The sequence below is a fragment of the Phoxinus phoxinus genome (genome assembly GCF_949152265.1).
Source record: "Phoxinus phoxinus genome assembly, chromosome: 23".
Lineage (NCBI taxonomy): Eukaryota > Metazoa > Chordata > Actinopteri > Cypriniformes > Leuciscidae > Phoxinus > Phoxinus phoxinus.
Window position 1 is genome coordinate 20,708,344 of NC_136898.1, and position 121,896 is coordinate 20,830,239.

Sequence of the window (121,896 nt, forward strand, 5' to 3'; positions counted from 1 at the left end):
GTTTTGAAATAAAATGGCCTTCTGTCTTGCTAAAACTAAGGCGGAGGGGGGTGGAGGAGTATTTTATGCAAAATTAAACATGTACCAACTCATATTTGTATTATTAATTTTCATATTTTAAGATCTAAAGGCTCTGGCACAAAAGGCACTGGCACACTAGTAAACAAAAAAAGGAAAACATAAGTTTTTTTTTATGATGACCATTTTAGTCTGACTCTCATAAAAAAATACCAAAGTTGTAGAGATACTTACACATAATACTCTGACCCTATTATATTTACAGCCTCCAACAAAGCACACTGTGCAGAATACTGTATCCCATAATGCAATGCACTTTTGGACTGGCAAAGATGGTTTTATTACAATACTAAAAAACGGAAATGTAATTTATGACATATATGTCCCTATATCGCTAGTGACGCCGTCATATATGCTAAATATAAGACAATTTATTGCTATCACATATATACATATCTCTACGTATATATTGATATAGGTTTTTAACATATATAAATTTGCCATATTAAATGAGTATATTGACATATATTTATATGATGTATATGATTATTATTTATATAATACTGTATGTTTTGACCATATATGTCACCGATATGTTTAATTTATATATGCCAAACTATAACTATTTATTTCAAGTCTACAGATCAAGTCTACATATCCACATTTCATTTCAATTTCTATCTCATTTTCGAATCTTTTATAAATAAAATGTACTATTTATTATTATTTTACCTCTTCTTGACCAGCTCATAAAAACAAAACAAATACTACACAAATTCAATTTGAAAACTGATAATTATGTGACATTTATATAAAAAAACACTATTACCGGTATACATAAAATATTTGGGCTGGTTTTATATGTCAATTGTTCCATTTTCTAATAGGTTTTATATATGGGCATATATATTTTATATATGTGGATATATTTAATATATGTATATTTCATATGTGTACATATATTACATTTCCGTATGACCTCATCATAAGGTGTCTAATATCATCAAAATAAAAACAATGTAGCATAATAAATTTCATAACGTCAACTGTTTTACACATATTTTTAATAGTAAGCATTATAAAAAAGTAGCCTATTAATAGTAAGTGTATACTGTGCAATATGACTCAGCATTTTCAACATAGCCATACGCAACTGGGCTGAAGTATTTCTCATGGTTTGAGTGCCTGTTGCATACGCATACCTGATATAAGGAGAGGGTTGTGGTAATGAACTTCAAGACGAAGGAACCGCGAAGAACTTTCTCCTCCCAGAGGCAAGCCAGCGTCGGCCGGGTAGTAGAACGGCTGCGCGTACAGACACAGAACTGTATGTGAACTTTAATAAGATTGATCGTGGTGCAGTGAAGCTTCTGATTTATGCTTTGCAGGCTAGAAGATATTTGAGCCAATGCACAAGAAGCTTATGCCAACTCCGGCTCAGTCAGAGCCAGAAAAGTCCTGTAGATCCGTGACAGTTCACGACCATCGTTTTAGACTTATGAAGGATTGCAAAGTTGAAACCTAAACCCTTATCTGTTTTAAAACTCGTGTGCGAAGGACCGCTTTACATAACCGTCCTCCTTCCACCTCCAGTTTCTCGCCCCATTCCCGTTCCTCTATCACACTCTCCTGGCTCTCACTCACTCCCCCTCCTTCTCTCACAAGGCATTAAAACACATTTAAAAACGAAATGATGGGGGGTGGGGAGGCAAACTGCAATCTACTGAAGAAAAACATCTAAATTTTGCTACATAATCTCATCTCTCCAGCTTGACATTGGCAGCTAGCAGAACACATGATTTGTGTTTGTTGTACTCCCATGTAATCTCATTGCAGGCCTCTCTCTCTCTCTCTCTCTCTCTCTCTCTCTATCTATCTATCTCTCTCTATCTCTCAAGCTCGGCATCGGTCCTTGGCTCCATAACTGATTTATCAGGACGCCTCTGCTTTCAGATTGGCTCACAGCTCTACTCAAAACCTTGACTGGCACCTACCTAGAGTGGGCGAATTGGCGCTGAAAAAGCCCATCTGTATGTGTGCCTCCTAAAGATGCCGATAATCATATGTTCTGTTTTTAGCTCTCAAACTTAGCGCTAAAGAGCGAGAAACTGATGTAGAAAGTGACCTCTATGGATATGCTTCATGATGAAACATTGCGAAAGCATGCTGTCAAAGAGGATAACCATGAAAGTAGACATTTGTGACACGAGATGTAGGAATATGCAGAAGTGTCAGAGCTACAGCGGAGAGGAAGACCGTAATTTCACTCTTTTCCTCGTGTGAAAACTAGCACGTGGCTTCAGGAGACTTGATACATCTACAATGTCTTTTTTGAGCTTGACACTCCCTAATTCATTTTGTTGTACGGGAAAAGAACTGGGTGAGCATTCTTCAGAATATCTTTTTTTTGTGTGTTTACATCTGGAAAACGTGTGTTTGGTCATGTGCAATACGTCTATAGGACGTTTCCTGTCAGATGTCAAATAGACGTTTAGAAAATGTCTTTAAAATGTTTGTGATTTAGAATGTATGTAAAACTGACGTCTTAAAGGAACACTCCACTTTTTTTGGAAATAGGCTCATCAACTCCCCCAGAGTTAAACAGTTTTACCGTTTTCGAATCCATTCAGCCGATCTCCGCGTCTGGCGGTAGCACTTTTAGCATAGCTTAGCATAGATCATTGAATCTGATTAGACCGTTAGCATCTCTCTCAAAAAAAATGACCATAGAGTTTTGATATTTTTCCTATTTAAAACTTGACTCTTCTGTAGTTACATCGTGTACTAAAAGTTGCGATTTTCTAGGCCAATATGACCAGGAACTATACTCTCATTCCTGCGTAATAATCAAGGAGCTGCTGCCGTACCAGCAGCGCAATGATATTACGCAGCGCCTGAAAATAGTCCCCCGCTCGGTAACTTCCAACGTGACCGGCACTAAGTTTGTAATATCATTGCGCTGCTGGTACGGCAGCAGTTCCTTGATTATTATGCTAAGCTATGCTAAAAGCGCTACCGCCAGACCCGGAGATCGGCTGAATGGATTCGAAAACGGTAAAACTGTTTAACTCTGGGGGAGTTGGAAAATGAACCTATTTACAAAAAAAGTGGAGTGTTCCTTTAAAGATGTCTATCAGATGTTCTTGAACAGCAGATGATCAACAGCAGTGATCTTTAACAGACATCTTGCAGACGTACGAGTGCTATCTGGGAAACAAGCCATTGAGATTTTGAATGTCATGCTGAGTTAATGATAACAAAATTTAAATTTTTAACTGAACTGTGGCTTTAATTATATGCAATGCAGTCACGTGTGTACCTCCGCTCCCATGGCCCAGGCAGCCAGAACATGTCGGCAGTAATTGAGTTTGCTGGGCTTCATCTTGGAATCGCAGGAGCCGCTGTATGAAGGCACGGTGTCCATCTGAGGGGAACATTCGAACACTTCGATGTGATGAACAATGGCTTCATTACCAGGAGTGATTACAGACTCGTACTGCAAAAAAAGATGAAGAGATATAAATTGCAGAAAAACAGGAGGGTGGAAATAAGTCAGAAATCGTATTTTACTGAGTGTGCTGTAAAACCAAGTTTTTCTTTTGCGTTTTTCGAGTACAGACGTCAATGTTGTCGAAACAATCCCCATTCACAATGAAAAACGTTGTATTATTCATGCCAGGCCAGTAGTTGGCGATGTTACTTAGTAAAGACTTTGTTAAGACTGAACACACACAATACTCATGCACATGACGTCACCGTTTCACAGATTCACGCTTTTGTAGTTTACACGGAAATGATAACAGTATCATTTTTAAAAATTGAAACTTCAAAACCATGAAACTTGTGAAAATAATATAAAAAAAAGTTGGCAGTGGCAACTTTTTTCAAAAACGCTGGTGGGGAAAGAGTTAATAGTAGCAATACTGATAATTGCCTTAGCAAATTTCATACTTACTTTCAGCTTCAGTTTACATCACTCCAAACTTACAAAAGTGTTTGACTAAAGAGGGTTATAATTGGCCAAAGTGGCTCCAAGAGTTTCAAGTTACCATGACAATGTGGTTCTTGGGCATATTAGGCGGGAGCTGATAGATGTGGCACCAGTACGTGGTCTCCTGTGTGGGGATGATGACTTCAGGGGCCAGGACCTCCAGGCTGCGCACATCCCTCGGGAGCGCGAGGGACCGAGTGTCCGGACGCAGGAGCAGAACCCGCTGGACGCCAGGCTGGAGACGGGAAATGTTGAGCTCGTGCAGGGATAGGATCGGATGCTCCAGCAAGGCGTAGATTATGTGGACCGTGCCTTCCTGGAAATAAGGATTTTTTGTTATCATTTATTCAGTTATGTATTTCATGGAAGAATGAGAGGGTTTGGAATGACATGAGGGTGAGTAAATGAAGACTTTAATCTTTAAAGTCGGTAATACGTTTGACGGAGATGTTTTCCCCCCTAACACTTCAGAATACTTAAGATAGAACTTATTTTTTTAATAAAGCTAAAAAATATATATATTTTCTGACCGAATATAACCCTTAGTCATACCGCCATGACAGAAATGAAAATGAGGCTATGAGAAATCGAATACACTGCGGATTACTGTTGTTTAACATACCAATTGTTCATCTGACCAAACATCTTTCCGAGAAAGTAAAAAAAAAAGACTCAGTTTTGAAAGTTATGAGTTGTTAAAATTACATGATCTGGACCTTTATGTAGCGCATGCCATTGTAAAAACTAAGTCTATTTATACCTCACATCCTCGTTTTCACCCGTGTTAAATTCAATATGGCGTCTAACATGACTAAGGACTATAGAGTGAAACAATGCCCCGCCCTCTTTTTCAGCAGTGCTGGTTCCGGAAGTATTTTTCCCTTAGGGATTTAAAAACAAGTCTTCATTAAAGAGTTATAAGCCACGGACCAAGCCAATCAGCTCCGAGGTGAATCACAGCATTACAAACGATAAGACTTCTCATGTACAAATGTTGATACATATAAAACAATATATTTTAAGTTTATTGCAAAATATGCATATATACACACAAATATTTCAGTATTTTGAGACCTTAGGCTTAGAGAGATCGACTCACATCATTCGCAGTGTTTCATAGGAGTGGGCGGAGCTGAAGACTTTATGTCTCACTGATTGGTGTAATTTGTTGTACAGCATCATGGGTAATGTATTCTTTCACTAGGAATTCTGCTGTTAAATATGATTATTTTAACCCCCTAGTGCTCTTCGCGTGTCGGTCAAAAATTACAGAATTTTTTATTTCATTGAAATGAATGTAGCCTACTATATATCAGTTCGATAATGTGTTTTATTTAATATATTGTATTTTTTGGTACTAAATTATATTTACACTGTATTTGTAATCCATTCATTCACTTTTTGAGCGTAGACCTGAAACGGAATCTTGAATGCTTTAGAGCACATAGTTAAGTTTGATCTATTTTCAAAGACGACACTTGGCAAATTATTTCTGAAGTGAAAAAAAGTTGTAAAAAGTTACAGATTTTAGGTTTATTGTAATGAAAAATGCACAAAAATATTATTTTAAATTTTATATAAAATATATTTTCAAAAACATGTTTTACTCTAAAACTGCAAGAAAATCAAAGCCATAAATCTAAACGAGTGGTTTTCCAAATTTGAGCTTGATATCTAAAAAAAAAAAAAAAGCTTTTAGTAAGAGTTTGTTTTTGTGCAGTATACAAAAGTTTCCACTAAACGAATTTCGTCTACCCTTCATTTCCAATGCAGTAATTTTGACCGCGAGGAGCACAAGTGTGACTATGTTTTTTCAGGACCATTTAACCTTTTTGAATCATGTCCATGTTTTTTTTTTTTTTTTTACAACTAAACATAAAAATGTTCGTCAAAAATGGCCGAAGAGCATCAGTGGGTTAAAAATAAGCTGAAATGATGCAGCCTGACAGCTTCAACAAAAGCAAAAACTATGGATTAACAACCTCGTAGCTCACAGTAAGTCTGTCTTTAAAGGTCTAAAAGTTATCGTTCAAAATCAATTTCCCTATGGAGTTTTTCCTTCCGGAACCCGACTATTGCACTCTATTATCACGCAAATGTCTCTTTGTCCCGCCTCAACGCCTCTCTCTGCTGTTCTGCTTTCAGATGTTTAGTAACGTGCCTCTATGATGTAGTCGTGTGGGTCGCAGGTGCTGAATGGTCTCTTGAAGAGCAGAAAGAAGCCTTCAGAGGACTGATGAGTCTCCAGCAGCTGATAGTCCTGTTGAGCGTCCAACATCACTCGGCCTTCATTATCACTCCATGCATCCTAAGAATATCACATTCAGTCACAAAAACAAACATCAGCTTTGTTTCTCCATTTGAGGTCTGTAAGTTAATGTTTTAGAAATAGCTCCCTTATGCTCACCTAAATGTATTTGATTTATTTGAAATACAGTATAAACGGTAACATTGTAAAATAGTATTACAAATTAAAATAACTTTTCTATTGTAATATATGTTCAAATTTAATTCATTCCTGTGATCAAAGCTGAATTTTCAGCATCATTACTCCAGTCTTCAGTGTCACATGATCCTTCAGAAATCATACTAATATGCTGATTTGATGCTCAAGAAACATTTCTGATTATTATTTATGAATATTGAAAACAGCTTCATATTTTTGTGGAAACCGTGATCATTTATTTTCCTCAGGATTCTTTAATGAATAGAAAGTTCAAAAGAACAGCATTTATTTGAAACAGGAATCTTTTGTAACATTATAAATGTCTTTACTGTCACTTTTAATACATTTTAGTGCATCCTTGCTGAATAAATGTTTTATACATTTCTTGGAAAAAAAAAAATGTTTACCCCAAACTTTTGAATGGTAGTGTATATATAATTAATATATAAACTACCCAACATGATGATCTGAGAAAAACTAATTTATGAGTTAGTTATTTCAAACAAAAGCCACCAATTTGCCAAAAAGTAAGTTAAAGTGTTAAAACCATCATAAAATATTTGTATAAATACTTTTTTTTTTTACTATGGTTACTTATAATTGATTTTGAAAGTGTCCATTTTAACCAATAATTCTTTCCGAATTTTCCGCCAGCCTACTTCTTCTGGACATACGCTGAGGGAGGCAGGGCGAGCGGCTGGCCATACAACATTTATTCAAAACGGACAGAACAGTGCAATCCAAAAGCAAAATAATGAAATAAATCATATATAATGAATGAAGAGGGGCCTTGACACACGCATGACCTTCCGTCAACCACTTTATTTGGGGTGCGGCGGGCAAAACCCAGATGTGAGCTGTTCAGCTCAATGTTAGAAGAAGCGTTGCACTATACGGCTGAACTGGAAGTGCACGGGTGTGTGTGTGTGTGTGTGTGGGTGTGTGTGGGTGGGTGTCTGCTGTAGCCAGGCAATCATAACAAGATCTATAAAGCCAGACTCTTCAGACTCAAGAGCAACGGAGAGAGGTTGCTTTGACCGAGAGGTTAGAAATTCGTCATTAGTCGTTCATTATTCAACAACAAAAAAGTTGAATACGGTCTCGGAATTCTGTCATTATTTATGTTGTTCCAAACCTGGATGACTTCTGTTTCTTCTGTGGAACATGAAAGATTATGTGTGTGTTTTTTAAATCTCTTAATATTTTTTGTCCATAAATAAAGGTTTTTGCAGTGACAAAATTTTTGGTTTCCCAAAGAACCTTTCAGTGAACAGTTCTGAAAAGAGCTTTAAATATCTTAAGAACCTTTATCCACTATAAAGAGCGTTATGTGCAAAGCAAAGGTTCCATGGAACCATCGATGTCAATAAAGAACCTTTATGTTTTAATGTGTATACATTGCAAGTCAGTGGGGTCCAAAACAACAGTGATCTCCACTGATTGTACATACAAAAGCAATTGAAACATTCATCAAAATATCTTTTTTTCATGCTCCACCGAAGAAAGAAAGTCATGCAGGTTTGGAATTACATGGTGGGGTGAGTAAAAATGACAACATTTAATTTGTGGCTGAACAATCCTTTTACCAAAAAGAAAAACACTCATATTGACAAGATTCTGCATTATGTTGCGTCATTTTTCTGCTCATCTCAAATACGTATTTTATAAAAGCACATAATCCTACGCTCTCCCCGGAGCACATTTCCAACACCATAAAGAAAAAAAACATCATAAAACCAAAGCATATGGACCATTCTTACCCCAAAATAGGATTTTTGACCGTCGTCCCACAGAATGACCAGGTCGGCGTTGGTGGGCTCTCCCCGATCGGACATGCCCAGTAAAAGGCCGTGGTGCAGCTCTTTGACCTTCACCTCTAGGTAGACCTCCTGGGTGGGATAGCTGATGTTCCAGGACAGCTCCAGCTGGCCCGACGGGTCTAAGGGGATGTGGTAGGCCAGCGGGGGTCTGGAGGGGAGCGCAGGAGCCTGGTAGGAAGCCACCAGGAGCACCACCACGGTGGCCAAAACGGTGAGGTACATGAGGGTGACGTCTTGCAACCGCAGGTCTTTGTTGAGAAGACGCATTACCTGTGTTGTCTTCTACTTGAAGGCCCTTTCTGTTGGTCTTTAGGATGTTTTTGGGCTGTTCCGAAGTCAAAAATCTCCTTATGCTGTCGTCTTTTGAGAACTCCCGAATGGATTGTTCTTCTGTTGACTTCTTGATCGCGCTTCAGACGTGTTTTAGGTGTCCACCGGTCCACTTCTGCTGGCTGTGGACTCTCTCTGGCTTTTAAGAGCACGACCCTGTGACAGCCTCTACTTTATCCTGGCTAATTCTATTAGCTGGGTTAACCAAAATTCAATTGTTTATTTTGCCCTCCGGTCAAACTTTTTTTTTCTCCTCCAACATCTGCTTGTTGTGAGCGAGAAGGGCGGATTTCTCCAATACTGTCTTTTTCCGTTGCTATAGATGTGGAATTTATTATTTAAAATCAAAGACGGTTTGGGATGTTAGAGCACAATAGATCACACGCATGTGAAAATTGCATTTGATTGGTTTACATTTGCCTGTTTTATTGGCTAAAATGTCCTTTATACGGTTTCAGAGAACCCAGGGTCATTTTATTGAAGAAGAAAAAACACTTAATAAAGTATCAGGGTTAATATACATGACTTTTATTAAAACTGAATTTAAACAACATTTCAACTTGAAAATACACTTCAAACGTCGGTGAAAAATGGTACTGTCTGGAGTAAAAAAAAAGAAAAAAGATTATAAATAGTTAATTTTCAGATGCAAAACCTTTTTAAACGGATGTGCCTTAGAAGTAAACATCTATCAAAAAAAAAAAATGTGTCAAAAGTTAGCGTTTTCAGGCCCCCAAAACGCCGTTGTCATGTAAATACGGCCAAAATGCTTTAAAAAAAAATTTTTTGTTAAAAACTGTCGTGTAAGTTATTCAGTATCCATCTGCTTAATATTACTCTGACTTACTCACCTGCATAACTGCTCTGTCAATAAATACCTGTTTGGTTTGAACTATTATATAGTATAACCGTATATTGGTAGGCTATAACTGTGACATTCGTTGAGCTTTATTTGCACAATATTGCACAGCATGTGTGACAGACACTGTTTCCTTGGAGAAAGACTAATTCTAATGGCAGTGCTTCTGGAAGATACCACCTGTGTCTTCATCCATTCGCTGGTTTTCAAGAAATTAAAAGATATTGAGATGAAACGCTTGTAATAATAACCTCCTTCATGCACATGCCCTGGAGCCAGTGCGGCACGCTGCAGCTGCTGCCAATTGTGTCGTCTCAATCAAGAAACATGGATACCTGGTTTGAGGAATAAAGGTTATTGAGGTCCCTGTGGCAGTGGCGGGAGGCGGTGTGAATGTGGGAGGAGCGAGACAGGAACAGATGCCGGCCTGATCCGCTAATGAAATGAAGTTGCGGGGCATTTCTGTGCCCTAGAGACATGACTGTTCCTTGAGCTGGAGCAACAGATCATCAGGCCTGTGACGCGTGGCTTTCTTTGCTTTTTTGTTATGTTGCATTGTGTGTGTTTAGGGTGTTTGCGAGGGTGTGATGGGGGAATTCTTGGAGGTTTCTTACTAGCCTAAATCAAAAGAGAGAAAGACTGGGAAAGTGCAGGAGGAAAGGAAAATAGAAAACAAATTGATTAACATTTGTGTCAGGGTTCTGTCACTTCGCTTTGGTTTATTCTTGTCAGTGTGAGCGTGTGTGTGTGTGGAGCGTGGTGTTCAGATCCTGACACTTCTGTCTGGTTAGGTTTCGGTTCAGTGTCTGGGTTCGGACAGTCATGCCGACTTCAATGTTTCGTCTCTTGTTGTGAGCGTTGTTTTCATTGGCCGGGCGTTTGTCGTGTTCTGTGTAGCACGCGGCTCGCGTTGTTTATCGGTTTCAGTGAGAGCTGTCATTGGCTGCATGTTCGTGTCGTCTTGTGTGAACAAATGCTTTTGTTTTGTTTTGTTTGTTTCTACACGCCATGTGCTCCGATGCCTATTGTCTTAAAGGGATAGTTCACTTCAAAATGAAAATTCTGTCATCATTTCCTCAAGTTGTTCCAAACCTGCATGATTTTCTGTCTTCTGATAAACACAAAGGAAGATATTTTGAAGAATGTCAATGGGGTCTATTAAGTGAGCGCTGTGTTTGTGTTTGAAGCTCCGTCGACTTGATTCATAAATCGTTGATTTTGTTCTTTACACTAATTTAGAAACGAGCATTTTCTATTTTTCCAGCGTGTGAACATATCTCCGATACTACTCTCTATAAAAAACAATCGGATTGCTTTGATATCGCTAGTTATATCCAACTTTCCGAACTTCCGTTACTATCTCTAACGATAGCCCGCTAGCATTGCTCGCGTGGCCTCGCCTATCGACCGTCTTATTTACACTCGAATCACTGAAATCGCTCTGTTTGTGTTGGAGTTTGTGTTTGTGCTTGTGCTTCGAATCGCTTGTTGTGTTTGAAGTTTGTGTTGTGCTTGTGCTTCGAATCGCTTGTTGTGTTTGAAGTTTGTGTTTGTGCTTGTGCTTCGAATCGCTTGTTGTGTTTGAAGTTTGTGCTTGTGCTTCGAATCGCTTGTTGTGTTTGAAGTTTGTGTTTGTGCTTGTGCTTCGAATCGCTTGTTGTGTTTGAAGTTTGTGTTTGTGCTTGTGCTTCGAATCGCTTGTTTGTGTTTGAAGTTTGTGTCTGTGGTCGAACCGCTTTGGTTGTGTTTGGAGTTTGTTCGAATCGCTTAACTGTTAACGTTAGTTTGTGAGCGTGTGAACATATCTCCGATACTACTCTCTATAAAAAACAATCGGATTGCTTTGATATCGCTAGTTATATCCAACTTTCCGAACTTCCGTTACTATCTCTAACGATAGCCCGCTAGCATTGCACGCGTGGCCTCGCCTATCGACCGTATTATTTACACTCGAATCACTGAAATCGCTCTGTTTGTGTTTGAAGTTTGTGTCTGTGTTCGAACCGCTTTGGTTGTGTTTGGAGTTTGTGTTTCGAATCGCTTAACTGTTAGTTTGTGAGCATGTGAACATATCTCCGATACTAACGTTACTCTCTATAAAAAAACAATCGGATTGCTTTGATATCGCTGGTTATATCCAACTTTCCGAACTTCCGTTACTATCTCTAACGTTAAGTTAGCCCGCTAGCATTTGCACGCGTGGTCTCGCCTATCGACCGTCTTATTTACACTCGAATCACTGGAAGGATACGGGTTCTATCCATGATTTCAGTCCTAAATTAGTAGTGATATTGGTAGCATCACTGCTAATTTATTGTTCATCTGTCATAATGGCGAATATATCGGATGTGTGTCTACCTCTGAGTGCAGGTGAGGACACGTTTGAGCTGCATTCGGTGCGGTTGGAGCTGGAGTCCGTGGAGAAGCAGATCCGTGATCTGCTGGGGAGGCAGGCCGAGCTGCGAGACCGACGATCAGCGCTTGAAGCATCACGCGCCGATGCTCACAAGTCAGTGGTTGGTAACTTTTCGACTCCGGCCTCCTCTACTCCGTGTATTTCTCTGCACAGGACCCGAGCACCCCTGGTTTCGTTTACCCCGACACCGACACAGCACCATGGACCCTGGATGATGCCACAGCGGAAGACACGAGCCAGGACCAGAGCAAGGACCTCTCCGCCCCTCCCGGTCTTCGAGATCTCCACCCGGAACCGCTTCTCCCCTCTTCGCGAGACGGAACGCGACGACGCTGTGATCATCGGCAGTTCCATGGTCCGGCATGTCCGCGCTACCTCAGGTAAAGGTATGGTGCGCACTCACTGCTTTCCTGGTGCTCGTGTTCTCGATGTCGCTGCGCAGGTCCCCGAGATCCTGAACGGTGACGAGCGCGTCGGAGCTGTCGTGCTGCACGTGGGGGTGAACGACATCAGGCTGCGGCAGACGGAGGTTCTGAAGAGGGACTACAGGAGCCTGATCGAGACGGTACGCAGAACATCGCCTGAAGCAAAGATCGTCGTATCTGGACCGCTTCCCACGTACCGACAAGGACAAGAAAGGTTCAGTAGATTGTTTGCACTAAATGAATGGTTGATGTCATGGTGTAATGAACAGAGACTGCTCTTTGTAAATAATTGGAATCTGTTTTGGGAGCGACCTAGGCTCTACCGTGCTGATGGCCTGCACCCCAGCAGAATCGGAGCGGCTGTTCTGTCGGACAACATCTCAAAGACGTTACACACCATATGACTAGTAAGTCAAAGTCCAAATCACATTCTTTGCTGTCCCAAATTAATTGATATAAGTACCAGTGTAGAACACTATATAGAAACTGTGTCTATTCCTCGTTTAGTGAGGCCAAACAATAAATCTACTGCAGGATCTAAGAAAAATCTAATTGTGATTAAACCAGAAAATCTCAATATTAGTGAACAAAAACAATTTCTAAAGCTAGGTCTTCTAAACATTAGATCGCTTACACCTAAGGCGGTTATTGTAAATGAAATGGTCACTGATAATAGCTTTGATGTACTCTGCCTTACTGAAACCTGGCTTAAACCAAATGATTATTTCGGTCTTAATGAGTCCACTCCACCAGGATACGGTTATAAGCATGAGCCCCGTCTGATTGGTCGTGGCGGCGGTGTTGCAACAATCTATAGAGATATTCTTAATGTTACTCAGAAAACAGGCCACAGGTTTAATTCGTTTGAAGTACTTGTGCTAAATGTTACGCTCCTAGATGTAAGAAAGAAATCCCTATTATCTCTAGCCTTGGCTACCGTATATAGACCGCCAGGGCCTTACGCTGATTTCCTAAAAGAGTTTGCAGATTTTCTCTCAGATCTATTGGTCAATGCCGATAAGGCAATAATTGTTGGAGATTTCAACATACACGTTGATAACACAAATGATGCGTTAGGAGCTGCGTTTACAGATTTATTAAACTCCTTTGGGGTCAAGCAAAACGTTAGTGGTCCCACTCATCGTCTTAATCATACTCTAGATTTAATTATATCATATGGAACCGATCCAACCGATATAGATATTATACCGCAAAGTGATGATGTCACTGATCATTACATGGTAACTTGCATACTACGTACGGCTGAAATGTGTCATGTTGCGCCACGTTATCGACCAGGCAGAACAATCCTTCCAACCACTGTAGATAGATTCTTGAATAGCTTACCTGATCTATCTCAGCTCCTCAGTGAACCCAAACAAACAGAGGAACTAGAGGAAATGACTAGCAGTATGAGCACCATTTTCTCTAGTACATTAGAAACTGTTGCACCAATTAGATTAAAAAAGGTTAGAGAGAAAACTAAAGCACCATGGTACAACAGTGCTACGCATGTTATCAAGAGAGAAACTCGTAACTTAGAGCGCAAATGGAAACAAACTAATTTAGAGGTCTTTAGAATCGCGTGGAAAGACAGTATGTCACGTTATAAAAAGGCTCTAAAAGCAGCCAGGTCTGAGCATCTCCGCAAACTAATAGAAAATAACCAAAACAATCCAAGGTTTTTATTTAACACCGTGGCTAGATTAACAAATAAACAGACATCACCTGAACAAAATATTCCGTTACATTTTAATAGTAATGATTTCATGAATTTCTTCACTGAGAAAATAGAAAGCATCAGAAACACAATTGTAAATGTACAATCTTTGACAGCGTCTTATGATTCAGCCTCAATTATCGCCCCTCAAGAACAACTACAGCGCTTTACAACTATAGGACAGGAAGAGCTAAATAAACTTATCACTGCATCTAAACCAACAACATGTTTATTAGATCCAATACCCACTAAACTACTGAAAGAAGTGTTACCTGTAGTGGAAGAGCCTCTTCTCAATATTATTAACTCGTCTCTATCTTTAGGACATGTTCCAAAAACATTCAAGCTGGCAGTTATAAAACCTCTTATTAAGAAACCACAATTAGATCCAAATAACCTAGCAAATTACAGACCCATTTCAAATCTTCCATTTATGTCTAAAATACTAGAAAAAGTTGTGTCCGCTCAATTGTGCTCTTTCTTGCAAGAAAACGATATCTATGAAAAGTTTCAGTCAGGATTCAGGCCACATCATAGCACAGAAACTGCGCTGGTTAAAATTACAAATGATTTACTTTTAGCTTCTGACCAAGGCTGTATCTCAATACTAGTTTTACTCGATCTTAGTGCTGCGTTTGACACTATAGATCATAAAATACTCTTAGATCGACTTCAAAATTACACTGGTGTTCAGGGACAGGCATTAAGCTGGTTTAGATCGTACCTATCAGACCGTTACCATTTTGTCCATTTAAATGGGGAAAAATCAAAGATAACGTCAGTAAATTATGGAGTGCCGCAAGGATCTGTATTAGGCTCCCTGCTATTCTCAATTTATATGCTGCCACTTGGTAATATTATAAGAAAACATGGAATAAGTTTCCACTGTTATGCTGATGACACTCAATTATATATTTCATCTAGACCAGATGATAACACTAAATTATCTAAAATGACAGAGTGTGTTAAAGATATAAAATATTGGATGACGTGTAATTTTCTTCTATTAAATTCAGATAAAACGGAGGTATTACTGATTGGTCCAAAAAACTGCCCACAAAACCTCTTACAATACAACCTTAATCTAGATGGACGTCCTGTTACTTTATCCTCTACAGTAAAAGACCTGGGTGTTATACTAGACCGCAACTTGTCTTTTGAAAATCATATTTCAAATGTCACAAGAACAGCCTTTTTCCACCTTAGAAACATTGCTAAGCTACGTAATATGCTATCAGTTTCTGATGCAGAAAAGTTAGTTCATGCATTCATGACCTCGAGACTAGATTACTGTAATGCTCTATTAGCTGGTTGTCCTGCATCCTCAGTAAACAAGCTACAGTTAGTCCAAAATGCAGCTGCTAGAGTTCTTACTAGGTCAAGAAAATATGATCATATAACACCAATTTTATCATCTCTACACTGGTTACCTATTAAGTTCCGTATCAATTACAAAGTATTGTTACTGACCTATAAAGCCCTAAATGGTTTAGCTCCTGTGTATTTAAGAGATCTTCTATCGCCATATATTCCATCGCGCTCTTTAAGATCGCTAAATTCGAGGCTTCTGGTCGTACCTAGGATATCTAAGTCCACTAAAGGAGGGAGGGCGTTTTCACATCTAGCTCCTAAACTCTGGAATAGCCTTCCTGATACTGTCCGAGGCTCAGACTCGCTCTCCCAGTTTAAAACTAGATTAAAGACGCATCTCTTTAGCCAAGCATTCACATGATGCATCTCATACCTTTTATACTACAGTTAAATCAGATCAAATGCATTCATATTAAGAACAGCAGCTACGCTAATTATTTCCCATCTGCCTTTTTTGTTGTTATCTCGGGACGCCTGTCCCGAGATAACTCAAATAGAGTTCGTCAGCTCCAGTTATGTATCCAGCCTCTCATGGAGACTTCAGATGCCCCAACGCCTGTGATGAGACGACTCGACGCCTGTGAAGAGACGACCCAACGCCGGCGATATGTTATGCCCTAAATTTCATGATTAACTAACTGTATTTTTGTATGTATATTTTTGAAATGCATTTTCTGTAAAGCTGCTTTGAAACAATGTGTATTGTGAAAAGCGCTATACAAATAAACTTGAATTGAATTGAATTGAATATTAACTGTCTGGTTACTGACATTCTTCACAATATCTTCTTTTGTGTTCATCAGAAAAGAGAAACTCATACAGGTTCGGAACAACTTGAGGGTGAGTAAAAAGATGATCTTTTATCTATTATCTAAAGATATAATCTAAAGATTATCTATCTAAAAAGATTACTTTTTAAGTGAACTGTCCCTTTAACCTCACCTTTCTTGTCATCTGATTATTGGATTTCTTTTCATTTCCTCTCCTTGTGTTCTCAGTCCTGTGCAAGATCGGCGTCGTTTTAGTTTTTTGTTTGTTTGTTTTTGATTAAATAAAAGCCCATCAACTCTGCATCATTGAGTAAAGAGAAATAAAGAGAATTAAACCCCAAAACGTCCTTAATCATATTTATTATAATTTATTCTCTCCTGGGCAGACCAAAAAAAAGTTATGAATATTTTATTAAATTGAGTGAAATGTGAATTTTGATGGTTTAATGCTCTCAGCACTCAATTTATTGAAAAATATATCCCATATTTATCCATGCATCAAGTGAACCTGTATGTAACATGTCTAGGTCTTCTTCTTTCTTTCTTTATTTATTATAGCCTGGAAATATTGGTTTGTGCCTAATGTGACTGGCATCAACCCAGCAACAGATGAATTCACTCCAAAATGCAGAGTTTGCTGGCATAGCCATTGATGCCAACAACTAATGATAAGGGAAGATTGTCCTCCCTTTTTAAAAGTTAAAGATCCAAGCTATGATTATATAAAGTTAAGTTGCATTTTACTATTCACATTCAGCATTGTTTTTCAATCCAGCTCCTGCAGTTATGATCATAACAGACCTCCAGCCCATTTTAGGTTGTGACCTATCAGTTTTAGTGTATATTTTGCATGTCACACACACACATGTAACAAAGAGGAGGGACTAACGCATGCAGAAACACTATTGAGGAGTCAGAGGGCCTGGAGCTCAAACTGACATTATCCGCTCAGAACAGTCAGTCAGTCAGTATTACCTCGAACACGCTAAACACACACAAAGAGCTGTTTGCTCGTGTCTCAGACACTGAGGGGTGAAGGGTATAGGGAACAGCCCTGGTCCTGTCACTTTCTTTCAGGTCATGTATAATGCACAGCTTTACACTATAATAGAGCTTAATATGTGGCAGTTTAATAATTAATGCAATAAAAAATACTTTTATTTTGTACAACTTTCTTTTCTTAGAAGAGGTCGAGTAAGGACACGAAGAAAACACTAAGCTTTGTGATTTTTTTTAATGCTTTTGAATTCTGCTCACCAAGGCTGCATTTATTTGATCAAAAATACAGTAAAAACAGTAATATTGCGAAATAGTGTTACAATTTAAAAGAACTGTTTTCTTTCTGAATATATTGTAAAATGTGATTTATTCCTGTGATCAAAGCTGAATTTTCAGCATCATTACTCCAGTCTTCAGTTTCAGAAATCGTTCAAATATGATGATTTGATGCTCAACAAACATTTTGTGTTATTATCAATGTTGAAAACAAATGAGCAGCTAATTTTTTGTGTGAAAATTGGGCTTCTTTAAAAGTTTAAAAACAGCATTTATTTGAAATAGAAATATTTTGTGACATTATAAATGCATTTACTGTCACGTTTGATCGATTTAATGTGTCCTTGCAGAATAAAAATGTTAATTTAAAAAAGTGGAATTTACATTTGGCCTTGTTATTTGCTCTAGAATGCTGGACCAATCTGAAAAATATGTTGTTGTTTTTTCATTTGGGCCAAAGATCTATACTTGCATGCCTTGAAAATATAACCGTTACCAGACAATAACAGACGCAAATCCACCCGTTCAAAGTCTGCTTTATTGAGCAATCAATAATTAATGTTCAATTATTGTTATCTCACAGTTAAAACCAACCCAATCTCATGAGAAAACGTAACTATACAAGTACGAATTAGCCACCAATTCGCCAAAATGTAAAATAGTTAAACATTTCTGTGTGTTTGCTGTCCAGACAACCAAACTAAAGCTGAACCTCAAGATAATGCCAGGCTCAGGCATGTTACTAAAGAGCCAGTGTCAGTCATTCAGAGATCTGACTGTCACTCTAGCGCGATGATTCATTTTTGGTTTGTGTTCTTCACAGTATAAACAAAACCGCCATTAATCCACAGAGCCCATTCTGTGCCTTGAGCTGGAAAGCCGGGCACAGTCCGGCTGAGCCCTGGCTCTCTGTATCCTACCAGTCATTATCATGTTGGCCAGAATCAATGAGCAGGCCTTACAGATGGGCTACTGCTTATCTTGGCCTTCGTCCAGATCCGCTGGCCGGCTCTTTTGTTCTCCTACAGAACAAGCTCACAGCCAGATTGCAGGGAATCAGTGGCTGACGTGACATGATCATCTACAGTAGATCTTATGACAGCATTTCATGTGAGAGAAAGCAAGACTGTGAGGCCGGGTGTAATTCTCAACGCTCATCGCTGCAACGAAGAATTATATGCACTGTTGACTGTAAACAGCCGCTGGTTCAATCAAATTGCAAATCGGGAAACGGGAATCAATGAGAAATGGAAATGTGACTTACTCATGGTTTTATCGCACTTCCCAACAGCTGTCTCGGATCTCTCTGGTGTGATCAGAATATTGATGACCAATACAGTAAACGCTTGCAGATTAGTCAAATATTAGGTTTAAAATGTAAATTAAGATATTTATGACTATATATGGGGCTTTAAAAGTAAAGTGTGTAATTTGTGGATGTTAGATTTTGACAGTTTGATGCGCAGACCACTACTATGTGAGGATATACTTCCGCGAAAAGTGTAACACTAACAATGCGCCCTTATCAACATGTTGCTCCGTTTGTTTGAGCATTACGCTCAACCAATGGCGTGTGTTTGGGGGCGGAACTATCTGTTTGATCGACCAATGACAGAGGGGGTGGGGGAGTGTACTAAAAACTTACATGTGGGCTGCATTTGAAATCGCATACTTCCCTACTATATAGTATAGGTGGGAAAAAAGTATGTGAAAAAAATAAGTCCGAAATCACAGTTCTCATAAAAGAGTCGGCAAAAGTATGTATGACATACTTATTCCAGTGAGATTCGGAAGTGTGCATGTGATGGACACTTTACTATCCCATGAGGCCACGGGAGAGCATTTATGAATGACAGTGAAATGACGTAACTGACGCTGGTAGGTCACGTGATAATGACAACATGGCGAATGTAGTGCGTCCCAAGGGGGTAATCCATCCGCCGGAAACCGAAGCTTCCCCGCGGGACGCCATTGGCTATCGAGCATCACCTGCTGTTAGCATTCCATTGACTCCCATTCATTTTGGCGTTACTTTAACAGCGAATAACTTTACATCTGAGGTGTTTAAAGACTCCATTTGTCCATTATTTATTTCTAAATAAACATGACAATGAATGTATAAAAGGCTCCATTACCTTGTATCTTATGTTATGGCCCCGTAGAAGCAGTTTTTGTAAAAATAGGCTAACGATTGCGTCATAACCACTCGACTCTCTGTCGCACAGTCGAGAAATCACCGTATAAACTGGCGGAGAAGCTCGCAAGCAATCGGGGGGACGTGGAGGCATAATGTCAAGGGAGTAGCCCACAGAGAGTGATAGGGAATAAAATTCGGAAGGGAATGATTCAGATTTCTCTCGGCACAGCTACTAGAAGACTTACAACTGTCAGACAGGTTGTTCACGTCACATCTAATTGCTTATGTGCTTCTAATTGAAACCTATGGGGTCGCTGTGTCCAGTTTTATATACTGTCTATGGTGCGTCCAGATTACTTTCACACTCATACTACATAGAACGTACCTTTTAGCGGTCGTGAAGCATTTACTTATTCAAAATAAGAACCTACCCAAGAGAGTGTGCGATTTCGGACGCAGCTAGTGCATGGTGCAGAAATTCACCTTTAATATTACAACATCATTTGTAATAATAATTTGGCCCCACTTAAAAAGAAAAAAAAAAGGGTGGAGCAATATAAAGCAATCAGCAGTCACGTGAGGCCTTGGCTTTACTGACATAGACATATTCACCACTGTATTTGATCAAATACCTGCAATGGCAATAAGATAAAAGGCACCAATTATTAAATTTTTAGTTGCTAAATTTTGTAACTAATCGATAAACATTTCTTCCATCAAGTTCATTATCCTAACTGTATAGCCTACTGTTTAAAGCGCAATAAACATCCGTTAATTAATGCTGATAAATATTTATCAATATGTCAACGGCTCAGAATGCGGCTCATCCAATTAGAATTTAGAGTCGGAGATATTCGTTTTATAAAACATAACGCTTTACAAACAGTGTCCATTTAACAATCTTATTAACATCCCAGATAGCAAAAAACATCCACACGGCTTCTATTTGCCTCCGGCCCTAAGCTGTCGGCTATAGGTGCGTCCCGCTGGCGGGGATACAACGTTTGCCGCCGAATACGTCACTCGCATTTCTAGCGAGATGCCGCCGGCAAATCGCCGGCGGTCCGACTGCTTCATTTTCTCTGGCGGTTGCCTCTGTCTAATGGACTGCGGCCGGCTGGCGGCAAGCCGCTTTAAAATACTCTTAAAATAGTTTTGACATGAATAGACTCAATGAAAAAGCTAAATTCTTCTTCTTAAGTTCTTCATGCTTTAAGTTTAAAAAGTTTAAAGTAAAAAAAAAAACTTTATTTTTTTCCAATCTTAATGTTTTATTTTTGTTTTACCTTATCAGTATTAATTAGCAATTGTGATCTGTACAAATGTTTAAGAAATTGTAAAAGTCCCTGTAGAGATTATTACAAAAAAATATTAATAAAATCTAAACACATTATGTCATTGATAAAACATAGAATGAATGCGCAGTGTTTTTTTTTTTTTGTGTGTGTGTGTGTGTGTGTTCAGAATTATTTTGGGCGGGGCTTATAAGACGGTGGCGCTATAACAAACACATTCGCGTCAATTCATCACTCTACTCGAGTAGTACAGTTCTACTCGATCGCAAAACAAAGTCATCGACGTCGACTACCATCATTTAGGTAAGTACATGTTTCCTTTGTGTTTAACGCAACTGTTTTTAGTTTATATATTTAAAATCTGTACGTTAGTCATCTCAGTTCTTGCCGAACAAGTCAACGTTAGCCATGTTTACGCAAAGTTGCTAGGTACGTTACGTTACAGTGGCGGCGGCTAATATGGGCGCCAAAATTGCAGATAATAAATGTGTACTTAACTTTAAATACAAACATATAATATAAAAATCAAATAATTTACTCATAAAATATGCTGGCTGGTTGTAATTTGGCGAAAGTTTCGAAAGCCGTTGGCGGCCATTTTTTTTAGATGTTTATTGAGCTTTAGCATTAACGTTAGCTATAATCGAGAGAGTCAACGCACGTATTTGCTCTGTAACGTTAGAACAGAAACAGCTGTCGTTGTACTCTGGTCCACCAGACCCTCCGGAGGGTTTCAGAGATTTCCCCATCTGGAACTGCTCCTGGATAAAGGCCGCGTTCAGCGGTAGGCCGTATAAAAAGCCTCGGCCTAAAATAATACTTATTTTGTTAACCCTTGCCAGAGCGTGAGCTTTAAATAATAAGATTAAATTTGAACTATCTTGAAAAAATATACATCATTAGAAAGATATAATACGCAGGTTTCAGTATTTGACCATTATTTTATTCTGAGAAACAGAAACTTATAGTTACAGTTATGTATTATTTTTTTACAGGAATTATGGAATAAAAAAACCTAGACCTCAGTTGCACATAAATTAGCTGTTATTTTTACGATTTTATTCTAAATAGGAATTTTTACTGAAATGTTGTTTTTAGTTTTCAGTCATAGACAGTTTCAACCGTGAAAAACTTTAGAAATTATGGATTATAACAATGTGAATAGCCTGTCGTTAGTCACTCTAATGCACACAAAAGAATAGCATATCTATGAGCCATAAACCAGAATGGAGAAGTGCAAATGTCTGCATTGAGAGACTGAGACTAAATGGGGCAGTTTGACCCATTCAGTCTCTTAATGCACACATTTACACATCTCAAATCTGGTTTATTGCTATCTATAATCACCAACGACTGGCTATTCACTGTTATAATCCCTCATTTCTTTCACAGTTCTTCAACTTCACAGTTGAAACTGTATCTAGCACTGAAAACTAAAAACAAAACATTTCAGTAAACATTCCTATTTACAATAAAATCATAAAAATAACAGCTAATATATGTGACAGGTGCACCTGAGGCTAGGTAACGTTAGCATGCTAGCTAGCCACTATACACAAATTTATGAGATTAAAACCATGTGTTTGCAAAATTACTTTATAACGCAAGTCGAGTGTTTTATATAAACTTTTGTGATCTGGTTTGGCTTTGGATAAAACAATTAGAGAGAAAATATATTATTTTCTAGTATTATGCTCAAGGATAAATTATATCGATTGCCTTTACATTATGAATATAATCTCATTATAATGATACCTGAACATAGTTTGAAGAACACACATACATCGTTACAATCATGTTTATTGAGTCATAAAACATCTTTATCTGAATGTAACAATGTTTTTTTTAACGCTATTGTGATTTGTAATTCTGTGAACTTCTGTACATTTTATGTTTGAGGACAATTCTGTGTTCACTTAAATCACTACACACTGTTTAACACTCACTGTTCCACATTTGGCTGATCATTTTTTTTCCCACGTATATTCCTAACATTAACAATGTGGTTTTGTTCACATTTTCTTGCAGATACCTTGACCAGAGCATAACCGGTTATCTTCACCCAAGAGACCTACTGTTGGACAATCTTTTTGGCTTTAAAGGTAAATGCATGGTTAGTCACAATGTCTGATGAAGAGGAGTCTAGTCTTCCAGATGCACCAGCTGTTCTGAGCTTTGAAAAAATCATAACGAGTAATGGTAACGAGTTTTCCGTGCTGCCCGATGCTCCAGAAGCTTCATTCATTCTAGAAAACCAGGAAAACGTTCAACCATCTGTAGACTTCAGAGCTGGTATGTACAATGTATTGCTGTGATGCTTAATTTGTGATCATGCCACTAAACTATACCCTTTGTTTGATTTTCACATTTTTGTTTCCTATTTCTCAGAACAAGGTTTCTCACCAGTAGTCCAGTCTCCACTTCTCAGAGCCAACAGTTTGAGTACAAGTAAGTGATGTTATTTGTGACATTGTTTTGTCTTAAACTATTGCTTCTATTTAAGATGAGGAATCCTTTTATGCATAATCTGTTTTTCATTAGGGCACTTGACTGCCCTGGATGAAAGGTGTCTAGGTGTGTTGTACAATACAGTAAATATATGCAATAACTTCTAACATATTATTATGTCAATTTATCAATAGGAGAAAGTCATCACTCAGTGATTGGCCCTTGGACTCCCCTGAAATAACGTGTACAGAATCAAGTTTTCAGCTATGAAGGTATATTCTAGACCTATATCTCTTAATATAGTGATTATATAATTATGTTAGTCGTAAATTTGACTGACTAAACCCTGCAGAATCCCTTTTCTTTTGTTATGTAGATGTCCAGAGATTCAAGACTGAGAACCAAGCCCTGAGGGAGGAGAACCAAGCCCGGAGAGAAAGCAATGCACGAGCAGGTGAGAACATGGCACTCTTTCTTAAAGTTTACATATTTGTGTGTAGTGTAGGTTCCAAATTACCATTTGCCTATCTTTTTCTAGCTTCAGATGACAGCAACTCGCTTCAAGAGCAGGTGAAGCAAGTTGGGACAATGTTGAAGACGTTTGCTCGCACTGGGCAATCAGGTACGACTTGCAAACAACACCTGTGTTTGTTAGATTAATTCCCACTGGGGCCACCTATACATGTAGTAGACCAAGATATAAATGTCATAGTTTTGTAGTTGAGGGACCAGGACTGACTACTATGTTCTTTTATTCTGGGAATCAGGAACGATTTGTAAGTGTGCTGCTATTGTTTATAATGCTGTAGGTTAATCTAAAGTCAAATTAAGATTGTACACTGCCTATTCTACAGTCTGAATTCAAAGCCTGTCACATTTTATATTTATGTATGAGAAATGTAATTTGGGGCACTTTTTTTGGATTTTCAGCTACGTTTTTTGGCTATCAAATGTGGGAAGGACCTAAAGTCAACAGTGTGGAGAATGCTTCAGAGTGTCTTCTCTAATCGCCTTTCCGTTGATACAACTTGGACTGGTGTTGGGGAAAAAGCATGTTTTAGAGACCTGTTCCTGAAGACCATTGTTCAAAGTAAGTTAGATATTCTTTAGATATTTTTAGATAGATGTGTATGTGATGTGTATTCAAATGGAATGACAGATCTGTATTTTCTACAGGGGCCATACGGAAGAACCCGGCAACCCAGGATGCCACTGATGAGGCGGTCCAGGTTAATGTTATGCGTTACCTGAAAGGAGCATCTGACCGTGAAGGTGGAAAAAGGCGCCGCACAGCTGAGAGGGACCCACAGCCGACCCCTTAAACCTAGGCTGACTACTGACACCCCAGCATCACTGACAACTGGAACACTCACTACCCTGCAGTCTGTAACAGACTACACTCGACCAATCCACTTTTTTATAAAAAAAACTTTTTTTTTTGTCTGGTCGATATACTTGGTAGTATTTTTCTTAATGTTTTTTTGTGATTTTATTGTTTGTGTAATATGTGTTAAATTGTGAATTAAAAGCACTCTTATACAGGCGCACAAGGAATCACTGAAGATATGCTAATTTGTGTTGCCTATATTGGTGGTTGGGAAAAACCACAGAACCTGTAGTCAGACTTGAAACAATTATAATTACTTACTGTCCTGCAATTGTTAACTCACTACGCCACGCATATCGAACTACTCCAGACATTCACAGTGTAAATCTTGTGCCCCAGATCAGCAATGCCATTATAATTGTCTATTCTACCCCAGAGCCTTACTCAATTATTGCCACTTATCCTATTGTTAAGAATTGCTTGAAAATGTGATGTTATACCTGAATTTATTTGGTATCTTGCGCATTATTTGGTACCATATATCTTCATTACTTGCTATAATGTTTACTGGTAATTCTTTTCATCCCATAACTGACCTCTTGATAATATTAAAAAAATATTTTAAGTGATATAATTTGCTTATAAGGCTGTTTTTAAACAATATATAATTGGAAACTTGCATGTTCTTTAGTGTGTACATTATGTATATATGTATCTTTTTTGTTATATTTCATTGAGCTGACATTTTGTTTCAATGACTATTACTGTACTTTAAAATGTGGAATTAAAACGTCAAATGGAAATTTATCTGGTTTGATCAATCATTATTCTTGATAAACTGCATGCTATAAATATTTTATATATATATATATATATAATAGCGTTTGCCTCCGGCGGGCCGCGAAAAAGCTGCCTTTGTTATAACTGCGGCGAAACGGCGGTTGACCTGCTGGCCGTCAGCGATACGAAGGCGGTAGGAAGGCGGATGCCGCTTTTAAAAAAGCGGCTGCCGCTGGCGGTGCGCCGGCAAACGTGTTTGCGATTACGCCATACTGTCGCTTCTACTACCGCTGGAGAACCGCCGGTGGCCCGCCGACTCATTGCTATCTGGGATAATGTTTAATAATAATGTAGCCTAGTACAGTAGCCTACATAATATTTTGGCTACAGTGTTGATTAAATAAACTACAGCATTACTAAGTGTGGCCCCAGAAAGTTTAGCATAGATTTTTTACGACTTAATAAATCAGTAAGGTGTTATCTAAACGCCTTCCAGGGGCTCTGATGAATTTATGATGCTTCTCTGGATTCGTTGAATTCACATCTCAGTTCCTGATAGCCGCATATCGTCAGTCAGTGTCCGGAACTGTAAAACCGTCTCAGCCCACTCCGCGCGCGGGCAGATTTACAGTGCACTTCAGCTGCACGAGACAAACAGCAGCAATTACCTCGCGCGACACCAAACATACGGCACATCAGCGTCGCGAGCTCAGCTCTGAGGAGAACAGACCAGCTGAGATTTCACAGTCCGTGGTCGTTTGTCGCACAAAGCGAAGGATGAATAGAGAAGACACTAACACATGGAGCTTGAGGTGCATTGAGATGTAGAGCTGTGAAGGTTTTCATGTTGCGCTTGAGGACGTTTTAAAGGAACAGCGTTTTGTACACGGCACTTCATTTTACGGACCACTCTTCGATGCAGAACTAGTTCATTTCTTCGAAAAAAGGCGGATTTTTGAAAACTATTGAAAGGGACTTTTGGTCACCTCAACAAGTTTTTCCTGCTGTAAATTACTGTACTGTGCTCTCGGGGCTTCTACCTTTCCTTACATTCAAGGAACTGTCTATGAAAAGTCTCTCAGGATGTTGGCAACTCCACAAAAACGGATATGAAATAAGGAACTCTTTGATTTTGCAACGAAATCGCGTGAGATTGTTAATATACGCCACATTTATTGTTTTATACACCTCATTCGCTTCATGTTTTAAGCCGTTTTGGGACCTCCAAAAGTCGAGGGGGGGAAACGACGAAAGTCACTTACGCGGATTCCGTAACAGTTCAGTTAAAACTCGTTCATGAAGCTCGTGCCCGTCTCGCTGGAGCATCGTCACTTCTGCAGATGTGCTCTGGTTCGATTCTAACCATCGTGTAGGTAAGATTTCCACATTATGGGCTTTACAACACTAGTGATTTAGTTTGGCTTATTTGTCCACAATCTTGCTTTTGTTGTGAAGAAATGTAATGTGTGAACGGTAATTGTTCCTAATTCGAGTTTCATGTCAATAATGCTCGAAGGCATATCTCCAGTTGACATTTTTTTATTAATGGCACTTTTAATTAAATGAAATTAGGCCGGTTTTTCTTGATGTATGCTGCAAATGTTCTCTGTCCATGGTGCTGAAGTTATGGAAAGTTGACCTGCTGAACTCTATTTAGTTCAAATCTATTTATGTTACATACACTGAGGATATGCATAACGAAAACATTACTTCTATACAATTAAAGACCCACAAAACCCCGAGGAGAGATTAAATTCCAGGTAAAAACCGATTTTTGAAGCACATTTTTCTACTGTTGCATCCAAAGAGACAGCCCTTGTTCAATCTACAATGCACTGTTTTGATCATGTGACCAGTAATCCTGTCTTCTTTACACATCTTAATGTCACTTGCAGTCGAGCAGATATGGCAATGTACACTCTTTCTGATTGGTAGATTTGATTTCCCATGACCCTTTTGAAAGGTGCAAGGAGATTTTTCCCCTATGTCAGTTGCGAGATGGGACAGGGGGATGGGCATTTCCTGCATAATAATGTTAAAGAGTTTTTTCCACCCCCAGGCATGACCGTTCCTCCATCCTTTACCCTCCCCCGTCACATCTCCGCCTCTCTGTTACACACATATTAATTGCAATGGCATATCTATTCCAAAGTGTTGTCTTCAAAGGAGAGGGGGAAAAAACAAGTAACAAGCCAGTGTCACATATGCAGACTTTATTTTAAATGCAGCCTCCACTTCTTTAAAAGGATCTTTAAAACAGCTTTTCTGTGCTGTGAGAGCGGATGAATAGTTATTTCAACCGGATCGGACCTGTAAAATTACCTTTCAGTGGTGTAACCAAATGTAGTCAAGTTAATTAAGTCATATTTTTGACTGTCAAAGGAATATTGTTCTCATGTTGTTCTAAACCGGTGTGGTTTTCTTTCTTCTGAAGAACACAAAAGAAAATATTTCGACAAATGTTTTTGGACCCCATTGACTTTCATTGTATGGACAAAAAAAAAAACCCCAGTTCAAACATTCCTCAACATATCTTCATGCTCGACAGAAGAAAGTAAATCATACAGGCTAGTGATGACAACATTTTTTATTTTGGGGGGAAATATCCTTTTAGATGTTAACACATAAAGCTGATTTGTTTAGGCTACCTGGCAATTTTTTTTAATAATATGATGATAATGTGATTCTCAGGAACTAAAGTGATTTGTATTCCGCGTGCAGCAAGGATTAGGAGGGACGGAGTGAGCATATGACATATGAGTCCATGTTTTTTTTTTGTGTAGCTGCTATGTACACAACCTCCAGCTTTCTTCCATCGCCACGAAGAGGATAAAAGTGTTTACAGGTGTTACATAAAAACACTCTTTAGTGAGATAACACAGTGTGTGTGTGTGTGTGTGTGTGTGTGTGTGTGTGTGTGTGTGTGTGTGTGTGTGTGTGCGTGTGTGTGTGTGTGTGTGTGTGTGTGTGTGTGTGGTGTTATTCCTGTAGGGTGGCTGAGTACAGCTACAGCCTCTTTTCCACTTTTCTTCCTGTCCTAATCTTTTTATATCTCTGCCTGTCTGCTTGGCAAGCGGCCACTCCGTATCCAGATTCATCCCACCGTTGTGTGGTTTCGAAAGTTGCCGTTTCACATTGAACACCCCTAGATGTGCATGGTCCCGGAGAAGATGAGTTTCCAGCTGAGAAACCTCTTCCAAACCAAAAAGCTGTGAGAAACAATCCATTTCGGTATTGCTTTGGGACCTTCATTGCTTCCCAGTTCAGCTTGGGGGATGTGACGGCATCAGCTTCCATCTTCTGTTTAAAGCAGTCTTTGTAACGTCTAACATGTTTATATTCTGCAAGGCATCGGATGGCATGTTTTCCCTTGGGGCGGCAGGAGCGTTGTAAGCCCGTGCTGGTGTCTGCGGTCGCAGGAAGTGACATGGCCTTGTGGCAGGAGACATAGCAACCGTTTCTGGCGGTGTGGGGGTGCGTGGGGGAGGGGACGGAGGAGGAGAGCCGGACGGGTGGACAGTAAAGGACATAAATGAAAGAGTGGCGAGGAGATGTGGTGTGAAAGGCAGAAAATCTCCAAATATCCAATCATTAAACGTCTCTGCATATAAACCATACGAACTGCGTGCTACAAAATATTTCATATAATTCTGTCTGAGGTGATGCAATGAAAAGTGGGTGTTACACTATGTAATTATAATGCACACACAGTCAGTCACCCCTGAGGTCGGAGTGGCTCCAACCGCCTGTTGTTCCAGTTAAAAAGTCGGATTTGATTGAAGTGAATTTAATTATACAAAATAGGAGAGATATTTCATAAATTTTGCATGTGTGAGAATTTATTTGGATTCATGTAATGTCATCGATGTACCTTATATGAGAATCCTTTACAGTCAAACATCTGGACTATCACGTAATATAGTTATAAATAGAGATTTCGATGAGAATATAGGAAGTGCTTCTATTGAGGACTCAGGAACCCTGATGATTGGATGTGTCAGTGAGTGTATTGTCCGTTCCACATTTAGCTCTTACAGAATAGAATTTGATGGTTCAAAATGAACTGGATATTGACATTTTCTTCAGGGAGTGCTGCTTAGCCATGAAAAAAACCTGCCAGAAGAAGTATGCTAAAGTGCTCTGGGTGGTTGCCAGGCTGTTGCTACATGGTTGCTAATGTGTTTAGGGCTGCGTTTCTCAAAAGCATTGCAAGAACCACCAATGTCCGCTATACGGTCAACTTATCTCACAATGCTTTTGAGAGACGCAGCCCGGGATGGTTATTCTTCTAAGTAGTTGAGATGTGATTGCTTATTGGCACTTAGCAAGCTCAGCTCTATGTCTAAAATAATATTGTGGTTATGGTTCCTGCTCCAGTTAAAAAGTAACAGCAAAACTTCAATTTTAATTTGTTTGTAATTTCCATAGGAAAGAGTGAAGAGCGTGAGTGTTTTTTTGTTTTATTCTTTTGACAAAATTGTGACTTAAAAGGAGAGTTCACAAAAAAATGTAATTCTGTCATCATTTGTCTCAAACCTGTATGAATTTCTTTCTTCAGCTGAACACAAAAGAAGATATTTTGAAGAATGTTGGTAACCAGACAGTTTCTGGACCCCATTGACTTCCATACTATGGGGGAAAAAATTGTATGGAAGTTAATGGGGTCCAGAAACTGTCTGGTTGAAATTCATGTTAAAATGCCCGTCTTGGCAAGTATCTTCGTACACATTTGATAATGTCTTTAGTGAACTTAAACCAGTCGAGAAAGAAAACACACATGTACCAGTATATTGGATCTGTGCATTAGCTCTTAAAGTGACAGCAGCCTAATATTCCTGCTGCTGTCTGTGTTTTTAATGTTAATAAACATAAAAGACGAAGAGAAAATCACTCACTGCTTTAGACTGAATAACTTTTGTAACTTCAATAAAGGATTCATCTGTTTCGTGGCTGGTAAAACATATTTATGGCTGGTACATTTTCTTAAGTCATTGGCAGATGTGGTAAAAAGTTAATTTTAGGCCCTGATTGCATTACATTGCAGTGTAAAAATTTTACTGTAAAAGCAACTTACTGGCAATTTTGGTTGCCAGTAAGTAAGCCTGTAAATTTTACAAGATTGCTGTAAATCATCCACTACAATTAAACTGTAAAAATACAGCACTCCTGTAAAAGCAGATGTGAATTTACAGTTCTTTACTGTAATATTTACAGTATGAATTCAAAACTTTGTGAACTCAATTTCATTTGAGGAAACCGATTATCTGAAATTGGTCTATTGCCATTTCATATTTGTGATCTTATTTCATTCGAGTCCACTAAAAAAAGAATGTTTTTAAAAAATAAAATTAATTTAAATGAGTTGAACAAAACATAAATTTAACTCTCTCCTCTTGCAGATAATTGTTAACAACAGCACACATGCATGAGACGACGAACTTAACAAAAACATCATCAAAAATGATTCTGGCCAAGAACTGTCCACTTAAAAAGGATGATGCTTCACACTTATAAAGCAACCAACCACAATTCATTTTGTCGTTAGGCTCCATTTAGGGGCAGTTAAATCTGAAATAGTTGAACACTAAATAAACTAGCTAAAAATATTTGAATATGTAGAATATCAGCTTTGAGTGACCTGACCTGACTTTGAAATTTGAAAATGAGACTATAGTTTATTCCTTTTATCATCCTTTTAAGTCTTGTCATTTTGAAAGACAAATGATGTGATAATTTAGGGAAAGAGTATACATAAAAAAGCTACATGTAACGCTAACCTGATAGACGTGACATTCTGACATTCATTGTTTCATGCGTAGATCTAATGCAAACCTTTATTTTTATGCCATTTAGCAAATGTATACTTTTGAACATCTAAATGATTTAACTTCAAGCTTGATTTGATGAAACAGACAGTAATTATGCCTGAAGACCACGGGTTACAAATGGATAACCTCAATGCAGAACACCTGCAATTTACAGCAGAAGCCATTTTAACTATTCATTTGAATGAGCTTAAATCACTGTGTTGTGTGGGTGAGACTTACTCAAGCGGGATACCTGTTTGACGTTTCCATGGTGACAAGATGACACTTTGAGTGCCCTTGGAGGATTTCATCTCTTTAGATGGTATAGGGCATAATGACCTGGGCGGACAGGCTAGTGGACCTATTATTTGCGGCAAAGTGTTGCTATATAGTACCATGAATTAGAGCTGCACTATTATAAATCATGAAAATCATAAATTCTATTCAATTTCAATTATTTTCCTGGTATTGTAATTGCAATTATTAATGTTGATTAAAATAATTTAAATTTAAATTCTCCATGTCATATCCTTTGTAAAATACACATCTAAACCAGTCCGTAGAGGGTGCTTTTTAAAATTGATGCACTAATCTAATTTTGCTTAAAGAATAACCACCAAACGGGTTAAACTGTTCCAGTCTCTATAGGGCACAGCTGATTGGTTCCCGCTGTATCGGTAGCCAATGAGCTTTAAATACTTGGTCAGCATTTGCTTTAGCAGTTTGCAGCGCGTTCAGAAACCCTCCACCTTCCCCAGCTCCACCTGTATAGATCTGCTCAAAGCAGTGTGTGTGTGTGTGTGTGTGTGAGTGTGTATGTGTGTGTGTGTGTGTGTGTGTGTGCGTGTGCGTGTGCGTGTGCGCGTGCGTGTGCGTGTGCGTGTGTGTAGCAGCAGCAGATCTATTCCGAGTTCTCACGAAAACTCCCATTGTAATCAATGAAGCTGACTATTACATAATAAATGTCTCATTTACATTGTGAAGACACTTGGTTAAAATGAGACGACCCCTTAACTACTTCCGACCTCAGTGAGTTCCAGCCAATCATGCGTCATGTTCACATATTGACCACATGATGTCGTCATGACACATTGAAAGCATTTCATGTTTTTGTGTTAATTATGGCAAAAACTGAAAGAAAAAATCTTAAAATGCTGCCATTCGCTTTGAAAACTGCTGACCAAAATCAAAAGTTAAGGTTTCATTATCCAGTATAAACCTAATGTCTAATGTTAAAGTCAAACGACGCATCTCGCTGAGGTGGGGGTTGGTCGATTCGCCCCGAGCTCACAAGTCGGATGTCCCACTTCAACGGCGTTCCAGACATTATTTCCAAGTAGGAAGTGGGAAAAATCAAATGTCCGAGTCGTCCAGAAAGGAGCATCAGTCAATGAGATGGCGATGAAGAAGACTAGCTTTGAGGCAGATTTGTCTGCGCCGTGACTTGTCTGGCCACAGCAATGTTATGTGCTCAACACACAGTGCTCAACGCTACAAAACACAGTAGTAGCCTATGATACTATGGGAGTAAACATAATGCTGTAGTCAGCACTTTCCACAAATTGCTTCAACCTACCCTATCATGATTATAGATAAGCAAAGGCATTTTATTTGCATATTCTGAAATTTCCCAACTGCAAACTTTGCATCATGAAAGATTATCCTAATATATCTGTTTGAGCAAACCAGTGGGTCTATATGAAACATTAAGTAAGTGCACCCTGGCATTTGAGCGCGCCCGCTTCGGGTTGTTTATCTGCGGTGTGCATTTCTGCATATTCTATGCAATTCAAATCCAAGCTGTCGGCAGCAATCAGTTCACTTCCTGTATGCATGTGTTTGTGATATCAGAGATATTCTGCACATTAGGAAAAAGCTGTGTTTGTGTACTTTGGTAAGAGAATACATCTCGCCGCTGTCGTATATTTGGATCAGTGAGGGTTTAACTTTATAGATGCATGAGGAAGTACGCATGTGTTCATAGGCCCTTCATTAGTGTGGGAATGAATTATCTAATGGCATACCTGCACGCTCTATCCCTCAACACACACACACACACACACACTATGGATCACTCAAATAGGCCTGTGCAGTAGCCGTGGGGTTGCCAAGGGTAACGCTTTATTTGTCACGAACCACAAATAGAAAGATTATGCAGGGTGCATATGGCACTGTTTCATATTATTCATCTTGAAGTGCTTTTACTGAGTTTGATGTGACTTAGAAATGAGAATAGGCTTTTTAATCTTTATAGTCAGTGTATGAAGAAATAGTCATGGAGTTATTTTTGAATTAATGTGGTATGAACAAATGATCTGCCACATGTATTCCTAAACCAAATGTCCCTTATAGGGAAGTGGTATTGATATGCCTGGTAACCTTTATAGTGTGTTTGTTTACTGTCTGCTTTGCTTGTTTGTTGATGTATGATGGTTTAAGACTCGCGGCTTTATTCGCGCCATAACAAAGGACATGTTATATTACTAAGTTATTATAGGCTATTTAATTATTTTGGCCCATATAGAATTGTCCTTTAGGCTCTGTATATTTTTCTACATTCCAGGACAAGTGTGTTGAGCTTGTCTGAACATGATTTAATCACATACAAGGTTTCTTCTTCCTTTTATCTCTTTGAAATGAAAGAAATGTAGTTTTGACTGCAGGGTGTGCGAAACTTTCGCTAGGTTACACTATACTCTCACTTAGAGAGTTGCATTGCACTTACGGCACATTTTAAAGCAGCTTTTGCCTTCTAGTTATTTACACACATGGTCAGGGGTAAAATAGTTTGTCTTCCTGTTAAGTCTGACATGACCTATAAAAAATCGAATTAATCTTTCAATTTAATCCATTAGCAAACCCTTTGTTTGTGTTGTTGAGGTTTTCTTTTGTATGCAGTTCAATGAACATTTTAGTTAAGGTTTCATACAGTTTAATGAATCATCATTAAATTCCTGCATTGCTAAAATTATGAAACACATTCTCAATGGAAACATTACTCTCTATGGTTGTCTTTCCAAGCTAAATGTCTCTCTTTGGTATGTTTAAACGATGAAGGATATTAAGGGGTGTGACATTTTTACTGACAGTACTGTATGAATTACATAAGGTTCTTAAATGGTATACTTGACATTCTCACTATTATACAAATTGTAACATATAAAATGGTAAACATACACATACTATAATGCTAACATACTCATAATATAACATGCTAACATTCATACTGCTAACATATACACATATTGTAACATTAATGTTAACAAACACATACTGTAACAAAATGCTAACATACATACTGTTAACAATAACATACACATATTGTAACATGCTAACATGTATCCTGATAACATGCACGTACTGTAAAATGTTAACACACATTCTGTAACGTAGGCCTACTAATATCCATACTACTAACATTCACATACTGTAACATGTTAACATACACATACTGTACTGTAACGTGCTAATATCCATACTACTAACATACACATACTGTAACAACATGCTAACATGCATTCTGTTAACATACACATACTGTAACAACATGCTAACATGCTTCCTGACAACATGGACCATACTATAACAACATGCTAAAATGCATCCTGCTAATATAAACATACTGTAACAATTATAAATATGTTTCCTGCTAACATGGACATGCTGCAACATGTTAACATCCATGCTACTTAACATACACACTGTAACAACATGCTAACATGCATCCTGCTAACATACACATACTATAACATCATGCTAACATTAACATACACATTCCATAACATGCTAACACCTATACTACTAACATACACATACTGTAACAACATGCTAACATGCATACTACTAACATACACATACTATAACAACATGCTAACATGCATACTACTAACATACACATACTATAACAACATGCTAACATGCATACTACTAACATACACATACTGTAACAACATGCTAACATGCATACTACTAACATATACATACTGTAACATGCTAACATGAGCCCTGTTAACATAGACATATTGTAACATGTATACTGTATCATACTGTGTAATGCTAACATGCATATTGCTAACATACACATACAGTAACATGCTAACATACACATACAGTAACATACTGCTAACATACACATACAGTAACATGCTAACATACACATACAGTAACATACTGCTAACATACACATACAGTAACATACTGCTAACATACACATACTGTAACAACATGCATTAACATGCATAATGCAACACACAGGTTAACATTTAGCAAGCTTATATACATGATGCAACACAACAAAAGTATATTGTAACAGACATTTAATTGGTGTAACTTGTTACGTACAACTAAATCATATAAAAGTAACAAACAACTGTCAATCATCTCCTCAAGATAACCAAGTTATTTAAATCCTCTGAAACAATGTTAAAATAGCTATTGAGGGAAGTTATGGAGGTTAGTCATACTTGTTGACTACCTTCACCAACTACGTTTCCACTGTTTCCCAGCATGACCAGGCAAGATCAGCACCAAACAGGCACTGACTAGCATAAACCAGCCTGAGCCAGAATGAAAATGTATGCAGGTGGTCTTGTCAGCGGTGTGGCACATCCATATCCAAGCCTCTTTGTGCATGCAGTCCAGATGTATTGTTCTGGAAGTGTACTTGATGCCACGTCAAGTCAAAATGGATCGGTTAACAATCTTATCACATGTGCAGAAATGAACGACCTTTGTTGCAGGTTTATGTTTCCACATTCATGTCGCCTGTCAGATTGCGTTATCATGCTGTCACATGAATGGACTTGCCTGTGTGTCCCTGCCATGCGTCAGTGGAAAATGCCTTCTCATTATTCCCCATGGCACATCACAGAGAAATGTGCAAACTTCTGTGTCAAGAGCTGTTAAGTCACTTCCGCGTGATTCACACCAGGGCTTCAACGCACCTTTGACCTCCACTTGAAAAGTATTGCAGATAGTGTCACAATAAAGGGATTTTATGAAGTTGATAGCAAGAAAGTATGATGGTAAACAAGGGAAAGAGTGGCCCTGTTCCAAATGGCACACTTAATGTGGTCTTGTGGACTTACAATGGCCGCCGTGTGCGCATGTCCGTCAAGTCCACGAGACATAGGGTGTCCCATTTGTCATTCGGTTTCAGAAGGGTGCTTGTGAGTGTCCCCTTATTCCCGACAGTCAAAGTGTTAATACTTAACGAAAGTGTGAACTCGAGGACGATCGCGAGGGCTTAGGGATATATTTGGGACAGGGCCAGTGAAAGCAAACTGTAATCTGTATTTGTTTCTGTTTTGTGCCTGTTTGGCCTGTGTTTCAGTTCATTTCTATTGTTTCTCATTAATTTGATTATCATGGGCACCTGTTATTCATTTCATTGTTTGGTTTGTGTGTATTTAAGCTCTGTGTTTCTTTCAGTTCGTTGTGCGATCAGTTACCGGTTATTCTGTTCACGTTTTGCCTTGTGTGTTTTGTTTGTTAGTGTTCAAGTTTAATAAATCTATATATAGGCCTAATATAATTATTTTGCCTGTATAATTCTACCATTAAAATGTGTTATATAAAACATAATCATGTCTATTTTTAATGTCCATTTTTCAATAATATATTGACTTGAAAAATTTGACTTCATTTTATTGGATATGATTTTTTTTGGATCTTGATGCTTTGAACGCAAATCAAAAGAGATGATTATTCATATCAAGGGAATGATTAGTCTGGCGTCAGTAGAAAACCAACTTCATGTTATGTAACACTAGAGTTCAAATGAAAGACTATAATACAAGAAAAAGTGATACGTTATAAATATGACTGGAAAAGCCATTGTAAAATGGCAGATATATTCACATTTGCACAACTGTAACAATGTGCACATCATTTGAATTCAATATTAACTATGTATGATACACTGTGTATCATGGCATATGTGCCAGAACTAGTAAGTAATGCATGAAAATGAGAATTATTGGCAGAAACTAAATGTTTTAGACCCAGTGGGCTGAAACCCAAAAGTGCTTCAAATGTCTTTTTGCCTTTGTTTGGAGTAACTATCTGTGGAAGCCTCTTTTCACCTCCGAGTAATGCAAAATAAATGAGGTAATTATGAAAAAATAAAAAAGAAGGATCCCTTGTGCAAAAGAAGTACTGTCATGTTTTCAGTTTGCGTTTTGATCTGTTTTTCTGTTCGCTTTATGTTTGAGTTTCTTGTTCGTTTGTTCATCTTGTCTGTTAATTAGGTCAGTTCTCCGTTATCTCTCTGTCACTATGGTTACTAATTGAAGTGAGTATTCTGTTCAGGTGTGTCTTGTCTATTATCTCGTTTGCCCGTGCATTTAAGCCCTCTGTGTCAGTCAGTCCCTTGTCTTGCATTATTACTGTTCCTTGTGATTGGTGGTTGTATGTTTTTTTTTTTTTTTTTATGTATTGAATTAAAGTCTCCTACATCTCCTTTGTCATGCGCTTGATTATTTTTTAAAAACATACCTATTATGGAATATACAGTGCTATGCATAAGTTTAGACACCCATGCTAAAGTTGCCTAAAAAGAGGAATAAAAAATCATCTTTTAGAAATTTATCTTAATGCCTTAATTTAAAAAATGAGGAAAACTCCAACCTTTAAGGACACCAATTTTCTTTGTGAATGAATAATGTATAGTAAATAAATAAATGTTCTTCCTTAAAATACAGGGTGCATAAGTTTGGACAACCCTATGTTAAATTCCCATAGAGGCAGGCAGATTTTTATTTTTAAAGGCCAGTTACTTCATGGATCCAGGATACTCTGCATCCTGATAAAGTTCCCTTGGCCTTTGGAATTAAAATATCCCCACATCATCACACACCCTTCACCATACCTGGAGATTGGCATGGAGTACTTTCCATAAGATCATCTCTCAATGCAAATCAAACCAGCTGTTAGGCTAACTGAAATAAAACCATGCCAATCTCCAGGTATGGTGAAGGTTGTGTGATGATGTGGGGATATTTTAATTCCAAAGGCCAAGGGAACTTTATCAGGATGCAGAGTATCCTGGATCCATGAAGTAACTGGCCTTTAAAAATAAAAATCTGCCTGCCTCTATGGGGATTTAACATAGGGGTGTCCAAACTTATGCACCCTGTATTTTAAGGAAGAACATTTATTTTTTTACGATACATTATTCATTCACAAAGAAAATTGGTGTCCTTAAAGGTTGGAGTTTTCCTCATTTTTTAAATTAAGGCATTAAGATAAATTTCCAAAAGATGATTTTTTATTCCTCTTTTTAGGCAACTTTAGCATGGGTGTCTAAACTTATGCATAGCACTGTACTTACATGCAAATTGAATATAAAGTTTTCAGACGCTTAACTTAATGTTATTTGCAATTAAATGAAAATGTATAATAGTTTAAATTTATATTAAATGCAATTAGTTGAGCTTTTCAACCTGCTTAAGTAAATCTTATTATGTAATTTCAAAAATATTTCTATTGGCTTTGAAATTTACAGCTGAATGCACTGAAATGTACAGGCATTTGTACTTACAAGCATTAAAGGATTAGTTCACTTTTAAAATGAAAATTCTGTCATCATATACTCACCCTTAAGTTGTTTCAAACCTGTATGAATTTCTTTCCTCTGCTGAACACAAAGGAAGATATTTAGAAGAATGTCAGTAACCAGACAGTTTTTGGTTCCCATTGACTTCCATAGTATATTTTTTTCCTACTATGGAAGTCAATGGGAACAAAAAACTGTCTGGTTACTGACATTCTTCTAAATATCTTCCTTTGTGTTCAGCAGAGGAAAGAAATTCATACAGGTTTGAAACAACTTAAGGGTGAGTATATGATGACAGAATTTTCATTTTAAAAGTGAACTAATCCTTTAATGGTAAACTAATGCATTTAAATATAATTACGTACATTTGTAATTGAACATTTGTAACAATGCACTTTAGTTAAAGCACACCTTTTGTTCTTTTCTTTTTTCAGACTTCCATAATCAATTCTTGTATTGTCGTATTTGATGTATAAATATATTTTTTCACATGGAAATCCTTCAATTGGTGTGACTTTTCAACAACATATATACTAGGGATGCTAACGATTAATGATAATAATTGCAATAAAGCTTATGGATGGTCAATTAAGCAAGGTCATCATTAGAAGGAGTAGTTTTGAGGCGGGAAAACAAGTCCAGCAGACGCACAAGGAAAAAATTAAGCAAGCGCACCGTGGTTAGTACATATTCTAAGTGTATTAATGTCTTCAAGCCATGCAATGGATTAGGTATAGGCTAGCCATTTATTTTGAACCATAATTAACCAAGGGTCCAAAAAAAGCACTCCAAACATGTAATTTTACTGAACATAAGAACTTATTGTGTAGAATAAAGAACTAATAGGATCCTGGTGGATGAGTGATCTTCCAGAGCTGTTTCAGCTTTAGATCCTATATGGCACTCGGTAAATCAAGACCTGTCAATCGACCCAATCCAAGCGCGCTCCAGCTGTAAAACAGTGTCCGATTGGCCTCTACAGATCGTCCCTACCCACTATTCCCACTCACCACACCCGAGATCAGGTTTCTGTTGGTTAAACTTGAAATAATGTTGGCAAACACTGTGACGTGATCAAATCCCAGAAGTCCTATAGCAGCATTTCATGTCACTCCATGATCTAAGTATTATCTTGTGTTTTGTTTCTCATTCAGACCAGCTGCTCTAGATAAAGATATGTGAAGTACTATCAGATTGTAGATGAATGTGGCCTTAAATCGATCTGAGAATATCAAAATCCATGTGTTTTTTTCCTGCTTACACGTTTGTGGGTTATATCTGATCTGTGACACATGGGAGTAAAAAATCGGAATTGGGTCACTTGAAACATGTAATGCAAATGCGGCCTTTATAACGCCCCGCTTTGGATCTAAGAGGTTAAGGTTAACAATTAATCAATTAATTGATGGTTAATTTAAACAATGATTGACTATGGGAATTTATGTAAATTGACATTCCTACCATATAAGTTTTAACCATTTTTAATAAATTATTTTAAAACGTGTCGTTATGTATGTTGTTGACTCATGTAATTCTGGCTTTAAACAAACTAGATCTTGCTTTTTTGACTGGTGAATGTGTGCATAGTCTTTAAAGGTGCTGTAAGCAATTTCTGAGAAACGCTGTAAAAAAAGTAGATCGGAACGAGCAGCACAACATACTTGTAGCCAATCTGCAGTTGGGGGCGTGTTCACTCATGATGGTGAAGGAGAGAGAGCCAATCAGCAGTAGGGGGCGTGTTCACTCATGATGGGGGAGGAGAGAGAGCCAATCAGCAGTAGGGGGCGTGTCCACTCATGATGGGGGAGGAGAGAGAGCCAATCAGCAGTAGGGGTGTGTCCACTCATGATGGGGGAGTAGAGAGAGCCAATCAGCAGTTGGGGGCGTGTCCACTCATGATGGGGGAGTAGAGAGAGCCAATCAGCAGTTGGGGGCGTGTTCACTCATGATGGTGAAGGAGAGAGAGCCAATCAGCAGTAGGGGGCGTGTTCACTCATGATGGTGAAGGAGAGAGAGCCAATCAGCAGTAGGGGGCGTGTCCACTCATGATGGGGGAGTAGAGAGAGCCAATCAGCTGTAGGGGGCGTGTCCACTCATGATGGGGGAGTAGAGAGAGACAATCATCAGTAGGGGGTGTGTCCACTCATGATGGGGGAGTAGAGAGAGCCAATCAGCAGTTGGGGGCGTGTTCACTCATGATGGGGGAGTAGAGAGCCAATCAGCAGTAGGGGGTGTGTCCACTCATGATGTAGGAGACGAGAGAGCCGATCAGCAGTTCGGGGCGTGTTCACTCATGATGGGGGAGGAGAGAGAGTGAGCAAGAGTGAGATTTGAAGAAAGAGATGGCTGAGACATTACAAAAGAGAAAAGGTCAGAGGAATAGCAATGGAAAAAGGTTTATGATCAGGCAAGAGCTTTTGGACCCGCGTTAATATTAGAAATGCTTTCCAGCGCTGTGGAGACCGAAGCAGGAAGGCCTGAAAACAGCTAGTGAGAGCAGTGCAGGTAAACCTCACTCCCCTGGCCTCAAGGTAGAGGCTGCTGTCTTGTTAGTACGCCTGCCCCCCATGCCGGAAACGGTAGTTCAAATCCCGCGTGGAGCACTGCGAGTAGAACCGGAGGGTTATACATACCCATAAGTACATACCCATATGTTGTTGTAATGTTAGCTAATAACATGAGTGTCACTGTTTGTCTGGAGCTGCTGTGCTGCTGCTGGCGACTAACAATAAACTCTTGCTTGTATATACTCTTGTGTACTGTATGTTCATTTTTTGTCCTCCCTTGTTGTTTGTTCGTCATCTTGGCTTTATTTTTCACAAAGCATTATTTTGCTTCGCTTCTGCTGTGATAAAGAAACATCCACTCTTGCATTGCATGTAAGTGCATTTTGGGGGCGGGGCAATGAAGGGAGGGGTGTGTTCGTTTGTGTTGATTTCAAATACTAACAGTTTCTCAGAAATAACTTACTGCACCTTTAATTATCAGACTAAATATATTTAAAACTGCATGCAAATATGCAATATATTTTAAAGCAGATGTTTTGTTACACACTGAATTATGTCATAGATTTTGCAATCATGTTTAAGTTTTTGACTATGCACGGTCTTCAGTGAGATGTGGTTGTGTTTAATCAGAGTGTCTGATATGTTAAAGTTGCGGACTTTTATTTTTGGCCCCTTTCTCTTTCTTTTAATAAAATTCAAATTGCTTGAACTTTGACTAGTACTGTACGTTGCAAGGGTGATTTCTGTGTGGTCGGCTGTGTGTATATCAGTGTTCTTCTGAGTGTGTGTTTGCACACATGCTGTAATTAAAGCTACATGTGATGAATGTGTTGTGATGTGGCAACATATTCTTCATACCGTGATCTAATTTAGCTGTCCCCATGGGAGGTTTGTGAGGCAGACTGCACCGCACTAATGGATGTTTGCTTTCATTGAATTACAGTGACGTGTGCACATGAACAATGTGCGTAAATGCTGTGTTTTATAGGCTACCTGCTTGACTTTGTGCTCATGTAAGGAAACATTTTTTTCAATTGACCCTTTTTAATCACTGAGTCCCAGTAGTACTGATCTTTATTGGTCAAAGGCCATAAACAAGTCAGTCAATGGGTGGTCAATAACAAATAAGAGTGTCTACAAAAAATATATATATTTTAGGCTACTTGATTATTATAATTTTTTTTAAGATTAACACAATAAATTTCGACACAATCATTATTTTCCAAAAAGTTATGTTTATAGTTATATGTATGTATAAATTATTTATAGAAGCACTACAGTTCAGATGCTCGGGGTTTCATGATCACCAAGGTTGCATTTATTTGATCTAAAATACAGTAAAAACTGTAATTGTCACGGTGAGCTGTTGATTTTATTTTGGAAGAAGTGCAAGAATGACTGGCAGAGGTCTATTGAGTTACCCATGTCGGGTGCAGGAGGGTTGGTGAGTTTATTGACTACAGAAAACGGTGTTGAGAGGATGCATTACTAATCAGAGTACAGTAGTACAACTAGAGCGTGCAGTATTTAAGGAAATTTGCATAACTGAATATATGGTCCTTGTGAGCAGTAATATGCACAGTCAAACCGGTTTTCCTGGAAAGGCTTTCAAGGTGATGACCAGCAGTTATCAGATTAAACCAGGAGAAGTGTGTGTGTAGAAGGTACAAATCTACTTTTAAGAGAGGCGTGTAAATCAAGAGCAGTGGAAATAGAGGTATTATATTTGACAAGGATATCGAGGGAGTGTGTTCAGTGATGTCAGAGAGATGTGTGTGTACAGATTCAGAAAACAGTAATGGATTAACAGAATTGAGGTTACGGTGGATTTCACTCTATAGAGGCATTTCACAGTTTCGTTCGATGAAGAGGTGATCAGACCCAAGAACCAAGCACAGAAATATTACAATATTACTTGCAAATCAAGTCCAGACAGGACTTCATGAGAGTCCATAAGGGTCCTCTTTATGACATAATTTTCTGTTTTGTGTTTTTTCTGCATGTTTCTGCACATGACCAACGCTTTCCACATTATTAATATTAAGCAGTATGCCAAACTACTGAAAATGTTTTCCTTTTAAAGATTTTTTTTTTTAATTAGCAATTTTTTCTTCATTATGTTATCAGGGTAGTTGTATAACCCTGGCATTTTTTACTTTATGAAAAAATTGTAAAAAAAAAAAATTGAAAATGTATATATTTAAATCATTGTTCAGTATGTATGAATTGCATTGTTAATTCATTGATTTTTGAATCCGGACACAAAAAAGAAGAGCGTCCTGCCTTTGACCCAGGGGTTATCAGACTGATTTCTAGCTTCTCCTGCAGCCTAATATAAAAAAATCTGCTCTTACGCATTATTGATGTTCTCTTCTAGCTGCCTTTTTCACAATCAAATGAAAACCAACAGTCCTGTTTCATTTCCAACCCAGATCGATTGATTGCATTCAGCCACTAGACGAATCAGATTACAAAGGCCTAATTTGATTTTTGTGAGCAGGTACGAACTACTCGAGGACAGCTCAGCTGATTGGTCGAGACAGATGCCTCTCAAAATTAAAACACAAAAAGCCTAGAAGCCGAAAGAAAGTCACATTTTCTTAATCAAGGCAGTCGAAGAGATGAGATGTGTGTCTCCTCATCCCAACAGGACACTATCATTAGAGAAGAGTACAGGAACTAACGTTCCTCGCTCACTAACTAACTCCCCTCAGTATTCAGGACATTATGTTTCCGTTCTGTTCTTTTCTTAATAGTCTTGGAGCTAAATTCAACTAGGAGTTTGATGGAGGTCCATGTCTCAAGAGTGCCCAGTGGAGGGAAGATAAATGAAGCTCATTACAGTTGCCATTACACAAGATTACTTTGCTTTTGTCACTTCACACCTGACTTACACACTATTACAGCTAGTCTTATTTAAACTTAACAAATGTTAGAACCATCTTATACAGCATTTTTACTTTTATTTTATTTTTTCAAGTACATTTCACACATGACATTAAGTAAAGTCCACTGAACTAAGTTAAGTCAAATGAACAAAGTGAATAGGTACGTACATAAAAACAACAACAACAGAAATTATTTTAAATGTCCAATATAACTAAACATTAAAGAGACCATATGATGACATTAAAATTCCTTATTATGTTTATTGGGTGTAATAGAATTGTATTGTGAAAATAAAAATTTGTCATAATTTACTCGTTTCCAAACCCATAAGACTTTCGTTCATCTTTGAATAACAAATGAAGTTAATTTGAAAAAAATCCATTGACAGTCCAAACAACTACCATTTTAATACATCAAAAAGTTCATAAAGAGATCGGAAAACTAATCCATATGAATTGAGCAGTTTAGTCCAAATTTTCTGAAAAAACATGATCACTTTATGTGATGAACAGATTGAATTTAGGTTTTGTTCACATATAAACATTGATCTGCAAACATAAGCGGAAGCTCAACCGTACTTGATTTATGCATGAAAACAAACCTAATTGGTTCTTGAGAAAGATCAAACGTTCTGCGTAACACGAGAATGAACCTCATTGGTTCTTGAGAAAGTTCAAACGTTCTGCGTAACACGAGAATGAACCTCATTGGTTCTTGAGAAAGATCAAACCTGCTGCGTAACACGAGAATGAACCTCATTGGTTCTTGAGAAAGTTGAAACGTGCTGCGTAACACGAGAATGAACCTCATTGGTTCTTGAGAAAGATCAAACGTGCTGCGTAACACAAGAATGAACCTCATTGGTTCTTGAGAAAGATCAAACATGCTGCGTAACACGAGAATGAACCTCATTGGTTCTTGAGAAAGTTGAAACGTGCTGCGTAACACGAGAATGAACCTCATTGGTTCTTGAGAAAGATCAAACCTGCTGCGTAACACGAGAATGAACCTCATTGGTTCTTGAGAAAGATCAAACCTGCTGCGTAACACGAGAATGAACCTCATTGGTTCTTGAGAAAGTTCAAACGTGCTGCGTAACACGAGAATGAACCTCATTGGTTCTTGAGAAAGTTGAAACGTTCTGCGTAACACGAGAATGAACCTCATTGGTTCTTGAGAAAGATCAAACGTGCTTCGTAACACGAGAATGAACCTCATTGGTTCTTGAGAAAGTTGAAACGTTCTGCGTAACACGAGAATGAACCTCATTGGTTCTTGAGAAAGATCAAACGTGCTGCGTAACACGAGAATGAACCTCATTGGTTCTTGAGAAAGTTGAAACGTGCTGCGTAACACGAGAATGAACCTCATTGGTTCTTGAGAAAGTTGAAACGTTCTGCGTAACACGAGAATGAACCTCATTGGTTCTTGAGAAAGATCAAACGTGCTGCGTAACACGAGAATGAACCTCATTGGTTCTTGAGAAAGATCAAACCTGCTGCGTAACACGAGATGGTTCTTGAGAAAGATCAAACGTGCTGCGTAACACGAGAATGAACCTCATTGGTTCTCGCTTTAATGTTCAAAAAACACATGTACAGTGTTTTTCAGATACTGTACATTATTGCAACATCTCTATTCCTAGTCTGTCTGAAACGTGCTGATTTCTACAAAGGCCTGACCTTTCGTCATGAGCCAATCCGTTCTACCCATTTCCACACCTCCTCTTCCTCTTCTCTCTCTTAACATGTGAAGGCATACATGTTATTGCGCATGCTTCAGTAAAACAAAACTGTTCAATTCTCAAAGGACAGTGACATTTGACCAATGCTTTTGGGGTCAGTTGACCTTGTCCATTGAGCAGTCTGTCTCCTCCAGCTGCTGTTCCTTCTCTTCATGTCTAAAGGAGTGTTGGCTTGACCTGGGGTCCAGTCAGAGCTAATTTCACACAAGGACTGGCCAACATTGATGCTTATTATTCTGGCACCCAAAAAAAAAAACTGTCCACTTAGAAAGTGTCCATCCAGACTGACATGGGAAATTTTGATGTGATTTTTAGGGGCCGATCTAAAACGAATATCATAACAATAGAACTTTATGCAACATAATGTAACTCATTCAAATAATTCTGTAGCGGTCTTCATTAAAATTGGACAAATGAAAGGTTTTCAAAGAACCCCAATTATAAATGTTTAAAACCCCATTTATATTATGTGAAAGAAAGAAAAAAATTAATAGTTTCCGAAATTAATTTAAAATGTATTTTATAATTGCCTTTTAACTGTGGAAACGCATCATCAAGGTCTGTGAAAAGCGTCCATGGGAAGGTGTTGTCAATAATTTTACAACAGGCTTAAAGTAGATCTGCAGCTCATCGGTGCCCCCTGCTGGTGTGGGGCTCTGGGCAAATGTCTGTCTGGTGTGCGGTTCATGTGAACGCCTGCACAGTCTGCAGTGGTTTTGAAAGCAATCCAGACTGAGTTGCAGAAGTGAACCGCTAGTAAAGACGTATAATTTGCTTATTAAAGTATAGTGATGGGTGTTTTATCCTTAAATTCCAATATGGTGTGTGAGGGCTTGAGCTTCTTTGTGCTATATCAGTCCCTTCTGCTTGGTGGTGGTAGTGTAATGTTTAGGGATCTACGCTGATAAAACAGACATTACAGATTTAGCTTTGTTCTATTCCTTTGAACAATACATTTAACCTGAAGGATTTTACTGTAAAATGTGCAAAATGATTTCTTTAATATCACTTTAAAATACCATCACTTTATCTTTGTTTATTGACATTCAATATTGACTGTTGTCCTTTTTATCAGTCTTCTTGGTCCAAGGGTATCTCTCCATCTTTTCCTGTTCTTTTGACCTTCATTATCGCTCCTTGTGACTGTGGTCTCTCTTTTCCTCCCATTTGTTCCGCCCATTCACATTCATCCCTGTGCGGTGAGGATTTTGGCATTCAAAACATAGGTGCAGGGAAACGTTTCTCACACTGAAATGTCCATAAAATTCATCCGACACATTTGATTGGAAGCTGATGGGGTTCAGTCGCACACACCGTGGCCGTATGGACGGTTTCCTTTGATCGTAGGCAAGTTTTGTACAGGCATTGGTCGTTAACCTAATTCTGATGACCTTTCTCTCCTTGTTTTCGTGTTTTTAGGGTGTTGATGGAGAGCCTTTCGAATGACAGCCGGGACAGTGGTAATCACAGGTGGAATTCTAGCTACAGTAATCTTACTGTGCATTATCGCTGTACTGTGTTACTGTAGGCTGCAGGTGAGACTCTCTTCTTCTGTGTCTGTCTTGTAGGTATAATGCTGTGTTTTGGTACCTTCTCTTCCTTTAGGAAGTAGTGACATGGTCTTCTTTTTCTGTAGTTCTTGTTAGATCTCATCCTGTTTTCTGTAAAGAATGTGTCTGCTTGTCACAAACACTAACGTCACATCAAAATTGAAAAGTCAGGGAGCATTATGTTTTTCAGATATATTGTTTTTGTCATTTGAATTGACACTGAAACAGTTTGCAGTAAAATTGACCAAGTTATATATTGAGAAATAATCTCATAGTGGGAAACAGTGACCAATTTATGTATAAATGAAATTCAGATGGAACTTTGTGCTAGTTTTTTAGCTCTTTGTAATGTAATTCAGTTGCAAGAAGCAAGGACACATTAAGTTGATCAAAAGTTACGGTAAATATATTTCTAATGTTACAAAAGATTTCTATATTTTAAAAAAATGCTGTTATTTCTAACTATCTATTGTAAAATGGTTTACAGTTTCCACAAAAATATTGAGCAGCACTACCGTTTTCAACATTTGTAATAATAATAAATGTTTGTTGGGCAGAAAATCATCATATCAGAATGATTTATTAAGGATCATGTGACTGAAGACTGGAGTAACTTTCCAAAACTTGAGAAGTACTACATTTCCAAAAGGGCAGAAAACAATTGTATTTTTTTACCCACTTAAATAGTACTTAAACTAATTGAAGTAATTTTATAATTCTGTTGTTTTTGGTTAAAGTCTACTGCTGAATGACAAGCATTTGTGGTAAACTAAAATATATTTTTTACTCTTTCCCATAAAATGAAAGTCAGTTGGGTCCTAAACAATTTCGATTGGATTTTTGGGTGAACTTTGCCTTTAATTATTTAAAATTTTACATATATACTAAGTTATTTTGTAGAATCAACCCTTAAACGCATACCTCGGGTCATTATCGACCTGGGACATCAACCTTAGCATTCCCCAATCTATTCATTACAATATAACAAGAAAAAAGAATGAAAGTAAAAAAGAATGTCCGTTTTCTTATTAATTTCTGTAAAAAAAAATATAGGGTCACACTAGTGACCTGAGGTATGTAATAGTGTAAGGATATTTTTATCTGCACAACAATGATTGAATCTTTGATGACTGAAAAAGTGCAATTCACCTTTATTCCACAAGGCAATTTCTAATACACATTATTGAAGTGATGTTTCACTCATATTTACTGCAGGAATAAAACAAAAGAACAGGAAGTATCATCAGCGAAACTTGAAATGGCTCAGCGATTTACTGCAGAGCAAGTACTGTTACAATCAAATATTAGTGTCACTGTCATTTGATGGTGGATTTAGTGAAGAAGCTGTCAGCGATCAAAATATTGATTTTGAAAATGTTGCAAAAGGTGTTTTTGAGAAATTGTTTGAGATCGTGAATATGAGTCAGATGCTGAATGTACTGGGTAATGAGCTCTGGCAAGTACAGCGATGATGGTATAAAATATCTGCTCAAATTGAACCCTTCCAAGCTCAAAAGGTAACGAATTATGCTTTATTTTATTCTTTGTCATTGTGATCCATCCGTGTTAGATAGAGATCGGGGTTGCTAAAGACCAAAATATGTAATAATGATTAGTGAAATATTCATGCATTAAAGGGTGAAAAGCTGACTCTCTCTCTCTCTCTCTCTCTCTCTCTCTCTCTCTCTCTCTCTCTCTCTCCTTGCACCCCTCTAGTACTATTGCTGTAAGAAGGAGGAGTCGGAGTCAGAGGAGGAGGAGCCTGACTTCGCCGTCACGTCTCGTCTCCCGCCGGTGCATTCAAATCACAACATCCTGGCGGCCACTGTCCCCACGGCAACCACCCCCAATGGGCCTGCCCTCTTCACGCCCCCGCCGGCACGAAAACTGACACGCTCGCAGACATACTGTCCGTCCTGCACACATTACGACCTGCCATTTTACCTGCAGCAGCCAGATGGCCTGCGAAATGGTGGCGAACGCATTAGCTACCGCAGCGTGCATCAGCAGGATTTGGGGATGCCCTCCCCGCTGCCCACTCCTCTGCCCGCCCCGCTGCCCGCCCAGCTGCCGATGCCGCTTCCCAACTACCACAAACTAAACCTCAGCCGCTCGGTCACCATGAGGGAGATGTTCACGCGAAGCTGCAGCATTAGCACCGACGTGTAGCCAGGCATCCAAACAGTTTATGCTAGATGCTAACGGCTAACTGCGTCAACACAGGCAACAGACTCAATTGAAAAACATAATTCAGCATTCAAGCTCTAGCACTTGCCTGCATAAAAACAATGTCCTCTGCAAAACTCCCAGAGTGCCGAGCTTTCAGGAAGACAGCCCAGTGTGTTTGTGCGTAACTGGGAACTATACATGCAGAAATGGGGTGAGAGCAGAGATGCGGAGCCCCTCTCCCTCCCTCCCTCACCCCCTCTGCTTCACTCCTGAATCCCTTTTCTGTTTTCAGTAATCGAAAAGAAGATTCAGAAAATAAAGACACAATGGGACACCTGTTTTTATGCTTTCCTTACATTGGTCTGGGGAGAAAAAAACGTAACAATACACAGAAACGCTGACGTCTTGAATTTTTCAATATACAGTCTGAATTGAAACTTTTCTATTGTTCATTCATGTAGCTCGAGACGTTTTAGCTGGATATTACCAGATATAGCCGCGGACTTTGTTTTAACAAACCAACACATACAGGACAACTTACAAAAAGCCCTGGGCGGCTGCAATAACACTGCTAGATCAAAATGTGACATCAGCAAACAACATGATGTAGGCGTTTGATTTTGAGGTAACGTATGGGATGAGAGGCATTATTTTTTACTGACAAAAGTTATTGAGTTACCGTGCGTGATTCTAGGTATTAATAGATGTTTTCACGATTACAAACTTTCTTCTGTTTTGGATGTTTAAATTATTTGTTCTTTATTCACATTTCTCCTATCTGAAAAAGTTCAGATTTTTGTTTTATTTGCATTGACATGTTATGATTTCCACAGATTTTTTTTTTTTTTTTTTTTTTTTTTACAAATCTGGATGTGAGACGGATACAAAGGCTGATTTCATGGGCTACAATTGCTCTTTCTAAACGCTGCTTGTTGGACTATGAAGAGAACATCTTCAGCCAGAAGGGTTTTCTCTCTCTCTCTCTCTCTCTCTCTCTCTCTCTCTCTCTCTCTCTCTCTCTTTCTACTGTCATGCTTACAGAGGCATCAATTAGCCTATTTCCTGCGTAGTTGATGTGAAAACAAGTGGGGCGTTGCACCGACTTTCTTCTTTTTAATAATGCCGGTGATTATCAAGAATATTTGTTCTGTTTCCAGTTTTGAAAGTGATATTCTTCTCTCTCTCTGGGTGTGTAGCCGCACACTACAGCCCTGCAGGTGACATTGACTTTTGTGATGATCACCATGTGCTTGTGTTGTGATTTCAATTCTCTCTCCAAGCTCTTCTTTCACACACTGGGTCCCTTTTCAATCTCACACTGTCTCTCTCTCTCATACGCACACACATACACGTTTCAGTGCCTGTTAATACCAACTGTATTATTATTATTATTATTATTTCTGAATTGTTTTTGCATCACTACTTTATCAGAGTATTTTTGTTTCAGAAATAGGTCAATAATATTGTTTCTTGTTCTAAAGTGATGCCGAAATGTTCCTGTAATTGATAATACAATTAAGAATACTGTGGACAATAAATTGGTTGAAAACTTTTTGGCATGGTTTAAAGTTGAATATGAAGTGAAATGCATAGTTAATTTGTAACCTACATTATATTATATTTCCTAGACAACCTGTTGGATCATTTTGTGTCTCTACCTGTAATACTCTCAACTTTGTTGCAGCGGTATACGAAAATGGTTTCGTCTATCGACACGAAATCCCCCAAAAACATTCCGGCATGGTATATAGATGATACGATTTGATTTTGGTGAAAATCAGACAAATGGTCTAAGAGAAGTTTGAAAAAGTAGGTTTTTAAATTAAAACAAAATGGCGGAAAGGAAGTTCAGTCGACTATGACAAAATTGGTATCTATCGGCATGACCCAATTAATAAGACCAGATTCATTACAATAGGCTAATTTAATCCAAAAGAAACCGCAATTTCATTATAACTTTTGACCACAAAGTGGCACTGGCCTGACACTTTTTAAGTGCCCGATGACACCTGCCAAGTTTCGCAACGATACCCCAATGTGCTAATCCGCAAAATTAAAAAAGGCCGACGCCCAAAATGGCTGATATGAGAAAATTGGGTATTGTTCATCTCGGCATGCTGCACTGAATCTAAAATAAAAAATAAATTAACCAGTTTACAATTAAAAACATTCAACTGCCCCGGTTTCAGAAACTTAATGAGGCTGTTAGCTGTTTGTTAGCACGTCATATGGACAAAACAAACTATATAAACATTAATTTCTTATCGATTTTAACTTCTCTTGATTTGATTACATAATATCTATGCAACAATTACTTCGCTGATGTATGTTTGCTTTCATTTTGTTGCACAGCAGTCCAGTCGTTGTGTAAGCTTTGTTTTGGATGTGCTCTCTGTCAGATTGAGTTGGGAGAATCTGATAACATCAATCCACGCTCTTCTGGGTTCGCTGTGCTTCAGAGTTGGCTGGAGCTCTCAGAGGCTGTTCAGTGCCAAAGTCACTGCAGCATTATCGGTCTTGTAGGACGTAGTTTAGACAGATGTGTGCATTTCTAAATCATGACTAATCAAGTAAATTTGGCACTCCAATCACGTTCACAAGTCAATGATAATGGAGAGGTATGGAGGATATGCACTTTGCTGTGTCACAGTGAAGACTTTGAATACTAACACTAAACTGAATCATATATCTAATTATATTATATCATATTATATATTAATAAGCACCATATTTGGGGGGAAATTAGGCTTTATAAAGACACTGTGTTATAATTAAAAACACATAAGTGACTTATATTATGACAGTATGTATGTGTTTAGTCAGATGTAAAAGTTTTAGTAAAATGTAGGATTATGCTGAATTATTTAAGGCGGTAATGTTTCCCAGCATGCAGCTGTGCTGGCCAGACCTCTGGAGCAGTATTGATGTTTTATGACATGCCTTGAATTATCCCTCACTGGGATGAACCTCATTCTCTCTGTCAATGATCTCTGCCTCCGTAAAGAGTGTGTGTCGGGTCCTTGACGGTGACAGAGGAAGAGATGAGATGCTTCTCTGAGGTGGGAGGCTATATGCATTACAAACATGATGAAATGCAAATAAGCTGCAGTCTTTGGAGCATGTGTTCACATCTATATCATTTCAGTGATTCAGTGTGTTACATTTAAATTCTCTGATTCAACTACCCTTATGAAAATAACCATGGTTTTGCTACACTAACCATACTTTAACCATGGTATTTGTGGTAAAATTGCGGTTATACAAATGGTAATCAAACAAAAAAACATGGTTACTACAATACTATAATAAAACCATAGTTCGTTTTCTTGAGGGTATTCTGTGTCATCACTCAAAAATGTCCGTGTGGCGAATTATTTTCATTTTAATAATTATTTTAAGTAAGCAGAAGTGTATATAGTATTATATACTTAATTGATGCATATAAATGAAAATGACTCGTTCTTCATTATGTTGAAGGGTTATTATTTCACCAAATTTTTTAAATTCTGTCATAATTTAAGCTACTCACCCTCATGTCGTTCCAAACCCGTAAGACATTCATTCATCTTGGAAACACAAATGAAGATCTTTAGTGACATCTGAGAGATTTCTGTCCCTCCATTGACAGTCCACGCAACTACCACTTTCAATCCCCAGAAAGGTAAAGATGTAAAGATATCCACGTGACTCAACTCAGTGAGTGCTTTGTTTGGGGACAGCAGAGCCCGTCTACGGAGAGCCTGTTCACTCCCTATTAAGTCCTATTGTACCGAATTTTGGTTGTAGTTCCACCAGAGTTCCACTGGGGGCGATCGCCCCCGAGTGCAAAATGAATGGGAGTCTATGGGGCTAGACGGCTAAATTTGTCCCTTTCAGCCGATTGCCGTTGAGAAATCTCAGATTTGATTGTAGGTTTGGCAAGTTCAACATGGGTTATAGGTCGAAAATTGAATGAACGAGTACTTATGTGCTTTCGATTTCTTACAGGTTGAGTTGTTGTTGCCCATAACACGCTAGCATTCTGCTAATGAACGCTGATTGGTCAGTGAAGGACTGGTTACGACCAGAGATACCACTTGATGGCATCATGGCATCCGAAGCGGGAACAGAATGTATTCTAGCAGAAACTCTTCTAGCACGTGTGTTTACCTGTGTCAGCTGTGCTAGCGATGCCTCGAGAGAAAATAAAGTGCAGAGCGCGAAAGCACCACAGTGACTGAAGGATTGCCGTAAAGCAGCATCTCTGGTCGTACGATGTGTATGACGTCATTGACATTTTGAAAGACTTTTTAAAGCAAATAAGTGACTCTAAAAAATCTAACACCCAGCAATGTGCAATTTCTTTGCATCTCCTTTCGAATACAACATTCAAATTACTAGACAAAAAATTATATCTTGAGAAAAGTGGATTTTGAGGGGTATAGCTCCATAGACCTCCATTCATTCTGCACTCGTCCTGTGAGCGCCCTCATATGGAATCAGAGTGGAACTGCAACCAGTCAGAAGCCGGAAGTGTAGCGAGAGTGAACCTTCTCCCCTTATTAGACATTCTCTGGGGACAGCAATGGAAATGAGTCAAAACTATGCTGATAGATGGACTTTCGATTCATTTTAAAGACTTATTTATAAATATAAATAAATAAAAAACTGACAATTCTGTCATCATTTACTTTACTTCAAAACACAAGGGTGATAAATTATGACAGAATTTTAACCAGCAAGTCTTCCTTTGTTAACCATGACTGGCTCGTTCACACCAATAACGATAAAGATAAAGATATAGTTCTAAAGATCGTTCTCAATATTAAAAAGCAGAGTTCACACCACAGCATAACGATAACGGCACAGAGAAACCATATCGTTGGAATCACTTTCCCAGAGCGATTTTATCCAGCTGATGAACGATAAAAACATAGACAGCCAATCAGAATCCATCCTGCTGTAACGATCATTTAAAGTGACAGACAAGCAGGTGCTTAGAATAAACATCTTTATAGTTTTCGTTATAGTCATCGTTCTTGGTGTGAACCTTTTTTTACAGTCTATGCTGTGAACCCAGCAAACACATTTACGTGGCACGTTGCTTTTCTAATGTGGCAACGTCGCTTTTGTCAACGTAAAAAAAAAAACGTTGTTGAGCGACGTTCAGCAACTGAGAGATGATTTTCTGATGTTCTAATTAGTCAGATGCTAGATAATTATATACTTTTTAAATATTGGTTATCCTTATTATTATTTAATGGGCCTAACAGTAAATTAATTACAATCAACAGCTGCAAGTGTAGGCTACACTTTGAAGAGTAAAAATGACAGGTTATAACTTACTTATGTATTAATTTTCTTCTGTGTGGGCGTTCACGTAGTGTAACAGCGCAGCGCTTCTGTGTTGAATGTCAGAAGGTAGGCTCACTATTGGCCAGCATCACACACATGACCAGTGTCGGCCAATAGTGAGCCTACCTGCTGACGTTCAACACAGAAGCGCTGCGCTGTTACACTGTGTGAACTCACTCAGAGGCCCACACAGAAGAAAATTAATAGTTGGATAAAGTCGTTTTTTTTTTTTTTTTTTTTTTGCGCACAAAAAGTATTCTCGTCGCTTGATAAACTTAAGGTTGAGCCACTGTAGTCACTTGGACTATTTTAACAATGCCTTTAATAACTTTCTGGGCCGGCAAGTTTCTATTACAATGGAAGCTTATGGAGGAGTGAGACAGCTCTCAGATTTAATCAAAAATATCTTAATTTGTGTTCCGAAAATGAACGAGTTTTACGGGATTGGAACAACATGAGGGTGAGTAATTACTGACAACATTTTCATTTTTGGGTGAACTATCCCTTTAAATCGCTGTCTGTTAGAGGAGTGCTGAAATGTCAATTATGCCTACTCATCATTAAAGTCATTTTGGCTTCATTGTGGCTTATAACTTTTGGCATGAAGTTAAAATATTTGTCATCCCTGACCAGAAGATGTTCACTTTTCCTAACGGTAAGGATTAAATCTGAATACTAAAAGAAATATAGCTAACGTTAGCATATACTGTAATTTATACAAGATTGCAAACTGCATGAATTATCAGCTAACTTAACGTTATTCTGTCCCTTCAGTTAGACTGAACAAATAAATGTCACATTAGACAAGGAAGTTGTAGGTTGTGTTTGAATAATTACGTATCTTATTTAGGTGAGGTAAATTAAACGCAGTTATCTCGTATCCTTGATGAAGAATGAGACCGCGGTCGGTTGAGATTTAAAAGGCCGATTTTCGCGCGTCGGGGCAGTGACGAGTACAGATGTCGTCCAGTGGTTGTCAGTCACCCTTTGCACAACCTTAAGCAATGAGAACGGTGGTTTAAAGTCAACATTGTGACAACGCTGTAACAACCTTCACCACACAACGCATTTATAGCAACCTTTTGGCCATGTTGTTAAAACGTGTATGTTTTGCCAACGTACAGTGTTTGCTGAACATGCCTTAAGACAAGCACCAAACCAACAGTAACCAGCATGAACCCGCCTTTCCTGCTGGTCTAAACTGGTCTTATCAGCAGGTGTGTGCAATTCTGCAGACATAAACAGACACAATCATGCAAATAAGATTTGTTTGGTGTGAGATCTAAAGAGTCCACCGCAGGCTTATTAGTTTAAATCTGGAGGAATAGAGGAGGATTTTTCCTCCTATCCTCACACATCCTCTCACATCCTCCAGCTCTTTGCATGGAGACTGAGAATAAATAAACATGGCTCAAGACGAGTGCTGTCCAAATGGAATAATTTGCCATTTTCCTTTCATTCCTTTATTTAAACCCTTCTTCCTTTGACACTGCCCATTCAAGGCAGTCAGCTTTTGAAATGGCCACAAGATCACAAGATATTGAGCGTCAGATAGCAGATTTTGAGCAGATATTGTGTGTCCAGTGAACGCTGACTCTGTTGGTCTCAGACAGCCCTGAGCAAGATAAATCTGCAGCACATGAGAAAGGTAAGCGCTTTGCTTAGTTATGATTACATCAGAAACCATGCATGTTACATCATAACCTAGTGCAGAGTTGGGAATTTATTTTTAAAACACTCCATATTGTTTAGTTGTTTACCAGTAATGTTTAATGAATTCATTAAAAACACTTCACTAATGCAGCTCAATGAGCATATCTTACAAAAACAAGTCCATATATGTATATATATGTGTTTCATATATATATATATATATATATATATATATATATATATATATATATATAAATTCTCCATACTGTCAGATCTCCATATCTTGTTGAACAAAGACTTAAATATTTTCTTCTCCAAGTATGTCGTGAATGATAACTGTAAATATTACAGTGCCTCTAGACGTCATAACGCATCCCTTCAGACAAGCTCAAGCGACAGATCAAGTGTGTGATGTACTACTGTCTTTCACACACTTCTTTCCTGAGACTCTGAAACTCTGGCATAGGTGATAAAGTTTAACAGCTTCCCCGATAACTACATCTAAATGTCAGGGGAAATCTGGAGCACAAAGTAAATTTCCACCTCCTGGTTCTTTCCTCTGAAACCGAAGTCTTCTCAAAGCACCGTGTAATAACTCATATCACTCGTGTGTTGCAGCAGTCCATCGGGTACAACTAAAAACACTCAGAACACCGTAGCAACCACATAGCAACACCAGTGTCTATGTGATTTTATCCATTATAGATCTTTATGTAAAGTTTAGCTCCTGTATTCCTGGCAGCTGTGCTGAGATACTATCCTTCCACATTATACAGTTTGTTAATCAAACCAAAGGACACTTTAATTGTGTGCAGTGATTCAGAAAGAGGCGTTGGGGTCAGTGGTGTCGTGGAGGTCGTGTCCTCGTCAGGATCTGAACACTGTTCAGTGGACCGCACTTTTACTTCTGCATACTGAACTATTTCTCAGTCTTCAGTTTGTGTTTTCATTCTTTAACATGGATTGAGATTTAGCTATTCTATATAAATTACTGATATTACTGATACTAATACACATTTCATTATCCATTGTCTTTGGATGAAATTCAGGTTATGAGTGTAAATGTAAGTGAAGCATTTTTAATAAATGTTTGGTGCACAATGAGAAAAATTTCAACAATTTAACTTTTAACTTTACTCACAATACAACACGTTTGTCTCTTGTAAGCAGTGTTTTAGACCTAGGCCTATGTTCTTTTTTAAACACTGTTTTGTGCTTTCATTTCTAAAACGTTGATAAACTAATAATTTATTTCCAAATTGGATATTTTAAATAATCTAATCATGACCTAATGTTCCATCGTCCATCGTTAATAAATCGCATAAATTGTGAAATGCCGCCATCTACCGACAAATATGGAACTGGTTCATGTATCATGTATCCTGTCTGTAATGTTCATTTATTTGCAATATAACAAAATAGTTATTCTCCAAACGTCTAACATTCCCGATGTAATGATATGAACAAGTCATAGGCTACATTTAAAATTCATATACAGTTACAAAACATAACAATTAAACAAAGATTTTACATCTTACTAAAACATCCCCAGTCATATAAATACATTTATATCTTTATATAAGTCCGTGGAAAACAATATAGTAGCCTACTATTGAAATATATTTTACTTTATGTATGTGATTTGCCAAAAAACAGTCATAATTTTGAATCGTGATAGACTATCACAAACCATAAATAAGACAATCGGTTTTTTGGAATAATTTTGTGAAAACACTTTAAAAGTAATTAATGAAAAAATGAAGATTTGGCATAAATACAACTAAAAAATAATTGTACAAAGTTTCCGACATCTGTTAACAGAAACAACATCTGTCAGCAAGTTGTGCACCGGAAGTGCATCAATGGGCCAATCCAAACGCTCATACCAGAGCGGACCAATCAGAGCGATTGCCTATGCTGACGCTACAAGGCGCGAATTTATTCAACAGAAACAGCACGCGACTGTGTACAGCTAAAGAGCGTCTCATTACTAAATGCTCAGAACTGCATAAATCAGCTGTTCACATATTACAATACTATAATCCACACGTTAGAACACTCAACGTGGATTTTGAAGAAATGAATGCGACCGCGGAACTTGAAATGAAAACCAAATCCATCGTAGATGATGCGCACGACAAAGTCACGCCAAGACAAGGGGGCGTGTCTTTAAAAAGAAGGTAAACAAATGTAACAACTCCGTAAAGATTTAAGAATTAAAATCTTAAGAAAGTCTGTTTTATCATGATTAGCAACGTGTGTTTATTCCATGCAGACCTGCAGATTCCAGAAGTAACGTTAGGAGCGTCAATTCAGGTTTTAAATCTCCTGTACGTAAAGTCTATTATTGAATAAAATGTATTCAGAGAGGACTATTGTATACTATGTATGTGATTTTAGCAGATTAGTAGTGTAGTCTGTGATATGATGCCTAGAGGTAGAAAGCAATATTAATGGGAGTTTGATAACTGATAACAGAGGAATTAAGGTTTATATGGATATGTGGTGAGTTGTCTTTGGTCTGCCATAGGTCCAGAAGCCCAGTATGGTGAAATCTCCCGTGTGCCCTGAGGAAGAAGTCAATGAGCTCAAGAAAACACTTGATCGGCTGGATTCAGAGATCGCCTTGTTGGAAAAAGAGTAGGTAGTGAATGTGGGAAAGAGAGAGATACAAGAGATGCTGTTGTTTGTTCATACTGAAGATATAATTTTTTCAATTTAAGGTGGTTGGGAGGTCACAAAAACACAACGTTTGTTTGTTTGTTTATTTTTATTTGAATAGGGACAGATACAAAAGAAACCTAGATTATTACATAAAGAACAATCCGATGCCTGTATCACAGTGTTTATAGCCATGGCTAATTCGCAACACCTGTCCCTAGAAGAGCTTTTAACAGTTAAGATAATAAAAGAGTGAAAGAGTAAAAAAAGTTTTACAGTGAATACAATAAAATGTCCATAACCCAGTTAACACCAAAAAAGTAAGTGTAATAAATAAACACATTCACTGTAACTCACACAGATGAACATGAGACATACTAATTGGCTTCCATTAAAGTTGTTTTAAAAATCATATGCATATTTTTAAAGAAGAAGAATTCACCCATAAAATGTTGCCATTATTTATTCATCCTCATGTTTATTTATTTTTCTTCTGTGGAACACAAAATATGTTCCAACAGCTTCAAAATAAAAGCATGAAAGCAGCATAATTAACACTATAACGCCTACTGTATCATATTTTACACACAAATGTATAAGGCCTTTAATCTATCAACATGATCAAAACTATTCCATTTTAAAAAATGTAGATTTTTTTCTCACTTTTATTTCATAGGTCAGGCTTTACAGGATTAAAATAACTTAAAGGAAAGTAAACTCAAAAATTCGATCCAAACCCGTAAGACTTTCGTTTATCTTCAGAACACAAATGAAGATATTTTAAAGAGATTTCTGTCCCTCCATTGACAGTCAACACTACCACTTTGAAAAGTTCATGAAGAGATCATAAAATCATATGAATTGAGAGGTTAAGTCAAAAATTTCTGAAGAGACACGATCGCTTTAAAGGAACACTCCGACTTTTTGGGACTTAAGCCTATTCACCTTATCCCCCAGAGTTAGATAAGTCCATACATACCTTTTTCATCTCCGTGCGTGCTATAAGTCTGTTTGACGCACCCACCGCTAGCCTAGCTTAGCACAAAGACTGGATGTAAATGGTTGCAGCTAGCATACTAATACAAATAAGTGACCAAAATAACGCAAACATTTTCCTATTTATATGTTGTGATTTGTATAGTCACAGAGTGTACAAAAAACAAAGTCACATGAGACACAGACATATTTTAACCGTATAAATACTGGGAACTATATTCTCTGAAGGCGAAGCACTGCTACTTGGGCGGAGTGATAACCGCAGCACCTGAGACGCGCCGTTGTTTCTTCTGTCAACAAAACCAGCGTGACATCTCAGGTGCTGCGGTTATAAGTCTGTTCTGTAAGTCTAACTCTGGGGGATAAGGTGAATAGGCTAAAGTCCCAAAAAGTCGGAGTGTTCCTTTAAATGAGAAACAGATTGAATTTAGGCTTTTATTCACTTATAAACATTGATCAACGCACACATCAGTAATGTTAAACGGAAGAGCGAGAACCAATGAGCTTCAGCCAGAACCAATGAGGTACACGTTTGAGCTTGTTTATATAAGCTGATCAATGTTTATATTTGAGTAAAAGCCTAAATTCAATCTGTTCATCATATAAAGCGGTTGTGTCTCTTCAAAAAAAATTGGATTTAATTAATATGGATTTTTTACGATCTCTTTATGAACTTTTTCAAGCGTCAAGGTAGTAGTTGCGTGGACTATCAATGGTGGGACAGAAATCTCTTAGATTTCTTTCAAAATATCTTCATTTGTGTTTTGAAGATGAACAAAGTCTTATGGGTTTGGAACAACATTAGGGTGAGTGCTAAGTTCTGTAATGAAACTCTAGATGGCTGATAGGTCCTTAACTCAATCTTCTTGCAATCACATCATTCTCTATAGGGCACATCTGATTGGTTCCCGCTGTATCGGTAGCCAATGAGCTGCTCAACCTATAAAGGAACACTCCAATTTTTTGGGAAATAGGCTCATTTTCCATCTCCCCTAGAGTTGAGTTTTACCGTTTTCGAATCCATTCAGCCGATCTCCGCGTCTGGCGGTAGGACTTTTAGCATAGATCATTGAATCTGATTAGACCGTTAGCATCTCTCTCAAAAAAATGACCAAAGAGTTTCAATATTTTTCCTATTAAAAACTTGAAAAAGTTTTACGTACCAGCAGCGCAATGATATTACAAACTTAGTGCCGGTCACGTTGGAAGTTACCGAGCGGGGGACTATTTTCAGGTGCTGTGTAATATCATTGCGCTGCTGGTACGGCAGCAGTTCCTTGATTATTACGCAGGAATGAGAGGATAGTTCCTGGTCATATTGGCCTAGAAAATCACAACTTTTTATTTTCTGTCGGTCTTAGTACACGATGTTACTACAGAAGAGTCAAGTTTTAAATAGGAAAAATATTGAAACTCTTTGGTCATTTTTTGGAAAGAGATGCTAACGGTCTAATCAGATTTAATGATCTATGCTAAGCTATGCTAAAAGCGCTACCGCCAGACCCGGAGATCGGCTGAATGGATTCAAAATCGGTAACTCAACTGTTTAACTCTAGGGGAGTTGGAAAATGAGCCTATGAGTGTTCCTTAAAATACTTGGTCAGCATTTGCTGTAGCAGTTTGCAGCGCACTTTCAGAAACCCTCCACCTTTCCCAGCTCCACCTGTATAGATCTGCTACTGGTAATTCATGTACACTATTGTACAGCAGCAGTGTGTCTTACTTGCTCACAGCAGTGTGTCTATATGTATTGGCAGTAGCAAGTGCCGTACTTAATCCGCAGCAGCAGCAATAAACAGCAGCAGCGGCGTAGCAGATCTATTCCGCTAAGACCAAACATATCAACATTGTCATACCCATTATGCCAAACACTGAGAGTTGTCATGGCAGAGATGATGACAAGTAAACTAACTCTTTAAAATGTGACTTGTGTGCTTTATTTTGAGTGTTCTTAAAGGTCCCATGACATGGGGTTATTATATTATTTTATAATGTTTCCTGGGTTGCCCTTATAATGTTAGTATATTTTTTAGATAAAAAATAGTCATAATTTAGAAACAAAAGGCATTTTTCCTAGCCCAGTTTTAGCCTCTGATTTGAACGCTCTGTTTGAAGGGGCGTGTCTGTGTGAGACTTCAGTGTAACCGCCCACTGCTGTGATTGGCTGACATGCTTGCATATGAAATAGCTACTTATTACATGTGAAACTCTCTCGAATACTTTTACTACAGTTATTATACGTTTTTACTATTACAGCTATCGAGATTAACAAATCGTCAGAAGTTTTTAAAGTATTTAGATCTATTCCCATCACATAAAATGTTGCCGTGATGAGCATTGCGCAAGCAGATGACAGTCTGTTGTTGATCGCGAGAATGAAGATCTTATCATGGCAACACAGTTTCTGCACTCTCTCTGCTTTCCCCAATGCAAACACGATGATGTAAATACAGTAAGAGCTTCATGTGCAGTGTAACGTGCGTCATTGATTTCATAACGAGTTTGGCAAGTGTCCAGATAAACTCGATCGCGCTGTGTCCATGAGAAAATGAGCTAGGAAGTAGGAACGCGTGCGCGCGATTCCTACAAGGATTGTTCTTTGATCGCTTTCTAGCCTTTCTGTATATAATTTATTCACAATTTAAATACGATTATTTTCATCCTACTAATAGAAACGATGTGAAGTTGATATTTTAGTCACTGGCTTGACTTACTGAGGCATAAACAGCAGTATTGAACGATTTGAGAGAAAGATTACCTGTCTGAACTTGAACAATTACACATCAGAAATTGTTGCTCGGCTCGATCGATGTATTTTCAGACGTTCGTCGAGGCCAGCTCTGTATTGACCCAAGTTGAGGAAACAGTCGTCGGTGAAATGTTTGCCGCAGACATGCAAAACTTTGGGGAGTTGTGTCGGCGCATTTCCAGAGAAAATGAAATTAATCCACTGGGGCTTGGATGAAGGAACTAAAAAAAAGGCTTCGGTGTTCATTTGTACATCCAATTATTGAGCAATTATTATGCTTCGCTCGCTCAAAAGCCATGATATCTCCCGTGGACAAACTAAAATCGCGCGCACGCGTTCCTACTTCCTAGCTCATTTTCTCATGCGGGAAATGTTCTCTGGGCGGGCAAAGCAGAGAAAGGGGAGGTAACATTTCCTCCGTATGACGTCATACGGAGGAGATTCAAGATCAGCCCGATTGAGCTTCCACTTTTTCAAAGGCAGAGAAAGATAGCAAAAGCTCGATTTACACTGATTGAAATTTCTAGAAACTTGGGGACCATATACAGGCTAGGGGAACTCATATTAATGTTAAAAAACCTCAAAAAGTGAAAATTTCATGTCATGGGACCTTTAAGTAATACAGTAACTGTGCAACTATTTCTTTTGGCTGAACAATTTCTTTTCAAATCTAAAATGCGTAATATGGTCCGTTTAGATCGTTTGCTGACAACTGCATTTTTCATTAAAGTGTTTCATTGTTATTTATTGTCAGATTAAATTGAGCTTGTGTTACTCTGTTCTTGTATTTACAGAGGATTTGTTGTACAAGAGCTGGATCAGCACATAGACCTGCTGCACGAATACAATGACATCAAAGACATCGGGCAGACTTTACTGGGCACACTAGGTAAGACTTGATGCATCAATCGTCTGTTTAATAGTAGATGATACCAACATACCAACATACCATGATAATCGTTCATCTCCTGTTCATAAACACTTGTGGCCTACACTCTTCTCCCATCCCACTCATATAAGTGGGTTACAGCCTCCATACGCTTGGCATTTCTCTCTTGTGTCAAAATTATGATAATGGCATCCTCCAGTATTACCACTGTATTCTGTGATATAATGGACCCTTTCAGACTCCCAGCAAGATGAGTTTCTTGCCTGCTCTGGCCTCTTGGTGACTTCAGATGGTCTGAGGGCCAGAGGGGGTCTGTGCCACATCATTCTCCCCCATGTGACCAAAGACAACTGTCTCTCTGTGTCTCTCAGCTGGCCTGCGTGGAGTGACCACACGAGACTTATACGGTCACTTTGGCCTTGAGTTGGAAGACTGACTGAGCTTCATGAGAGGAGATGGAATAACTGGAAGGCTTCACAATACTGTTCGTGTTTTATCTTTTTATTTATAGCAAATACACCCGTTAGTATTGTTTTCTTCATGCTCTTGTGCTGCTGAATGAGTAAAATTAAGAAGTTTCAGGGAAATGAAACATGCTTAACTCTGGCAAACTTAATTCTTCAAAGAAATGGAAAGGTTTCTGTCAATATTGTGAGAAGAATTGCCTCAGTGTTTATCTCTGCACACGGTTTTCCTCACATTGTGTTTGCACCAAATGGGAGGTGTTATTGTGCATGAGAGAGATTGTCTTCTAATGTGAATTAAAAATCATAATTTACACAGTTTCAAACCTGTATGACTTTCTTTCTCAGTGCAACCAAAAATGAGATGAGATGAAACTTTGTGAATGTTCAGTGTTCACACAACTCATATTTGCACTTTTCACTTAAAAGCTTTCATTGTATAAAAAAAAAGGAGCATGAACATTTTTCAAAACATCTCTTTTTGTGTTACACAGAAGAAAGCCAGTCATAAAGGTTTGGAACAACGTGACAGCGAGTAAATGTTAGTTTATGGGTTAACGATTCCTTTAAACAAGTGCAATGGCAAATTGATTGAACTATGTATTGCTGTTAGGTGCTTTATTATTCATTGTTTATCTGTAAACAAGCCAATGTGTGTATTCCAAAGTGTATATGCCACATTTGTGTGGTTGCTCAAAGGTTTTATCTTACAAGAACTAATCCAACTGTGTGAAAGTTGAACTAAAAACACTTTATGGAAGTTATGATAGAGGTATATGGACTGTCAATATTTTGGATAACAATAGATAAAGCCATCTGCTACACTGATAGCAGATTGCCTCACTTTGCTGACAGTTGTAAAATGCTTTTTGCTGTCTAACATGATATCCACGGTGAATTGGATATACCGAATGAAATTAAATCAAGAAATGTCTGTTTGCTTCTATTACCACTTGTGATTTCCTCTGACCATTCTTGGACATGATAGAACATAATGTATGAAACGGCAAATAGTGTGATCAGTTTAAATAAAGCATAAATTGTTGAGTTGAAAATGTATTTGTTAGGCAAAGCATGTCAACATAAAATTGTGTCCACAACCATTTAAGGAGAAGTGAAAAATAAGGGATTTGTGACGTCAGCCAAAAAGGTAAATTGCTTTAGTCGCAGAGCTGGTATTTAATTTGATTTGAAAGATTATAATATAGGACAGTTTTTCTGTACAGTAATATGCACTAGTTGTGCACAATAAAACCAGAACACACATTAAGAAAGAATATAGACAGTTTCCAAAGAAACAGTACATAAGTTAAATTAGCAGTGTTTCATTCATTTTGGTATTAAAAAAAACACATCCTTGTTTCCATTATAGTCATTTCCAATGCACAAGTAAAAAGCACGTCTCATAACACATTCGAAATACCATATACATTATATCATTTTAATTTCTGCCATCACAATGACCAGCAGATGGACAGTTTAATATCTGACAAAAGCCCTCCTCCTCCATGATGCCTCATGGTCCTGCAGAGCTGCTTGTGCTTTGCAGCAACTACCGGGCGGAAACTGTCGTGATGATTCGCTGGCTGGGCCACATTTCCTTGACAGGACTTTAAGTCCCGCCTTTACTGAGGCAAACGCAGCGCTCCGAGAACGCCATTGGTTCAAAGAGCTGTCAATCAATGTATACGCAACTGCACCGGCGAATAGAGAGAAGGCGGGCTCAAGTAAGAAAATTATAAGGTCATTGGAATTATCAGCGCTACAAGCCATCGTTACAATGAAGCGATAACAGATAATAATGAAAAATGAAATAAACGGGGGCAAAGTCTACCAAAGAAGCTGCGGTAGGTAAAAGGCAGGCGTGCGGCCGTTACTCACCGGCGCGTGCGTCTCAGCGCAGGTAAACGCGGTGGAGGTTTCGCTTAAGCCGATCAAGGTGGGATCGTACGGAACAGGTTCCCCTTCTGCCATTATACACACGTTATTGTGACCACGGAGACCAATATTAAGGTATTTCCTGGACCACAGACACCTACATGCCAAATATTTTAACCATTGTCCATTTCCGGCATCCTGTATCATAAATCGTCATGATCGCAGATGTCAACTGCCAGTTAAAGATGCATTTTACGATTTTTACTATAACAACAGCGTACATTGTGTCCTGTTCATGTTTGCTGATGGATGCGGTGTCATATGTAACAGTTTATTGCTGATAATCCAGATATAGGATGCCAGATATCCGCACTGGGCTTTTAAAATATATATATAAAACACGCACATCAAATAACGCAGCGTAACCGTTACTGATATAGGCCTAACTAACGTTACTGTATAAACTTGGTCGTATAGACACATGCTATAATGTAACGTTATAGTCTGACTGTGTGAAATCCTTATAATGTATCTTATGATTGTAACGTTAACAGTATAGAGTGAAGCTCAGTGTACTGCAGTGCTGTAGTGAGGGTCGATTCTCCAACGACTCGTTCTTTTCAACCGAATCACTAAAACGGACCGAGTTGTTCGTTCACGGTTCTGGAATCAACAACTCACATACCCCTTTTCCACCAACAAGAACCAGGTGCTGGTTCAGAGCTAGAGCTAGAGCCGGTTCGGAGTTGGTTCTACTGACGGTTCTTCTACAGACTCACTCTTTTTTCCGATTCCGAATGAGCCCAAAATACCAGAAATACCACAGAAACGTATTTGAATCGTTTGCCATTGGATTGTATGACAGTTTTATCAACACGCGTTTGAAAGTTGTTGATTATAAATTGAATCTACAAGCTAAAACATTACTGAGAAATGCCAATTTTAGTATTGTTGATTGTAAAGGCAAGTTATATTTGTGTACTAAACAGCAATAGGATGTAATTCCGCGAACGTGTGATCATGGCGTAAGAGAATCGCTGAATCTTTGAAATGAACTGTTCGAAAGAGTCGAATCGCGGAAATGACTCGGTATAGTGCTGTACAATCCAATGTGCTCGCTCAGGTTTCCGGGTGGAGCAACGAATCAGGGCTCTGCGGTAATGATTATGATGATGGCTCTTCTTCTGCATTGCTTAAATAGCCATCCCGCACCCACAGCACGTCTATCATTTTGTCTTGCTACAACAACACACGGTCACAGGACCGAACAGACGTTACCATGCGGGGCGGGTGGGTTCTCCCCAGCATCCTTCACGATAGACAGCCGCGCATTGTTGGACTTCCCTGCTGTATCGACAACGTGTGATGGTGGTGGTGGTGATATGACGATGTGTTAACATCACTTCTGTCAGTCATTAGAATGAGAATGTGTGAATGAAATGGCGTATTATCTATAGGTGAATCAGACCGGGGCTAGTTGTCACACTTTTAATCCAGTGAACATTTCCCAGAGTAGGTTTTAATTCCGTTTCTGTATAGAATTCGTGAATGCAAAATATTTTACATTTTATTTATTTCCACTGTTATACAGTTCATTTAACACGTGCTTACCTACAACGTGGCATGTTGTTACATTATGTGTGGGGTAAGTTCGTTGTCACAATGGAAACTCTATTTAATGTTTTTTTTTCTGCAAATTTGAACAGTAAAACTTATATATGAAACACAAAAACGATTCAAGAAGCTGTAGAAATGGACAAGATTACAAACTTTTGGTCAACAGAAATTTATAAATTAATAAATTGTATTATTAAGCTGCCTGCATAATTCTAAATGAATAAATAATTCATAAATAATAAAATCAAAACTCATTATATAGTTTAGATTCCCACCTGAGAGTGGTTGTATTGTGCATTACCAATATTATATGGTCATTTTGTCCATCTATGTGTTTGCAAAAACCGTACACCGTGAGTTTTTAAGTTTACATTTTAGGCTGTCAGTAGATTAAAATAGTAAATAAAACAACTATACAACTCCTGTTTTGAACTAGATGTTTGAAAGCAAGGAACAAAACCACTGCTAAAAACAAAACAAAAAATACTGTTCTTTGGACTCAAAACCTTACAGATAGTGCAAGACAGCCCTTGTGGCAGCTTTCCTATGTGACAACTAGCCCCGGTGTCCCCTATATAGCTGGCCTTAGAGGGCATGTGACTGGTAATTCAGCAGGTCAAGCTTCTGCTGCGTTCAGATGAGCTCTAGGAAAGGATCGTACAGATCGAATAGCTCTGTTGCCTGACATTCAATCCACCCTAGTTACTTTACAGGTGTTTTAGTGGACAAGAAGGCCTAGAAACACGTCAATACAGTTTAATGTAAAGGGGGAAAAAAATGTTTACTACCACATTTGTTTGTATCCATCTTCATTGCACATCAGAAAATATGGAAACATCTATCATTGTGTAATAATATCCTTTATACGCATAATATATAAAATGTGTAATGAACAGCAGCATTTAAATAAATATTTCAATACAAATGTTTGATTTACTGTCCAATCAAACGGTTACTGACTTTTCTCGTGTAAGATAATACGAGTACTCTGAACTGATATACCTTTAACATGCATTTCCAAGGTCAAAGATCTGTTTTCTATCTTGTCTTGATATGATTAAGTGTCTTATCTTGTTAATCTCAGAATCTGTCGATTTAAGGCAAGAGTTTTGCATATCGACCATTGTAATTATCAGGTTTATAATGATCGTTATAACTTTTTATCAAGGGCTTTTTTTTAAAGGCCCAATAAAATGTTAATGCAATAATGAAATGTTGATAAATGATATTGAAATGGCTGTCTGAATGACTGTGTTTTGTGTGTGTCAGGATGTTGCGGTTGGCGTGCTCCACGGCTCTTCTCTTCCTCCTCCGGCTGTTCGCCGGCCTGTCCTGGTTCCAGGTCCTGCCATCCATTCTCATCTTCTACCTGGGTTCTGGAGGATGGAAGTCAATCCATGTGTTTTCAAAGACCATATATCGCGATTTGCAGTAAGTTTATCCAGTGTAGCTTGCTTTTTTTAAATATACTTTTTATAATATGAATATACTTTTTCCGAAGTCATAAAAACCAAATGAACCAAGCAAAGTGTGGAGTGTGAATACAGCCTTAAAGAAGTTCCTCAACAAATACAACCGCACACTCCTTTATTACGAGCTATGAGTTTATTAAGAGGAACAAGTGGTTGAAGTGGGTTTCTGGGTTATCCCTCGCTGGTTCACCCTGTTTTTCCTGATTTTGCTTTTCAAGATTTTGAAATATGAATTGAGTAATCTGAAGTGTGATTGCGAAGTATCTTAAGGCTTTGAGGAGGGTTTTCCCCCACCTGAACGTCTATGTTTGATTAGCAAACAAAGCAAAACCTCTGCTAACAATCACAGTTTTGCCGCTGGTTGTAGCAAGTGCTGGGGCTTGTGGAGTTCAGTTCCACTTCAGGTCCTGGAGGTGTGCGTTTATCTTTTCATACAGCACAGATTACTCTGTAAGTGCCTGGATTGGAGGATGGAGGCTTTTAGGATGGATAGCTGTTAATGGATTTAAGAACTCTAATGGGACAGGGATCACTGCTTTTAGCTGTGTGTGTGTGTGTGTGTGTGTGTGTGTGTGTGTGTGTGTGTGTGTGTGTGTGTGTGTGTGTGTGTGTGTGTGTGTGTGTGTGTGTGTGTGTGTGTGTGTGTGTGTGTGTGTGTGTGTGTGTGTGTGTGTGTGTGTGTGTGTGTGTGTGTGTGTGTGTGTGTGTGTGTGTGTGTGTGTGTGTGTGTGTGTGTGTGTGTGTGTGTGTGTGTGTGTGTGTGTGTGTGTGTGTGTGTGTGTGTGTGTGTGTGTGTGTGTGTGTGTGTGTGTGTGTGTGTGTGTGTGTGTGTGTGTGTGTGTGTGTGTGTGTGTGTGTGTGTGTGTGTGTGTGTGTGTGTGTGTGTGTGTGTGTGTGTGTGTGTGTGAGTGACCAAGGCTGCATATATATGATCAGAAATATTATTAATATTTAAAATGGCTGTTTTCGGTGTGAATATATTGTGAACTAATTTATTCCTGTGATCAAAGCTGAATTTGATTTCATTACTCTAGTCTTCATGATTTGATGCTCAAGAAACATTTCTGATTATTATCAAATTTTAAAACCATTGTGCTGTGCATGACCATGATTCACTACCATTCAAATGTTTTAGGGTAAGTAAAAAATATATATTTTTAATATATGCATTTAATTGATCAAAAGTGACAGTAAAGACATTTTTAAAGTCACAAAATATTTCTATTTCAAATAAAGGCTGTTCTTTTGATCTTTCTATTAATCAAAGAATCCTGAGAAGAAAAAAATATCACAGTTTCCACATAAATATGAAGCAGCATAACTGTTTTCAACATTGATAATAATAATAGTTACTTGAGCAGCAAATCATCATATCAGAATGATTTTTGAAGGATCATGTGACACTGAAGACTGGAGTAATGATGCTGAAAATTCAGCTTTGATCACAGGAATAAAATATATTTTCACATATATTTAAATATAAACCGATTATTTTAAATAGTAATAATATTTCACAATATTACTGTTTTACTTTTTTTTTTTTTTTTGATTATTAATATAAATGCAGCCTTGGTGAAGAGACTTCTTTCAAAAACATTTAAAAAATCCTAATCATTCCAAACTTTTAAAGTAGTTTATCTATTTTAAATGAAGAGTTTCCCCAAAACTCAAAGTAGATGTAAAAAATGTCATACCATACATTTTTTTGTGTTCTTTTACAGTGCAGCCAGTGTGTTGCTGAGGGTAAAGCTGAATGTCAAAAAGCACCTACGTGAGCGCAACACCATTCCCAAACTTTTTGCCAAGTCCCTCAAGAAATACGGTGACAAGACGGCTCTGATTTTCGAAGGAACGGGCGAGAAATGGAGCTTCAAAGAGCTTGACGATTACTCCAACCGCGTGGCTAACTTTCTTCTCCAGAGGGGCTTCAAGGAAGGCGATGTGGTGGCTCTGTTCATGGAGAACCGCTCTCAGTACGTGGGGCTCTGGCTGGGCATGGCGAAGATCGGAGTGGAGGCAGCGCTCATCAACTTTAACCTGAGACTGGAGGCCCTGGTTCACTGTGTCAACATCTCCAGCGCCAAAGCGGTGGTGTTCGGCAGTGAGCTAACAGATGGTGAGAAGTGATTTGATCGTTATCAGAGATGAAGAAACTACTCCTAATTTATAGCAGTTAAACCACAGTCAAGCTACGCTTTTGAAAAAGTAGTTGCCTACCCATGCTGCTACTAACAAAATGTAGCTAACTGCATTTGGCTGTTACAGAGGTAGTTCATTTTTAAATTTGAAATAATGAATTAACTTTGTGAAGCGGCGAAACCTTAGCGAATCATTTGAATCGAACCAGTGATCCGGAGCACGTATTAAACTCCCAAATTCCACCAGTGTGTGTTGATTAGAGTGCTTCGAAACAGTGAATCAATTGAACCACAAATTCAACATACAAATACTCACAACGCAACCAAATACAGAACAAGCTGCAAATACTCACAACGCAACCAAATATAAACAAGCTGCAAATACTCACAACGCAACCAAATACAGAACAAGCTGCAAATACTCACAACGCAACCAAATACAGAACAAGCTGCAAATACTCACAACGCAACCAAATACAGAACAAGCTGCAAATACTCACAACGCAACCAAATACAGAACAAGCTGCAAATACTCACAACGCAACCAAATATAAACAAGCTGCAAATACTCACAACTAGGGGTGGGCGATATGGCAAAAATATCATATCACAATTTTTTTCAGGGAAATCACGATTCACGATTTTATCACGATTCCTTTTCATGTTGGTTTTACTATTTTGCAAGTGACTGAGCATCACAGCCAAACTAATGTCCCTATTTTAAAAACAAAGCAACAAAATATAAAATAAAAAAGAATGGCAGACATTTAGACCAAAGTGGCGAAGATAAAAAATCTTTGTCATTTTCTTTGTTATTAAAATTTAAGAACAAAGATACACATACACAACTTAATATACAAATTAAATAAACAGTGCTTTATTTTTTCAGCTACAGGTGTATTTAACAGCATTGAAGAAAGTAATTAAATGAACAAATATGAAAATAAAACAACATAGACTTCACTGTATACATTTTACATTGATTCTTATTAAAGCTACTATTCTTATTAAAGCTACTATTAAAGCTACTAAGTTCTCAGTCAAGAGTGAGTGAGATGCTCTTTGTATTTTGTTGTTTTATTAACAGGGATAGTTCTCCCAAAAATTTAAATGATCTCAAGCCGTTTTAAACCCGAATAAGTCTCCCTCTTCTGTTGAAAATAAAAGTTATTTGGAGGAATGTGGGTAAACAAACAGTTCATGTACCCCAGAGACTTCCATAATAGTTTGTTCCTACTATGGTAGTCAATGGGGACCAGCAATACAGGTTTGGAACAACATTTGAGAGTGAGTTAAATAATGACAGAATTTTTATTTTTGGGTAACTGTCCCTTTAAGGACAAGCGGCTGCATGTTTACTATTAGGGCTACTGTCACTTTAAGATCTGCGCGCAACGAATCTACACGCATTTGAGAAGCAGATTTTTTCTTAATTTTTTCTATTGTTCTTTCACTTTAGACATAACCAACTTTGTTTATGTAAACCTTGTGTGTATTTGACAGTATTAGCGCAATAAGACTCGAAAGATAACTTAGCCCAGTAATCAGACGCTGTTAGACAGGCTTTTAGTGCATGCGCGCGTCGGGTGTTTGCGCTCAGAAAAGCGCCCGTTAGAACAGCGCATCAGCAGCGAATGACATGTTTAACCGGCAAGGCTTTAAGCACATGCAAATAATTAATTTTTAAGAACTACAGTGTCCCGTTCCTCTGCATTTCATGTGGATATACGTCGCGCTGTAGGCTACAGTATGTTGAGACGGAGGCGCCAGAAATGCAAACTGATAAAATGCACGATCCTACGATATTTCTTCAAAAGCAGATCGTGGAGACATTTTAATCGTCCACGATCAAAAATCGTAATATCGCACACCCCTAACTCACAACGCAACCCAATACAGAACAAGCTGCAAATACTCACAACGCAACCAAATATAAACAAGCTGCAAATACTCACAACGCAACCCAATACAAAAAAGCACTGCAAATACTCACAACGCAACCCAAGGCCGTGTGTCCACCAAAGCACTTTTTTACGCTGCTGGCGTGTTTTTTCAATGGGAGTGCCGCGTTTTTAAAATGCCATGAGCGTAACGAGGCGCTGAGCGTTCAGCGTTTTTTACAGGTTGCCGAGAGTTGAAGAATGTTCATCTTTGGGTAAAACGCCGCACTCATCACTGTCACTTTTTACCCAACCGACCAATCACAGTGGAGGAGGGGCGGGACTAATACCACACCGACCAACGGATATTCTGTATCATAGCAACGAAGAGCCTCAATTTAAAAAAACTGCGCTGCCAAAATGCTCTCAAGCACACATAGCTCAGCGTTTTCAGCAGAGCGCCTAGCGTTTTCAGCTGGCTAAAAACGCTTTGGTGGACACATGGCCCAATACAGAAACAAGCTGAAAATACTCACAACGCAACCAAATACAGAAACGCATTGCAAATACTCCCAACACAACCCAATACAGAACAAGCTGCAAATGCTCACAACACAACCCAATACAGAACAAGCTGCAAATAATCACAATGCAACCAAACATAGAAACAAGCTGCAAATGCTCACAACGCAACCCAATACAGAAACAGGCTGCAAATACTCACAACTCAACCCAATACAGAACAAGCTGCAAATGCTCACAACACAACCCAATACAGAACAAGCTGCAAATAATCACAATGCAACCAAACATAGAAACAAGCTGCAAATGCTCACAACGCAACCCAATACAGAAACAGGCTGCAAATACTTACAACTCAATAGAAGCTTGTTTGTTGTGAGTATTTGCAGCACATGTGTTGTCAAACTGATGAAAATGTTTTCTTAATTTGCTGGTGGTGTTTAAAAAAAAAAAAAAAGATATATATATATATATATATATATATACTGGTATGTTTCCTTCAGTTGCAGCCTGTTAAGCTCTCGGCCACTGTAGGATATTTATTTTATCCATCTGGAATTAATTGGATTGTGTTCATTACATACCAAAATGGAGTCAGGTACTTTAGAAAAAAATTTAGTTGGTGACATCAATCGAAAATACATTTTGGAGGTGGACCAATTTAATATTTGTCTAAATAAAAAAAATTCTTTATTTTTTTTTATGAGGTGCACTGGTGCATCTTGCCCAATAATATACCAAGAATGTGTAGTTGAATGTCAATAGTGTCAGTTGATTTCATATTGACTTTAAGCATGAGGCTTGCATTTTATGAATAAGATTTGCCTCAATATAGTTTCGGTTGAGGCAGCGGTTCAGAAGTGTTGCAAGCTAAAGTTACACATTACAAGAAGCAAATAAGGAAGTGGCACTTGGACAGATTATTGTGTGAACTCTATAGAGAAACAATGAATAAGTAGCATAGATTAAAGATTTATCTTGCGCAGAGGTCACTGCGTGTAACTCATAGTGAAAGAATGTCATTGCACCAAAGAGTATTCGTACCTGAGGTCACGAAAGGCAGCAAAATCCTAATGAAATCGAGTTTCCTAGTTGTCTCTTAAGTAATTGGATACTGACTCATAAAGCATGTCATGTTGAGTCAGCTTCGTTTCTTATCGATTTCACATTGTCGGGCGTTTGCTTGTCCTGTGCTTTCTCTGAAGAAGTTTCTAGGCTCACTTTGTTGCGTTATTTGTGTCTGTGATGTATTCACGTATTTCTCTCGCTCTTTAAATGTCTCAGCGCTGTGTGAGGTGCACAGCTCCATGGGAAAGACTGTTAAGCTGTTCTGCTCTGGAGAATGGGACCCTAAGTGTGTTCCTGAAGGGACGGAGCATCTAGAGCCGCTGCTGGAGGAGACGCCTACAAGCCAGCCCAGACAACCAGATCGCAGCTTCACAGGCAAGATCATCAAAACAGACTTGCCACCATTTAAGGCCTATGAGCTCCTGTCCATTGGAACCACCCTGTTTTTTAGTTCAAAGCTTTTTTTCCCATTTGCTGAATGATCCCCACACATGACGCGTGCGTGCGTGCGTGTGTGTGTGTGTATATACAGTCAAACCAAAAATTATTTAGACACCAGATATCATTTTTTATATTGTTTTACTAGTGGGTGCAGGACAGTATAGGTCATTTATGTAGGTGAGGATGGCAAAATAAAGTAAACTGACATATTATACCCAAACATTCTTCATACAGTGGACTACCAGTAAAATGTATTACAATTTGGGACCAAATATTATTCAGACACCTTAACCTGACCATGTTTTGCTTAAGTGTTTTCTCTTTAATTGCTAATGTGACCTTTTTACACCACAGACTGAACTATATATATACACACACAAAATTTAAGACATTATTTTTAGAGAATTGTGAAAGTTTGGCATTGAACTCAGTCTGAATATTTTCATTCTTTTTGTTTTGTTGCATTTGACTTAAATAGGATGTTAAGTCACATTACCAACCAAGATTTACTAAACGGCACATTAGCGTGAGAACGCAATCCCATGAAATGCCGGTGGGAGTGAAAAGTTCTGAGCCTGATCAACTGACAATACACAAATAAAAGAACACCGATGCCGTCATGTCAAGTGCAAAATAGGTTAAGGCATGCTTTTTTGGGGTGGTAAAAAATGGTCCAAATACCAGTAAATTGACTCGTGCATTAGCCAATTTGAATGAATCAATCAATCAATTTGACTAGTATTTCATAGTAATTGACTAGTGACTGACACAAGCTCTTAGTAAATCTGGCCCATAAATCACATTAGCAACTAGATGTTTATAGTTTTTTTTTCTTCTTCTTTGCTTCTAGATCGCCTTTTTTACATTTACACGTCGGGAACCACTGGGATGCCAAAAGCTGCTATCGTTGTACATAGCCGGTAAGTGTATGACAGTGTTCATTTTCTCAATTTCTCAGTCTCTCGTTCCTTGCTTTCTCTTTTTTTCTCTCTCAATGAATCAAACTCCCTGTTTTTCACCCCGTCTTTCCTGCGTTCTTTCCTCAGGTATTACCGCATGGCTGCCTTGGTGTACTATGGTTTCAGAATGAAGTCTGAGGATGTGCTTTATGACTGCTTACCACTTTACCACTCAGCAGGTACATCACTGAACACAGGCTGCTCTACACCTTCATGATATGTGCACTTCCTGTCACAGTCTGGTTCAGGCTACTTCCTGTGCGAGTTTTGTGACTTGTTTTGATGGATGTCTACGTAAGATCCTTGAGTTCAATGCTGTATTGAGAAAAATAACTTAGTTTGTTTATATTGTATTGGTTTAACAGATTTATATTTGTGAGTCTTTAATCTGGAAGTAATCAATAGGTTTGTTCTGAGGTCAGAGTTGTTCTCTGTGGCAGGAAACATAGTGGGAGTCGGCCAGTGCCTGATCCATGGAATGACTGTAGTGATCAGGAAGAAGTTCAGTGCATCGAAGTTCTGGGATGACTGTATCAAATACAACTGCACGGTGAGTAATGGAATATATGGATTATTATGGAATATTCAAGAAATTCGTTTGCCTATAGTTTTACAGCAAATTACAGTAAAGATGTATTAAATTTATTAAAAGTGACAGTAAATATATTTATGCAGCTTTGATCACAGGAATAAATTACATTTTAACATGTATTACAATAGAAAACAGCTATTTTAAAATTGAAATATTTTTTCACAACATAAAAACATTAAAAATCATATCAACTTAGAAAGATAGTGTATAAAAAATGTGATATCATATCTGTGAATTTTTCATTTACTCATGTATGGACTTATTTTTTAAGATGAAGACATGCATGAAGAAATATATATATTTTTATATTTATATGCATTTACATATTGATTATATAGCAATACATAATAATAAACAGCAGTATTCTAATCATGTACAGTAGTCAGTCAACATTTGAAGTGGATCATCAAAGTTGTCCTAAGACAAGAACGGGTATTGTTCAAAATTCATGTTTAACTTTGATGAAAGGTTTTGATCCACTTCCAATGTTGACTACTGCATATAAATGTGCATGTTTTCTTTTTGAGTCCAATATACAAATACATATTTGAATCAGTGTTTTGAATCAGACTGTTTAAAAGAACTAATTCACAGAAATGAATGGAAGTCTCTATTGATTCTGGATAAATTGAGAAAAAAAAAATAGATATCACGATTCTCCCACGATTCTAAACAAAATAACATGTAATTTACTACTCTCTTATAAAGACTTAATTGTTTAATTACTGTATGAATCAGAGTTTTTGAAACATGAATGATTAAATTACAAATATTTAAGTCACTTGTCGCCACCTACTGGTGTAATTGATACCACCTTTATTTGAAGTGTCAAGTTACTTTCAAAGATGATTTGCTCTATTTTAATCGCTACCATAGACATCAGTGTTTATATCCGAACTTTCATCCCATTACTTCTGTGATAATCTGAAAGGGAAAAAATGATACTGTGTGGTTGAAAAGACTGTTTGTGAAGCTGTTTCATACCTATACATGACAAGTGCTCTCTCTTGATCAGCGGCAGCGCCAACACAGATCTGAATGTTCGCTGTGATCATAGCCTAGGCTACTTGTCAAAGGTTTAATAGACAAAGTCAAACAAAATCATATTCAATATATTTTACATTCAGTCTTCCAAACCTCAGCTTTAATGTTATAGCTGTGGGATTGCAAATTGTAGTTGTGTTGCATGGAAATGTAGCTTTATGGAGTTTAAAAATATTAAAAACATAATTTCTGGTCTCAGATCGTGCAGTACATTGGCGAGATCTGCCGCTATTTGCTGAACCAGCCAAAGAAGGACATGGAGCACCAACACATGGTCCGCATGGCCCTCGGGAACGGCCTTCGCCAGTCCATCTGGGAGGAGTTCACCAACCGCTTCAACATACCACAGATCGCAGAGTTCTACGGCGCCACCGAGTGCAACTGTAGCCTGGGCAACTTCGACAACCAGGTCTGTCCTAGCAAAAGCAGTGTCTGTAAACAGCCTTTATGAGTAGCACACACTTGTAAACCTACACAATAGTGGATAATGCATGTGGAAAATGATATATAGGGTTTTAAGGGTTGCAGCAATTAGCGTTGTGTATTACCATTACCATTTTACAAGGCCATCTACAATGTTCAGTAATCAAGCACAGGTGGTTATGGGCCATTTATGGTGCAGATAGAAAATGCACTTAGCTGTTTATTTAGCTCGACACAGTATTTAGTTTTGAAGAGTGTGAGGTGATTGTAACAAACATGTGATGTTTTGACTGCAGACGGGGGCCTGTGGATTCAATAGCCGGATCCTTCCCTACGTCTACCCCATCCGCTTAGTCAAAGTGGACGAGGAGACCATGGAGCTTATCAGAGGACCCGATGGAGTCTGTATCCCATGTGGTCCAGGTACAGTACTTGCTCACATTCATGCTTAGTACACAGGGGAGCAGACAGAAAGTGCCGGGTTGGATCCCTTAATCCCTTCAGAACTGCCTTAATTCTTCATGGATTAGATTCAACTAGGCGCTGGAAACATTCCTCAGAGATTTTGTTCCATATTGACATAATAGCATAGCACAGTTGCTGCAGATTTGTCGGCTGCACAACCATGATGTGAATCTCCAGTGCCAGCACATCCCAAATCTGCTCTATTGGATTGAGATCTGGTGACTGTGGAGGTCATTTGAGTTTAGTGAACTCATTGTCATGTTCAAGAGACCAGTTTGAGATGATTTTATCTTTGTGACATGGCGTGTTATCCTGCTGGAAGTAGCCATCAGAAGATGATACACTGTAATCATGAAGGGATGGACATGATCCGCACCGATACTCAGGTCGGCTGTGGCGTTTAAACAATGCTCAATTGGTACTAAAGTGTGCCAAGAAAATATCTCCACCAATACACCAGCAGCCTGAACCGCTAATACCAGGGTGGATCCATGCTTTCATGTTGTTCACATTCTGACCCGACCATCTGAATGTGGCAGCAGAAATCGAGAGTCATCGGACCAGGCAATCTTCTATTGCCCAATTTTGGTGAGCCAGTGTGAATTGTAGCCTCAGTTTCCTGTTCTCAGCTGAGAGTAGTAGCATTGGTGTGTATCTACTTCAAGGTTCAACGTGTTGAGCGTTCAGAGATGCTCTTCTGCAGACCTTGGTTGTAACGAGTGGTTATTTGAGTTACTGTTGCCTTTCTATCAGCTCGAGCCAGTCTGGCCATTCTCCTCTGAACTTTGGCAGAAGTCATATGATCATATTTTCTGATCATTCTCTGTAAATCCTAGAGATGGTGATGAATGAAAATCCCAGCAGATCAGCAGTTTCTGAAATACTCAGACCAGCCCGTCTGGCACAAACAACCATGCCACGTTCAGTCACATAAATCAATCGTCTGTAATCCTATTATAGTGTTTTCCACAAATAAAGAAATTGTTAAAAACATGAATAAAGCAAGTAAACATTGTAACCAACAGTGCATGCAGTAAGTCCCTGGGATTGGGAATCACATTTTCTCAAATAAAGACCAGGCAATGCTGATTTGACAGAGCACACAGTACAAATAATTAAACAAAACTGTTCAATAAAAACAGTTAACTAATGAATAATTCATATTAGTAAACAAAAAATGAGAGCTTCTGTTGACACACCAAGCTGACAGTCGTTTGTAAGAGACTGTCGGACTACTTTTCGCTGTGTTTTTTTTTATTTAATTTTATTACGTCAGCTTGGTGTGTCCCGGCCTTTAGGCATTCAGGCACTGACGTTCTTAGCGCTGTCAAAATAAAAGCTTTTTACAGTTATCAGGCAAACACACAAACTTATCGGCCCTTTGCCTATAATTAAAAATACCAAATATGGACTGATATACAGCACTTATTAATAATATATAATCAGTTGGCCACTCCAGAAAGTGCAGAAATATAATTTAATGTCAATTTCCTTACTGTGTTTCTCAGGAGAACCCGGTCAGTTGGTTGGCCGAATCATTCAGAACGACCCCCTCAGGCGATTCGACGGCTACGTCAATCAGTCAGCCACTAATAAGAAGGTTGCCCACGATGTCTTCAAAAAGGGAGACAGTGCATATCTGTCAGGTATTGTATTTTGAAACAGTTCACACAACCGCACTCTTCCTTGCACACTCAGCTAGATAATAGAAGTTGTTTGCTTCTCCTCTCTCAGGGGACGTGCTGGAGATGGACGACTATGGCTACATGTATTTCAAAGACCGCACAGGAGACACGTACCGCTGGAAAGGAGAGAACGTGTCCACCACCGAGGTGGAGGGAACTCTGAGCCGGCTGCTGGACATGAAAGATGTGGTGGTGTATGGAGTGGAGGTGCCAGGTAACGGCACATGTTTGTTTTTATTCTGTCTTTCTCGCTCGGTGTCTTTCCACCAATGACATTTCATCCTGTTTAAGAAAATCTTGGCTAAAATAGGCAAATCGATCTGCAGCACCCATAGAGTTTACTCTTCAGGGACTATATCTTCAAGTGGAAGGAAAAAAATTATAATCGGCAGGAGTTTCGTGCCGAAGAGGTTTATTTTGCGACAATCTTAATAATTACACAGAATGCCCACGGGCTTTTAAAGTCTTAAATGATTTTATTATTTTTAAATCTTATATATACTATTATTTTTAGGTTTGACTCCTCCCTTCTCTTAAAAAAATTGTTTAAATGATGAAATATGAGGTTTATCATTTTATAATCTTAACGTAAAGTTTCAATCGTGGTAATTTTTCAGTTTTGGTTGTTACCCAGACTACCCTACCCCACTCATATGGTTTTAATTTTATTATTATAATTAGTTTTAAAAACCCTGCAGATACCCTGATTACACGGCTAATTGGCAAAGAAATAAATGCACATGACACGATTTAAGATTCAAGTTAAAATGATCTTGTGACGATGAAGAGAGCATCTCTACAGTGTTTTGCGGTGAACTGTTCCTTTTAAGTGTTTTGAAGTAACATGAATCACCGGGTGCCCAGCCGGTCTGTGGAGAGGAGAATAATTAATTTGAACAAAGCTGACTGCAGCAGCTCCTGAAGGATTCTGGGAATGCACAGCCAAACAAAGTCTTCTCTTGGCCTGGCTCTGGTTTTGCTTGCACTCGATCTATAAAGAAATGGCGGCAGAGTGCTGAATATAGCTCGCGTCATTTGAGACTGCCAGCTGAAAAATACACTCACCTTCAGAACAAAGTCATCAGCAGATCTGGAATTGTGGGTCTACAACGTGTAGGTGTACGTGTACATCATACGCTGATAACCATCAAGTCAAGTCAAGTCAAGTCAAGTATGCTTTATTGTCAGTTCTTCCACATGTACAGTTCATACATACAGAGAATTGAAATTGCTTTACTCTCGGTCCCATGGTGCATACAGATAACACAATAACGCCTAAAATCTAGAACAATATAAAAATATAAAATACAACTATACAATAAGTAATAAAAGAAGCAGCGCAAGGCACATGGCAGGTAGAGTGCAAACCATGCATTGAAGTACAAAATAAAAAATAACAACCATACAGTATAGATAAAAAGATTAAGTGCAAAGACAGCTTATTCTGTATGATTTAAAGTGCCAAAGTGCCAAAGGGGCTCAAAGAGCAGTTATTTTCAACCGACTGATAAGGTAGTAGGATGACGTCAGTTCTATGCTGAATGAGGTAGTGAGCAGACCCATGCTGCACGAGTGACTGGTGCATGTCATCATCATCGTACGTTAGTGGGAGGGGGGGGTGGGTGGGCTCCTGTGGATGTGGAGCCTGGGCGGAAAAGTGAAGGGAGGTAAGTTCGGGAGCGAGTTCAGCTTCCTGACAGCCTGATGTATGAAGCTGTCCTTCAGCCTGCTGGTCCTGGCCCGGAGACTCCGCAATCTCCTCCCTGATGGCAGCAGACTGAAGAAGCTATATGACGGGTGAGTGGGGTCACCTGCAATGCAAAGAGATTTGCGGGTGAGACGGGTTCCGTAAATGTCCTGGAGGGAGGGAAGAGAAACACCAATGATCTTCTCAGCTGCTCTCACTATGCGCTGTAGAGTCTTCCGGCAGGATGCGTTGCAGGCCCCATACCACACAGTGATGCAGCTCGTTAAGATGCTCTCGACGGTTCCTCTGTAAAAGGTGTACATGATGGGGGGCGGGGCTCTGGCTCTTCTCAGTTTACGGAGGAAATAGAGACGCTGCTGAGATTTCTTGGCCAGTGCTGCTGTGTTTTCAGTCCAGGAGAGGTCCTCAGTAATATGCACACCCAGGAACTTGGTGCTGCTCACTCTCTCCACAGTGGCACCGTTGATGGTTAGAGGAGCATGCTGAGTGTGCACTCTCCTGAAGTCAACAACAATCTCCTTCGTCTTCTCCACATTCAGAGAGAGATTGTTGTCACTGCACCACCTGGCCAGGCGGCTCACCTCGCTCCTGTAGTTTGTCTCATCCTTGTTACTGATGAGACCCACCACAGTCGTGTCATCCGCAAACTTAATGAAGAGGTTGGCGTTGTGTGACGGCGTGCAGTCGTGGGTCAGTAGAGTGAAGAGGAGGGGGCTCAGCACACATCCTTGGGGGGCCCCAGTGTTCAGAGTGATGGTGCTGGATGTGTTACTGCCGACCCGTACTGCCTGAGGTCTTCCAGTCAGAAAGTCCAACAGCCAGTTGCACAGCGAAGTGTTGAGCCCCAGCTGGACCAGTTTGTGAATGAGCTGTTGAGGGATGATAGTATTGAATGCTGAACTGAAGTCTATGAACAGCATTCTGACGTATGAGTCCTTTTTTTCTAGATGTGTGAGTGCTGAGTGAACGACAGTTGTGATGGCATCATCGGTCGAGCGGTTGGACCGATATGCAAACTGGAAGGGGTCCAGGGACAGGGGGAGGGCAGACTTGATATGGTACATGACTAACCGTTCGAAGCACTTCATAATAATAGGAGTGAGTGCAATCGGACGGTAGTCATTGAAGCAGGATGGAGACGGCCTCTTGGGGACCGGAATGATGGTGGTAGCTTTGAAGCATGAAGGGACAACAGCCTGACTTAATGAGATGTTGAAAATGTCTGTGAAGACATCAGCGAGTTCTGCTGCACAGTCTCTCAGTACACGCCCAGGAATGCTGTCAGGGCCCGGAGCCTTGCGTGCATTGATCCTGCTGAAGGATCTCCTCACACTGTCTGGGGTCAGCGTCATCACCTGATCACTGGGAGGAGGTGGAATCTTCTGTGCAGTGGAGCTGTTTTGCTTCTCAAAGCGAGCGAAGAAGGCGTTCAACTCGTTCAGCAGAGAGGTGTTACTGTCACAGGTCCGTGGTGGGGGCTTGTAGTCCGTAATGGCCTGTATCCCCTGCCATAGGCTCCGAGTATCTCTGCTGTCGCTGAATTGATGGGCTATCCTCCTGGAGTACTGCCTCTTAGCCTCTCTGATGCCACGGGACAGGTTGGCTCTGGCTGTTCTCAGACCCACCTCATCTCCGGTTCTAAAGGCAGCGTTCCGCATCTTCAAGAACAAACTGTTTCAAAAGTCTAAATGCAAATCAATGACTTTTGAGTCATCAATGAGATTTTGAAATCATACAGGTTTTCTTTAGCCTTGACTTTAGCATGAACAGACACACACAAGACTGCAAATGTTTAAAAAAAGCAGACGGAACAACAATTAAAGTGTTCACATACCAAACCGAATCAGGAAAATGGGAAACCTTGCTGTGTTGATCTGGTTTTACTTAAACTGTTTTTTGTTTTTTTTATCGGGGAAAGGTCGTTTTTAAGAAATGTAACTAATATGATCCCACATTTTTTTTTAAACATCTGTGCTTCCATTAAGCCTGATGTTATTATTCAGATAGTTTAAATGTTGGCAATTTAACTTTTACCAACTTGCTAAATTACTGTAATTGACCTCAGACAAAACTAACTGCAGAAGAGAAAAAGAGCAGTTTTTACAAATGGATGGTATAGCGCCTCTTGCGGCAGTGCTGAGAATGCATCGCATCTTTGTGTTGCATAATTTGAGGTTGCCTTTGTGTGATTCATATGGACGTTTTGTTTTTGTTTTCCTCAGGAGCTGAAGGCAAGGCAGGGATGGCGGCCATAGCAGACCCGGACCACACCTCAGACCTGGCGAAGTTTAGCAGGGACCTGGAGAAAGCCCTGCCGCCCTATGCCCGGCCCGTGTTTCTGCGCTTCCTGCCAGAAGTGAACAAAACAGGTGAGATATGGCACGTCTAATCTCAGACTGCCAACTGACCCCTGTCTGATGAATATTGTTGATGAATATAGTCCTGTCCTATTTTAGAACAGAACCCAAAATTGAAATACTCCATGTGCCAAGTTTTCATTTGCCAGTAACTTATTGGTGCTTTCCATTTAACCATAAATTATGCAACGGTACATTATGTCCATATCTACAGCATTGTTTCTCATAAATGGATTTAAAGTGCTGTTTTTCTGTTAAACATAACTAGGATTCCTATGGGTCCTTAAAACTTCTCAAATTCAATTTGATCAAATTTAAGGTCATAAAAAGTCTTAAAAGTCTTAAATATTATTTTAGGATATCTTAAATATGCGAACATTGAACATTTTGTACTGTTTTTTTATTATTTTTTATTATGACCCTTTAACTTGACATGTTGGACAGTCCAGATGACTGAGCCCAATTATATTACACCTTCTGCCCATTTCGGTGCAGCCTTACTCGGACATGTTCGAGGTTACATTAAATATGACAATTGGGGGAAATCTACAGTCTAAGGCTCTAACAAAATCTAAAGCTTGAACATTTTTTACTGTACCAAAAATTAATTATGCACCCTTGAACTTGATATATGGGGCAATACAGATAATTGAGCCAACAGATGTGCACTGCGCCGATGCATAGTATAAAATGCTAAGCATGTGGTTTTCTTTCAGGGACTTTCAAATTTCAGAAGACAGACATGCGACGGGAGGGATTCGACCCCAGTGTCGTCTCGGACAAACTCTACTTCCTGGACTGCACTAAGGGACAATATGTGGAGCTGAACGTAGATCTCCATCGCAACATCGTCTCAGGAAAGCAGAAATTATGAGACTACTGCCAACCTCCACGCATTCCCTCACCACCCCGCCTTCAACAGCCCTCAAACCCCACCCCCCTCATCACCCGCCCCTCGTTACCTCAACAAACACAGTGAGGGGCCGCAGGAACGCATTCTGGACACTTACTCAAGCCCCATATTCATTCTCACAGCCCACCTCTCTTACAACTGAGATGGGACTGAGGTGGTGTTCAGCCATCTTGAAAACGAAACAAAAAATTAAGCAATTTAGCAAACAAGAATACGAAAAACGAACAGCAAGGAAAGGCACAAGGACCAAATACACGTCTGTCAAATGGTAACGCTTTCCCTTTGCCTCAGCTGCACAATGCTCGCCTGGCTACAGGATTCGGGACCGACACGCGGTCGTTTTGACGGATCTGACAAGCGACCGCCATCGTACATGCGCCACCAAACCATGCGGATCGACGTGCAATACAAACCCAGCACTGGCTGCGCACTTGTCAGCTGCCATGACTTGATCAATGCTGTTTATTTAAACGTGCACCAAATATATTTAAGTTGTAGAATAGCTCATCGTCTATTTTCTAAGTTCTGAATCAATATGCTGCATTGAAGACATCCATGATCGCACTGCTACTGTCTATTGTACCTCTCCAGGCGTTAATCACGAAAGCTGATGTCTAGAGACCGAACAGCCCGGTGCGACATTGTGCAGAGTGGGCTTCATGGGTTCGCTTCGATTTGCTAGACGTGACGACCGTTCAGATTCGGGCGAGGACCTCCTGGACTCCACAAGACACTATAGTGGACTTTGCATAGAGGCGAATGAAAGTAGTAAACTACTCTGGTGCTAAAGAGTGAACATCCTCCCCATCTGCAAAGTGGCGCCAGACCTAAAAAAAAAACGTCTTTGCTTCTTGGCGTAAAGAGAACGGACGCAGAGTAGAAAGAAGGGAAAGTGATGTAGGCTATCTGTCATCCGGGTTTTAGTTTTTCTTTCAGCAGCATGAATGATTGATGCAAACAGAGCACTGTGCCTTACTGTCAGGTCACCACGTACGTAGTGTTATTGCTCTTGTCCTGTATCATTACACTAACTGACCCTGGACGTCTCTTAAACGGCTAGTTTACTTTCCAAACCTAGCTTGTACTCCCCTCCCATTAAAATTTCCCATCATGCAACGTGTCCGGCACTACATCTATGGGCATCCTTTCCCTTCCATGTGTATTTTGCACCATCTTCTCTGGCAAACTTTCCTGTTCTCCTTCGCCCACTGACAGCGGATTATTTATTTATATCGTAGCAAGTATTTAAGTGTGTGTGTGTGCACGTGTGATGAGATGATTTTGAGTGACAGCACTTGATTTTCTCCAGTCACTTTTTTTGGCCACTATAAATTAACGTACGGCACAGATGTGGGAAAACATAGAACTGTGTTGACATTATATGGGCGAGTATCCTGAGGAACATACTTTACCAAAAAATAAATAAATAAAAACAAGATTTATACTTTGCATAAAAATAATGAAGCCTATTTTGCAATGTTTTTCCATTATTTTCATTAAAAATAAGGATTTGTCATTACCCGTTGTCATTACTGTAATGCAAAAAATCTCATTCTCATTACCATAATGCCCCAAAAAATTATTCACATTTAAAAATGGAATTCTTATTACCATAACAGACAAATTAATGCTCATTACCATAATGACAATAACAATCTCATTACCATGACAAAAATCTAATTAACATTACCATAATGACAATAAAAAAATCTCATTCTCATTACCGTAACAACACAAATTAATTCTCATTACCATAACGACAATAAAATGCTAATTTCCATTACTATAATGACAATAACATCTCATTCTGATTACTGTAATGGCAATAATTCTTATCGAAAAATTGTTCTTGTCAGGACTTTTTTTTTTTTTCTTTAGAATTAGCATAAATTAAATCCAGTACACCAATGTAAATAGGACTTCATTTTTTTTAATTCATTCAAAATTCTATTTTTCTTTTTGATTGAAGTGTCTGCCACACAGGTCGTGTTTTCTTCAATTGATACTTCTAGCCAAGGGTGCAGCAGTGATGTCATTGGTTAGTCAGCCAATCAGATGCAGTTGTCCATCAATATTCTGTTCCTGTTTTTATTCTGTTGTTCGTCCTTTCCTTTTACTTGGATTTTTAAAAAAAAATTGTTAAAGAATGGTGTAATGAGTGTGTGTGAAAGAGAGGGAAAGCGTATCTTATGCACTGAGTTATATTTTAGACACAATATGATGTCAAATCTTCTCTACAAACATTTCTTTCTCTCATGATACACTATGTGTTAATGTTTGTGTCCTATGACCGCAAGAATCTCCACCAGGAAGCTTTTGCTGAGGCCTCTCTTTATTATTTCTGTTAGTTAAAGGAACAGTTCACCCCAAAAATGGAAATTCTGTGATCATTTACTCTCTAATGTCGTTCCAAACCTCCAAAAAGGACAAAAAAAAGGTCTTCTGAAGCCATGATACTGATGTGAGAAACCTGATAATCTACCTCCACTTCAGCTTTCAAATGTCCTTTCCATTTCGCATATTAAACATGCAAATCACCGGGACATCATCCTGGTGCATTAACATGCCATTTTTTTTTGAGTTTCAACAGAAAAGATTATCAGTAACTTACAACTATGCTTTGTCTTTTTTTAGAATGTGAATGAAGATTATTTTATGTGTTCCAGAAAAGAAATAAAGTCATACATGTTTGGAACAACATAAAAGGGAGTGAATGAAGCCGGAAATTTCATTTTTCGATGGTACCGTCCCTTTAAAGTTTCATACGAAGACACACAATTGCAGACACACACAAACGTCCTTCAATTTCAGTCATTTCCACATTAATGAGGTCTGGTTTGAGAAAGACTTCTGCATTTTATTTATGTTTTAACGACTTTTTTCATATATTGTAAAGGCATTAGCAATGTGAAATGCAAAAGCCAGTGCTGTGAATAATTTTGTATTTATTAATTTTTTTTTAAATACATGTTTTTTTCCCTCCACTGCACCATATAAAGCATCACGGTCTGGTTTCACTCAGAACATGTTAGTGTGTGTGGGTTTAGTTTCGAGATGATGTTGTGCATGAAAAGCGATGTTGTTCTCATGTCTGTCCACTAGGTTGTGGTGCTCGTTCACTTTCCTTCCATTTGCCATCCAAAAATCTTGTTAATGCACCAGTATGTTTTCATTGATGATAAGGGATATCTAATGTTTTACGTGTAACCTAATTCTTTACGGCGGATTTTGTTCTGTCAATGGCTTTAAAGCTGCAAAGGACCGTTAAGCATCATAAGTTATATTGTTTTTATCTTGTTTTATTGAGCACCAAAGCCAATGAAGATTTTGCATTTTGTTAGTTAGGGATCTCCCTTTTTCTCCCAAGTTTTCAGTTTTTGGTTTATAAACTGTACAGATTTGTCACGCTTCTCAAAAGACTGATCATAAATGCACTTTTGTTTTGTCTATTTCTGTTCAGTACTCAGGAACAACATGCAGAGGTGGGAATGAGTGAGCTGGTGGCGTGTGTGTGTGTGTTTATGTAGAGGAGGTGTGTGAGGTGTGCCGCGTCACACTGAAGTCCTCTTGTCTTAAAGACTAGCTGTAAATCATGCTCTTTCAAAACAATGGCATCCAAGAATCCATATTAATAAAAAATATATTAATTCTCTGCAGTTGCTCCTGTTTATTAACTTTGTATTTTCGAGTGTTGTTGTTTTTCTGTTTTCATTTTAAGAAAGATTCATAAAGGGACATTATGACTTTGTGGGCTGGAAATGTTCATATTTTTAAGTTTCAAGCATGACCTTCAATGAATGGGCCTTCTGTGAGGTGTGTGTTCTTGCGTGTGATTGGCTGGATTGTTGAAGGGGGCGGAGCTAATGTGGTTGGCACACTGAATAGTCCACAATCCCTGGCTGTGTTCTTCTCTACAACGTAACCATGAAGATCGCCTTGGTGACCATTTTTCTGCTGATGCTCCTGACAGGCATCAACGCCAGAGTCCAGCCGCAGAAAAACTTTGACCTTCAGAGGGTGAGAACTTTACGTTTCTGGAGACGTGCCTTTATCCGTAGGACAGTAATAGTGATGCTGCAGTTTCTGGACTAGCATCAGAACTTGGAGAGTGAGAGCAGGCTGGTGTGGTCTTGGATGTGAACAGCTGGATGTGTGTGGGTTGTTGGAGTTGTTGTTTTAAAGGCTGAAACACTGACATGGACCAGCTGTGGATGTGTTGAGGAGGGTAATGCTCTACCGGGCCAGCGATTGCATTAACCGCAGAGACAGTGCAGACAAACAGAGCTCAGGGCAAAGGTCACTCGCTCAGTGTTGCAACCACAAACATCTGACTTCTGCCAAGTCCTTCACGGGACTTTATGGAGAAGAGTGTTGGTTCTTGAGACCTGTCCGAATGGACATTGGGTTCATATTTCTGCTCTTTTTCCAGTGACGCGTGTTGTCTTGTGTTTGGTCAGTTTGCAGGGAAGTGGTACCGCGTGGGTCTGGCCTATGACTCTCCAGGCTTTGTGCCGTACAGGACCAGACTCACCGTCTCTATGGGCGTAGTGGAGCCACAGGAGAACGGGGACGTCAACATGACCATGTGGAGTCTGAAGTGAGGGACACTCGTGTTCAGACAATATCATATCAGTCATTCATTCTTTATTTTACCAGGTTAAAAGAATAATAATAATTACACATAATATGTATTTTACAATCACCCAACTAAGAATTGAATATATTCAGAGCAACAGCACTATTAGACTGTGATATTGCTTTTATACATTATTATTTCAAGTTAATATTGAGAAACTGACATTACAGACACAACGTGGACATTCATTTTGTTTTAGTTTTGATTCACAATGAAGTTATAATAGTTCTTAATATTTTATTCACACACTGTGATGATTCTTGTCTCATATTTCATAGAAGAGTTCCAAATCTTTTATTTATTTTATTCACACTGTGATAATTCTTGTCTCATATCTCATAATTAGAAAAATTCCTAATATTTAATTTTATTTGTCATTTTTATTTATTTTATTCACACACTGTGATCATTTCTATCTCATATCTCATATAGTTAGAATAGTCCCTAATATTTAATTTCTTTATTGTATTATTCAGACACTGATAATTGTCTCATATCTCATAGTTATAATAGTCCCTAATATTTGTATATATTTTATTATTATTATTCAGACACTGATCATTCTTGTCTCATATCTCATAATTAGAATAATTCCTAATATTTTTATTTTATTTTATTCACACACACTGATAATTTGCTGTCAAATATCTCATAGTTATAATAGTTCCTAATATTTTATTTATTTATTTTTATTATTCAGACACTGTAATAATTCTTGTCTTAATTAGAATAGTCATTAATATTTTTTTTAATTATTATGATTGATTTATTTTATTCACACACTCTTTGATTATTATTGTCTCATAGTTAATAGTTCCTAATATTTATTTATTTTATTTCTTTATTTTAATTTATTCACACTGTGATTTTCTTGTCTCAGATCTCATAGTAAGAATAGTTCCTAATTTTTTATTTTATTCACACACTGTGATTATTTTTGTCTCATATCTCAAAAGTTGTTAATAATAGTTTCTAAAATGATATTGTATAATATTATATGATTATACTCAGACCTTGTGATGATTGCATACGCAGGTCTTCTGGTTGTCAGCGTACGGTCTACGTTTATGAGAAGACGTCTGTGCCCGGCGTGTTCAGCTACTACAGCACTCGTGAGTCCGCCGCAGATACGAGGCATCACCGCAGAATGCTTGTCTGATCAGAAACTACAGCTTTGCACTGTCATCTGAAGGTCACAGAAGGGTGAAGGATGTCACGGTGGTGGAGACCAACTACACTGAATATGCGCTGGTCCTCAAACACAAGAAGATCAACAAGGAGTTCACACAAGTGTCTCTTTACGGTGAGCCTGAGATTAACAGCAGCATGAACTTCTCAAATAAAGCATCTTGGGAGGGTGTTTTTGTTCTTCTGACTTGTTCTCACGGCCCGTGCTTTGGCTGTAGGTCGTACTAAGAGGCTGAGGGCGGATGTGATGGAGAAGTTCAGAGCGTACGCCGCAGCTCGAGGATTCTCCAAAGAGTCCATCCTGACTCCACCAGCCGCCGGTAAAGCAGGTACATCACTCACACGACACGCTTTACTTCATCTGGACACTTACAACTGTCTGAATGCAGCAAACAACACCACACCAAACCATTTCTTTTAAAGAAACAGCACAAGAACACTTTTCCAACAAAGCATTTCACAAAGAGGAAATAAAACTGTTCAAATTGACGACAAAGGGTATTTGGAAATTTGATATAGGACACTTGGTTTGATATCTAATGCCCGGCACATATTGTATGACGTTACAAATTGATCAACACGACATGACACTAAAACTTAAAACTACTGACCTCAAGGTCCATTTGCGAGATTGGCATGCCTAGTTCTTGGCCTCTTTCCCTCCACGACCGCGTCCATATCTCTATCGTTCCTTCTCTTTTTTCACCGCACATTAAAAACTCACTTGCCAAAGTGTGATTCATCTTGCTCTATTTGTTTACCTCTAACATATGCTGAGGACGTTTTATTCTAACTTGTAGCCTACGATTCAATTGACCGTTCGCAAAGACCCGCCCCCCTTAGTTACTGTCGCTATGCCCGACAAACTACGCCGCTCTCACGCCACACCATGTTCTCACGCAGAGAAAAACACATCGTGGAGCAGAGAGGACGCTGACAGACCAGCTTACTTTTAATATTAAACATATTAAACAGTCTCACCTTTCAAATTTTTCATTTTTTAAAAGAAATTTGAACAATAAATGCCGTTTTGTGGCTCTTTAATGTGTCGTGACAGATCGCTGTAGAGTTAAAGAGACAGAGACAGATCGCCTCAGTTAAAGCTGCTCGTGAACCGATCATCTCTTTCTTCTAGTTCATTTATAGCATCAAATAAACATGAATGAACATCAGCAGGAATGTTGTTTTAACCGCGGAAAGGCGTCAGTACACTCCGCTTCTCAAGTTCAAATCCTTCCATGTTAATCTACTAACTCTCCTGACTGATTTGTCGGACAAAATGGCAGATGGCGAAGTATAGTTGGTCAGATCACCTGTCAATCAAGCTCCCTGCGAAGGGTCAATTGGTGTCATTGTACAGTCTACATACATGTCAGGTTTATTAGGCTATATAGATCAATGTCGTGATTGGAATTAATGATCTTACAGGATTGCCGAAATCGCAAAGTCTGTTGCAAGCATAACTCGGTGAGACATTGAGACAAATAGCAAATACTTTTTCTTTCAAGACTATATACGACAGTGACACAAATATTTGCTCAACAACAAGCGATCGTCGATGTGTGACTGAACTTTTCTTCACAGACCATTTCAATGTTCATTTATTGTCTAAAATAGTAGTATTTTCAGCCAAATTCTCACAAAATTTCTCATTTTTGTTTCTTTTCTTTTTAGAAGACTGTTAAGGAAATTCGGTAAGCGAGAGCATTTAATCTAGTTTATCAAACCCCATTTTCTCATCATTAACAACCTGACTTGTATTCAGTTCGGAAATGTTTCATAGTGTTTCTCATCACGCTTGATGTGTCTCTCTTTCAGTTCCTAATCCCTTTTAGAGCTGGACTGGAGGACACGACACACATCCTTACCTTAATGTGCCGAAATGATGTCAGTTTGTGACAGTTTGTAAAACTGTAACTGAAGACATTCGTTTGCTGTGCTTATAAAGCTGACAAAACATTCAACCTAGACAGAAGAGAGGAAATAAAGAAATAGGTCACTTCTCTGATAATCTTGGCTGGCAAAAAAATAAAATACTATTGTTTTTCTTCACGTTGTGTTATTCCCATCTGTCATTATAGTTTAGCATAAGAAATGAAAGTTAATGTGTAAATATGTGGGAATGTTAATGTGTGTAGGCTAGTGTACAGTTACAGTAGCCTACATCTCTTGAGCTGAAGATTGTATCATATAGCCTACCGTGTCTACTCCAGACGCGAGCGGCGCGACGCGAAAAAAGCAAACAGAACCCATTAGTGACGCCGTTCTATTTCTGACGTAGCCTACTTCAAAACCTCGCGCTAATTACGAAGAACATGTGCAACGTTCGCTTTGTAGTGTCCAGTGTACACCATATATAAATGCTTCATTGGCGGCTGTTTCTATTGACCGCGCGCTATACATAAGCCGTCCGCCATATTGGAACGGTCAAAGCCGGTCCGTGAACATTCGAGAGCAAGTGGACTGTGCGTCTACCGTAGTAACGCATGTATGAATATCTATATCTGCAATAGACTTCAGCACATGATTTTGTTAAACTAACACAATACAGCAAGTCGAACACGTCAGCTGACATGACATAAAAAGTTACTATAGTAGGAGTAAAAACATTAAAAAGTTACCATAGAATAAAAACTGTAATTTTGAGTAAATACAGATAAAAACACAAAGCAACACATTCTCACATGTGAAATGTTATCTTTTCTTCGGGCATTTAAATCTTGGCGGTTTCCCAATCAGGAGCTGTGATGTTGTGGCATCATTGATTCTCACTGTGAGTGACCATAGAGTGACGACGACACGCTGACCATTCCAAGATGGCGGGAGCGCCAACGTGGTCTGGACATAGACAGTATCTGGAGCCATCGAATTTGAATTTTATATGTGGTGTATAGACGGCCTCAAGCTTTTAAACATGCCACTTTTTGTGACATGTGTTTGGTAATTTGTAATTTCAAATTTTGTGAGGGTATGTTAGCCTATTTGTTGCAGAGCAGACAATATTTATATATTCATATTAATTCTAAAAAGTCACTCAACAAAAAAAAACTGATTCTTACATAGGCTACTGAATTGTAGAAATAGTCTATTATTCCATTATTTAACAGAATCATGTGATTTGTCAGAGTTTCAGCCAAAACAAAAAGGCACAGGTTGGAGTCAATAGACCGATAAGAAGAACTTTGTTCTATTTGTTTTGTTGGACTGGTTTTGGGGGAGGTGTTGCACACATGGCCTGCAGGTCGATGTCCTGTGGATGGAGTGGTTCTCGTCTGGCTTTGGGATCAGAACTTCATTCGGATCCCAGACAGACAGAATGATGCATGTTGTTCTGGTGTTCCTGCTGCCCCTCCTGGGACTGTTGCATGCTGGGCCTCTGCCCGATGAGCCCGTCCTCCAGACCCAAGAGAACTTTGATGTACAACGGGTAAGTGTTTCCTTTTGGAAGTTTAAGAGACTGTTTATGACCAGGACAAGTGTTCATAATTTTTACAGTTTTGATATAGTTGATTTCTATATAGACACAAAAACTCAAATGCATTGATTACATATAAATTATGTATTGAACACTTCAACCATTATTGGTCGGGAAAAAGGACTTTTGAGACAAAATGCCCCAATAGTCACACTGTGTCACAATGGGAACTTATTGTTTATTGACACTAATTTTAGAACAACACTTTTAAATGTAGTGTGTGTGTGTGTGTGTGTGTGTGTGTGTGTGTGTGTGTGTGTGTGTGTGTGTGTGTGTGTGTGTGTGTGTGTGTGTGTGTGTGTGTGTGTGTGTGTGTGTGTGTGTGTGTGTGTGTGTGTGTGTGTGTGTGTGTGTGTGTGTGTGTGTGTGTGTGTGTGTGTGTGTGTTTAAAAGGTTTCGTTGCACTTTAGCCTACTAATATTTTATATTGTAACAATATAAAATATTATTAGAGAAAAATCATACTACCTTTTAAACATTAAACAAATATGAAACCAAAAATTATGAATCAGTTTAAAATTAGACTTGTTATTTGGATTTTAGCAATCTTTCATTTTGTAATAATTAAAATATTTTGAGAAAAAAACCCTGAAAAATGACAAACAATATTTTATAATATGAAACAAATAGAAGCTAAGCAAATCATGAAATAGCCAAAATAATAATTCATTTTATTAATATAATAATAATTGTATACAATTTTTACATGTAAAACATTTGTGCTGCCGACCAACCTAACATTATGCAAAATGTCTGGTTGAAATGTATTGCTAACAAAACAAACAAACAAAAATATTATATTGCAATATTACTTTATAGGTCTTAGTTAATTTGGTTACTTTATACAATTTTTTATTTATTTTTTATTTAATCTACCACCAGTTTTAATGTGAAATCTGCATTAAATCACTTTCTGACTATTGCAGAACATGTAAATAATTATGCAATATTTTGCCCCGTTGCACCACGTTGTGTTGCCATTTCATTTGGCTGACACTTTTCTTTTCATTCCTGTTATGAATATGCAGATCATTTTATTATTATTCCTCAACAAAAATCCATAAGACAAAACAAGCATGAAAATTGTTAAGGTTACACTTTATTTTACGGTGTACTTACAGTGTAGTTACTCAAGAAAGTAGGTAACCTGAAGTCAAAAGGTTTGAGATCCACTGATCTAACTGACCTTTAAATGTCTCCTCCTCTGACCTCCTCCGCTCCACCTCTGGAAGTTCATGGGGAAATGGTATGGGATTGCGACGGCGTCCACGTGCCCTTGGATGAAGCGTCACAAGGGAGAGGCGTCCATCGGCTCGATGGATCTCCAGCAGTCCAGTGCCTCGACTCAGACCATCAGCATGACCCGCATCGGCCTCAGGTAACACACACTCATGCCACTAACAATAATAATATTACACCAAGGGAACAATGCAGCCAGGGTGTGAAACTCTTTCTTTTATTTCACACCTTCAAAAGCAGTCTGTGTGTCATGAGACCCAGTGTGACGGCATCATTCGTCTGTTTTGCAGACATGGCACCTGTAAGTCCATCAGTGGAGAATATCAGCTGACCACAACACCTGGGAGATTTCACTACCACAGTGCCAGTGGGTACAACACCACAGCTGTCAATCACTCGGTTCATGTCACTGTTGTCTGACTGTGGTTTGGGTGTCTTTCGGCCTGTAGAGTGGAGCTCCGACGTGGACACGTATGTGGTTCACACCAACTACGATGAGTATGCGCTGGTGGTGACGTATAAACAAAAAACGGGCGGGGAAAAATCTACATCTGTGAAACTCTACGGTAAAACAACCCTTTTCTTCCCTTCTTTTTCTTTTTTTTACCTCAAATCAAGTAGGCCTACTTTAAAAAATAACATGCCAAATATGGACATGCATTATAAATTATTTCTGGGGATATAAACAAAAATTTGGTATTAATACCCACACAGGAGGATAAGGTTTGTGATGGTTTGATGACTCGCCTTTCAGTTGAAGAAAATAGCGAGGAATGTGAGGCAAAGTTGCCACCACATGTGTTACATGTATGGAAACAAACAATTAATTTAGCTAAATGCTAACGCTAACATCCAAACGAAAACAGTAGAAGTGTGTGTAGTAGCCTAAGACACCCTTCTATTTCATCTATTATTTCTACTCAAACTCTGACTTAAGTTCAATGACTATGTTCAAAATAGAATACTAACATACTACATAGTCATTATGTGTGTGTGTGTGTGTGTGTGTGTGTGTGTTTAGTCTGTTTAGAACTTGTATAGGCCTGTATAACTACTGTATGTTTAAATTACATCACATAAATGAATGCCATTCACATGCAATATGTGGTCATGTGACTACAACGTGGCATACTGCTGTTTTAATGGGCTGCACCCGAAATTGCTTACTTCCGTACTATATAGTAACCCAGAGACAGCAAAATAGTGTCGGCCCTGATCCACATGTGCCAGATGTGGGCCACATCTGAAAAGCAGTGTAAGAAAAGAGTAGTGTCCGAATTCACCGTGTCCCATGAGGCTGTAGTACTACATGTGGATTGCATTCATAGAACTTTTTACTAGTCGTGAAGTAATTACTTATTCAGAAGAACTACCGTTCATTATTCTGCCTGATATTATTATATACAAAATACTGTGTTCAGTAAGTAATAATAAGCTAGCGTTCAGTTCTGAACATAGACAGTCTGACTCTGAACACATGTGAACTCTAATGATCTAGTTATGCTCCCCCTGTAGGGCGTAGTATGCAACTGCGGCCCACTCTCATCGAGGACTTCAAGACTCTGGTGGCTGAACAGGGAATGAGTGACGACACTATAGTTATCAAAAAGAACAAAGGTATCCTCGTGACGCGGACCAGTGCCAAACACACTCCTTTTATTCCGACCATGTCTTTATTTTTGTCCTTTCTGTGTCATCAGGGGAGTGTGTCCCAGGCGAGCCGGCCACACCAGAGCCACAGATCCAGGTGAGGAGCTCGCCATCATCACAAGACATCTCAACAATACTTACAGCATAAACAATCAATATTGTACTCTTAATTAAAAAAAATTAAATCCTGATAACATTTGAACAATTTACTGGTCGCTGTAAAAGTGCTTGTGACCTGAAGCCATTCATTAACTAACAGACAAGCGAAACATTAGGGTGAGTAAATAATGACAGAAATTAATTATTCGTTTAACTCGTTAATAATCCGGTAGCATTTTATTTTACAGTCCTGTTCCGCATGTAAATACGACATAGTGTCGGCCCAGATCCGGCCAACATCTGGGACGCGTGGAATCCACATGTGCCGGATCTGGGCCGACACTAGTATGCACTAACCCTAAATCTAACCTCAACCCATGTAGTTACCTTATATTACCAGTACGTTATTGGGTAAGTACACTGCAAGTACACGTACTGTAAAATAAAGTGTAGCCAGTGATGCTGTTATCTGACTGGCTCAGCAGAGGGCGAGGAGGAGTGCGGTTGTGCCGCCCCCGGAGGAGGGATCGGGCGACGACACGCCCATGTTCAGAGGACCGGGTCAGTCTTTTTTTTTAGCAATGTATAAGAGAAAAAGATGATTTATTTTGGGGTATATTTGTAGGTTTTGTGACTGGATGGTAACCATTTAATTTAATATGTAAGTGGTAAATATGTCAGTAGTATTCACAAATTATTGAGGCCATAAAAAGACATGTTTTAATGCAGTTCAAAATACTTTTTTGTAATATATTTCCTGATTGGATGGTTATTGAGGAAATGTGTCTTGCTTATTTGGGCAGGCTTCAAAACATATAAAACTATGAAGAAGAAGAAAAGATTCCCTTTCTATGTGCATTATTTTTTTTCAGAATAATTTTTTAAAGGCTGTATTTATTTGATCAAAAATACAGTAAAAACTTCAGTGTTGTGAAATATTATTACAATTTAATAAAAGCTGTTTTCTTTTGTAATTTATTCCTGTGATCAAAGCTGAATTTTCAGCATCATTACTCCAGTCTCCAGTGTCTCATGATCCTTCAGGAATCATTCAATCATATTCATGCTGATTTGATGCTCAAGAAACATTTATTATTATTATCAATGTTTTGCTGATTTTTGTGGAAACTGTGGTGCATTTCTTTCAAGATTGATGAATACAACATTTAAAAGAATAGCTTTTGAAATTTTTAAATATCTACTTTATAAATGTCTTTACTGTCATTTTTGAGCTATTTAATGCTTCCTTGCTGAATAAAAGTATTAATTTCTTTCAAACCAAAAATCTTAGTGTATCTTACATTGTTTTCACATTATTTTATCACGCGAGAAAGAAAACACAGAGTGAGGAATGATGAAAGTCACTGATCATTGCTTTGATATAGAAAAATATAGTTTCTTGTATAATTACATTATGATTAAAGACTACAGTTTGATATTGCTTTGATTACTGTTGATATTGCTTTTGATTACGTGTGTGTGTGTGTGTGTGTGTGTGTGTGTGTGTGTGTGTGTGTGTGTGTGTGTGTGTGTGTGTGTGTGTGTGTGTGTGTGTGTGTGTGTGTGTGTGTGTGTGTGTGTGTGTGTGTGTGTGTGTGTGTGTGTGCGTAGAATCATGTAAGTCCGAGCCAGATTCCGGTCCGTGCTTCGGGATGATACATCGCTTCCATTACAACTCGTCCATCATGACCTGTCAGATGTTCATCTATGGAGGCTGTATGGGGAACCAGAACAACTTTGTGACAGAAAAGGAGTGTCTGCAGAGCTGTCGCACTGAGGGTGTGTGTGTGTGTGCTTTATATGATTGATGAGGACACCAATTTGCATAATCCCATGGGTATTACAGCGTAAAGGTGGTTAAAGAGGACATTTCCTGAGTCCTTGTAATTAAAATGGCTTAAAAAACATACAAAACAATGTTTTATCAATGTGTGTGTGTGTGCGTGTGCGTGCGTGTTTATGAGACTGTTGTGTGTGTGTGTGTGTGTGATTCAAAGATGGATTACGGCCCAGCTGAGAGGCCCATAGTGACCCAGCACACACTTCATCTTGGTGTGGTCCTAATATATACACTGTGTGTTGTCCATCTAGCTGCCTGTAGACTGCCTATGGACGCTGGACCTTGTAAAGCATCCACACCCCTGTGGGCCTTCGATTCTTCTGCGGGAAAGTGTGTGTCCTTCATATATGGAGGCTGCCATGGCAACGGCAACAAGTTCTACAGCCAGAAGGAGTGTGAGGAGTATTGCGGAGTCATGATGAGAAGTGGTAGGACGCACACATTACACTGGGGATTAATAATACACATTTCATTAATATAATTTATCTTATTACCAAAACTGTAAACAGTAGCTCAAATTGTGATACTTGTGTAAAAAAAAAAAAAATTTGTTTTGCATTTGCAGGAGACGACGAGTTTCTCACTGTGAACTGAGAATGGTGTGAATAAGAAAGGAGCATTACTTTGTTTTAAAACAGAAAAGTGCAACATGGATCTGTTTCCAAAAGGCATTTACTTCAACATTAACACAATAAATAGAAACCTGTTACATTTTCTGGTTGTGCAGTTTATTTTTATACATTTTGGTTGAATATGATTTCACTTTTCTAACTTTAGTTAGTGTGTAATGTTGCTGTTTGAGCATAAACAACACCTGCAAAGTTACAACGCTCAAAGTTCAAAGCAAAGCTTTTTAAGGACTACAACAAACGGCTGGTAGGAACTACACGACATTCCTCCCGGGTTAGTGACATCATGAACCCTAAAATTGACATAAACCCCGCCCCCAGAACACGATTTATAGATTATCAAGACAGAATATGCTAATCAATGACTAGAAGATATCTACACATAAGCTACATAAAATCATCAACTAACCATTCAGAAATGTTTTCTACATGTTGTCACTTATTCTTGAGTCTCTCCGTCTTTATGACTTCGGTTTGAACATAAAAGGCTAAAAGTGTTTGAAATGTTCAGTGCGTGTGTGTGTGAGGTAAAAGGACACAAGCTGTTGTAGCTCCGCCCTCTGTGCTGGGAGCAGCAGCTCATTTGCATTTAAAGGGACAGACACAAAAACTGCGTTTTTGCTCACCCTCAAAAAGTGACAACTTTAACATGCTATATAAAAATATCTGTGGGGGTATTTTGAGCTAAAACTTCACCTTTTGTTTATTTAAATAAAGTAAAATAAAATGTATCTTATTTTATTTAAATTAAATGTATTTTATTTAAATTAAATGAAACAATTTTATTTAAATTAAATGAAACAATTTTATTTAAAATGTATTTTCTTTTAGGGATGTGCTCTATTTTCCTCTTACTGAATATGTCCCCTGGATTCCCCAACTGACGGTGTCCAGGAGAGGTCAGTGTTGTCTGCTGGAGGCGATCCTCTGAACAGCTCTAGTCGTGTGAAACCGCCTGCTGATCTGATTTCACTGCTGATCTGTGGCCAGTTTTATGGTTCTTGTAACAACACTGAAGCATTACGTTCAGGCGTATAAAGCTGATCCTGCATACGGGCAGTTTGGTACTCAATGTAAGTTAGAGCAAAGTCCCCAGCAGTTCTGCCAGGCTTCCTGCCCGCTGTTTCTCAGAATTCACGGCTGGTGATGTTGCTGTGAGAATGCTGGGAATATCCGGAGAGGAAAAAGGAACTGACGGCTTTCAGTGACCTTCCGGCCAGGGCCACATCACCTGCTCACACACACCCTCACACAGAAACAAATACGCTGAAGCCGTAGACATGCATGTACAGTGGCTCCAAAAACTATTTGGACACTTAATGCATGCCTAAAATGTCTGGATTTCATTGCATTCGTTTCTAAATATCAAACCAAGTTTGCGCTCAAATGTTGCTGGAGCTTTTCTCAGAACTAACGTCACGATTTTAGTGGCTGTATAAAGTCAGTTCATGCCGGTGTCCTAGCACAGTAACTACAGTTCCACTAAACGTTTGACAACAAAAGTGTCCACAGTATTAATACAATAAAACTGCACAAGACGTGTAGTGTGAACATATATAAACACACAAACATCTGCACTTACCAACACATGCTGATGCAGCAAACACAAACCCACAGCACACTCATTTTCACAAAACACATTTTCAGTTTTACCCAACCGCATATACATTGCAAAATCTGAACTTCTTTAGAAATCACACACTGATTTGTTACACATTACAAGTGTTTTCACAAAAAGTACTGTGAAAATGCAAAAACAAAAGTGAGCGACCGCTCCTGTCTTCACTCCCAGTTTATTTCAAACCCGCATCCAGCTACTGTGTATAAATGTTTATTAGTGATTTACTTTAAGACATGCTACTAGCGATCATACTCGCTGGGGTTGGGGATTTAAAAAAATAATGTGTATCTTATCCTGCACTTTTTGTACAGTGGACATGAATCACACCTCAAATCGTGCAGCTTGTTGTGAAGAGATGTACTATTACTTTTACCACCCTGAACACAACTGCATAGCAACACCCTGGAAACCACCTAGATAGAACACAACAGAGCAACTCCACAGCATTCAATATAATCAAACTGCACAACATGTGTATAGTAACACCCTGGAAACCATCCAGAACACATTAGCAACTGCATAGAGCAACAACCTGGAAACCACCCAGAACACATAACTGCATAGCAACACCTTGGAAACCACCCAGAACACATTAGCAACTGCATAGCAACAACCTGGAAACCACGTAGAACAAATAACTGCATAGCAACACCCTGGAAACCACCTGGAACACTTTAGCAACTACACAGCATTAATACCATTAAACTGCAGAAGATGTGTATAGTAACACCCTGGAAACCATCCAGAACACATTAGCAACTGCATAGCAACAACCTGGAAACCACCTAGAACACTTTATCAACTACACAGCATTAATACCATTAAACTGCACAAGATGTGTATAGTAACACCCTGGAAACCATCCAGAACATCTTAGAAACTGCATAGCTACACCCTGGAAATCATCCAGAACATCTTAGAAACTGCATAGCTACACCCTGGAAATCATCCAGAACACATTAGCAACTCTACTGCATTAATACAATAAAACTACACAAGACGTGTATAGTAAGACCCTGGAAATCATCCAGAACACATTTGCATCAGGGGTGGAGAGTTTTACAAAGGTAAGCACCACTCACATTTTCCTCAGAAATTGTATAAATGTACTTTATATCGTGTGTCTCATTGGCGAAACACTCTGGCACAGCTGAAAGGTGTTACACATAATTGAGCCTTCTTACTATATACATGTTGAGTCATGAAGTCAGATGAGTCTACCAGCTGTAGAGTTCCTGCAAACCTTTGATGTGCATGTTTCCCACAGGGTTGCAGTGGTCTGGGTAAATGAACGATACATAAGGCATCTTGTGTGCGTCTATGTGTGTGTGTGTGTGTGTGTGTGTGTGTGTATGCGTGAGACTGGGACCAGTTTGTGGTGCTTCTTTGCTGTGGGAAGACTGCTGGTGTGTAAATATTAAAGAGTGTGTGAGCGTCTGTGTGTGTACATGTGTCATGTCTGTTGGCAACTCAGAAAAAAACGGTTTCAGACCGCTGAACAGGATCAAAGCCAGTCAGCTTAGACAGAAGGGTTCACTTCTCCTTCGAGATAACACATGGTCACACACATATACATTTTCACACACGTATTCAATCACACCCAGACTTTCCCACAGAGGGCCCCGTTGAGTGCGCAGTTATGCAGAATTGCATAGCACACACAGGTATGATGTGAAATGAAAAATTCTCTCATCATATTTCAAAGTCATTCCAAACCTGTGACAAAATACAATCTTTTTAAAGAATGTCTCTTTTTTCCCATACAATGAAAGTTAATAAAGTCCAGTGTTATTTTGGACACCATTGACTTCCATTGTATAGACAAAAAAAATAAAAAAATCTTCTTTTCTGTTCGATAGAAGAAACAAAGTCTTGGAGGGTTGTAATGACATGAGGTTGAGTAAATGTTTTGGGTGAACTATCCCTTTGTCCCCCTTTCCAGTTCCCATCCATTGAAATAGCATGGAAAAAGTCTTTGGAATTTCTTGTTTTTCACAGAAGAAAGAAAGTCATGCGGGTTTGGAACAACATAAGGGTGATTAAACAATGAAAGACTTTCTTATTGGTTTGAACTAATTCTTTTAACCAGTTTCACTATGTCAATACATGCATCACCACAAGCACTCATTGCAGAAAAACATAAACCACACAGAACATGATTGACCGGAGATGAATTGCACGTCTCTTTTCCATCGCAATTAAACACAAGTTCAAGCAGAAACACGAGTGGGGAAAAAAAGGGTGCTTGGATTCCTTTCTCCGTCTCCTCACAGGCTCTGAGCTCGACCGTGACCACAGGAAGAGCGAAGCCACTGATTGGTCATTGAGTCTCCACTCAAGCACATTTGTCAGCTTGGTTGTGTACATAATAAAGCCCTCAGCAGGTTAGAATTAACTTTGTCAAACACTTCCCTTGCATATGATCAAAGCTATGCCCTCTTCCTGTGAAGATTTGACCTTCCTTTCATGTGTGACTGCTTCTTTTATTAAACAATAACTTAGCAATGTAATGACAATACTAGAGGTGTTCATGCCATTTTCTTTCTTTTTTTATTATCATTATAGCTTGTTGAGACAAAGAAACTGCTTCTGTGCAGTAGAAAATAAAGCTATTTAAATTGAGGCTGTCACTCTGTAGAGTATAGGAAAAAAAAATCTTAAAAACGGTCCTAGGACATATACTTGGGGTATACCTTTCACCATCCCTTATTAATACATACTTTTATTATGAAAGACAACCAAAAGTGAAAGACGGACTCTTATTAAGTAAGAAAGCCTAGGGGTTTCTATAGTTTTTACCCCTCTCTGTCCCCATTCGGTCTTCCCTCGTTGATCCCAACCCCCACTCCTCTCTCCCACCCAGACATCTCTCTCTCTCTCTCTCTCTCTCTCTCTCTCTCTGTATTGGGCTGTATGGGGCAGCAGAGAGAAGGGGAGATGACAATGGAGAGAAAAGAGGGTTGCAGTTTGGGGGTCTACTGAATAGTCCCATTCAGCCTGCCCAGTCAAACAGAAACGCATCTCCCCACTCACTTACAACCCATAGTTCCACTGCAAACAACCAGGGCTTTATTCCCCACAATCACTTGCCAGCGCACACACTCACACTTGTGTAGCCCAAAAGGAGTGACGGCATGGCCAGACATACGTACATACACGCACTCACCCGCAATCAATAGGAGGAGCACTGGGGTGACACACATAGCGTATACTCAGCTTCAGTGTGGATCAGAAGTGGAACTGGTGAGCGAGATCTAAAGTGCTCTCTAGTGCTGTGTCGACATGTACGTGGTCACATGGAATGATCACAGAATCAATGGAAGACATGAGAGTGTTGACGTGGTGGTCAAGAGGTTTGTTGCAAGCACTCAAACCTGAAGAACTCGCACAGTCAGCAACAAAAGATGATTTTAAAGCAGGGACAAATTTTGCTGATGGAATCACAAATGAAATGGAAATGGCGTGAAATGGAAACTCACCAATCTATTTTCTAAATTAATGTTATTGATTATTACTGCAAACTGTTCATCCACCATTGTGTTCTTTTTCTTGACCATGCATGTACATTTTAATTAAAACGTCAACTTGATCTTCCAGTGAAATGACAGTCTTCTCTCTAGTGATATATGTCAGCTTCTCCAATCATTTAGTCTGCTTAAACCCCGCCCCTTTCGTATAATTGAATGCAAGCTAGCGTTCACATCTGCCTTCATCCAATCAGCAACCGATGGATAGAACCAAGTCCAGCCCTATTTGTTTCACGATAATCCGTTTCACTTGTACATACTTCACAATACGGAAGAAAATATCAGTCGCTACTCTAATCTCGACTTTGAGGATACATTTTGGGATGTTTTATGAAACCCAGAAGATGATATAGTGTGTATTTTTGCACTTCAGGTCATTCATAGCATGTGCTTTTTTTAGAAGATAGATCTTTTCAAATTTTACCATTCGTCAGGTGAAAATTGTAATTTGTATTGCTTAGAAAAGTAAAAGCACAGTTCTTTAACAAGCTGCACAATTTGAGGTATCATTCATGTTGTAGCTTGTCAAGAAAATAAAGCTGAAATTGAGGCTGTAAAAAAATCTTAAACCTGTTGTTTCTGATGAGCTAAAGGTACAACAAAATAAGGTCCTAGGACATATACTTGGGGTATACCGATCACCATCCATTAATAACATTATGGCTGGTGGGATTTCCCTCATTTTATCAGTGTGAAAACTGTCATTCAGATTGCCTAATAAAGTAAAAGCACAGCTCTTCTGAACAAGCCTAACAATTTGAGGAATCATTAATGTCTTAAGCGCAAGCAGTGTGAAAAGAACAGTGTGGTTATTGCACCAATTTTAGTACATCCGTACTTTTCACGTGACAGATAAGTTAATATGACTTTCTGAAATCTGATGTTTCCCTCACATCGATGAATCCAGACACGGACGATAGTCGCATCAGAGCGTCCAGCTGGGTGAGGTCAGTGCCCTCTGGTTACAGAGACCTGAACATGTGTAGAGAGGAGAAAGTCTGACCCCAGTGCTCGCACCCTACTCCTTAACCTCAGCTCTATGTGTGTGTGTGTGTGTGTGTGTGTGTGCAGGGGAGCGCCCTGCCCTTGAAGCCTGTTGCACGAATGCGTCGCTGACCAGACATGCCCTCCTAAACACACACTCACACACCCACACCCTCCCTCTTTATGGTCTGTTCAGGAATGAGGCAAACAGCAGTGAATGAGACGCACAATAGCAGAACAAAAGGTGCAGGCAGCAGGAGGGTACAGCGATGTGACAGGGCGAGGGCCGTGTGTACGTATGCATGTGTGCGTGAGTGTATGCTCCATATGGGCGCTCCCTCGCGCAGAAAGGCAGATGTCACATGAGTGGCCCCGCCCCACAGGCCATTGGGTCACGCCGCTCGGGGACACGTCTAAATAGCTGAGCAGGAGCGAGGATGGGGCCTCTCCCCAGCTGCCTGCTCCATAAACACATAACCATATTCATGCACTCAAGCGCCCGGGTTCCCCTCCTGCTTTGTTAGTGCTCTTTTTTAATGTTTGTTTACTTCTCCATGCTGATTTCTGCTCGATTGTCCTCTGTCTATCATGCTTACTGTGCACACACTTCTCTCTCTCTCTCTCTCTCTCTCTCTCTGTATAAATATCACACTACATGTTTGTTTAAAATTGTTTATTGTTATTCCAGTGATATAAAAGTACAGTAAAAGCAAGATACACTTATATATCTGTAGTATAAAGCAAAATGTTGTTTGACCAGAGCAGCCTTGCAAATGATACAGACAGGACAAAGAAATTACTGTAAACAATACAAGCTAAATGCTGACACTGTGAACAATAAATGAATGCAAAATATCAATAATGCACATACAATATTTATATATATATATGTAGCTTTAAGGGTGTTGTTACATGTGTACACTTTAAGTGCCATATTGGTTTTATTTATGGTTTCTAAATGCAAAAAGTATGTATAGTAGTACAAGTACAATGCAAAAGTATGTATAGTAGTACAAGTACAATGCAAAAGTATATAGTAGTAGTACAAGTACAATGCAAAAGTATATAGTAGTACAAGTACAATGCAAAAGTATATAGTAATACAAGTACAGTGCAAAAGTATATAGTAGTACAAGTACAATGCAAAAGTATATAGTAGTACAAGTACAATGCAAAAGTATGTAGTAGTACAATGCAAAAGTATGTAGTAGTACAAGTACAAGGCAAAAGTATATAGTAGTACAAGTACAATGCGAAAGTATATAGTAGTACAAGTACAATGCAAAAGTATGTAGTAGTACAATGCAAAAGTATGTAGTAGTACAAGTACAAGGCAAAAGTATATAGTAGTAGTAGTACAAGGCAAAAGTATATAGTAGTACAAGTACAATGCAAAAGTATATAGTAGTACAAGTACAATGCAAAAGTATATAGTAGTAGTACAAGTTCAATGCAAAAGTATATAGTAGTACAAGTACAATGCAAAAGTATATAGTAGTACAAGTACAATTCAAAAGTATATAGTAGTACAAGTATAATGCAAAAGTATATAGTAGTAGTACAAGTACAATGCAAAAGTATATAGTAGTAGTACAAGTTCAATGCAAAAGTATATAGTAGTACAAGTACAATGCAAAAGTATATAGTAGTAGAACAAGTACAATGCAAAAGTATATAGTAGTAGAACAAGTACAATACAAAAGTATATAGTAGTAGTAGTACAAGGCAAAAGTATATAGTAGTAGTAGTACAAGGCAAAAGTATATAGTAGTAGTACAAGTACAATGCAAAAGTATATAGTAGTAGTACAAGTACAATGCAAAAGTATATAGTAGTAGTAGTACAAGGCAAAAGTATATAGTAGTAGTACAAGTTCAATGCAAAAGTATATAGTAGTACAAGTTCAATGCAAAAGTATATAGTAGTAGTACAAGTACAATGCAAAAGTATATAGTAGTACAAGTACAATGCAAAAGTATATAGTAGTACAAGTTCAATGCAAAAGTATATAGTAGTAGTACAAGTTCAATGCAAAAGTATATAGTAGTACAAGTTCAATGCAAAAGTATATAGTAGTAGTACAAGTACAATGCAAAAGTATATAGTAGTAGTACAAGTTCAATGCAAAAGTATATAGTAGTAGTACAAGTTCAATGCAAAAGTATATAGTAGTATTACAAGTACAATGCAAAAATATATAGTAGTACAAGTACAATGCAAAAGTATGTAGTAGTACAAGTACAATGCAAAAGTATATGGTAGTAGTACAAGTTCAATGCAAAAGTATATAGTAGTAGTACAAGCACAATGCAAAAGTATATGGTAGTAGTACAAGTACAATGCAAAGTATATATTAGTACAAGTACAATTCAAAAGTATATAGTAGTACAAGTACAATGCAAAAGTATATAGTAGTACAAGTTCAATTCAAAAGTATATAGTAGTACAAGCACAATGCAAAAGTATATAGTAGTAGTACAAGTACAATGCAAAAGTATATAGTAGTAGTACAAGTTCAATGCAAAAGTATATAGTAGTAGTACAAGTTCAATGCAAAAGTATATAGTAGTATTACAAGTACAATTCAAAAGTATATAGTAGTAGTACAAGTACAATGCAAAAGTATATAGTAGTACAAGTTCAATTCAAAAGTATATAGTAGTAGTACAAGTACAATTCAAAAGTATATATTAGTACAAGTACAATTCAAAAGTATATAGTAGTACAAGTACAATGCAAAAGTATATAGTAGTACAAGTTCAATTCAAAAGTATATAGTAGTACAAGCACAATGCAAAAGTATATAGTAGTAGTACAAGTACAATGCAAAAGTATATAGTAGTAGTACAAGTTCAATGCAAAAGTATATAGTAGTAGTACAAGTTCAATGCAAAAGTATATAGTAGTATTACAAGTACAATTCAAAAGTATATAGTAGTACAAGTACAATGCAAAAGTATATAGTAGTACAAGCACAATGCAAAAGTATATAGTAGTAGTACAAGTACAATGCAAAAGTATATAGTAGTAGTACAAGCACAATGCAAAAGTATATAGTAGTACAAGTACAATTCAAAAGTATGTAGTAGTATTACAAGTACAATGCAAAAGTATATAGTAGTACAAGTACAGTGCAATAGTATATAGTAGTAGTACAAGTACAAAGCAAAAGTATATAGTAGTAGTACAAGTACAATGCAAAAGTATATAGTAGTACAAAGTGACAATTCATATTTTGATGTGTTAAATGAGACGACAGTAGAAGTCATTCAAGAATTCACACACACAAGTTTTCATATTGGCACTGTGTGTTTGCACACACTGTATGCTACATCTGAAAGCATTCATATTAAGATTTAAACCCAAGATCAGTGTTTATGTTCACCTGTTATAAGCAGCTTGGGGCTTGTTATTTTCTCCATAAAGTCACTCATAATATATGGAATTATAAATGAATACCGTAGTCACATATTTGGGCTTGTTAGTGCATGTATATCACATTACATTTTGGCTGCTTCATTGTTATTAGGCGAGATGATGTTTCTCACTGTTGCAAGTCACTTATTTTAGGCTTGATTTGTCAGAGTTTCATTCGTTTTATAGGAAGTATCTCTTATAAAGATGCATCTAACCTCATAATCACGGATTTCAGTCCGTCTGCAACATTCAGAATGTTTTAATGGATGAAAGGCATTTTTAATGCACTTCAGAGCCCTGTGCACAGTTATAGTTAAGGAACATTAGTGGATATTTAACTGCAGATTCTAGCCAGAATCAATGTGTGTCTTGGATGATATTCAGGCCTTGGATTGGGAAATCCTGTTTTTAGCAATTACAGGAGAGATGGTAAAGGTGTGAGCCGCCACGTAACAACTGAAGGCCAACACACAGTGTTAAGTAAATCTTTGATTGAAAGTCGGACAGGAATATTGTTACTCTTCTCACATTTATCTTTATTTTGATATTTCTCAACTCTACCAAACCTCAGTTTGTTATGATGATACAGAGTCGTGTCTATGATTCCCTGTCATTTCCCCATCTCTCTATTCCCAAGGTTCATTAGCATAGCAGCTGCTGAGTGCAGGGTGTGTGAGGTGGAGACGGCTGGAGTGTGCGTGTGTGTGTGTGTGAGTATGTTTTGGAGGGGGTAAATGTAGGGGGATCTAATCAATGGTGGTCCGTCTGGGAGCTGAATAGCGATGAAGCAGAATCCAGCAGGCTGGACAAAAAAAGAGGAGAGCGTAGAATAGAGCGAGAGAATGAATGTGCTTGTCACTGTGTGCTTGAAAAAGCACAGAGCGGAGCGAAAGAATGAAAGAGAGTTCAAACAGGAGAGGAGGGTAAAGAAGGACAGGCCTTGCCACCTGTCTCATTCTCTCCATATTTTTCCTCTCGGTTTTCAATACGAGAGAACTTTGTTTTACATATTTAACAGCATGCATTAGTGGGTTTCTCATATCAAACAAAAGCAAGCAGTTTTCTTTGCTTTGACGTGTTCAAGAACACTGATTTTATAAATGTACATTTCCGCTTATATAACCTGTTAGTCAGCCTAGTGCGTACTACATCTTTTTTTTTTTTTAAATGCCAAAAGCAATCATATATAGGACAAGGACATTGTGAGTTGAGCAATCAGTAAAAATTGTTTTACAGAGAATAAAGCGTGTAACTACATTTCATTGCACGTTTAATGAACCAAAAAAGAGACATGGGTCTGGATAATTAATAACACAATATATTATAATTTATATAATATTGATTTAAATGTAAATTATTAATGTAGAGCTAATTATTTTAAATAAGTTAAGTAAATTTGACGCTCCAAAACTAAATACAATGTTGGTCTGATTATAAAATGTTACAATGTTGGTCTGAATACCAAACACGAACAATAAAACCATTGCATCTTTAACACTATAGCTCATTCCCACCAGCAGATGAGTGCATTTATTGGATTATATGTGTTTGAAAGGAACTTTTCCTGGTAATAGTTGTGGTCATGACTAAGCCATCGAAGCAATCATTCATCTTCATTCCCTTCTGGCTATAATGTTCCCTGCCTTCTGAGAATTCGCAACAATTTTTGCAGCCACAAACATGTTTTTCTCTGCATGTGTGTACTTGCACCAGGGCAAGCGATGTTGTGGGGCCTTTGTGGAATTACACAGGAAAGTATGTGAAACTACTGATGTGAATCTGTCCGTGCGGAGAGGTCGTTTTGATCTCTGAAGCACTTGCGCTGGATTTCCACGACTCTGAAGGTACGGGACAACAAAACATTCCTGCGCACCTAATTACAAAAAAAAAAAAAAAAACTCCAACTCAAAGCCTCCACTTCACATTCTCCGCTCTAGAAGAGGAGCATGTTTCCTTCTCGCTCTCAAGTACATTCACAAAATTCTTGTTCACATTGTTGGGTTTACACGTCCCTCCCTCTCTAGCTAGCGGTGGGGGAAGGCTAGCGCGCAGAGCGACGGGACTCTGTTAAAATCATTTCCAAATTCCTACGATGATGTGTGTCGGGACTGAGGCACATGAAGAATCTATTAGGGGGCCTCTCTATTGCACTCTGGGAAGGTGGCCAACTCAGCCGCCGGACAATGGAAATCCAGCTCAACAATAACATCCTGCCCGGGGAATGGAGGGGGAGGGGGGGGGGGGGCATGGAGGGGGGTGGAAACAGAGAAGGATGCCATTGAGGTCACAGTCTTCTAGTGAGGGTTGTCTTCAAAAGCATGCAGTAAACTAGGTTTACCTGCAGAAAACCCCAAGCACTCGGAGCGGTTTCCTTGTGTTCTGCTGCAGTTCGGATTACCGTTGCAATGAAGCAAGCTCTGGGCGATGTCAGATCAAGTTTTGGGCTTATTTGTGAATTTCAGAAATGCATGAGCTGGACATTCCACACTTTTCACTAATATATCAGAACAGAAATCAGCACACCAACTCTCTCATTACATGAATGCATGAAATGCAGAAAACTTAATTTCTAACGCTGTTAAGTGTTTCAAAGTTCCCTTTCACTGTAAAAAGTGATTAGTTGACTTAACTTTAAAAAAGTGAGGAAAGTGTTGCCTTAAAATAAGAAATAAATTTCATGCGTAATTGAAAAAATTAAGTTATGTGAACTTGACAATTCCACATAACTTAATTATTTCAATTCCACATGGTTTATTTACTCAATTTTAAGGCAATTTCCTTACTTTTTTAAGTTAAGTAAATAAACCTCATGTGCAATTGAAAAAATGTTCTTAAATTTTTCAATTACGCATGAAGTTTATTTCTTATTTTAAGGTTTTCCACGTTAAGTCAAACTGATCGCTTTTTACAGTGTTGGAAGTCCAAAAGAAACTCAGGCCGAACTGCATGAAAATGAACAGTTGAAATGGCTTGACATGTGTTTTCTTAAGTTTGTAAAAGTATGAAGAAATGCTACGAGACTCCAGAAGAACAGAAGGGCAGAGAGCTGCTCCATGCACAGAGTAACATAAAACCCACGCAAACACACGGGGAGGGGATCTGTCTTTAAAACAAAATTACCCACAACCCCCTGCACTCTTTTATCCAGCATATGAAAGGACTAGGCCAAATGAATGACAAAAAGGAGAGAATGGAAACTGGGGTCAGGTTGGCCCAGAGAGGAGGCCCAAACCAGCCCAATTCTTCCTTAAAGATAGAAAGAAACTCTCACAGCCACACATTGAGGAAGGTTTAATTATTTCTTTACTGGCTTGAACACACACACACAAACACACACACATACATACAAAATATACAGCACTCATATTCTCACCACACATGAATCACAGTGTTACAAATGTTCAAAAAAAAAAAAAACCTTACAAACAAAACAAACACACACAAAAAAGGAAAAGATAAAGTCAACACAGAAGAACATTCGCATCACTCATAAAACTTTTGTTCGCTGGAGACACAAGATGAAAAATAACTTGGTCCAGATAAAAGAAAAAATACAACAGCACTTTTACTCATTCATATACACCTATCCAGTCATTTAACCCCCATGCCATAAATGTTATGACAAATAGTGGGATAAAATAACTATACATCGTGCAATTTATTTTTGTTACAATGATCTTACCATCACAAGTATTATTCCCCTTTATTAACATCAGGAGGAGAGCACTTCAAATAAGAAAGTGCTCTGAGATATCAGCGTCGATATATCCATATATACCATATATGTATACACATACATCCGATCGCAGAGATGCAAACATCTTTGCAAACGTAATGTTATACGATGTAACACACAAAAAGAGACAATATAACCTGGAGCTTTTTTTTTTTTATACAATAGTATTTTGTTGTGTTCCTTTTTTCTATTTAGAAAAAATATAATGTTGACCTGAAGTCAACGAATTAACAACAGTCATCATCAGTGCAATATTTTCAACAAGAGTAAAAATATCAAGTTTAAGACAAGCGATGCATATTTGTTCTGCCTATACCAATCGAATCGATGATCATGAGAATCGCATCTGTTGTGTCTCCAGGTGTACGAGGAGCTCCTGGTGTGGTTCACCAGGTTGAGCGACAGGGGCTGGAAACATCAGCAACACCACTGAACTGTGGCATGAGTACAATCACACATGCTCACACAACTGCATGGGGCTTCTCGTAAAAACAATGACAAAAAAAAAAACTGAATCTAACTGATATTTGTCCTCATTCACTCACCGTTGGCCATTGTATCAAGAAAAAAAAACTTACATAAAAGCAGCATTGAAACAAACATCAGGTGCCATGAGTCTTAAAAGCGGCAGGCAGTCTTTTTTGAACGAATCTGTCAATGTTTCCTGCAACAGAAGTCATAGTCTTCTCAATGTTCATATAGTCCTGCTCAGTAGTAACTATTGGGTAAGCCTCAGCTCCTGCAGTTACCCGACCAGGCACTAGGGGGCGTAAAAGGCTCCACATATATGTGCAACAAAACTCCCTGCATTTAATAGTCATGCAACGCATTTCACTTTTTGTAACTAAAATGGTAACAAAAAATGACAATGCAAAATTAAGCACTTGGCTGAAATAAAACCTACAATGTCTCAACCATGCTTGACGAAAGGAAAAAAAATGTTTCGAATAGGCCTAACCAATGGATCTTAATTTTGGTTCACGGAGATAAATTGTCCCGAGTGAAGATTATTAAAAAAAAAAACGAGAATGGCAATAAGAAAACATCAAGTATAATTACCCAAACAGGGCATACTGATTCTGTTGAGCACTAGTGGGTAACTGAGAAGGGTTACGGAGAAGGCTTGAGAAAGATAGCATATGATATTGTCGAATACTTTCAAGTCGAGGTAGCTGATGCAGAGAACCAGAATAAAAGTAGAAGGGGACGCATTTCCCGGGGAAAAAAAGAAAAAAAAAAGAAAAAAAGTTGTACACGTAGGGGGGCCGTGGAGAGGAATCTCCACACGGGACAGTTTAGCCTGTAACGAGTCCGAAGCAGCTTTAGGTCACCCTACATACTTTTACACTTAGGCTATAGTCTTAAAAATAAGCACAACATAATTTAAATGCATCATCTCAATGTACCTTCATAAATAAAAAGACAAACCCAGCCTGTATTCACAGTGATGACCAGGGTGTTAATTCAAAAATACTGAAAAGAAGATTATAAAGTGTGTCCCAAAGGCGACTTTCCTGACGTTTTGATACAAAAAAAAAAAAAAAAAAAAAAAGCGAAAGCAGCGGTTTTTAGTAACACGTTAACCATAGACGTGGGTCGCACTGGCCTGAAAGCTGTGTGGAAGCCGTCTGCTAGGTGAAGGCAGAGCACAATACACTACTTGTACAGAGAAACACAGTAAAGCTATGTGTACAGTACTTAAGAATAAGTCAATTGTTATTTCCGAGGACATATTTCAGCACTGGTCACCCATGCCACACGATCTGATTGATGAAACGACTTACGGTTTGAATTAAAGACAGTGTTTAGCCAAAAACAGAGGATGGCCTTCATTCTGGAGTTCAACTATTCCAGCATTCAGCCACAGCATCAAGTGCCATCTCGATTTCTCCAGGTGGACAGGTCAAGAGGTCAAGCCCTGGGTAAAGCCACACAGTCCAGATCTGATGACTTACACATTCAATAAAAAGCTATAGTACCAACGCACATCCCCAAACAGTTTCTCGTCGCCAGATCTGACCATATACGTTACTCACGGGAAAGAAAAAGGCTACAGCCCTCATTTTGGTTTAAGGTACAAGGGAACTTCGCCGCCGTCTGTCGTGTCAAAGCTTGGCAGATCAATGCTAGTTTCAAACGAGCCGGTCTTTCCGCGTGTTTCTACCGGATCACCGCGCGCCGGAGGAGTACTTGGCCTTGGTGATGAGGTATAACACGATGTCTTGGTGTCCTCCAAACGCGGCGATGTGCAACGCGCTCCATCCCTCTCGGTTCGCCAGCCGAATATCGGCACCGAATTTCACCAGCAGTTTCACGAGCTCCAAATTCCCGTCGATGACCGACTGATGCAGAGCCGTCTGTCCCTCGGGGCCGAAGGAGTTGACGTTAAACTCGCAGTTGGTCATGTTCTGCAGAAGCGAGTGGAGCTCCTTCGTGTTGCCCTTCTTCACCGCCTCCTGGAAGACTCTCTGCGGCGCCGAGCACGTCGATATCTCCGCCTGGCTCATGATGCTTTAACCGCCTCTTTTCGCCGTTACCGTCTCGGGTAACTTACTTGGATATAGTCGCGGCTTTACTGGACTAAAACCAGTTTAGGCGCGTGAGACTAGCGTATATCCCAAAAAAAGGACAAGTAAACGACACACTTGGTGTGTAAAATGCAGTCACTGACTATGGTGTATATCCAAAGACCTAGCGAGAAAGTTCAATGATCCACAAGGTGCAAGTCTCCGTGTGTGAGTGTGTGTGTGTCTCTCAGTAGCAGCACCAGGTTATGGCAGAATATGGAGTTATTTAGTGTGAGAAAGGAGGCGTGTGAACGGCGGTATCTCCGGTTAAGCGCATCGAGGGGCCGTTAGGTTTAAAGACGTCTGAGGTAAATTTACCTCAGGAAATGCGTCTCTCGCGTCCCGCTGTGGTTTATTTGGCAAGGGTGGCTGAAATAAACACAGTAACTGTTAAATGACTATCCCACGTTACATCTAAGACTGAACAAGTTAAGATGTACTTGCCTATTAACGTGTGGACGGGTAGAAGTGACTCAAATAACTGCCCGCTTGCCCGCTTCTGTTTGTCCGTCGCGCGGTCCCGGTAATTCTCTGCCCAGAGCTGCGTTGCCAGGGGGATATTTTAGACGAACTGCTTTGCATAACAATACGTCTCTATTGAATCAAGTATTGTGGAATGGGAGGGGTTGTGCGATGCTGATTGGCTGAGGGGTTGGCTTGGGGGAGTGGCCACGCGTTGAATCGGAGAAATGGGCGTGATCTCGTTGCCCAAACATCCCACAGTAATAAAACGACTGCGTTATCAGGTTATTATGTGTTAATATGCACACATTCGAGAGAGGAAAAATCTTTAAACTGATATAAACAACCACTTGAAAGATGGACATAACTCGACAGTGAGGCTTGAGTTGGGCTTTTATTCAGAAACCGACAATATTGTCTTACATAATAAATCTTGCCAAAAGCAATCCGTACGTAATTTGGGATATCTCGAAATATTCACCTGTTATTACGGTATAAAACATAAAGAGAGACCCACTTTGTGTTTTCTAGACAACTTTTCTCTGAAAATTATCTGGGTCCATTTCTTCTTATTTTTTAACTGCCTTTCAGGTAAAATCAGATTTTTCCAATTATTGTATTGCACTTTTCTACCTGTCTAGGCTACACCAAATGGCAACAACCGCTTCTTTATTGGGGTTGCTAAAAAGTAACACGAAACACCTTTCTCTGAACCATTAGACTTGTGAAGCAGCCATTCCAGCTGTTTAAAGTCAATAACACAGTCTGTGCGACTTCCTGTGCGCGTCCACAGAGGTGCGCGTCGCGCGCGGTGTACAAAATTCCCGGTGTCACGCATGCGCCCTACAGTCAAACCTGAATTTTCAGCCCACTCTGCGCATGCGCGGGACAGGAACTTGAGTGACACGCATAGCAGCTGTACCGTGGGAACCGGACGACTGCAATTTCTGCGCAGCGCACTTGCCTATCCTCACACGCCGCAGTTTGGCGTGGAAAGCCACACACACACACACACATACACACACGCAGTACAGTGTGCAGCCGTTTGCTCCATTTGTACAGAAGCTTCAAACATTTGATCTGCCAAACTGTTCTGTTTCACTTATAACCGCTCGTGCGTGCGTTATAACCTGCACGTAGGCAACTTTTTAGCACAGTAAAATGACTTTTTCATATAATGGCTTAAACGTAAATTGACATGGGGGTGAATTCAGGTTGGATGGGACACTTTTCCCCAGTCATCTTAATGGCAAAAAGTGTGGCAATCTACCTGAATTCACCTATAAATTGACAGATCCGCAAATATTCAACAACAAACAATATTTCGTTTGTTATTTTAGTGTCATTATTTAATTTTTACAGTTCCTTATTACTGTGGTTTTAACATATAGTAATACATTCTGAACAGGTTTCTGAGCGAAATAGTAAGTACCTGTATTACTGTATTCTTAAATTTGCATAAAACTTTAGCCTATGTGTCATTCTAGAAGAATACAGCCCACAATAAAACACATCTCTGCCTGACTTTACTACACCTCTGCCAAAAAAGTGCTCAGAATTACTTCAGATGATCACCGGCTGTCAAATGAAGTCAATAGTTGCCTAAGGGTCTGCAACCAATGTAAAAATGTGTTTTACAAAAATTAAATATTAAATTATCTTCAACCAAAGCTAAATTTAAGAAGCCGAAGTTCAGAATAAATGTTTGATTTCCAAACAATATGCGTGTAAAATTAAGAAAGTAAAATCCAAATGTGATGTACAAGTAAATGACCAGTAGCACATTTTGCTACGTTTCACCCAAATATATATTAAAGTATAGGCCGGGAGCCAGGTCCACTCCTCAGGATGTTTTTTGCTACCTTTTTTTCACTATTATTTCCTATTATCTTATACCTTGGGCCATCACAAGTTGATAATGACCACCCCCAACTCGGCCCCGTTTGGTCTCAGGGGCCCAAAAACTCCCTTTTTGGGAAAAGCTTTTGACGGAATTATGTAATTGTGAATATTAAGGTACTGCAGCTACATAAATGGTCATATAACCCTAAAATTTTGCATGGTGTATCCTGACACATAGGGGAAACTAGCAGAAAAAGATTCTGGGGATTTCTGCCTTTTTGCTGTCAAATATCACCATCAACATACCCCAAAAGACCAAAAAATGTCTGTCCGCCTGACAAATTGTCATCAAAAGTGATCATTTTCAAGCATTTTATTATACATATCACTGCCTCAAATGTACATGAAAATCTTCCCAAGTTTATAAGCTTCAATTTAAGACCAAGATGACCTTTCTGCCTAGTGGATTACAGCTGGTATAACCAAAGTTCTCCCCTGTACCCCAAATCGGAGGAACAGAACTTTCAAGCATTACCATTCCAGATATGGGATTAACCCCTTATATTGGCATCAGCCATTACATATTTAAAACAGTAATATTCTATACTAAACCTAAACTAATCTTGACAAACTATATATCATTTGAAAACTTACAATCTCTAGTTTACATATTTGGTGACTGATTTTCAAAATAAATTACAGTGGAGCCGTAATTTATCAATTTGCAACAATAATATTTTCATACTCCTAAGGCTGTTCAGACCTTTATTTTGAAATAGTGATGAACATGTAAAATCATGAAAGAACGGTAGAAACCTCAGTTTGTTTTCATGCCAAGAGTTCAAAAGATAGCATCCAATTAATTATTTTAGAAAAAAAGGTCTGAAAATGTTTTAAATATAAAGAAAAAAATAATAGATTCGCCATTTGTGATGTGGCAGCGAGCTATAATGCACATACGTGTTCTTTTTGTGTTTCTAAGAGGTTGAATTAATTTCAAAATCTGCCAAACTTCCAATACTACTTCTGAATGGAATGTCTACTTCATAAATTGTATGAAAATTGTAAAAATAATGGTTCAGATCACTCAAACAACAAATGGAAATAGAGGCGCCCTTATATGGGCAGTAATGTTAACTAGTGAAAAAGTTTGGTACTGCGCCCAAACAAAATCTCACTGAAAGCTTATTTTTTGAGATGTCAACCTAAAATTTGAAACACAACTTGTTCAGATTTTTGGCTTTGATTTTTTTTTTTAAATCCACCAGGTTTTGAAAATATATATTTCATATAAAATATGAATAATACAATTTTTAACTGTGTACATTTTCATAAACTCAAACTTCTATAACTTTTTTTCTGTTTAACTTTCTTAATTTATTTCACTTCTACAAAAATCTGCCAAATGTCTTCTTTAAAAAAAAAACAATCTTACATCTATATTCAGATGTAAAGCATTCTTGAATTACAACCATTTAAGTTTGGAATGTGCATTTTCATGTCTATTAAAAAAAGGGGGGTGCCGCTTAAGGAGTTAAGCATATTTTTTGCATATGAACAATACTTCTAAAAAGAGTTGAGACTTGACTTACATACTGCTATACTATATGAAGTGAATTGCACGATGTTTATTCAGTAATGTTATGCCCCTAGGTGGACTAAGGTCAGGGTGCAACATAGGGTACAATCACACAAAATCAATTAACCAAATGTCCATCCATCCATCTTCCGCTTACCCGGGGCCGGGTCGCGGGGGCAGCAGTCTAAGCAGAGATGCCCAGACTTCCAGACTTCCCTCTCCCCAGACACTTCCTCCAGCTCTTCCGGGGGGACACACATAGACATAGTCTCTCCAGCGTGTCCTAGGTCTTCCCCGGGGTCTACTCCCTGTTGGACGCGCCAGAACACCTTCCCGGGAAGGCGTCCAAGAGGCATCCGGAACAGATGCCCGAGCCACCTCAGCTGGCCCCTCTCGATGTGGAGGAGCAGCGGCTCTACTCTGAGCTCCTCCTGAGTGACCGAGCTCCTCACCCTATCTCTAAGGGATCGCCACTCTGGAGAAAGCTCATTTCGACCGCCTGTATCCGGGATCTTCTCCTTTCGGTCAGGACCCACAGCTCAAGACCATAGGTGAGGGTAGGAACGTAGATTGACCGGTAAATCGAGAGCTTTACCTTGCAGCTCAGCTCCTTCTTCACCACGACAGACCGGTACATCGACCGCATTACTGCAGAAGCTGCACTGATCCGTCTGTCAATCTCCTGTTCCATCCTTCCCTCACTCGTGAACAAGACCCCAAGATACTTGAACTCCCCCACTTGAGGCAGGAACTCTCCACCAACCTGAAGTGTGCAAGCCACCCTTTTCCGACTGAGAACCAAGGCGGCCGGATTTGGAGGTGCTGATTCTCATCCCAGCAGCTTCACACTTGGCTGAAAACCGTCCTAGTGCATGCTGAAGGTCCTGGTCTGATGGGGCCAGCACGACAAATTCATCCACAAAAAGCAGAGACGAAATCGTGTGGTCCCCAAAACGGACCCCCTCCGGCCCCCCTCCAGCCCCTGGCTGCGCCTAGAAATTCTGTCCATAAAAGTTATGAACAGAACTGGTTGCAAAGTCAAACATGCACCGGGAACAAGTCTGACTTACTGCCGGCAATGCAAACCAAGCTCCTGCTCCAGTCGTACAGGGACCGGACAGCCCTTAGCAAAGGGCCCCGGACCCCATACTCCCAGAGCACCCTTCACAGGACACGGTAATGGACACAGTCGAATGCCTTCTCCAAATCCACAAAGCACATGTTCATTGAAGTACCGGGACGAAAACCGCACTGTTCCGCACTGAATTCACTGTTCGTGAATTCGAGGTTCTACTATCGGCCGAATTCTCCTCTCCAGTACCCTGGCATAGACTTTCCCGGGGAGGCTGAGGAGTGTGATCCCCCTGTAGTTGGAACAAACCTTCCGGTCCCCCTTCTTAAAAAGAAGGACCACCACCCTGGTCTCTCAGCCCAAAGTTACTGTCCCTGACCGCCACATGATATTGCAGAGGCGTGTCAGCCAAGACAGCCCCACAACATCCAGACACTTGAGGTACTCAGAGTGGATCTCATCCGCCACCAAGGAGCTTCTTGACTACCTCGGTGACTTCAGCTTGGGTGATGGACAAGTTCACCTCCGAGCCCTCAGCCTCTGCTTCCTCAATGAAAGACGTGTAGGTGGGATCCTCTAAGTATTCCTTCCACCGTCCGACGACATCCCCAGTTGAGGTCAACAGCTGCCCACCTCCACTGTAAACAGTGTTGGTAGGGCACTGCTTCCCTCTCCTGAGGCGTCGGACGGTTTGTCAGAATCTCTTTAAGGCCAACCGGTAGTCCTTCTCCATGACCTCACCAAACTCCTCCCAGGCCCGATTTTTTGCCTTCACA

The 121,896-nt window shown here is 38.9% G+C and overlaps 8 protein-coding genes and 1 long non-coding RNA gene across 19 annotated transcripts in view; 7 read left to right on the forward strand and 2 right to left on the reverse strand.

The window, feature by feature from the left end:
• The window catches only part of dbh (dopamine beta-hydroxylase (dopamine beta-monooxygenase)), an 18,135-nt gene extending 9,427 nt beyond the window's left edge, over positions 1 to 8,708 (reverse strand). The window contains exons 1-5 of the mRNA XM_079599353.1: positions 8,216 to 8,708; positions 6,171 to 6,317; positions 4,068 to 4,325; positions 3,338 to 3,514; positions 1,221 to 1,323 (exon numbers count right to left, since the gene is read on the reverse strand). Coding sequence (XP_079455479.1) covers positions 1,221 to 1,323; positions 3,338 to 3,514; positions 4,068 to 4,325; positions 6,171 to 6,317; positions 8,216 to 8,542 — 1,012 coding nt within the window. The 5' untranslated portion in view covers positions 8,543 to 8,708. The remainder of the gene's footprint in view (positions 1 to 1,220; positions 1,324 to 3,337; positions 3,515 to 4,067; positions 4,326 to 6,170; positions 6,318 to 8,215) is intronic.
• Positions 6,283 to 51,201, forward strand: LOC306991487 (protein FAM163B-like). Of its 2 annotated transcripts, none has more exons than XM_079599373.1 (3): positions 6,283 to 6,378; positions 47,350 to 47,465; positions 49,197 to 51,195. In XM_079599373.1, the coding sequence occupies exons 2-3, from the start codon at positions 47,373 to 47,375 to the stop codon at positions 49,647 to 49,649; spliced, it is 546 nt and encodes a 181-aa protein (XP_079455499.1). In that variant the 5' UTR covers positions 6,283 to 6,378; positions 47,350 to 47,372; the 3' UTR covers positions 49,650 to 51,195. The 2 variants fall into 2 exon arrangements, with proteins under 2 accessions (XP_079455499.1, XP_079455498.1); XM_079599372.1 differs by lacking the exon at positions 6,283 to 6,378 and adding an exon at positions 26,000 to 26,801 and having other exon boundaries at positions 49,197 to 51,201.
• On the forward strand, positions 11,009 to 16,122 carry LOC306991896 (uncharacterized protein). The gene is made up of 2 exons (XM_079600157.1): positions 11,009 to 12,712; positions 15,894 to 16,122. The coding sequence occupies exon 1, from the start codon at positions 11,795 to 11,797 to the stop codon at positions 12,707 to 12,709; it is 915 nt and encodes a 304-aa protein (XP_079456283.1). The 5' UTR covers positions 11,009 to 11,794; the 3' UTR covers positions 12,710 to 12,712; positions 15,894 to 16,122.
• LOC306991642 lies at positions 21,063 to 25,454 on the forward strand. Of its 2 annotated transcripts, XR_013796142.1 has the most exons (8): positions 21,063 to 21,176; positions 22,902 to 23,165; positions 23,262 to 23,321; positions 23,516 to 23,593; positions 23,698 to 23,775; positions 23,860 to 23,943; positions 24,252 to 24,411; positions 24,498 to 25,454. It is a non-coding gene; the product is annotated as an uncharacterized lncRNA (long non-coding RNA). The 2 variants fall into 2 exon arrangements; XR_013796143.1 differs by lacking the exons at positions 21,063 to 21,176; positions 22,902 to 23,165 and having other exon boundaries at positions 23,190 to 23,321.
• A 7,327-nt stretch (positions 51,202 to 58,528) lies between the features above and the next one.
• swi5 (SWI5 homologous recombination repair protein) lies at positions 58,529 to 65,663 on the forward strand. Of its 2 annotated transcripts, none has more exons than XM_079600445.1 (5): positions 58,529 to 58,816; positions 58,912 to 58,966; positions 59,167 to 59,276; positions 63,837 to 63,931; positions 64,303 to 65,663. In XM_079600445.1, exons 1-5 carry the CDS (start codon positions 58,551 to 58,553, stop codon positions 64,365 to 64,367), a joined length of 591 nt encoding a protein of 196 aa, XP_079456571.1. In that variant the 5' UTR covers positions 58,529 to 58,550; the 3' UTR covers positions 64,368 to 65,663. The 2 variants fall into 2 exon arrangements, with proteins under 2 accessions (XP_079456571.1, XP_079456572.1); XM_079600446.1 differs by having other exon boundaries at positions 58,552 to 58,816; positions 64,170 to 65,446.
• Positions 65,664 to 65,905: 242 nt separating this feature from the next.
• Positions 65,906 to 89,212, forward strand: slc27a4 (solute carrier family 27 member 4). 3 transcript variants are annotated; one of them, XM_079599864.1, is made up of 13 exons: positions 65,906 to 66,122; positions 69,160 to 69,321; positions 71,084 to 71,478; positions 75,187 to 75,345; positions 76,262 to 76,331; positions 76,458 to 76,549; positions 76,811 to 76,920; positions 78,206 to 78,415; positions 78,726 to 78,852; positions 80,403 to 80,540; positions 80,629 to 80,793; positions 84,510 to 84,656; positions 85,361 to 89,212. In XM_079599864.1, the coding sequence occupies exons 2-13, from the start codon at positions 69,161 to 69,163 to the stop codon at positions 85,516 to 85,518; spliced, it is 1,932 nt and encodes a 643-aa protein (XP_079455990.1). In that variant the 5' UTR covers positions 65,906 to 66,122; position 69,160; the 3' UTR covers positions 85,519 to 89,212. The 3 variants fall into 3 exon arrangements, with proteins under 3 accessions (XP_079455990.1, XP_079455989.1, XP_079455988.1); XM_079599863.1 differs by having other exon boundaries at positions 66,082 to 66,408; XM_079599862.1 differs by lacking the exon at positions 65,906 to 66,122 and adding an exon at positions 67,460 to 67,563.
• Positions 89,213 to 89,415: 203 nt separating this feature from the next.
• Positions 89,416 to 93,433, forward strand: ptgdsa (prostaglandin D2 synthase a). Of its 4 annotated transcripts, none has more exons than XM_079599868.1 (7): positions 89,416 to 89,574; positions 90,015 to 90,154; positions 91,229 to 91,305; positions 91,386 to 91,496; positions 91,600 to 91,710; positions 93,056 to 93,075; positions 93,200 to 93,433. In XM_079599868.1, the coding sequence occupies exons 1-6, from the start codon at positions 89,482 to 89,484 to the stop codon at positions 93,064 to 93,066; spliced, it is 543 nt and encodes a 180-aa protein (XP_079455994.1). In that variant the 5' UTR covers positions 89,416 to 89,481; the 3' UTR covers positions 93,067 to 93,075; positions 93,200 to 93,433. The 4 variants fall into 4 exon arrangements, with proteins under 4 accessions (XP_079455994.1, XP_079455995.1, XP_079455996.1 ...); XM_079599869.1 differs by having other exon boundaries at positions 93,059 to 93,075; XM_079599870.1 differs by having other exon boundaries at positions 91,600 to 91,701.
• A 740-nt stretch (positions 93,434 to 94,173) lies between these two features.
• Positions 94,174 to 100,393, forward strand: ambp (alpha-1-microglobulin/bikunin precursor). 3 transcript variants are annotated; one of them, XM_079599865.1, is made up of 11 exons: positions 94,174 to 94,232; positions 94,601 to 94,808; positions 96,089 to 96,234; positions 96,386 to 96,462; positions 96,545 to 96,661; positions 97,611 to 97,712; positions 97,796 to 97,842; positions 98,327 to 98,405; positions 99,456 to 99,623; positions 99,936 to 100,112; positions 100,250 to 100,393. In XM_079599865.1, exons 1-11 carry the CDS (start codon positions 94,198 to 94,200, stop codon positions 100,276 to 100,278), a joined length of 1,185 nt encoding a protein of 394 aa, XP_079455991.1. In that variant the 5' UTR covers positions 94,174 to 94,197; the 3' UTR covers positions 100,279 to 100,393. The 3 variants fall into 3 exon arrangements, with proteins under 3 accessions (XP_079455991.1, XP_079455992.1, XP_079455993.1); XM_079599866.1 differs by lacking the exon at positions 94,174 to 94,232 and having other exon boundaries at positions 94,648 to 94,808; XM_079599867.1 differs by lacking the exon at positions 94,174 to 94,232 and having other exon boundaries at positions 94,648 to 94,808; positions 98,330 to 98,405.
• A 12,754-nt stretch (positions 100,394 to 113,147) lies between these two features.
• nrarpa (NOTCH regulated ankyrin repeat protein a) lies at positions 113,148 to 116,743 on the reverse strand. The gene is made up of 2 exons (XM_079600568.1): positions 116,610 to 116,743; positions 113,148 to 116,534 (listed from the first exon to the last, which is right to left on the reverse strand). The coding sequence occupies exon 2, from the start codon at positions 116,103 to 116,105 to the stop codon at positions 115,767 to 115,769; it is 339 nt and encodes a 112-aa protein (XP_079456694.1). The 5' UTR covers positions 116,106 to 116,534; positions 116,610 to 116,743; the 3' UTR covers positions 113,148 to 115,766.
• Between the last annotated feature and the right edge of the window lie 5,153 nt (positions 116,744 to 121,896).

Coding starts and splice junctions, on each gene's coding strand:
- LOC306991896 (XM_079600157.1), top strand. CDS start 11,795: ATGGCGAATATATCGGATGTGTGTCTACCTCTGAGTGCAGGTGAGGAC.
- LOC306991487 (XM_079599373.1), top strand. CDS start 47,373: ATGACAGCCGGGACAGTGGTAATCACAGGTGGAATTCTAGCTACAGTA. Junction 47,466..49,196: donor TGTGTTACTGTAGGCTGCAG/GTGAGACTCTCT, acceptor GCACCCCTCTAG/TACTATTGCTGTAAGAAGGA.
- swi5 (XM_079600445.1), top strand. CDS start 58,551: ATGCTGACGCTACAAGGCGCGAATTTATTCAACAGAAACAGCACGCGA. Junction 58,817..58,911: donor GGCGTGTCTTTAAAAAGAAG/GTAAACAAATGT, acceptor TATTCCATGCAG/ACCTGCAGATTCCAGAAGTA. Junction 58,967..59,166: donor ATTCAGGTTTTAAATCTCCT/GTACGTAAAGTC, acceptor GGTCTGCCATAG/GTCCAGAAGCCCAGTATGGT.
- slc27a4 (XM_079599862.1), top strand. Junction 76,550..76,810: donor ACCACTTTACCACTCAGCAG/GTACATCACTGA, acceptor TCTCTGTGGCAG/GAAACATAGTGGGAGTCGGC. Junction 78,853..80,402: donor CTGTATCCCATGTGGTCCAG/GTACAGTACTTG, acceptor TGTGTTTCTCAG/GAGAACCCGGTCAGTTGGTT.
- ptgdsa (XM_079599868.1), top strand. CDS start 89,482: ATGAAGATCGCCTTGGTGACCATTTTTCTGCTGATGCTCCTGACAGGC. Junction 90,155..91,228: donor ATGACCATGTGGAGTCTGAA/GTGAGGGACACT, acceptor TTGCATACGCAG/GTCTTCTGGTTGTCAGCGTA. Junction 91,497..91,599: donor CACACAAGTGTCTCTTTACG/GTGAGCCTGAGA, acceptor CTTTGGCTGTAG/GTCGTACTAAGAGGCTGAGG.
- ambp (XM_079599865.1), top strand. CDS start 94,198: ATGGCGGGAGCGCCAACGTGGTCTGGACATAGACA. Junction 96,235..96,385: donor ATGACCCGCATCGGCCTCAG/GTAACACACACT, acceptor TCTGTTTTGCAG/ACATGGCACCTGTAAGTCCA. Junction 100,113..100,249: donor CGGAGTCATGATGAGAAGTG/GTAGGACGCACA, acceptor TTGCATTTGCAG/GAGACGACGAGTTTCTCACT.
- nrarpa (XM_079600568.1), bottom strand. CDS start 116,105: ATGAGCCAGGCGGAGATATCGACGTGCTCGGCGCCGCAGAGAGTCTTC.